We start from the raw sequence: 144,179 nt of genomic DNA, 5'->3' as shown, positions 1-144,179 counted from the left end.
CACCACCACCTCAGCTCTTTAACCCTGGGGTGGTGATGGGGCAGTGGATAAGATGCATTCCTTTTGTGTAGAGACCTGGGTTCAGATCCACTGTGAAACACCATTGTGTCCCTGAGCAAGACACTTAACCCCTAGTTGCTCCAGAGGCGTGCGACCTCTGACATATAGAGCAATTGCAAGCTGCTTTGGATAAAAGCATCAGCAATTAATAAATGTTAATATCTTCATGCAGAGCCTATCCTACACTTTGTGGTGACATTTTTACATTTAGTAAAATTAACTTGCCTACTTGCAGCACATCAACATATTATAAATAAATAGCAGGTGGTAAAGGAAAAGTTTATGATAATTTTTCAATTATAGTAGTCCATCTCTGGGATGGATCTCTAATTCATTTAATTTACTATTTTAAAGATTAAACATGACAATTAACTTTAATCTTATTTTCATCGGTCGGCCCAAAAATCCTTAATCGATCCTTAATGCGTTTGCATTGTACTGCCACTAGAGGTCGCTTACATCAATAAACGTAATTTTTTTTTCTGTAGAGGACAGTTGTATTTATACACTGACCTTTTTGTGCTGTGCTGCTGCTCCATTTCTTGTGTTCTTTAAATGTGAAAATCCTGGAAGAAGCAAAAGTAAGATAACAATAGCTGAGTAAAAAAGCAGAAGGACAAAATGGATTAATTTCACACAATTTTTATCAAATTGAGACACTACCTCTTTAAGCCTTTAACTTTAAGCCTTAAAGCGACATTATTATTCCCATAACGCACTGAAACATGGCTGGTAGCAACTTAAAACATATTCCTGAGGACCGCTATCCATTTATCTCAGATTCATGGTCCTCGGGTCCATGCGACTGGTTTTATTTCTGGTTTGCAACCCTACACCTTTTTATTACGGCCATGTGTAACGTCAATTGACAATTAGATGGAAACGCGACTATTGTATGTACACTTGTTATGCAGAAAATTGTGTCCTCTTACATTTCATTTTTTATGTATGATCTTTCTTTGTATAAAAACAATGTGTCCATTAACTTCAAGACATGAAAAAGAAGTCATGTTTAGTCACTACAAACGATATAGAGTGTCTTCTTTGGCCTTGTTAGTCCTCACCTCCACACAGGGTGGAGCTGTTGTTAATGTGGTTTTCTGTTTACAAAATGTGAGTGTTTCTTCTGCAAACTGGTAATAACTCTTACGTTTGCAGATTAGGATCAAAATCAGCACAAACAGCAGCAGCAGCACAGCTACACAGACGATCACAGTGATGACGACGTCAGGGCCACCTGCAAAATAAACCACAATTATTTTTTTTAACATGGGTCATTATCATCCACAGCTGTCTGTGTTGAGAAAATGTAAGTGGACGTTTATAGTTTATTTCATTTTAACCCCCCCCGCTCTTCTCTAGCAGAAGATTTAAGAAGTCAAACGTGCTCTCTTACCAGGACTCTCTGCAGATGCAGTAGTTGACTGGGTTGAAAAAAACAGAGATGTGGATACTGCTGGTGATACTGCTGGTGATACTGCTGGTGATACTGCTGGTGATACTGCTGGTGATACTGAAAAGGAAAACAATTAAATTTGTGAAGAGAACAGACTGAATAACCCTTAGAGGTCACAATGTTAATTATCCTTAGAAAGTATAAAACATGCATAGCGAATTACTCAACACTAAATATGTTTATGAATTGATCACTTGGGTTTTGGTTATTGCTGATGAAGTTCTGCTGTCACATCACTGCAGAACGCTGCTCTGAAGAAGTGCAGGAACGTCAGGATTTCACAGCCATTTGAAAAAAAAGTCAAATGTTTTTTTAACAAAGCAAATTATAAGGCTTAATGAGTTTCAGCTTAATTGCTTCTTCACATACACTATAAAGGTTCTGATTTCTTCTGCAATTTTCAATTATGATTTTGGTTTCCACAAGTTATGAAAACAAAATAATCTAGGTAAAATAATTTTTGTGAGACATTCTTTTTCGTAATGATGCTCTCGCTTTGACTTGTGTTTATAATCCAGTGTGTATGTGACCTATATGTTCAGCTCGGGCCAAGATGAAGGGTGGAGCGCTTTTGATCAAGAGCAAGTAAGGAAAACCAATTCAGCTGTTTGACGGTTGTTACACACTGTGACAGTCCCAAAGACTGGTGCAAATAAGTTAGAAAAGAGCCTTAAGCATATGACAGTGAACAACTGTGTGGTAGAAAAGCACCCAAAAAACAAAGCACGTTTTATACTGAATGAGTTAGAGAAAATTCAAAGTTCAAGAAGATCCTTTCTTTTCAAAAAGGTCAGTATTTCCAAAATCAGTGACTCCATCCATCCATCCATCCATCGTCAACCGCTTATCCTGCAAACAGGGGAGCTGGAGCCAATCCCTGCTTACATCGGGTCACCAGTCCATCTCAGGGCCACACATAGACGAACAACCAATCACATCCACACCTAAGGACAATTTCGGAGACACCAATTAACCCAGCCTGCATGTCTTTGGATGGTGGGAGGAAGCCGGAGCACCCGGACAGAACCCACGCGAGAGCATGCAAACTCCCCAAATCATTGACTAATCGTGTTAATTAATCGCAATCTCAATATTATTAGTCAATAAGTGAGTATGATTTTTTGCCATAATTGAGTAAGATGCTCTTGCCAGGATTGCTAAGTAAAATAGAAAATAGATTAGAAAGAAAAATATTAACTCAGTTGTGTCTTTTTAACTGAAAACAAAAGTTTTTTTACTGTTTCAGTTGACAGTGACTGAAATTGTATATCACATGCAATGACAATAAAGGCAATAAATTCAAAAATGGTCTTTTGGCAGAAACAGCACAGGTGTTAATAATAACATTAACAATGGCTCTGTTAAGTCATGACAGTGAGTCAGCATGAACAATATCAGGACCCTGAAACTGCAGCAGCTAAATGGAATTCAGCCCTCATTCATTTTATTATTCTTCTGTGAAAAAGGTCTGATGCTGCCAAATGTTTTGCTCTTTACCAAAGGGAAACTAACAAACTAACTAACTGTGGTTCATTATAAAACTTAAACTGTAACTTAGGGACTCTTTATTCACGCCAACTCAGATTCTGTCACTGCTTCTTTTGCCATGGTGAATCATAGTATCGCTGATCCAATGATGATGGCTTTATTTATTCACTATGCATGCAATTGCTGACTACAGGTTGACATATAGATGGATCTTCTCCCTTACAGATGAACTTCTTAATCGGAGCAACATTTCAATATCGACACCCGAATGTGAGATTCTGTCCAATATTTAGAAACTTGGTGAAGTTAGTAATTTTAGCTGTTGAGAGACAGACAGACACTTAATTTTCTGTATGAGTAAATCAAAGCTCAAAGTGTCAGATGTGTGCTGCTCACCTTTAACCTCCAGCTGTATCTTTCTGAGAGCAGCTCTGTAACTTCCTTCATGTGTTTCCACTCCACACCGGTAGACACCAGCATCATGTGAGGACACGTTACTGATGGACATGCTGAAGCTACTGTTGGTTTCTGTGAGAGTGAATGTCCCGTTTGACTTCAGAGAGGATTTTGTTGATAAAATATCCTCACAGATTGAACCGTTCTGTTTGCAGAAGAACTTGTATTTGTTTCCTGTGTAATCATGTGATGGTGGTTTTAGCTGTTCTGTACGCAGTTTGATTAAATTGTCTCTGGCAGCCGTCTGTCTCTGCAAATAAACAAGAATATCAAATGTGAAACTGAGATACTGTTCTAACACATGATGGAAATGCACATCACTACACTCATACAGTATGTATGTCAAAATACTTTGCATTAAGTTCTTATCATTTTAATATGTATATATATTAAGCGCTGGATCCAAAGAATGTATTGGAATGAAAAGTGTCTCTTACCAACGTCCAGTTTCACTTCCTCTGTGTCCTGGGATGAGTCCGATCGTTGGTGAAATTTACACTGATAGTCCCCAAAGTCCTCACGTTCAAGTTTTAATGGCCACTCTGAGATTTGTATTTTTTGGATCATGGTACAGGGAAACTCTGCCTTTGTTTTCCCACACATCCTTCTCAGAGCTACGTATGGTTTCTTTGGGAGAACTACATCAATACTTTGATATTTTACATTTGGTTTTGGATATTTGCAGGTGAATTCAATCCATCCTAATGCACATCCCTTCACTTCAGACAAGGCCTCACAACCTGTAGATCAAAGACAAAGTTCACAACATGTTAGACACTGAAACGATGTGACAGATCATTCATCTGAATTAGCTTTCTGTTAATGAAACAAACACTGTTTCTTGTATACATTTGCAGGATCTGTCAGCAGACAGCTCTTTGAATCAGTGGATCACAGACATTCAATGCCCAGTTGCACGTTTCTTTTAATTAAATGATTTTGACCTTTACTTTTACACACATAATGTTATATATTACAAGTTATTAAAGTTACCCACCTGTTAGATAATTGTGAAGCACATTTTAATATAATATCATTATAGCATTACATGTCACTTTAATTTGAGCTCCTTCTACCAATTTTAAGCAGTATACAAATATTGAATACATGGTTTAGAACACACTTAATGTAGTCGTAAGCTGCTATGAGGACATTTTAATAGTATCTGTCAGCAATTATATTTTTTCTTATTTAAAAAATATTTTATATAATTGCAACTGTGTTAATATTCTGTCATTCATCATCTGTTTACAATCCACTTTTGAGCGCCCACAGGAGGGGCTATACAAACACGTAAGTGCATTGCTGAAAGTGGAGTCTAAACCTAAATCTAAAGCAACACGTGAACAGCCTAAAATATGTAAATATGTAAAAATATATGTCTGAAAAGCTGATTTGAGCAAAAGAATAATTTCCTCTGTTCTCCCATCCAAGCCCACCTCCCCTTCTGTTTCTTTGGCAAGTATGTCTCTTAGAAATTATGTTAATTTGTTAACTTACGTTCGGGAGCAGCGCCACACCAAAACCACACCCCTAATCATCTGACAAGTCTACCTGTGCTACTCAGCTCTCAGCCAAGTTTGTCTCTGATTGCTCGACCCACCCTCCTTTCCCTTCCTTTCACCCCCTCATCCCCTCATCCGCTCAAATCTCTAATGTCTCATCTAGATACCGTCTGGTGAAACCCCTACTCTGACTCATACATCCTCCCAGACCAGCCCATTAGACGGCTTCTTCTACCATCATCCTTCCCCTCTACATCCATTTATCCATCCGCACATTCAGATTCATTAAACCTTTAAATGACATATTGTTGTGGCATGGTCCTTGCAAATGAAATTGTTTATATACTGATCTTGAGTTTTTCCAAATATGTTTTAGATGCTACGAGATAACATTACAAGGGAGCTGGCTATTTAAAAAAACCCACATGAAATGTTGTCAGTGAACACCTTGTTATTGTTTATTCTCTTACCATTACTGTACTGTTGTTTACAATCCTGCTGTAACATTTGTTCACAAAACGATAAATAATTCTCTTATAGCTCGACCAGAACTGGATTTTGAGGCTGAGACAGATTTCAGAGTACTGTATTGAGGGCTGTATTATATTAAACTAATACAAAATGAGAATAACCCAAACCAGACCAACCTGTTAATTATTTCAGAAGCAGAGCTGTAACAAGTGTAATCTCTAAGATCAGTAGTCCAACAGCAGCAAAAGTTTTACCTGTCATCAGTGAGAGGAAGAGAAGAAGAAACCTCTTCATCTTGTTGGACGCTGAGATCCTCCAGAAGACAAGTTTTCCCTTCTTGGTTGGTCTCCACTCTCTGCACAGCTCTATTTCCTGAAGTTATATCTTTTAATACCCAAAACTGCTCCTCAATATTTTATCTTCCCATTTTATCTTTCTTCTTTAAGTCGCCTCCCACTTTATACATTACTTCATTAAACAGCAAATAGGAAATGACTGTAAAGAGAGAAAATACATCTTTCCTGTTTGTCAGTGCAGTCAACAGTTATAACTCATACAAACAGCACAATTTAATGGGTCCAACCTCATCATTATTCATGATCTGGTTTTAATTAAATCAATCAATCATAAATTGTGTTTCTGCAGTTTCAAAGTAAAACCTGTGGATGTTTAACCTTTGGGCAGCAGTAGCTGTGGGGCCTGGCTTGGGAACCTGAGAGTGGTTCCGGTCTTAAGGATGCAGCCGGGGGAAGCTGCCAATTCAACTCATAATTCTCTGTATGTTCATCACTACGAACAACACCTTTCATGTTGTCTTCGTATAAAATATAGTTTTTAGCCTCTTTAATGTATGATTTCCAAGATCATACATGATACATTCCAGGGAACCTTTATTTTTAACTTCAGATAGTGTTCAGCCTGTTAATGGCAGAAGATACAGCTGTTTTAACCAGAAGCTGAAAGCTTCACATACAAATGTGGGAACAATAGTTGTGATAACTGTGGAAGATGTCTGTTGTCACGTCTCTAACTACTTTTTTTAAGCTACATCTATCTCTGGCTATGAGACATTCTCACCATTACACAGAAGAGCTATTTAAAACCAACAGGCTGCAAACCACAGACCCATTTATGTCCCTACTTACAACCAAGCCTCGAGTTTGGCTGTTTGGAGTCATCGTTCGATTGCAGGTTTAAGTTACTTCCAGGTGGCCTCACAGAGCTGATAACTCATAAACAGGTTCTCATGATCAACTTTGATTGTTACAGTATTTCAAATGAATGAATTTGTTGATTTCATTGATCTTATGGCTTTTGATATATTGCAGTAATAGTACATTACATTTACATTTACTTATTTAGCTGACACTTTTATCTAAACCAACTTTTTCAAGTAGATCTGCAAGTCAGAATCTTTGGACATTTATTGTTCACATAAAATCTGTTTATTCTCTATGGATCTATGCTGTTTTCTATGAAGTTCATTGACACTTTTCAGACTATGTGGTATGAATAAATCATCACTATTGAATCATGCTGAACATCCTCAACCAGATGATCTCCAGTGGTTGGCTCTAGTGTCTGCAGATTGGTGTTTCATTCTATTTTAGGTCATTAAAAAAAAGCACCACCCCTAATATGATTTTTTCACTGTTAACAGAGCCTACATCATAAGGGACATCACTAAATGACAGGAAACTGAGCGAATGGGGCGATTTAAATAGAATCTAAAATATTCAGCATGCTAACTGTATAAATAAAAGGTGGAGGAAGTTGACAACAGAAATTTGAAGTCTTTGCCTCTTTTGTGGAGCACCATCCAGGCACGCGGGAAGACATTTTCGCTTGGGGGTGCTGCAGAGTAGAAATGCGCGCATTCAAAAGTTACGCAGTTACAGTAATTTATTGGTTTTTGCTGTAATGCAGTTATGTAACTCATTACTAAAAATAAACTGGTTATATTTTACCTTTTACAATTTCAGTAACGCACGTTACAACTCATTTTAACCCGAAGTTAAGTGATTTTTTAAATAATTCAACAACACCTAGAAACATTTTGGCACCAGAAAAATAAATCCACGAGTAAAAGAGTAACGTTATTTCCTGTTGCGGAAATCTGATGGTCGAGATTGAAGGCAGAGTGCAAAATATGGGGGAGCTCGGCTCCTCTTAACAATATGTTAGCTTCCCTGATTGATCATTCATAAATAGATTTCTAGAGGCTATGTGTTTGTGCTTTAACTAATTACTTTCATGATCAGAGCTGCTGTATCCTGCTCTACCTCGTACGTAAATGCGCACAGCGTCTTTCTTAATAGGGAGACGATTCATCCTATTTCACCCTGCCACCTTCCCTTCAACACAGAGTGGTTATGGTCGTGTGAGGTCACTATGGTCCGTCTTTATAGGTGTGTACATATAAATAAAATCATTCGAATAAAAACCATTGATAACACGATCAACTTTAATGAAAGGCATGCAGGTGCAGCTGATTATATCATCGCCACCATCATTTCAGCTTGAAAAACTGTTCCACCCTCAGTGTCCACACTTGGGGAAACACCTGGAAAGTTAAAAGGGCCGGTATAGGAGGGATAAATCTGAGAAAATAATTAGTTGGGTTGGGGGCCTTAGGATGATTTGTGCATAAATGATTATTAAGATATTGTCAGAGCCGATCCACGCATCATACCTGTGTAGCTATATACCTATATACAGAAGCAATGAGCGAAACGCGTTACTCACAAATAAAGTAGTAAGTCAGATCAGTGTCTCTTCAGCAAGTGTTCCTCTTCTGCCACAATGACGACCCAGGGTTAGGGTTACAATTTTGGATTTATTCATGCACTTTAAAAACAATAATTAAAATGTTACAAATATCATTTAATTTTTTGTAATTCACTGTGTGAAGGTTTAGACTTTTATTTTTATTTTTTACCGTAACGCCATCTGGTGGTAATCTGGCGTCAAGATTGACACTGTGAGAGATGGAACTGCATGCTGCCCACTTTTTTCAACAATACTCTTTTCTACAGAAAAAAACATGCCATCAAAATACAATGAAAGATGCAACAATCACATAAAAATGTAGTAACTTTAGCATGCTGAATATCTTTGATATTAATTTTCTATTTAAATATATTGCTGTTATACCAGTGATAATTAACATTTAAAAAAAAATTTGATACTGTAAAATTGGCACTACGGAGTATGAATCACAATACAACTCATTTTAGGCTGATGGGACTGTCATTAGTTGTACATATATATATTTGGTCAAATTATATATTAGACATCCTGAGGGGGACATACGGTAAATGCCTGAATCACATTTCATGGCAATCCATCCAAGAATTGTGGAGATTTCAAATTTCAACCTCAACGTGGCTCAGATCAAACATAATTATTTTAACATTTCTTGTTACTCATTGTCTAAAACAAACACCACCAATGTACAGTCAAGGATCAACTTTTACAGAGGAGCAATAGAAAACATTGTTACTAGAAACACCAACTGGCATTGGGATGTGCACAGCCCAGGACCGGAGGGCTCTGCTGCAGACGATTATCACCAGAAATGACCAAAGATGAAAGCTACAAAAAAACAATAACTTCAAGGCAGGAAAAAGAAGTCATGTATACTCACTACAAGTCATATGTAGTGTCTGCTTTGGCTTTTTTACACATCACTTCCTCCAAAGATGGAAATGTTGTGAATGTGGTTTTCTTTGTCCAGAATGTGTTTTTCTGCCAACCGGTTATTACTCATGTGTTTGTAGAAAAGGATCAAAATTAGGACAAGCAGCAGCAGCAGTGCAGCTACACAGACCAACACATTAACGACCACCTGAGAGCCACCTGCAAGATAAATCACAAACTAAATATCCAGACTTCTTTAAAACACTGTCAACATGGCTCAGTATCATCCAGAGCTGTCTGTGTTGAAGTCAATTACAGAAAATGATTTTTTTTTTCTTGTGTTCTTTAAATGTGAAAATCCTGGCAGGAAGAAAAGGAAGAGAACCAAAATTAAATAAACAAGCAGAAGGACATAACGTGGATTCATTTCACCACTTTTCATCAAATTGAGACAAAGTTTCTCTACCAAATCTACCTGCACTGTCCAGGTAAGTTACACTCTGGACTTTGTATTTTCCAGTGTGGTTTCATGGAGTAGGACCTAACCACTGTGTATCATCAAAAATGAGCAAAGATGAAAGCTAGAAAAAGCATCACATTCCAGGCATGAAAAATACATCATGTCTATCCACTGCTAACATCATATAGTCTGTCTGCTTTGGCCTTTCTAGTCATAACCTCCACAGAGTGGAGCTGTTGTGAATGTGGTTTACTGTTTATATTATGTGTGTGTTTCTTCTGCAGAAAACTCTTACATTTGTAGATGAGGATCAAAATTAGCACAAGCAGCAGCAGCACCACACCTACAATGACCAGCACGGTAATGATGAACTGAGAGTCACCTGCAAAATAAACCACAAAATAAATATCCAGACTTGTTTAAAACACATTAAACACGGGTCATTATCATCCACATCTATCTGTGTTGAGGAATTTAAGAGACATTTACAGTTTTTAAAATATTCTGCTCTTGCTCTTCTGCAGCAGAAGGTTTAAGACAGGAGTGTTTCCAGGCTCTTGAAACATTGGGGGCTTTGCACTGCTCAGAAATCTTTCATGTTTTCGGGGGGGACGGTTGAAAGCAATCCCAGTTGACATTGGGGCGAAAGGCGGGGTACACCCTGGACAGGTCACCAGTCATATAAATGCATTTATTAAGGTTTTAATAATTGCTACAGACAATAATTAACTCTGAGAATGTTAATTAGGGAGGGCCTGGGGGTCCTCCCCATGGAAAATTTGTGCTTTAAACACATTTTCTGCACCAACTTAATGAAGAAAGGTCTTTATTTATATAGGCTGAAACAAAACACAAAATTCAGGCGACAATTCAAAATAAAAAAATATAGTATAATTGAATGCAGTAAAGCTCTGAGGGATTCTGTATTAACAGTTCTCATTTAATTTAATCCCTGCTGAGTTTAAATACATGCAAGCATGCCAGAAGTAGTAAAGTGTTTTTAAATGTGCATGTGGCACATTTTCACCTTGATGATAAATTAGCTTAATTAATTTGAATTCAGTTAGAAATAAAATCTACCTGCCCCTCTGCTGTACATAAACCTGCGCTATTAGTCTGCTGATATGGTCGTAGGTTACCCCCTTTAGACCATGTGACCGAATCTGAAAACACTGTGATCAGACAGAAATCTCACTACACATCTACACAGAGGTTAACTTCAGCACCTCTGATAAAGTGCAGTTCACAGCTGCTTAAGTTAGAAGCATCCTGGAGCAGAAAGACAATCAAACAGAGCAAAGTGAGCAAGGGGGACAGAGACAGGAAAGAGAGGGACAGGTGTCCGTGTTGAGGTCAGTTGTGTCATGTTAGTCTTTGCTACTTTGCAGCGACCAATTGTGTAGCAAATACATTGATTAGACACAGACTGACATCTATATTTAAAGGGACCTTTCAGTTGTCGCGGAAAAGCCCTCAGGCTGTGAGAAATGCTCTCTCTCTCTCTCTCTCTCTCTCTCTCTCTCTCTCTCGTACACATTGCGAGTAGCCTCCGTTCTTTGAAGACCTGACCTGAGACAGGCTGTGTCATGAGGATTACTGCCTATTAATATGGAAAATATTTTTATTGCTGTTGTTGAGTTACATTCGGGGCTACAGTCAAAACATCCGGGGCTAAAGCCCTGGAAAAATGACCTGGCAACACAGATGGTTTAAGATATCAAACATGTTGTCTTACCTGGTCTCTCTGCAGACACAGTAGTTGACTGGGATGAAGAAGCAGGAGTTGTGGTTGATGTTAGTGATGCTGAAAAAAATAAATAAAAACATTGTAATTTGGTAAGAAATTAGACAGAAGCTCCCTCAGAGCAAACTTAGAGTTTTGTTTATTTATTTACTTTATTTTAACGTGAACTACTCGCAATGAAACATTTACCAGTCAGTTAAATTAGAAGAAGTTAGAGTCTACACAAGAATATTTTTTGGGATGGGATTGTTTATGTATTTTATTAGAGTTTTCCTGCGGGAGGAGCTCAGAGTTTACTTATTTTATTAAATTATTAGGGCTGGGCAAGTTAATGCGTTGTTATTGCGTAGATTAATCGCGATTAAAATTTTTAGCACTCTAAATGACCTTTTAACTAGCTCTGGGACACTACTACTTTATTTTTATATAAAAACTGGACAAAACTGGACATTGCTTGGAGAAATGAAAGCAAGGAAGTTGAACCACCTGGTGAGTTCAGAAAGTATTTGTCTGTTACATTAATCCAGCTGAAGTACTGTGCTGTTAACAATTTAGCATAGCATAGACCTGATTGAACTGAACTCCATTCAGAAAAAAAAAATATTAAAGTTGTTGTCCTGCTGACTTTGCTGACAGACCTCACAAAGCATGAATTCTTATGTCTAACAAATCTGCATCATATTGTAATTATTTCGGCATCAGTTTGATCTGTTTATTGCAATAAATCACACCAAAATGTTTACCTTGGGTTACAGCTGGAGTAATCGCAGGTTGTATTTATTCGCATTATCGCGTGTGTGTGTGTGTGTGTGTGTGTAGTCCAGCAATAAAACCACTGGGAGGAAAGCGTCCCAAGGATTAAATTTGCGTTTGGTCTGAATGTACAGTAAGTGTCTGGGTCCTAAACCCAAGAGTAGTAAATTCCTGGAGTTGTTGTTGGTTCAACCAAGGAAGAGGGCCAAAGCCCATCCCGACAACACTGGTCAACTGCACGCCCTCATTCTGAAAGAGCCGGCAGGCGGAAACAGCGGTAACCCAACACCTGCCAAAGAGGGCCCCGTCAAATAGAGGAGACAATGGATCCCAGGCTGAGCGCTTGCCTGCTCACCAGGGGAGCCACGCCCCCCACCCCAGGCCAGGCAAGGCGGACATCCACAGATCATGGCTTAATTCATTAATCATTTATTCAGTCATTACTATGACTCACTTCTGCCATCCATCAGTAACCCTCCTACACTCTGAACCAGAGTCAGATTACAGCTACACAATAAAATAACATCACTCACCTACAGTCATCACCAGTTTGTGGAAGAATTTGTTGCTGCCTGTTTTGTCAGTGCTTTTTACTCCACACCAGTACGTCCCAGTGTCGTCTGTTGTTACTTCTCTCACTGTTATGGTGACATTTCTCTTGTTTTTGTCCTCCTTCATGGAAAACTTCCCAGTGTTCTTGTTGCGCTGTGCGGTGCTTACTAGAGTTTCACATATAGATGGATCTTCTCCCTTACAGATGATTTTGTTTATTGGAGCACCATTTGGGTATCGACACCAGTATGTCAGATTCTGGCCAACAGTTAGAAACTTTGTGACTTTAGTAATAGTAGCTGTAGACAGACAGACAACATTGTCTATCAATGACTGTACAACATATTTCAGAGACACCTTAATTATCTGTGTGAGTAAATCAAAGCTCAAGTGTCAGATGTGCTCACCTTCAACCTCCAGCTGTATCTTTGTGAGAGCAGCTCTGTAACTTCCTTCATGTGTTTCCACTCCACACCGGTAGACACCAGCATCATGTGAGGACACGTTACTGATGGACACGCTGAAGCTACTGTTGGTTTCTGTGAGAGTGAATGTCCCCTTTGACTTCAGACAGGATTTTGTTGATAAAATATCCTCACAGATGAAACCGTTGTCTTTGCAGAAGAACTTGTATTTGTTTCCTGTGTAATCACATGTGATGGTGGTTTTAGCTGTTCTGTACGCAGTTTGAATAAATTGTTTCTGGCAGCCGTCTGTCTCTGCAAAAAAGAAAGGTACAACGCGTCACGTTTTAGATGGTCTAACACTGTGATAATGTTCTAACACATGATGTAAATGCACATCACCACACATACAGTAAAGTGTGAATCATGTTACATCTGCTTTTAATGGAATTTGTTCTTTTTGGCAATTTTATTTCCATTTTGGTTTTAATGAGTAGATGATGACTTAAATATAAAGTGACTGTACTGATTGTGTAAGTCCAGTCAAAATACTTTCATATTATAATTGGAATAATGGCACCAAACTTGACATGTATGAAAGCTGAAGTCAAGCTGTTATCAACAATGTATTAATTGATATGTGACTCTACACATAAAAACAAACAGAATATGTTTCTGAAATGGCATTAAATTCATTAGATTTGTAAGTGTCTCTTACCAACGCCCAATTTCATTTCCTCTGTGTCCTGGGATGAGTACGATCGTTGGTGAAATTTACACTGATAGTCCCCAAAGTCCTCATGTTGAAGTTGTTTGATGGCCACTCTGAGCTTTTTGTTTCTTGTATCATGGTACAGGGAAACTCTGCCTTTGTTTTCCCACACATTCTTCCCAAAGCTTCGTATGGTTTTTTTGGGAGTAACTACATCAATACTTTGATATTTTACATTTGGTTTTGGATATTTGCAGGTGAATTCAACCCATCCTGATGCACATCCCTTCACTTTAGACAAGGCCTCAGAACCTGTAGATCAAAAACAAAGGTTCACATCATGTTAGACACTGAAACGATGTGACAGATCATCTGATTTAGTTCCCTATTAATGCAACATACACTATCTGTTGTAAACATATTTTTAGCATCTGTCAGCAGACAGCACTTTGAATCAGTGGATCAGAGACTTTCAGTGCTCAGCGGTCTCCAATATCTGCCCAGCTCTATATCCTGAAGTTATATCTTATGAAAGCTAAAAACTGTGCCCCAATATTTTGTCTTTCCCTTTTTTCTTCCTTCTTTAAGTGTTAATCACATCTCTTCCCATTTTATACATTACTTCATTTCCTGTTAAGTCCCTAACACACTATGAAATATTAAATGTCAGAAAGAAAGGTCAATGTAACAGTTTTAACATACTGTATAAAAGCTACAAACTGTGAATGAGTGCAACCTCATCATTATTCATGATCTGGTTTTAATCAAAGTAAATTGTGATTGGGAGGGAAACAAACCAAAAACACAAAATGTATTAAAAGAACTTTATAAAATGAAATATATGACCAGCAGTAATCAATAATTATACAGCTTACTTTTAATGCTTGTCATCCACCAGTAACCCTCCTACACTCTGGACCAGGGTCAGGTTACATCTACACAATAAACTAATGTAAACACTCACCTACAGTCATCACCAGTTTGTGGAAGAATGGGTTGCTGCGTGTTTTGTTAGTGCTTTCTGCTCCACACCAGTACGTCCCAGTGTCGTCTGTTGTTACTTCTCTCACTGTTATGGTGACATTTCTCTTCTCTTTGTTCTCCTTCATGGAAAACTTCCCAGTGTTCTTGTTGCGCTGTGCGGTGCTTACTAGAGGTTGACATATAGATGGATCTTCTCCCTTACAGATGAATTTGTTTATCGGAGCACCATTTGGATATCGACACCAGTATGTCAGATTCTGTCCAACAGTTGGAGAACGTGTTAAGCTAGGTATATCTGCAGACAGAGACAGACACACAGCATCTTTTATCAGGGACTGTATTTAACAATATTTTTCAGAGACACCTTAATTATCTGTGTGAGTAAATCAAAGCTCAAAGTGTCAGATGTGTGCTGCTCACCTTTAACCTCCAGCTGTATCTTTCTGAGAGCAGTTCTGTAACTTCCTTCATGTGTTTCCACTTCACACCGGTAGACACCTGCATCACGTGAGGACACGTTACTGATGGACACGCTGAAGCCACTGTTGGTTTCTGTGAGAGTGAATGTCCCGTTTGACTTCAGACAGGATTTTGTTGATAAAATATCCTCACAGATTGAACCGTTCTCTTTGCAGAAGAACTTGTATTTGTTTCCTGTGTGATCACATGTGATGGTGGTTTTAGCTGTTCTGTACGCAGTTTGAATAAATTGTCCCTGGCAGCCGCCTGTCTCTGCAAATAAACAAGAAAGGTAAAACATGAAATCTAACACTGTGATAATGTGCTAACACATGATGTAAATGCAAATCACCACACTCATACAGTAAAGTGTGAATCATGTTACATCTGCTTTAAGTGGGATTTGATCTTTACAGTAAAACTGATTTCCATTTTTGTTTAATGAGTACATGATGCCTTAAAACAGAAAGTGACTACTGAATGTGGAGTCAAAACACTTTTATATTATATTTGAAATAATGGCACCAAACCTAAGATGTATCCAAGCTGAATTAAATCTGATATCAACAATGTCTTGATTCATATGTGCCTATACACATAAAAACAAACAGAAGATGTTTCTGAAATGTCATTAAATTCATTATTTGCATTGAGTTGTTATTATTTTATATGTAGGGCAAACCAGGTATGGTTGAAACACTTTTTGCTTCAGCAAGTACAACTGAATTTTGGAGCTAGAGTTCTTGTTCACTACAAATGGCACCAACTAAATCCTCTACAAGAATATCACAGACCTCGTGAGGTGATTTCAAATGCATTGTGTTCCCTTTTTACAATCTACTCCAAAACCAGGGTAGGTTGTAACACATGCTAGGGTAACAATAAGACAAAGGAAGCAAAAATAGATGCCACACTATATGATATGCTTCACAAATAGGTAGTGATATAAAAGAACAATGTTTCTCTCACTGTCACAGACTGTCTGATGTCTCGCACGCATGTACAGTATGTGTATGTAAATTTGTCTATAGAATAAACTTACTTAACAGAATACTTAATAAACAATACTAAAATGTACTTAATTGAAAAACATTTGTACATTCTTGTACAGAGACTGCAAGGGAATTCTGTAAAATATTAAAATCAAGAAAGTCCCTAGTTGAATGTAAAGCACTTTTTAAAGAAGTGTTACAACACATTTTACAGTGAAGTCAGTGCTCTCTGGTGGACAAACTGTAATGTACACCATGCGAGTGTTAGTCAGTTCAGAGCAAAGTGCCCACAGACTGTTGTACATTTTCCATTCTAGTGAAACAGTAGGCCTACTTTGTACTCTACTTTGCTACTAGTGAGTTACAGTAGTGGACTGTATTGCGGGCTGTGTTATACTAAACTAATACAAAATGAGAATACCTCAAACCAGATCAACCAGTTAATTATTTTAGAAGCAGGGCTGTAACAAGTGTAATCTCTAAGATCAGTAGTCCAATAGTAGCAAACGTTTTACCTGTCATCAGTGAGAGTAGGAGAAGAAGAAAGATCTTCATTTTGTTGGTTGCTGAGATCCTCCGCGAGACAGGTTTTCTCTTGTTGGTTGGTCTCCTGTATCTGCACAGCTCTATTTCCTGAAGGTATATCTTATGATACCTAAAAACTGCTCCTCAATATTTCATCTTCCCCTTTTATCTTTCTTCTTTAAGTGTTAGTCACATCTCCTCCCACTTTATACATTACTTCATTACACAGTAAATAGAAAATTACTTTAAAGATAGAAAGTACATGTTTCCTGTTAGAAAGTCCCTGATACACCATGGAATATTAGATCTCAGAAATAAAGGTCAGGTCAACAGGTATCACTTTTATGAGCTACAAACTGTGAAAGGGTACAACCTCATCATTAATCATGACCTGCTTCAGATTAAACAAGTAAATTATCTGCTTCATAGATCATAATTGTACACAGTTTCAATAAAAAACATGTTACTTTTTCATTCCATCTTTTTTAAAACAAAGCTATTTAATTTAACCTGTGGATGTTAAACCTTTTGGGCAGTAGTAGTTCATTCTGAGGGGGCTTGGCTTGGGAGGGTGCATGGTTCCGGTTCAAGTCCAGCACGGACTATCTCCTGATGGAAATATTTGACTCTTTTGCTGCTAAATTCTCGACTGTATTTCCCAGTTAGCCTCTAACTGTGTCTGTCTGCTGTTTGCTGCTCAGCAGATAGAGCACAGAGGCCTTTTAGAGCTTTTTCACTAAACAAAACAATGATCTGAAACTCACTATAAAGCTCTGTAAAGCCGAGGGCAGCTGCAGATTCAGCTGATAATTCTCTGTAGGTTCATCAATACGAGTAACATCTTTCATGTTGTCTTCATATCATATAAAAATGTTGTTTATAGCCTCTTTAATTTATAATTTCCAACAACAACTAGAGGGAACCTTCCCACACGGTCTTTGTGTATCAGGAAATAAAATTAAGTAGTTTTTAAGTGTCAGATGGTGTTTAGCATGTTAATGGCAGGAGATACAGCTCTGTTAGAACCAGAAGCTGTTATAATCTAACTAAGCTTCACATACAAATATGGGGAAAACAGCAGACTGATGACTGTTGAGGATGTCTTTGTTGTCGTGTCTCTCGCTATTACATCTAAGTGTTGCAATGAGACCTCTACTCTTACAAAGAAGAGCTATTTAAGACCAACAGGATGCAAACCACAGGCCCATTTCAGTCTCCACCCACAACCACATGAAACTACTGCTGATGGGATGTTGAAATTATATTATTATATTCATAAACAGGTTCTCATGTTTAATCAGCTTTGATTGTTACATTATTTCAAATGCATGAATCTGCAGAATTTTACTGCTTTCAGTTTTCTGTTGTTAAATGATCTTATGGCTTTTGGACTTATTGCAGTAGTGTAATGTGTTACTGTTTTATTTTTAGTAATTACAGTAACTGACCTGCTGAAATTAGCAGCATTACTGCTATTCACATAATTAAACTGAACTGAATTAACACGTGTCAGTATCTGCCTTGCCTTGGTTTGTTAAGTTTTTTGTTGGCAGAAAGTTAGTATAACCACCTGTAGAGTACTCTGGCAACAAGGTAGACTTGGCTCAACCTGCCAGACTTTAACAGGAAGATCCTCTCCTTTGTAACAGGAACTCTGTTTCTGCTGTTTACCTGGCACAACCAAAGATACAATATTGAAGCTGTGATCATTTTCAAGTCCTCTAAGATCTTCAGTTAGATACTGTAAGCCATCAAAGTTTTGGACATCTAGTCAAACTGCGCTGGATACTCTCTGGCACCTTGAACAATAAGCCCCCACTTACACACAGGCCCTGCATTGTTTTAACAAAGGCTGCAAGTCTTACTTTGTCGTATAGTGTCTCCTTGTTCAATAACAAGAACTCATTCAACAAAACTTATTTAGGAAAGCTTCACACTCTCTGTGCCAGAGAATTTGGATTAATAAACTGTAGTTTGTAATTTATCCTGCTGTGCGTACTGTGTTAGTAAGAAGAGAACAGATGTGTATTCAAATGATTTATGCTGTTGTCTTTGAAGTGCAATGGGACTTGAGTGGCTATGCATCCATCCATTCATCCATCGTCAACGTCTTATCCTGCGTACAGTTGTAGCCAATCCCAGCCGACATCGGGCGAAAGGCGGGGTACACCCTGGACAGGTCGCCAGTCCATCACAGGGCCACAAACAACCAGTCACACTCACACCTAAGACAATTTCAGAGTCATCAATTAACCTAGCCCGCATGTCTTTGGATGGTGGGAGAGAACCCACGCAGACACGGGGAGGACATGCAAACTCCACACAGGAAGGGCTGGGACGACCAAGGTTCAAACCCACGACCCTCTTGCTGTGAGGTGACAGAGCTAACAACTGCACCACTGCGCCGCCTGTGGCTAAGCAGTAGGGTTATTTATTTGAAGAGGCAGGGCTCTGAGTCATTAGGTTCGAATCATACTGAACATCCTCGGTCAGATTATAATCTCCAGTGGTTTGCTCTACTGTCTGCACGTTGTGTTTCATTCTATTTTAGGTCATTTAAGAAAAGCATCTTTCAATGTATTTTGATGGCATGTTTTTCTGTATATAGGTGTTGTTGAAAAAGGTGGCAGCATGCAGTGCCGACTCCCACAGTGTCAGTCTGGAAATTTACCACCAGATGGAACTAAAGTAACAAAAAGTCAAACCCTGAACACAGTAAATTTATAGGTTTAATTAAGAGACTATTATACTGGTGTGGTGATTAATGAGTATCATGGTACTGTCTTTTTGTACTGTATCATATGAAGCATAATACATCTCATTTCATTAATGCTTTTTCTTTAACTATACTAGGCTGATGAGAAAGTCATCAGTTGTGCAGGTATTTTGGTCATAAAGTATTGGAAAAATAAATATTACCAAAATAATTCATCCTGAGGGAGACATACAGTAAATGTCAAGATGTCTGAACCAAACCTTATGGCAATCCATCCAAGAGTTGTTGATGTATTTAACTCAAAACCACAAATGTCAGTCTCAACGTGGCTCGCATCAAACATAAATCTTTAAACATTTCTTGTCACTCATTGTCCGAAACAAACAATTATACCAATATACAGTCAACATATAAACTTTAACAGCGGAGCAGTAGAAAACATCTTGACTGGAAACATCACCAACTGGCACTGGATGTGCACGGCCCAGGCTCTGCAGAAGATAAATGGTATCCATCTACTGTGCATCAGTGATATCTGTAAGGTGCCTTCAGAGTCTAAAGGATACTAAAAGAGAGCACCCACCCAGCCACAGTTGCTGTCTGGAAAGACAAACAGAAGTGTCCAGACTACTTAAATTAATCCTCAGCTCTGCATCCCTGTTGTATGATGAACAAATTTACCTTGTACAGTATCTGTGATAAATTAAATCAGCTAATAAGATAATAAACAGCTGTAATATGAACCACATCAGAAATGAATGACCTGAAATATTGACCATACATGTAGTAAATGTCATAAATTCCTGTCAAGGCTGATCTTTGCTCAGTGCTGCTGTGGCTTGTTGACTGTTGTGTAGAGAGGATCCTTTGAAGAGCTGGACGGCTGGTTGACTGTACAGTAGGATGGATTTTGCTTCATAGTAGAATATTCTCAGGCAGAAGAGCTGGGTTTGAGGATCACTGCCTCACCACAATCTTTGTCAGAGCTGCTTTGAAAGTTGACAATAGAGTAATACGGCGAGGCAGAGGTGTTTGTGGGAAAGTTGGCATTGGCATAAATCGTGTTCATCTTATTTCCTGAGTCTGGAGTCTGGACGGGCTGCTGTATCTCCTCGTAGGCATAATCCTTAAGAGTATAAAACATGCATAGTGAAACACTCACACATCTATGTGATAAAGTGATCACTTGATAAGGGCTCTGATTGATGCTGCTACAGTTCTGCTGTCACATCACTGCAGGATGCTGCTCTGAAGATGTGCAGGAAATGAAAATGAGCACAAATAGCAACAACATCAGTTGATCTTACTGCATATTGAGTCTGTCAGTGACAGGATATCACAACTGACTGCCATTTGAAAAATAAAAGAAATGCTTTTTCAAAGTGGCGAATTTTATAAAACAAATTACAGAACTGAATGAATAATAAAGTGCTATATGTGTTTATTCCGCACTTTTCAATTGATTTTTGCTTCCGATAAAAGCACAGATGGGTTTAATTCCAGCATTGGGAAAAGGTGGTGTAACTGCTTTTTGTCTTTGTTCTTTTACACAGTGTGAAGAAAAGATTTGAATCCAAACATGCTTCTAAACCAGCGGAACTTCCTGAGTGAAATGAGCTCTCACAGAGAAAATCAGTACAACCTGGACTTCAGAGAAGAACTCTCTAATAAGACAACAAATTCCCCTAGATGACTTTTCAAAAAGAATTTGAACATTGATGTCTTACTAAAAAACTATCAGCTGTTGAGTGGGCCATATAGCCTAGTGGTTGGCTGTTGTCTGTGCACAAGACCTGGGTTCAATGCTCGGTGGGTCCAGAGATTTTGTTATTGTTGATCGAGCCTCTCTTTTTGCAAGTGCTATCCGCAGTCCAGCTGGTCATATTTGGTGGCGTGAAAAAAAAAGTTAGTTGGGATTATGGTGAAAAATTCTTACAGACTAAGAGATCAATAAAGGATCGGAACCCACAACCTCACTGAATTCTCCCAGGCAGTGACGAGGTCAGGGTCAACTGGCACCAGGAAGCCACACAGATACAGATCAGTGTCGCGTTGACCAACAGTCCTTCCAATAGTTCTACTCTCGCTGTTAACAAAGAGAGGACTCAGTTTCACCTTCATCTACCTGCAGGGAATGAACTTTACAAAAGTCCAAATTGCTGTCCTGGATCATTTGTTCCGTTGAAGTAGATCCAGCTGAAAGCACAGAGTTGTAAACAATGATTACATTTAGAAAGACAGACAATTTACAGTATTCTGACCATAAACGAGAATTGTGGCTTAAATAATGTTAAATACAATTTTTCACATGTGGGCCTAAATTTACTTTAATGATGCTGTTAAGTTGCTTTGGATAAAACCATCTGCCAAACTGGTAAAAGTACGGAAGCCCTAAGTGGCCATCCATTCAACTATTTATTTTACTTCGTATTCCCGTGATGACGGGATAATCTTCTCGTGATCTTGAGATAACAAACCATAGCTGAATACACTGTCTGTGTTTCATTAGGGTAATTTCAGGATACTTTATAGTGTGATTGGTTATCTCAGTTGGTAGAGCAGGACTTGTTATACAAGGATTGCAGGGGCCTTTACCACAAAGCGAGATATGTTTTCGTTATCTGGCTTAACTAACCCTAACATACAAATCGGGATAAGCGGTACCACGAAGCTGGTTATCAACTCGGTAAGTCAACCCAGGGTTTCCCAATTCAGCCGTGAGCGCGTTCACATAAAAGAGGCGGTGTTAGCAGCAGATGACCTATCATAGACCTGAACAAGTCCACTGTCAGCAGAGCATCATATTTTATGAACGAGGATTAAACTGTAACACTATGACAATAGCACGCCTGCATCTGACACATGCAGGGAGACAGAAAATCGCAAACAGTGTAAATGCCTAAATAAACAGGCGTAGGTGTAGTATATAATATTGCGTTGATCTAAAGTTTTATTGTGAGGTGTTGAAAATATCAGCCTTATTCTTTCAGCTCGGCTGTGTGTCGGCACTTCCACATTAAAACTAAATAGATAGCCTACGTTCATATTAAAAATTAGTATTTGAATACGCTATCCCTACCAAACTGCTCATAATATTCAGCCTCACATAAGAAAAATAAAACCTATTTATTTCAACTGCTGCGTCAGGCTGTGTGAAATGAACTGGGAGAAAAAAAAAATTTAAACATTTCAAAGCAGTAAGTAGGCTTATCCTGCTGTACTGTAAAAACCTGGAGGCAACAGTAACCTAAGGCTTTTAATCAGTCTCTGTAGGATAATGTCGCTATAGTCAAGAGTTTCTCGCTGCTGCAAACATAAAGCAGCCTATTGGCTAAAACAGTCTGTGGGATTTCCTACAGATGGTGATGTCATTTTCCAAGAGAACTGATTGGTTAGTAGGCGGCGTTTTCACAGAGTTAATCTCTTATGTGGAACATAACCTGCTCCGGACAATAAATCACAACAAGAGATCTACACCGGTATGAAGTGAACCACCTTTGCGGTACTGAAAACCCAGGATTAACCCTGAAGTTACCTGGATAAGCTCAAATCCTGCTTCGTGGTACAGGCCTCAGGTGTGTCTCCTCTTCTCACTATTTGTTTTCAGTTGCTTTGGTAAATTTCTCGAATCATCCTTAACATTTGCAAAACAGTTAAGTGCATTTCTCGAAACAGGTAGTACAAACAGCACAACACAGTGGTTTACCTGCAAAAGCCCTTAACTTGCTCAAAATCCTTCTATCTCTCAAAAGTAAATATTTAGGTCAGTGAACTTGTCAGAGCCACCAGGATGACAAGTCCTTGTGTCATTGTTTACGAACTAGATAGTCAAAATGTTTAGCCATGTTGTCAATATAACAGTGCAGTCTGTCAGTATTTTCTGATTTACAATGTGGAAAAGGTTTTGATGACAATGATTGAAAATGCACACGGTTGCACATTTTCTGTATGACACATATCACTTTCACCAGTACAAAGTTATACATTGCAGGAAACAGGACAGCAATCCCAGTTACGCTTTAACTGTTCATACTGTAATTTGTTGACAAAGCATGTCATTGTGATACAGAAAAGAAAAGGACTGGACTGTTTTACAGCATTGCATAGCACAATGGTAAAAATTACAAAATTAGCCCTAAGAGGCCATCCATTCAAATATTTATTTTACAGGATAATTTTTTGTTTGACATACCAAACCATACTTGAATACAGTGGTCGGCAGGTGTGTTTCTTTAGGATAATTAATTAGTAAAATATGTACTTGTAATCCAGAGATTGTATGTTCAACTTCTGCTCTCAGAGCTTCTTTGTTGTTCTTTATGTGTGTTTCTTCAATCATCCTCTTTAACAAAGTTGTTATGAAGTGATTCAGAGGAATCCAATCAAACATTTACCGACAGCTATTACAACGATTCTGAAATAGCCGTCGGGTTTAGGGTTTCCATAGGATACACCTCTTTGGCTGACGGTCATGTTTGTCGTGTCACAGATTCTCTTCCACATCACAACAGATATTTTCAGCAATTCAGGACACATTTACCAAAAGAAGTCTACATGGATACAATCTCTCTCTCTTTCTCTCTGTCTCTCACATTTCGTTCAACAATATGAATAAAGTTTGACTTTATTTAACATTAACTGATTTTTGACAACGTGGTCAACCGCTTTGCATTTATCGACTTTTGCAATGAACTTATGCCAAGATGTTTTGGGGTATAAGACTCTTCAACAGAGACTGGTATAATAGATTGTGATCAGCATGACATTAGCAATTGATAATGTAGGTAACAGCAGACAATTGTACATAATCATTTGCATCGATGTGTCAAAGCATTGGCAATTTGTTCAAAAGAATGAGAAATTGCTTTTTATGATGTGCACAGGTGACGAGATGATGTGGAGGTTGAACAAGTAGTTTTGAGAATTTCTATTCTGATCTGAGAAATGTGCCAAGGTGATGCACCCATAGTTACACAGGATACTGCACTAGTGGAGCAAAAGAATATGGTCTTATTTAGATATTCAGCATGCTAAAGGTTGTTACTATTTGTACACTTTTAGGTGATAGTTGCATCTTTCAATTTATTTTGATGACATGTTTTCTGTGGAAACAGGTTGTCTTGGTGAAAAGGTGGCAGCATGCATTGTCATCTCCCATAGTGTCAGTCATAATATTGGCAGCAGATGGCACTAAAATAAAATAAATCAAACCCTGCATATACAGTTAATTCAGTGTAAGAGATAAAATGAAGAGACTGTTACTGGTGTTGTAAATAATCAGCAACATTTTACTGACTGTTGTTTGTACTGTATAAAACACAGTATGACACAAAACACATCTCATTTCATTAAAGCTTTTCCTTCTACTATACAAAGCTGATGGGTTATTAGTTGTGCAGATATTTCGTCATTAAGGATGGACAAATAAATGTGATTTGATGATGACACCAGATGAAAACCAAAGTTATTACTTTTCATCCTGGGGGGGACATAAAGTAAATGTCTGAACCAAATTTCATGGCAATGAGATATTTCACTCAAAACCACAAATGTCAGTCTCACATCAAACGTAACTCTTCAAACATTTGTTGTTATTCATCGTCCAATACAAACAACAGTACCAATATACAGTCAACTTGTCAACAGAAAGCATCCTGACTGTAAACATCACTAACTGGCATGGGATGTGCACATCCTAGAACAGGACAGGAGGGCTCTGCAGTTTATTGGTACCCTTCTACGGAGCATCGGTGATATCTGTACGGTGAGGTGCTTGCGCAGAGCTGAAAGGATTCTAAAGGTACCCACCCAGCCACAGCCTGTTCACCCTGCTGCACCCTGATCCAGAAGTGTTGCACCACCAGACTACAGAGCAGCTTCTTCCTCCGAGGCTGGTAGACTCTTTAATTCATCCTCAGCACTGGAGCGCTGTTGTATGATAAAAACATTTACCTTGTACAGTATCTGTGATAAATTAAGTCAGCTGATAAGATAATAATCAGCTGTAATATGGTTGTAAACAACCACATCAGAAATGAATGACCTGAAATCATACATAGTAGTAAATGTCATGCATTCCTGACAAGGCTGATTTTTGCTCAGTGCTGCTGTGGCATGTTGACTGTTGCGTAGAGAGGATCCTCTGAAGAGCTGGACGGCTGGTTGACTGTAGAGTATGTTTCACTTTGCTTCACAGTAGAATATTTGCAGGCAGCAGAGCTGGGTTTGAGGATCACTGCCTCACCACCAACTCTGTCAGAGCTGCTTTGGAAGCTGATGGTAGAGTAATGCAGCGAGGCAGAGGAGTTTGTGGGAAAGTTGGCATTGGCATAAATCGTGCAGGACGTGTTCTCATTTCCTGAATCTGAAGTCTGGACGGGCTGCTGTATCTCCTCGTAGACATAATCCTACCAGAAGAATGGAAAATACAATCTGAACAAATCATGTTGAATCCATATAATAAGAACTGAACATACAAAATGAGCTCAACATTGACGGTTAAAATTCAAACAGGTCAATAGTTGGAAATCCATAAATTTACTGTGGTGTCATTTGATTTTACAGACTCGTGCAAAAATCAGCACGAGTTTGTACAATGCCAGGAGTAACTGATTTAAAAGGTGCTTTTAATAAAATAAAATGTATAAGAACAGTAGCTGTGTTGGTTGTCCCCGTGCCACACTAGCTTCTGACATGTTGTAATGTGTTTTCACAACTTCAACTTTACTTGAGATCTGTACATTTCAGATTTCAAACACGATTTATTTGTTTCTTGTTGAAACTACTCTGTAGTGGGTTTTGGATCATTATCTCTTGTGGAAACAGTATATTACTTTATAGGAGTGTTGTTTACAAGTTACCCTCCTGGGTGTCTGTTCAAAAGATTTCTAGAAAACTGGGAAGAAATGTTTTTGCCATTAGAGGTCGTTGTGCACCTGAACCTAAATCCAACCACTGTAACATAAAAGGATCCCCAAATGCAGCAGAAAACATGGATTCTTTTCCCAAACATAATTTTTAGTGCTGTTGTTTCTTTGGGAATAACTACATAAATACTTCTGAATGTCTGAATGAACTATTTCTGCATCAATAGAGTGTGAGGATGAGCTCTGCTGTAAAGTTATTGGTTTCATCATCCATCTGATCTACTGTATTTTAAACTTCTTTAATCTTGTTGATCACAATACTGCTCTGGAAAACTACCCTACTGTTGTTATTTTTAAGTGTGACTATCAGGACCAATCAGCTGTTTACTACAGAGATAATAAGAGAGTAAATATTGGGGCTCACATTGTTCAGGTGGCCAGACACTCGGCTCAAAATGAATGCTGGTGTTTCTGTGGTTCTGCTGGATGTGTTTGGATCAACAGTTTGCTAACAAGATCACCATTCACCATGTCAACTTTAAAGAAGTTAATATTGTGTTTATAGCTTGTGTTCATTGTTTCCAAATGGTCAGTACAGAGTTACTGCAGATGATAAGGCTCATTTGATTAAATGTCATTGTTTAAATATTTACTGGATTGAACTGGAACCTATCCAAGTTAAATGCTGGATTGAAAATACAGCTTAACTAGCAAGGTAGCAGTCTAAGCTGCAGACTTTTCAGTGTATGTGTGGTCCATGACATCTGTAAACATCTCATGTTAAGCATTTATTAATCAATTACAAGGAGGTGGTGATGCATGCCATGTTTCTTGGATATGTTGACAAGGAGTGATCAAAGCCCATACAAACAGGGGTCTATTGGCCCAGCAGTAAGTTTCTATACAGCCCAGCAAACACCTGCTGTTTTTCTTTTATTTTCCTGCATTTAACTATTTAACTAGAGCTAATGATTTTTTTCATTGTTGATTAATTTCATTGTTAATGTAATAATTTCAAATAAATGTGAAACAAATACTGATCAGTTTACTCCAAAACTTTCTCAAATGTTTGGTTTTGTCAATAACCCAAAGATTTTCAGTTTACCTTCGTAGAGGAATAAAGAAACCAGAAAATATATGCACACTGAAGGCTTTAAGAAGCCGGAATGAGAGAATTTTGACTTTTTGTTTTTTAAATACTCAAGCAAATTGATAAATTATCAAAATGATTGCAGCTCTAATTAACTGTATTGTCACTCATAATTCTGCCAAAACATTTATATACCTTAAAGTGAATTTTCTTCCCATTTCTGAATATAGCTGCCACAGTTAGGGCAGCTAGAAATGCTATCATGAGTTTGGTTCTTGCTCCTATTTGGCCCTTTTAAACCGGTAGTGGTGGCCCAAAGGTTAGAGAAGCGAGCTTGTGCACAAAAAATCTGGGTGTGGAAAGTAAATCAAGCAGTGCTTGCCCTCCCTGAATAAATAAAGGTTAAAAAAACAGACAGGACTACATGAGTTGTACTTCTGCTTGTGTTTTACACACTTTTAAGAGTAGACACCAAAATAAATAAGTCTGAATTCTTGTTGTATCTTTGTTCAATATTAGCAAACCATGTGTTTCTGAGTTGTCAAAAAGAATTCCACATAAATAAATTAAAGAGCATTACCTCCTTTTTCAAACATCAGCTCTGATGGCTGCATATTCACATGAAATCACAACAACTATCTGTGTAGTTACCTTTTATTAACAGACTATAGGTTGGATCAGTGTTGTGTAGGATGAATTAGTAAATCAGAAAATATGTTTAAATGAGCATTAAATGCAGAAGACAGTTTGACCCTGATGGTTTTACTCTGTGAATCAGAACAACGTCTCGGGTTACGTATGTAACCCTGGTTCTCCGAGAAGGGGACCGAGACACTGCGTCGGTTACGACACTATGGGAACGCCTCTAGGCGAAGCAGGTCTGAACGTGAATGAAATCACTCCAATCCTATTGGCTTGTTGCTAGAACGGTAAGGTGTGACGGAATAACCAGAGGAGTATAAAGCACACCTGTACACACTCATCATTAGCTTAAACTATGAAGCAGGCGCTTCAGGCGGGGAGAGAGGTGCGGCGGGCCGACGCAGTGTCTCGTTCCCCTTCTCGGGGAACCAGGGTTACATACGTTCCCCTTCGAGGGAACTCGAACTGCGTCGGTTACGACACTATGGGAACGAGATACCCACTAAACCGTGCCGAAAACCCCGCCTGCCCCAGTGTGCAGTAAAGTGGCACGACTAAGAGGAGAGCGCGCGAGTGCCAGGTGCCGATGGAAGGTCAAGACTGTAAAACCGAATGAATGTGTGCGGAGTGGCCCAGCCAGCCGCTAAACAAACATCCTGCAAAGAGGCCCCGGAAAGGAGGGCTCGAGAGGCCGCCATGCCTCTGGTAGAATGAGCCCTCACAGCCACAGGTAAAGGCAAACCGCGCACCTGATAGGCCAGGGAAATAGTCTGAACAATCCAGTTGCTAATAGTATGTTTGGATGCAGGGAGCCCGGCCCTGGGAGACCCAAAACACACTAGCAGCTGGTCAGCCTTCCTCCAGCGGGAGGACCTCAGAGTGTAAATACTCAGTGCTCTGACAGGGCAGAGCAGATGAAGTCTCCCGTCCTCCGCCGTCACATGAGGTGGAGGATGAAATGCCTGCAGCACTGTGGACCCTGCCGCACAAGAAGGCACTTTAGGGATGCATCCTGGACGAGGGTGCAGGATAGCCCTAATATTCCCCGGGGCAAACTCCAGGCTTTGCGGGGAAACCGAAAGCACTTGGAGATCGGCCACCCTCCTCAGAGAGGTGATAGCAAGGAGAAAGGCCATCTTGAGGGTCAAGTGCTTAGCCTCAGCTGACTCCAGGGGTTCGAAGGGGGCCTCAGCCAATGCCCCAAGAACCACTGCCAGATCCCAAGTGGGAACCTTGGACCGAGTCGCAGGTCTCATCCTCCGGGCACCACGGAGGAAACGTACAACCAAGGGAAGTTTCCCCAAGGACCCCTCCCTCAGAGGGGTGTGGAAAGACGAAATAGCTGCCATGTACACCTTGAGGGTGGAAGGGGAAAGACCAGCAGAGAACCGGTCCTGGAGGAACTCAAGTACCTGAACCACCGGGCAGGTAACAGGGTCCACCGACCGCTCCCTACACCAAGTGGAGAAAACGCTCCACTTCAGGCCGTACATCCTCCGTGTGGACGGGGAGCCCTGGAGCCCAGGAGGGTCTCGACTGCTCCGGCTATTAGACCCGCCTCTAGGTACTGTGCCCCCTCAGGGGCCAGACCCACAGTCGCCATATGGCGGGGCAAGGGTGAAGAACCCGGCCCTGCGCCTGGGACAGCAGGTCTCTCCTCAGAGGGACCCGCCACGGCGGGCCGTCCAGGAGCGACATGATGTCCGAGAACCACACCCGGGTTGGCCAGAATGGGGCTACAAGCAGTAGCGGACCCGCTCCAGAACCCCCGGGAGCAGAGCGACTGGGGGAAAAGCGTACAGACGTAGTTTCCTTCCAAACTGATAGGGAACGAAGACACGAGCGTCGGAGCCAGCAGGTCGGGAAAAAAGCCTCAGCCGTCCCGAAATCCTCCGACAGATCACGCTGTGAACCCATGAGTGAAGCCGCTGGGCTTCACTCATACACATTCATACACTGGCGGAACAGCCGCCAAGGGCAATTCGGGGTTCAGTATCTTGCCCAAGGACACTTCGACACGCAACCAGGGGGAGCCAGGGATTGAACCGCCGACCTTCCGATTAACGGCCAACCCGCTCTACCTCCTGAGCCACAGCCGCCCCAAAGCCATGCGGGACCTCAGTACCCACACGGAAAGGGCTTCGCAACGGGCGCAGGCAGCCCCCCTCGAGAGCTGCCCGGGCGTGCTCCATCCCCAAACATGAGATACACATCTCATGAGAATCTCCATCCGTGATGTACCGAGGGCAAGAAAAAAAACACACCTTCTGTACATCTGATTGCCGGACATGCTGGTAGACTTCTTCTTCAGGTAAGACATACTGCTTGTAGGACTGGAGCTTTCTTCAAACAACATACAGAGCGCCTGCTGAATAGAAAAAAGCTAATGATGAGTGTGTACAGGTGTGCTTTATACTCCTCCGGTTATTCCGTCACACCTTACCGTTCTAGCAACAAGCCAATAGGATTGGAGTGATTTCATTCACGTTCAGATCTGCTTCGCCTAGAGGCGTTCCCATAGTGTCGTAACCGACACTTCGTAGTTCGAGTTCCCTCGAAGGGGAACTACTGTGAGCTGTGATAAAGTACAGAAGTACAAAATATGCAGCTGAATCCACAAACAGGATGTATTAAAACTGGCTAATTTCTTCAGAGGCTGCAAAAGTTTTCTATCAAATCTCTAAAATCAGGAATCAGGCAGCAGAAATCTTTTTACCTGTCATTAGTGAGAGGAGGAGAAGAAAGCTCCTCATTTTGTTGATCTTGGATGTTGAAACCGTCAGCCAAACTATTTAACTCCAGTTGGTTTTGTCAGTTTCTCTTTTCATTAGTTGGTTGAGCTGCTGATTCTGCGCAGACCTGCTTCCTGAGATGTTACACACCCAACTTCTTATCTTCTTCCTCTTCCTGTCACAACCTATCAGTTTTGTATATAACAAGCATTATTCCTGTCAGGCTTTTTCGTTAACTGATTGGTCCATCTTGCTGTAAATCAACATATTAGCAGCCCTGGTCCTCAACATTTAACATTGCATGTTTTTATTGAGATCCAAGCAACATTTGAGCCTCACTTTTGGCTATGTCCCCTTCTTGAGCTGCCACATACCACATGGAAAGCTCTTGAACACTTCCTCTGATAACCTCTAACATGCACTTCCTCTGCTCTTCTTCCTCTATCAACTTTAACACTTGTCTTTCTTGACTCTTACTGTTTCTCCTAGGTATCTACCCCTTTGATGCAATATACGTATTAACTCTTCTTCAATTTCTGCTTCCTCTCCACAATGTTTCACAGGAAAATATTGTACTTTTTACTCCACTACATTTATCTGACAGCTTTAGTTATTACTTTACAAACTAACTTTAAATGTGAAAATTTTTTTGTTATAAATTAAACTGCCCAACTGTTTTTACATGTACATCGGAAACAAGTCGATTAATCAATTGTGAATATTATATAGGGTATATAAAGTAATTTAAGTCATTTTTTATGTAAAACATTTCATAGTTCACAAATGTGAGGATTTTTTGCTTTTACTTAATTATTTTAATATGTGTTATATTTGTAAAAAGGTTTTTCTGCTTTTACATTAAAGCATGAGCAATAATAATCTAATGATATAAAATATAATAGCCGATTACAGTGTGAACAGGCCAAGACACATGGAATCTGATCTTTTCCAGTTCGGTTTTGGGTGACTTTCATATATGGTCCAAATCCTATACATATCGGATGTTTTTGACTATGTTCAGACTGCAGGCCTTAATGCTCGATTCTGAATTTCTTTTCCATATCTATTTTTTTTTTCTTAGACAGATATGGGCCACGTTTAATCAATAATGTGAACTCTCAAACAAAAAAATCTGATTTGGGAAAAAAATCTGAATTGAGCATTAAGGCCTGCAGTCTGAACTAAGCCAGCAAAAGGTGATTACTCGATCAAAAGAATTAACTCATGTTTAGGATGAATAAATCATTGTAATCAAAACAAAAGGTTAATTTATTACTGCTTTGACCAAGACAGTCAAAATACAAAGTCATCATCACACACCCTGTTCAGACCTGCGTATGGTTTCTTTGGGAGTTACTAAATTAACACTTTGATATTTTACATTGGGTTTTGGATATTTGCAGGTGAATTCAGCCCATCCTGATGCACATCCTATTACTGTAGATGAGGCCTCACAACCTGTAGATAACAGACAAAAGTTCACGTCATGTTAAAAACTGAAATGATTAGACAGACTGTCGTCTGAATGAGCTCTCTGTAAATGCAACACACTGTTTTGTCTGTCAGTAGACCGCAATTTGAATCAGTGGATCACAGACTTTCAGTGCCCAGTTGTACCTTTCTTTTAATCAATAATCTTAACCGTTTTCATGATGGCATATCTTTATTCAACACACATCATGTTACTAAACCGGTTCAGTCATGCTTTTTCAGAAATAAAGCAACATTTAGATTTCATGACACTGGGAATGTGATCCAGGCCTATGAAATGTTGGGAATCAGGTTTGATTATTGGCAAATATATAAAATATGTTTAGAAATATTAATTAATTATTTATATTACTAAAATATGAATACACATAAATAAATATTGGACATCACCCTGGAATCAGGGATCAATGACCAAAGATCAAAACAATATTGAAAAGGCCGTTTTATCCACCGGGACAGTGAAGACTGAATCCAAGCACTGACTATCATAACTAGCTGTTATTATAATATAATAATATAATAATAATAATCTTTATTTGTAGAGCACTTTTCAAAAACAAGTTACAAAGTGCTTTAACAGGTGTAAAGACAATAATACCCAAGAGACAATAATACAAAAACAATACAAGATAAAAGCATGAAAACACTGAAAAGACTAAAATACAGATAAATATAAAATTAGTAAAATACAATAAAATAAAAGGGATAAAATAAAGTCAAATAAGATCGGGAAAGGCTCTCCTATAAAAGTATGTTTTAAGAAGGGACTTAAAAGAGTTCACTGACTCAACCGACCTGATTTCCTCGGGCAGGCTGTTCCAGAGCCTCGGGGCCCTGACAGCAAACGCTCTGTCCCCTTTAGTTTTCAGTCGAGACTCTGGAACAGACAACAGACCTCTGCCCGAGGATCTCAAGGTACGTGCTGGTGCGTATGGGACTAAAAGGTCAGAAATATAACAAGGCGAGAGGCCATGAAGAGCTTTAAAAGTGATCAATAGAATCTTAAAGTCAATTCTAAAACATACTGGGAGCCAGTGTAATGAAGCTAAAATAGGAGTAATGTGGTCATATTTCTTTGTTCTGGTTAAAAGCCTGGCAGCTGAGTTCTGGACAGTCTGGAATCGATCAATAGATTTTTGTGTTAAACAGGTGAAAAGGCTGTTGCAATAATCCAGGCGTGATGAGATGAAGGCGTGTAAAATGGTCTCGGAGTCCTTAAAAGTTAACATAGATCGAATTTTTGCTATATTTCTAAGTTGATAAAAACATGATATCAGTGATAATCTATTCTAAACAAAATTAAGTAAAACATACAACAATCAGTAAGCACATATATGTGTAGGTGTGTGCGTGTGCTTGTAAAAACAATGGAGGGGGAAGAGCGAGAATGGACTTTTTCAACGTGTGTGGTTACGTCACACTCGGATCCAAAATGGCAGGCAGACCTGGTCCCATCCCCAAAATGGCCCAGAGCACTGTTGTCTATGTCCATTGTCTATGTGTTAATACTTGCTTGTACGTGCTAATACGTGTTAAGAGCATGCAAGTGCATTTCCCATGATGCACTGAGCTCCTCTCCTCTACTTTCTCCCTCTGTACGCAACCTCATCCCATTATTGCATGTTACTAACACAACTTCTCCCCTTCCCGGTAGTCTTGTGCTTTCTCGTCCCTCTCCTCTCTCCTCCTAAAATTCACACAACTGCAAACTAATGGACAGAGAGATTTGGCACTTTTAGTTACTAAAAGTTGAAACGCTTTTTGTGTTCCTGGCTTTTTTTCTTTTTTGTTTTTTTTATAAAGGACTCTTTAATTAGTTTTTTTAAAGAATTGTGACCAAGATGTTCTGCTTGAACAATCTATAATCGACATGCTACAAGGGTTAGTCAGATCAGTGCAGCGTTGCCACAGACTGTCATACATTTCTTTTCAAGTACAGCTAATTCTGAATGTCCTTGATTCGTTTTAGACATGCAAGTTTATGAGGCTTTTGAAGATTTAACGTAACAAAAACAAAATCTATTGCTGCCTCTCCAGTCGAGGATTCTTGCTTTATTACTGAGTACAACAATACCAGGCAGCAAAATATAAGTATATTCAAATGAAGATGTTGTTGATTGTCTTTTGACCTTGTTGGTTGAGTTTGTGAACCAGTCCTGTACTTTGTTGGCTAGTACTGAATTACAGTAGAGTCATTATTGCAGGCTGTGTTTACTAAACTAATTCAAAATTAGAAAAACCCAACCCAGACCAACCATTTCATTATTTTAGAAGCAGGGCTGTAACAAGTGTAATCTCTAAAATCAGTAGTCCAGTAGCGTAAAACGTTTTACCTGTGATCAGGGAGAGGAAGAGAAGAAGAAAACTCTTCATTTTACTGAACGCTGAGATCCTCTGTGAGATACTTTAACCACATTTGGTTGGGACGTCTCCACTATGTCGACAGCTGCATTTCCTGTAGTTATATCTCATGATACCTAAAAACTACCGCCCAGTTTTCTATCCTTCTTTAAGTGTATTCATTCTTTAAGTGTTCACCACACCTCCTCCCCCTTTATACATTACTTTATTACACAGTAAATAGGAAATGACTGTGAAGAGAGAGAGAGAGAGAGAGAGAGAGAGAGGGGACTTAATATATTAAACTGTAAATTTCCTCAATGTAAAACAGGTAACTAAGGGAAAAAAAATATAGAGATTTTATTATTCCGTGTAAGTGAAATCTTACCTGTGGATATTAGTTAACCCTGCAGTAACAGATTTTTTTGGTCACTTAGGGGCAGCAAAAACAAGCTGTAAAAACAAGATTGACATCATCACTTTTAGGTTGACATGTTAAACGATTACTTATTTACATATCCAGCCATTATGGTCATAATGATATTACAATATTCTTTCTCTTTCTGCTCTGTTTTTGGTCTCTACCAGCTCCTGTGGGAAATATCTGGCTTTTTAGCTGCAAAATGCTCCACTACGATCACCAGCTAGTCTCTAAGATGATATTATAAGTTGCAATCCCTCTAAACAAATCCGGCCCGCAGATCATTTGTGCCTACCAGTATTGCAGTGCAAAACTTACTGTGTAACAAAAAACTGAAAAATGATTGAATCCCTGGGTGTGAGGAAGCTGTACCTTATGTGTGTTGATTTGTTGTTTGTTTGACAATTGCTGTATGGCACACTATGAATTTCCAAAAGGACTAATATATAAATATCTACATACAGCATATATCGACTGTGACTGTCTGCTGCTGAGCAGGTAGTGTAGATTTTTACAGCTTTTTCAGTAAAAACAGCTGCAGACATAACAAAAGAAAGGTGTAGGTGATGACTGTGACTTCATGTAAGAGCCTATGTTGTCACATTTCTTAGTATTTTCACATCCCCCTCTGGCTATGAGACACTCTTACCCTTAACCAGAAGAGCTATTTACAACCAACAGGCTGCAAACCACAGGCTCATTTACGTGTCCACCCAAAGCACAAACCCCCATGAAACTACTGCTGATGGGTAATGAAAGTATATTATTATAATCATAAACAGGTTCTCATGTTTAATCAGCTTTAATTGGCTGAATTTGACTGAATTAAAACATGTGTCAGTATCTGCCTTGCCTTGGTAGAAAAAACCTGGCACAACTTTTACCAGACTGCAGAAGGAGGTCATCCGGCAAGGGGCCGTGTTGTTAAATTGAACATAAGCAAGTAGACGTTTGTAGTATCCAATACTTATGTACTTGACTCATAACAGTTCAAAATAGCACTGTAGCAGCAGGACAGAGGGTCAGTGACCTTCTACGGGGAGAGCAGTGACTGGTGGTTATGTAGGAACTGAACCCTTCTATAGAATTTGAACTCTAACCCCTTGTTTTGTTACCTCAAGATAGTACTGTACCCTTCTATGGGTTTGACCTTTTACTCAAACCCCTCTATGGTACCTAACAGATACTAAACATATCCTATATAAGCTTTGTTTGATGTACAGAGAGACAGAGTGGCCATCGGGCTGGGTCACTGTCCAAGCAGCCGCAAAGCTTGTAATTGATGCTGAACTCCTTGATTTAAAAAACTTTTATGATCAAGAACAGTGTCAAGCGGGTTTCCTCTCAACACATCATTGCAGCATTATTGTTCGGACACCACACGTTCCTTTGTATTTCTGCTGTTTATCTCACAGTCAGTGCAACCAAAGATTAAACTATTGATGCTGTGATCATTTTCCAGATCTTTTGTCAGATCCTGTGATCCTTTAACTTTGATGGACTGTCAAACTGGGCTGGATCGTTGATGTCTCACTGTCATTTCAAACAGCACACCCCCACCATCACAGCCCCCCTGCATTGTTTTAACACTGTTATAGTCACTCCTTGTTCAATAATAATTAGTCATTCAACAAAACTGAATTAGATAAGCATCACGGTCAGACTGAACATCCTCAGTCAGGTTATGATCTCAGGCTTTAGTGTCATTCTATTTTAGATCACTTACAAAAAGCTCCACCCCTCATATTTTTCTACCACTGTTATTGCATACATCATTGTAGACATCACTAAACCACAGGAAACTGTGCTAAATGGGCATTTTAAAAAGAAAATGAATGTATCTAGATAATCAGCATGCTAAAGTTAAGTTACTATTTGTAAATCTTTGTGTGAAAGATTGCATCTTCCAAGTTATTTTGATGGCATCTGTTGCAAAAAGAAAGTCTTGTTAAATATTGGGTAGCATGCAGTGCCATCTCACACAGTGTGTCATTGTGGTTATGCAGGGCAATGGGGTTTGTACCCAAATAACGGAACAGGCAGACTGACACAGTTACACAAAAACCAAACCAAGAGACACGTGAAGTGTTGCAGTAAAATAGTCATTTTTTTTAGGTTTCCTAACTGAGAGACATGACTCAGAAGTATCTGATTGGCAGCCATAATAAGAGCTGGATGAAATCCAGGGTGCACTGGACCATTATTTACATCGGTGGTTCTCAAATGGGGGTCCGGAGAGTCAGAGAAAGGGACAGAGAGCAATACAGAAGGCCAAGGGTGAGAGGGCGTGGCGGATCAGAGGCTGAGGAGCAAACTGTGACAGAATGTCAGTTCTGAAGCTACCATTAGATGGCACTAAAGTAAAAACATAAATCAAATCCTGCATACAGTGAAATTAATTGGATTAAATAAGGAGTCTGTTTAACTGGTGTTGTAAATAATGAGCAACATTTTAATGATTGTTTTCTTGTACATAATATTATGTTACTAAAACTACTAGTTATAAAAGCAGACTATTCTAATTAAAATGATCATATTTACATTTAGCTGACACTTTTATCCAAAGCTAATTACAATTGCTATTTATGTCAGAGGTCACAGCCCTCTGGAGCAACTAGGGGTTAGGTATCTTGCTCAGGGACACAATAGTGGATGTATCACAGTGGGGAATTGAACCCAGGTCTCTCACACCAAAGGAATGCATCCTATCCGCTTTTCCATCACCACTCCAGCCATCAAGGTCATTATTCTTCTCGTAAACTATTGATATCTGGTCTCAGTGCAATTGTCTAGTTTGTGTAATTAACTTCACTAAACAGTAAACAGATGACCATAACAAAAAGGTGGAATAGCCACTTCATCTGGAAATTAAATGTGAATTCAAATGGTCAATGTAGTCGTCAAAAATATGTTCTCAATGTGCAAAATTTCATATGTAAATATCATAGTATTGTAGGGAAAGCATTTATTTTATTTCTAGGACTCTCATTCAGACCAGGTCAACAATATACAGTATCTGTGATAAGTTAAATCAGGTAATGAGATAATAATCAGCTGTAATATAAAGCTGAGCTTCAGAAGCAAGACAAGAAAGACTCCTCTAGTAATTACAGATCAGTGCAAAAGTCCTGTTCACACCTTGGTGACTCAAACAATGTGGATGATGAAGTGAATCGTGTGTCTCTGGATTGATGGGATTTAAGTTGACAGCGTCCAACATCTGAATATCTTGGTGAAGTTCCTGAAGTCTGAGCTGGATTCATTGTAAACAACCACATCAGCAATGAATGACCTGAAATTTTGACCATGTAGTAAATATCATAAATTGACAGGGCTGATTTTTGCGTGATCAGTGCTGCTGTGGCTAGTTCATTGTTGCGTAGAGAGGATCCTCTGAAGAGCGGACGGCAGGTTGACAGTACAGTAGGCTGGATTTTACTTCACAATAGAATATTTGCAGGCAACAGAGCTGGGTTTGAGGATCACTGCCTCACCACCAACTCTGTCACAGCTGCTTTGGAAGTTGATGGTAGAGTAATGCTGCAAAGCAGACGGGTTTGTGGGAAAGTTGGCAGTGGCATAAATCGTGTCTATCTTATTTCCTGAGTCTGGTGTCTGGATGTGCTGCTGTATCTCCTCATAGACATGATCCTACCAGGGAAAAATATAAAATACAGTCTGACAAAATCATATAAAATCCATATAATAAGAACTTTCCATTCAAAATGTGCTTTACATTGTTGGTTAAAATGCAAACAGGTCAACTTTTAAAACATTCCCATGCACATTATATCATACAGTAACATATTTCCCGTTGTAGCTACCCTGCAGTGGGTTTCCGATCGTAAGAGTATAAATACTTTATAGGGAGCATTTTGTTTACAAGTTATCCTCCTGGGTTTCTGTTCAGATGCTTTCTGGAAAACAGGGAAGTAATGGGTTCATATTCATATTCATAACAAACACAACAGGATTGCCACAGGTAGCAAAAAAAGAGAGATTTTGTCACTGAAACAGTGAAAAAGCTGCGTCCTTGTTGGCCAGTACTAATTTTATATTGTTTTTTCTATGAAACGAGAGTCTCACGAAGATGGTTAGCTAACTAGCTAACCCTAACTCTACAAAGCTAAGGTAGCCAGTGCTAATGAACTTTACTGAAAAAAACCAAAAACAATCTGGAACCCAGGTGAAAGGTGGCTAAGTTGCTTTCCTTCCAACAAACCCACCGTACAACTTTATGTCTCATTTATACACTGACCTCTTGCAGCTGTGCTGCTGCTCCATTTCTTGTGCTCTTTGAACGTGAAAATCCTGGAAGAAGCAAAGTAAGAGAACAACATCTAATTAAACAAGCAGAAGGACATAAGTGGATTCATTTCACCACTTTTCATCAAATTGAGACAGTCTCTTTAAGTCTTAAACTTTAAGCCTTAAAGCAACATTATGTAGTATTTTTATTTTAAAATAACAGGTTCAAAATCCATTTCATGGTACACCGACTTATAATAGGGAGAATGGTATCTTGGTCATTACCGCTCTGGCCCGGATCGCATGTTATTAGCTGTGCTTCCATCAGTGCTTTTTATACGCATTTTGAAGTATTGCATTAGGTGATTGGAAATTCAAAAAAACTTCCTTAATTTCACAATAAATGTTTATGCTTGCTTGAGGTGCATTTTGTGTTTGTGCAAAAAGATTATTGCGGCAAATGGGAAACGGAAACACTTTTGCTGAAAAGGTTCTGACATAGCAAACTGGTAACTCACGACCGATCAGCTGTTTCCGCTGTCGGTGTCTTGCCAATATTTCCATAACACACTGAGACATGGGTGGTAGCAACTTAAAACACATTCCTCAGCAATCCATACTTCTTGTTTATTATGTGTAACGTCCCTTGACAGTTAAATGGAAACATGGCTATTGTATGTATGTAACACTGGCACCAGATCTCGCAAAAACTACTTACTTAAAATCGATTTAATGTTACTTTTGTGTTCACACCTGGTATTTTTATTGTGTTCTTGTTATCATCATTGAGATTGGATGTCTGTCCTCCAAAACTGCATGTGAGTAATTTCATGTGGAGGATAATTTGCACCAGACTCCCTAAAAAGAATCACATAAGCTGGTGAGTTGTTGACTTAGGGGAAACTTGACATACTTTGTAAAATGCTGTTTTACAACAAATTATTTCTTCCCTCTTGTAAGTTTGGCAAATAAGTGAAGTTTTTCTTTTCTTTGTATAAAAACATTGTGTCCATCAACTTCAAGGCATGAACAAGAAGTCATAGTCACTACAAACGATATACGGTGTCTTCTTTGGCCTCTTTAGTCCTCATCTCCACACAGGATGGAGTTGTTGTAAATGTAGTTTTCCTTGTACAACATGTGCGTGTTTCTTCTACAAACTGGTAATAATTCTTACGTTTGTAGATTGGGATCAAAATCAGGACAAACAGCAGCAGCAGCACAGCTACACAGACGACCACAGTAATGATGACCTGAATGTCACCTGGAAGATAAAACACTTTTTTTTAACATGATCATCCACAGCTGTCTGTGTTGAGTGAATGGAAATTTAATTTGAACTATTCCCCTTCCCCTCCTCTTGCTCTTCTCCAGCAGAAGGTTTAACATATCAAATGGGCTCTCTTACCAACCAATTAACTTTGTTAAAAAAATAATCTTTTTTTACACTGGAACCCAAGTGAAAGCTGGCTAAGTTGCTTTTCTTCCACAAAACACAACATAATATATAAATATCTAACGTGCTTTCTTACCTCGACTCTCTGAAGACACAGTAGTTGACTGGATTGAAGAAACCAGATATGTGGATATTGTCATTGATACTGCTGGTGATACTGTGTGTGATACTTTTGGTGATACTGCTGGTGATACTGCTGGTGATACTGCTGGTGATACTGTGGATGATACTGCTGGTGATACTGCTGGTGATACTGCTGGTGATACTGTGGATGGTACTGCTGGTGATACTGCTGGTGATACTGCTGGTGATACTGCTGGTGATACTGTGGATGATACTGTGGATGATACTGTGGATGATACTGCTGGTGGTACTGTGGATGATACTGTGGATGATACTGTGGATGATACTGCTGGTGATACTGTAAAAAAAATAAAATAAAATGAATTTGTCAAGAGAATAGACAGATTAACCCTTTGAAGTCAGATTCAACACAACAATCTTTTTTCTATTTTCCCTTGGCTGTGTTAATAGATTCACCTAGAGCAGAAATGTTGTTCTGAAACACAATGAAAATGAGAAACTAAATAATGAATACATAAAGAAATGAATTATAATGAATAAGACTAAGTGATAAAAGATGGTTGGATACAGGGAACATAAACATTTGCTGAACAATGAGCCTGGAGGTTCGATTGTGGGAAGCATTTGACTCATACGGCATAGAAGAGCTAATGAAAGTAAACTAATGCTATAATTTAGGAGTTAAAATGGACATCTGATCACAAAACGTGTTTTAAGTGTTACTGCTTGTCGACAGCCTGCTTTTGGCCTGTTGCACGGGTCCCACACTAGCTGCCGATCCTGGCTTTTTGCTAGGGATTCTCCAGGGTTCTCCGTGTCTGATTGAAAACGCCTCCTCCGTCTGGCAATTCGGCTGTTTTCAGGTTTCCTTCGTCGTAGCTGGCGAGAACACGTGGCTTGGTCTGACCTCGGTGAAGTTGGCTCAACGAAAAGGCTTAAAATGGAACTTGGTCGTTCCTGAATTAGTCCAGTGTAACTTAACGGACTCATAACTTTAACAAACAAAAGAAATTAAGAAAATAAAACAAACTGAAGGCAGATCGATGTCGCGGCACTTCAGGTGTGTAGCTTCAGGCGAACACAAGGGCCTGTTTGTTTCGCTGGCCGAGTCTGTGCGCTGACCGGCGCGGCACGCTGTGCGTGCCGAAGCGTCCAGCGAGCAGAACAGGGTGGCAGAGCCAACAGCGAAGAGAAGAGAGAGCGAGTAGGTCGCGTGTCGCTCTTTTGTTGTCTGGGGCGTGATTCCCCAGGGGGCGTCTCAGGTTTCCCCAGGAACTGCCTTTCTAAACTTAATGTCTAAAGAAAAGAAATCTATTTGCACGTATTATAATCAAATATTTTCCACAATCGAACCTCAATGGTTGAACGGTTGTAAACGGCATTTCCGACGAGGGCATGTAATACTTATTTCGCCCACTTGGGGGAGCTCAGGTTACATGAGGAAAGCTTGGATTAAATCAAAGATCGTCTCTACTTAGGAACCGGGGAATTTGTTGATTCATCCTTAAATTCAAGCTGGCGATTAAGAGTATAGTAAAACATTTCTTTGTCATCATTTCTAAAGGGATTTTGTAAGAAAGTATTATGAACAAGCATTGATTACATCAGATGAAGGAGTGTCTTGCTGAAAATAAAAACATTGCACAAGTAACTTCTTTTCAGCACTAATATCAACAACAGATAGCAACAACAGTTAACATAACTACTCAAATAGAGGCAAACATATTCAGGTAACTAAAGATTTAATTAAATTTAATTAGATGCTTTGAGTCTTTTGGAGACTGCAGTCCTTTTACATTGAAAGTTCAGTGTCTGGAACATGTCACACTTAGGTGAGACAAGGAGTATCCTTTTGATGTGGTAATAAAAAAAAGAATAAGGTCAGTTGCCACGGAAACGTGTGTGGGGGGCCAGTTTTGATAGGCTGTTCAGGGAGATGCCAATGGCTGGCTTGTGTCCCTTTGTCAGTTTAACAGTCAGGCCCCGTGTTATCAGCTTCGGAATCAAAAAGGTGCCAGTTTTATGGTCGGGATAGCACTTAGAGAAAGCAACTTTGACCCCTCCCCATCTTCTCTGGGGAGGAGAAAGGAATTTAGGGTAGCTCCAAATCTATTCAATGTAAAATGCACAAATCCACACCGTTGTTCACTACACAGTTCAATATATCTGCTGTGAAAAAAAGGTCTATTGTGTAACAGGTTTTTAAAGGAATCGTTTGACATTGTCAGAAATGCTCTTATTTGCTTTCTGACATGTGGTTCTCTTCACAGCCAGTATGGATCATAAGCAACGTGAGTATTGTTTTAAGACTTGAAAAATATAAAACTTGTTTTGTGGCTTTTTGTACAAAGCAAATTGCAGAGCTTAATGAGCTTAAGCTTAATTGCTTCTTCACATGCAGTTTAACAGGTCTGATTTCTTCTGCTCAGTACATTTACCATTTATAGGCAGGATACAAACATTTAATACACGGTTTATAACAAACTATAATGGCCTAGTTGTAATGAGGCCACTTTAAGTGTTGACACTTTGTCGTTGTTTTTTCTGTACTGTTGCTTATATCTTCTATATCTAGCTGTAACATTTGTAGATAAAAACAATAAATATCCTTTCAGATTTAGAATATTTCTGTTACAGTCTGAACATAATTCATCACATAAAAAGAACAAACCTTCATGTTTTTACTGAGTTCCTGTTAAATTAGTTTTTTGTGACCATAATGTGTTGAGTGGGACATTTAACAGTTAAGTCAGTGCTCTCTGGTGAATAAACTTTGGTCTACATCTTGCAATCTTGCAAGGGTTAGTCAGTTCAGTTCAGTGTCCACACACTGTCGTAAATTTTCCTTTCTAGTAACACAATCTACTTTGTTGGCTACTTGTGACTTAATGTAGAGTGCTGTGTTGGGGGCTGTGTTATACAAAGCTAATATAAAATGAGAATATCCATCCAGACCAACTGGTTCATTATTTTAGAAGCAGGGCTGTAACAAGTGTAATCTCTAAGATCAGTAGCAATAGCAGCAAATGTTTTACCTGTCATCAGTGAGAGGAAGAAAAGAAGAAAGATCTTCATTTTGTTGGTTGCTGAGATCCTCCGTGAGACAAGTTTTCTCTTGTTGGTTGGTCTCCACTATCTGCACAGCTCTATTTCCTGAAGTTATATCTTATGATAGAAAACTACTCCTCATATACTCCTGTTCTATCCTGCCCCTTTCATCTTTCTTCTGTTAGTCACATCTCCTCCCACTTCATACATTACTTTATTACACAGTAAATAGGAAATGACTCTAAAGACAGAAAACACATCTTTCCTGTTAGAAAGTCCCTGATACACCATGGAATATTAGGTCTAAGAAAGAAAGGTCTGGTCAACAGTTATAACTATAAAAGATACAAACTGTGAATGGGTCCAACTTCATCATTAATCATGACCTGCTTTAGATAAAGTAAATTATCTACTTCATCGATCATAAATAGTGTATCTGCACAGTTTCAATAAAAACATGCTACTTTTTCATTACATCTTTTGTTTAAATCTATATTTAACCTGTGGATGTTAAACCTTTGGGCAGCAGTAGCTCAGTCTGTGGGGTCTTATCTTGGGAACCGGAGGGTGGTTCCGGTTCACGTCCAGCACGGACCAGTCATTAGGAGTGCAGACTGGTAGCTGGAGAGGTGCCAGTTCACCTCCTGGTCACTGCTGAAGGTTCACCTGAGCAAAGCCTGAACCCCTAACTGCTCAGGGAGCCTGACTGCGTGGCAGCTCCCTCCTCTGACATCCCTCCATATGTTGGTGCTGTTTGTACATGTATGTGTATTTTGGACCTGTGTGTGCCCCTGTTGATGTGTTTACAACAACCTATGAAAATCATTAACATATTATCACCTTTAAGTTGATATGATGAACTTGTTAGCAGTTTCTTATTTCTTATTTCTTATAGCAGTCACAGAGCAACGTGGTCATTCATCTGTCCAGTTTTCTCTCTGTTAGCTCTGTTTTTGGTCTCCACCATGTCCTAATGGAAATATTTAACTCTTTAACTGATAAATGCTTGACTTTGTTCACCAGTTAGTCTCTAATTGTGTCTGTCTGCTGTTTGCTGCTCAGCAGATAGAGTACAGAGGCCTTTTAGAGCTTTTTCACTAAACAAAACAATGTTCTGAAACTCACTCTACAGCTCTGTAAAGCCGAGGGCAGCTGCAGATTCAGCTGATAATTCTCGAAGAATTAAGCAGTTTTTAAGTGTCAGATGGTGTTCAGCATGTTAATGGCCCGAGATACAGCTCTTTTTAAACCAGACTACAGAGGGTGTCTATGCATTCACATCTCTCGCTTTTTGCCCCCATCTATCTCTGGCTATGAGATATTCTCACCCTTAACCAGAAGAGCTATTTAAAACCAACAGGCTGTAAACCACAGCACCATTTAAGTCTCCACTCATAGCACAAAACCACACAAAACTACTGCTCATGGGGTGATGGAATTATATAATCATATTCATAAACATGTTGTCATGTATAATCAGCTTAGACTGTTACAGTATTTCAAAGAAATCTGCAGAATTTTACAGCTCTCAGTTTCCTATTGATTTAGTGGTCTTCTGGCTCTTTGTTTATTGCAGTAGTGTAATGTGCCACTGTTAGATTTGTAGTAATTACAGTAACTGACCTGCTGAAATCAGCATTACTGCTATTCACATAATTAAACTGAACTGAATGAACACGTGTAAGTATCTGCCTTACCTTGGTTTGTTAAGTTTTTTGTTGGCAGAAAGTTAGTATAACCACCTGATACAAGATAAACCTGGCTCCATATTTGCCAGACTGTAACAGGAAGGCAAGGCCAATCAAACATAAGCAATCAAACATTCCTTTGTAACAGGCACGCCGTATTTCTGCTGTTTACCTCCCAATCGATGCAACCAAAGACAACACTACTTATGCTGTGATAATTTTCCAGACCTGTAAGATCTTTTGTCAGATACTGCGATTGTTTGAACTCATGGACTGCACATGGAATAAAACTGGACTGGAGTCTTACCCCCCACCCCCCCCCCACCCCCCACCTACCCCTACAGACCGTGCATTGGGCTGCAGCATAGGGCTGCAAGTCTGTCTTTGTCACAGTGTCTACTGGCTCAATAACAAGTACTGATTCAACAAAAATCACGTTCTCTGTGACAGAGCATTTGGATTAATAAACTGTAGTTTGTAATTTATACTGTTGCATAAGCAAGAAGAGGATAAGATCTGTAGCCTATTCAAATGAGAAACAGAATGTGATTCGTTTTTTTTACTCTGTTGATTTGAGTTGATGAACCAGATTCTCAAACTTTATTGATAAAAATCAGAGAGCTACAGTACTGTATTACTGAGAGACTGCTACACATTCAACTAACACAAAATGAGTGTAACTGAAATCAGACCACAGTATGTGTTGAAACAGGATCTGTGCACATTTATTGTTCACATAAAATCTGTTTAATATGGATCTATGCTGTTTTCTATGAAGTTCATTGAGACTTTTCGGACTATGTGGTATGAATAAATGTACATGTATTTGAAGAGGCAGGGCAATGACAGTCATCAGTTCTGAATCATGCTGAACATCTTCAGTCAGATGATGATCTCCAGTGGTTGGCTCTAGTGTCTGCAGATTGTTGTTTTATTCTATTTTAGATCAGTTATAAAAAGCACCACCCCTCAGATGTTTCTTTCACTGTTATTGGAGTATACAACAGACATCACTAAATGACAGGAAACTGTGCTAATGGGGCAATTTAAATAGAAAATAAATGTATCTAAGATATTCAGAATGCTAAAGCTAAGTTAATTTTGCATCTTTCAATGTGTTTTGGGGGGGTGGATTAGACACATACCTTTAGTGTGAGAGACCTGGGGTCCCTGAGCAAGACTCCAGAGGCGTGCAACCTCTGACATATATAACAATTTTAAGTCGCTTTGGATAAAAGCATCAGCTAAAAAGAAAATGAATGAATTTTAATGCCATGTTTTTCTATGGAAAAGAGGCTTGTTGAAAAAGGGGGCTGCATGCAGTACGAGAAGCCCCTGACTGCAGTGTGCAGATAAGGGCGGTGCTCAACGTGGACGGCGTTAAACGTTTGACCGTTGAGCTAGGCTCTTCTTCTGAGAAGTCTGAAAAGGTCCGTGGAGGCCATACACTGTATAAATGAAAGGCGGGGGCAGTTGACAACAGGAATTTAAAGTCTTTGCCTCTTTTGTGAAGCACAAGTGAAGTCGTGTGTGATGAATTGTCAACCCTTGTTTTTGACTATGTTAAGTGTTTCAGTTGTGTTATGTTGGATTAGATGATGTAGAAGTAGAAGTCACCCGCTTGATCTCTCGATCTCTTTATCAGCTATAACTTAATGTACACAGCACATTCAACCTGTCAGTATGTCTACATGGTAGAGTCTTTCTTCATTCTCATGAGAAAAGAAAAACAGCATTATGAGTCTGAATGGGTAGTAACTGTATATATGCTTAATGAAATAAGTGTTTTATTAACTAATAAATAAACAAATTTATAAAAATGAATGACCCACCCATTTCACAAAATATTTAATGAACTGAATGCATTGGAAGCAAAAATACACACTTATTTCAAAAGGCTGCAGATGAAACTTGCAAGGTGAGAATAGGAATTACATTAAACAAGAGCTTGTTAATTCAATATATTGAAACAACACTTTGACATAACACAGGTGCAACAGCGTCACTTCATTTCGGCGTCACGCCATTTCATATAAATATAATAGAATATAAGTCAGTGCAGCTCTCAGGCATTCTGTGTTGCTTTCAGAACTGTTTCTCCTGTAGATCAACTTTTCTCATGTAATATCATCCCTGCTGAGGCAACACATATGTAGGCATGATTTAGTCTTCCCTCCTCTTTTGTCATGTTCACAGGGAGAGAATGGAAGACATGGCCAAAAAGAAACTGTGTCAAGAAGTTGTTAAAGTCACTGATGCACATTTTTGGGTCATTTTGTGGGTGTGGCGCAATGGATAAGACACATGCCTTTGGTGCGAGAGACCTGGGTTCAATCCCCTCCTGTGACCCATCCACCAATGTGTCCCTGAGCAAAACACTTAACCCCTCGTTGCTTCAGAGGCATGCGACCTCTGACATACAGTACAGTATATAGCAATTGTAAGTTGCTTTGGATAAAAGCGTCAGCTAAATGAATACATTTTTTTATAAAATCATTTTTATAATCAGCAGCTTGTTTTTTTAGCTTAAGTTACTTTTTTTTGAAAAATGCACATTTGTTTATTCTATATTTTAATTGCATTGCATGTTTTCTTAATGTGCAAATAATTTTCAAAAGGCATTTTCATTTTGTATTTAACTGCAAGTTATATTTCAAAACTTTTTTAAAAACAAATTATTATTTTTGATGGGGACAAAATCAGCCATTTAAAAAAGAGGTGGGGACATGTCCCCAGCATCCCCAGCTTAAATGACACCTATGCACAGGTGGAACACAGGATAGATAATGTGGAAAGCAATACAATTTAGCAACATGCTCCGCGTTAGCAGTAAGATAAGGTTATCTAACTTGAGCCAACTAAAACACAAAATCAAAATATATTTCAAATGAAGCAACTCTGTGTCGGTTTGTATATCGAAAACAAAGTGGAGGTGTCTCTGTGACTCAAGCTGATGTGTTTTCACAATCAGTCATATTAGTTGTGCAGATATTTGGTCAAAGTACAAATTAAAAATATCTAGCACCAGATGTAAACCCAAGTTATTACAATTCATCATGAGGCAGACATTAATAATAACATACAATAAATGTCTGAACCAAACTTCATGGCAATCCATCCAAGAGTTGAGATATTTTACTCAAAACCACAAATTTCAGCCTCAATGTGGATCAAACATAATTCTTTAAACATGTCTTGTTACTCATTGTCCGAAACAAACAACACCACAAATATACAGTCAAGTATCAACATTTACAGAGGAGCAATAGAAAACATCCTGACTGGGAACATCACCAACATGGGATGGGATGTGCACAGCCCAGGACGGGACAGCTCTGCTGCAGACGATTATCACCAGAAATGAGCAAAGATAACAGCTTAAAATCATGAAAAAGAAACCATGTATAGTCACTAAAAATTATATGCAGCGTCTTCTTTGGCTTTTTTAAACATCACATCCACCAAAGGTGGAAATGTTGTGAATGTGGTTTTCTTTATCCAAAATGTGTTTCTTCCACAAACTGGCAATAACTCTTATGTTTGTAGATAAGGATCAAAATTAGGACAAGCAGCAGCAGCAGTGCAGCTACACAGACCAACACATTAACGACCACCTGAGAGCCACCTGCAAGATAATCCACAGAGAAAATATCCAGACGTGTTCAACATGATCAACATGGGGCATTATCATCCAGAGCTGTCTGTGTTGAACAGAAATTGATTTTTTTTTTTCTTGTGCTCTTTTGCTCTCTTGAATGTGAAAATCCTGGCAGGAAGAAAAAGAAGAGAACAAAAATTAAATAAACAAGCAGAAGTACATAACGTGGATTCATTTCCCCACTTTTCATTAAATTGAGACAGTCTCTTTAAGCCTACATTATGTAGTATTTTTATTTTAAAATAACAGGTTCAAAATCCATTCCAAGTTCTATCTAATCTGCCTGCACTGTCCAGGTAAGTTACACTCTGGACTTTGTATTTTCCAGTGTGGTTTCATGGAGTAGGACCTAACCACTGTGTATCATCAAAAATGAGCAAAGATGAAAGCTAGAAAAAGCATCACCTTCCAGGCATGAAAAATACATCATGTCTATCCACTGCTAACATCATACAGTCTGTCTGCTTTGGCCTTTCTAGTCATAACCTCCACAGAGTGGAGCTGTTGTGAATGTGGTTTACTGTTTATATTATGTGTGTTTCTTCTGCAGAAAACTCTTACATTTGTAGATGAGGATCAAATTAGCACAAGCAGCAGCAACACCAAAGCTACAATGACCAGCACGGTAATGATGAACTGAGAGTCACCTGCAAAATAAACCACAAAATAAATATCCAGACTTGTTTAAAACACATTAAACATGGGTCATTATCATCCACATCTATCTGTGTATTTAAGATTTTAAAAGACATTTACAGTTTTGAAAATATCCCTCCTCCTGCTCTTGTGCAGCTTAAATTTTAAGATATCAAACATGCTGTTTTACCTAGACTCTCTGCAGACGCAGTAGTTGACTGGGTTGAAGAAACAGGAGATGTGGATGATGTCGGTGATCCGGATGTTGAATCTGCTGGTGATGCTGGTGGTGTTACTGTTGGTGATACTGCTGGTGATATTCCTGATGATACCTCAGGTGATACTGCTGGTGATACTGCTGGTGATGCTGCTGGTGATGCTGCTGGTGATACTGTTGGTGATACTGCTGTTGATACTGCTGGTGATGCTGCTGGTGATACTGCTGGTGATGTTGGTGGTGATACTGTTGGTGATACTGCTGGTGATATTCCTGATGATACCTCAGGTGATACTGATGGTGATATTCCTGATGATACCTCAGGTGATACTGCTGGTGATACTGCTGGTGATGCTGCTGGTGATACTGCTGGTGATGCTGCTGGTGATACTGTTGGTGATATTCCTGATGATACCTCAGGTGATACTGCTGGTGATACTGCTGGTGATACTGTTGGTGATATTCCTGATGATACCTCAGGTGATACTGCTGGTGATACTGCTGGTGATGCTGCTGGTGATACTGCTGGTGATATTCCTGATGATACCTCAGGTGATACTGCTGGTGATACTGCTGGTGATACTGCTGGTGATGCTGCTGGTGATACTGCTGGTGATACTGCTGGTGATGCTGCTGGTGATACTGCTGGTGATACTGTTGTTGATGCTGCTGGTGATACTGCTGGTGATACTGTTGGTGATACTGCTGTTGATACTGCTGGTGATGCTGCTGGTGATACTGCTGGTGATGTTGGTGGTGATACTGTTGGTGATACTGCTGGTGATACTGTTGTTGATGCTGCTGGTGATACTACTGGTGATATTTCTGATGATACCTCAGGTGATACTGTAGGTGATACTGCTGGTGATACTGCTGGTGATACTGCTGTTGATACTGCTGGTGATGCTGCTGGTGATACTGCTGGTGATGTTGGTGGTGATACTGTTGGTGATACTGATGGTGATATTCCTGATGATACCTCAGGTGATACTGCTGGTGATACTGCTGGTGATGCTGCTGGTGATACTGCTGGTGATGCTGCTGGTGATACTGTTGGTGATATTCCTGATGATACCTCAGGTGATACTGCTGGTGATACTGCTGGTGATGCTGCTGGTGATACTGTTGGTGATATTCCTGATGATACCTCAGGTGATACTGCTGGTGATACTGCTGGTGATACTGCTGGTGATGCTGCTGGTGATACTGTTGGTGATACTGCTGGTGATACTGTTGTTGATGCTGCTGGTGATACTACTGGTGATATTTCTGATGATACCTCAGGTGATACTGTAGGTGATACTGCTGGTGATGCTGCTGGTGATGCTGCTGGTGGTGATGCTGCTGGTGATACTGCTGGTGATACTGCTGGTGATGCTGCTGGTGATATTCCTGATGATACCTCAGGTGATACTGTAGGTGATACTGCTGGTGATACTGCTGGTGATATTCCTGATGATACCTCAGGTGATACTGTAGGTGATACTGCTGGTGATACTGCTGGTGATACTGCTAGTGATACTGCTGGTGATACTGCTGGTGATACTGCTGGTACTGCTGTCGTTACTTCTGGTACTCTTGGTGGTACTGCTGGTACTGCTGGTAATACTGCTGTTATGACTGCTGGTGATACTGGAAAAAAAAATAAAACATTGTAATTTAGCAAAAAATTTGACAGAAAAACCCTTACTGTGCTATGCAAGTTGAGGGTTTAGGGTGGCATGATTACATACAAAGTCAATGCAAATACGCAGAGAGACATAATTTCCTGTCCTGCGGAGGGGGCTCTGCCGGCGACGCAACGGGATTTGCGCAAGTTGGAAATTTTCAACTTGAGCAAGAAAGTTGCATGAGTCTATGTTGTGGTAGCCTATCGGTGTTGACATTGTCTAGACATCACCGTCAGCAGCAGAGCGTTGTTTGGAAAGAACCAGGCAGAGCAGGGCAGTAATTCTCCGCTGGCCAGCCGAGAGCTGCTTAGCTAGGGGGAAGTGTAGAAGAAACGGCAGTGCTGCAGCTTTTGGACAACTTAACACCCGCAGTCAGACTGGATTATGCTCTGAGAACTTGCTTTTGTTAAATTAACTTTTTATTTAAATTTTTGGGGATTAAAAAGTTCATTTATCTTTACTCGCACTTCTCGGTAGCAAGCTACCGTATGTTTCCAGTTCCACTGTTGTTGTCGTCAGTGGGCTTCCAGAGCTCTCTGATGTTGCGGTGGCTGTGGCTCAGGAGGTAGAGCGGGTTGCCCGTTAATTGGAAGGACGGCAGGTCAATCCCCGGCTCCTCCGGGCTGCATGTCGAAGTGTCCTTGGGCAAGATACTGAACCCTGAATTCCCCTGCCAGTGTATGCATGTTTGAGCCCTTAGTGTATAAATGTGAGTGAATGCAGATGTAGTGTAAAAGTGCTTTGAGTGGTTGAAAAGACTAGAAGGGTGCTATATGGAGCGTTTACATTTTTTGATCCGAACTACATTCAGAAAACAACATTTTCAAAGTTGTTGTCTTGCTGACAGACCTGACAAAGCATGAATTCATATGTCTAACAAAACGGCATCATATTGTAGTTATTTCGGCAACAAACTGAATCACAGAAACCACATAAAAATGTTTAATTTGGGTTCATACATCTGTAGTAATCCCGGGTTGTGTGTATTCACATTATTGCGTTGTGTGTGAACACTTGGCAGTAGTCCAGCCATAAAACCAGTTACCCTCCGTCAATGTGAACCAGGGTCAGCTTACATCTACACAATAAAACAACATCACTCACCTACAGTCATCACCAGTTTGTGGAAGAATTTGTTGCTGCGTGTTTCGTCAGTGCTTTTGGCTCCACACCAGTATGTCCCAGTGTCGTCTGTTGTTACGTTTCTCAGTGTTATGGTGACATTTCTCTTGTCTTTGTCCTCCTTCATGGAAAACCTCCCAGTGTTCTTCTTTGGCTGTGCGGTGCTTACTAGAGTTTCACATATAGATGGATCTTCTCCCTTACAGATGAATTTGTTTATCGGAGCACCATTTGGATATCGACACCAGTATGTCAGATTATGGCCAACAGTTGGAGAACATGTGAAGCTAGGTGTATCTGCAGACAGAGACAGACACACAGCATCTTTTATCAGTGACTGTATTTAACAATATATTTCAGAGATACCTTGACTGGTGTGAGTAAATCAAAGCTAAAAGTGTCAGATGTGTGCTGCTCACCTTCAACCTCCAGCTCTATCTTTCTGAGAGCAGCTCTGTAACTTCCTTCATGTGTTTCCACTCCACACCAGTAGACACCAGCATCACGTGAGGACACGTTACTGATGGACATGCTGAAGCTACTGTTGGTTTCTGTGAGAGTGAATGTCCCGTTTGACTTCAGAGAGGATTTTGTTGATGAAATATCCTCACAGATTGAACCGTTCTGTTTGCAGAAGAACTTGTATTTGTTTCCTGTGTGATCACATGTGATGGTGGTTTTAGCTGTTCTGTACGCAGTTTGAATAAATTGTCCCTGGCAGCCGTCTGTCTCTGCAAATAAACAAGAAAGGTAAAACATGAAATCTAACACTGTGATAATGTGCTAACACATGATGTAAATGCAAATCACCACACTCATACAGTAAAGTGTGAATCATGTTAAATCTGCTTTTATTGGCATTTGATCTTTACTGCGAAACTGATTTCCATTTTGCTTATCTGAGTAGATGATGACTTAAAACAGAAAGTGACTCTACTGAATGTGGAATTGGAGTCAAAACACTTCCATATTATATTTGGAATAATGGCACCAAACTTGACATGTATGAAAGCTGAATTAATCTGATTTCAACAATGTATTAATTGATATGTGACTCTACACATAAAAACAAACAGAATATGTTTCTGAAATGGCATTAAATTCATTATTTGCATTGGGTTCTTATCATTTTAATATGTATATATTTAAGCACTGGATCCAAAGAATGGATTTGAATGAAAATGAGTGTCTCTTACCAACATCCAATTTCACTTCCTCTGTGTCCTCGGATGAGTCCGATCGTTGGTGAAATTTACACTGATAGTCCCCGAAGTCCAAACGTTCAAGTTGTTTGATGGCCACTCTGAGCTTTTTGTTTCTTGTATCATGGTACAGGGAAACTCTGCCTTTGTTTTCCCACACATTCTTCTCAGAGCTACGTATGGTTTCTTTGGGAGTAACTACATCAATACTTTGATATGTTACATTTGGTTTTGGATATTTGCAGGTGAATTCAATCCATCGTAATGCACATCCCTTCACTTCAGACAAGGCCTCACAACCTGTAGATCAAAGACAAAAGTTCACATCATGTTAGACAGGGTTAAAAAAAAGGGATTATTATCATGATATATTTTCATCCACCCATCCATCATCAACCGCTTAATTTGCGTACAGGGTCGCGGGGGGCTGGAGCCTATCCCAGCTGACATTGGGCGAAAGGCAGGGTACACCCTGGACAGGTCGCCAGTCCATCGCAGATGATATATTTTACCATCTATAAATTTAGCATCTTCCTAAATTGCATTTAATTTGTGTTAGAATTTAATTTCATGTTCATTGGTCCCTCCCTGCCTTGCTGCTCCAGACTGCGTTCTCCCGATTGGTGTCCGTAGGCTGTTGTAACATGAGCGTTACTCAACGCACTGTTAGTGTTGTCCATCCAAAGCCGGTGTACCAAATTAAAATAAAATACATGTGAGAAATAAATAAGTAAAAAACAAAATAACACAAGAGGTCTAATCACTTCCAAGGCTTGTTTTCATATATTTCAAGGCTTTCTTGTAAAGAATTAAATCCTTCATAAAAACCAAAAACAGAGGTCTTACCTTCATAAATCGTCTCGGGTTACGTATGTAACCCTTGTTCCCCGAGAAGGGGAACGAGACACTGCGTCGGTGACAACACTATGGGAATGCCTTTGGGCGTGGCAGGGCTGAAACATGAATGAAACTCCTCCAATGCTGTTGGTGTTGCTAGAACGGTAGCGTGTGACGGCGTAACTGGAGGCGTATATAAGCAGCATAAGGATGAAAGTGTGAGGAGTGGCCTAGCCAGCTGCCTCACACAAATCCTGGAGCGAAGCCCCTATGAGGAGGGCCCTAGAGTCCGCCATGCCTCGAGTAGAGTGCGCCCTTATGGCCATAGGTGAAGGTAACCCGCGCACCTGATAGGCCAGGGAAATAGTCTGAACAATCCAGTTGCTGATTGCGTGTTTAGAAGCGGGGATCCCAGCCTTGGGGGACCCGAAAAACACCAGCAACTGGTCTGCTTTCCTGCTGAATAGAAAAAGGCTAATGTGTCCGGTGTGCTGGCGTGCTTATATACACCTCCAGTTACGCCGTCACACGCTACCGTTCTAGCAACACCAATGGGATTGGAGGAGTTTCATTCATGTTTCAGTCCTGCCACGCCCAAAGGCGTTCCCATAGCGTCGTCACCGACGCAGTTCGAGTTCCCTCGAAGGGGAACTACACTTATGTATAAACTGCTTAGCTAAAATAATTAAACACATTATACATCAAGTCTCTTTTTTTTATCCTTCAATATAACTCCAAATCTAATATCACAAAACACTGGTGCTTGAGAGTCCTTTTCAGATATCCAATTATATAAAACCCAAAAGGATTTTATATAATTACAAGCAATAAACAAATGCTCTAAAGTTTCTATATCCACATCACAGAAAGTACAATTATTCTTATCAATATTAAATCGCTTTCAGTGGTTCAGTCGGTTACAATGATAAAAAGCATTTAATATTTTAAAATGAGTTTTTGGTGAGAAAAAAGCAGAGTGAAGTATCTAGTTTTTAATCTTCTTATAATTTCTTTAGAATGATCTTTTAATATATTTTTCCTTTTTAATGGTAAAGGGAAAAGTTCAGAGGTAAGGACGCCCCTTATAATTTTGTTCTCACTTATTCTTAAATCCAGTCCATCTATATAAAGTGACTGCATCCGTGGCTCAACTACCTCATAAGACAGCATGCCTCTAACCAAGTTCACCATTGCCTGTGGAATTACCTTAATAACCATTGAAAATTGTTTATTTACAAAATAGACCCTCTCTCTACCCACTCACAGTGACATAAAGATTTTCCTTTCACCATAATACACCTATTAATCCATGTGGGACTACAATGTGCTTCTAGCGATTTTACAACATCTCCTTTTCTTAAATAGTGATGTCTGTTTTCCCAAATAAAGTTAAAATTAGTTTGATTCGTTGATGTAATTAAATTATCAGTGACGGCTTGAGAAAACACGGAGTACATAACTCTAGATAATGATTAAATTTTAGTAATTAACACCCTTCCAAAAATAGATAAATCCATCTGTAACCAAGAATTAAGTATAGATTTACTTTTCTATATACCAATCTCAATATTTTGTTCTTGTCTGGTTTTCCTGTCTGTTGTTATAACCACCCCTAAATATTTAACTTGGCTAACGGTAGCTAACTTAAGCTGAAACGATTAGGCAGACTGGTCTGAATGAGCTCTCTATCAATGCAACTTACATGGTTTCTGTCAGCAGACAGCATTTTGAATCAGTGGATCACAGACTTTCAGTGCCCAGTTGTCAGAAGTTTCTTTTAATTTAATGATATTGATCATTTCCATAATGGTGTATCTTTATTTTAACACACATCATGTTTTTTCATCACATAAAACAAACAGTTCCTGTTAAGTAAATTTTTTGTGACCAAGATTTGCAGGGTGGGACATTTAACAGTGAAGTCAGTGCTCTCTGGTGGACAGACTATAATCTACATCATGTGAGGGTTAGTTAGTGCAAAGTGCCCACAGACTGTTGTACATTTTCCTTTCTAGAAAAACAGTACTTTGTACTCTACTTTGTTGGCTACTAGTTAGTTACAATAGAGGACTGGATTGCGGCTGTGTTATACTAAACTAATACAAAATGAAAATAACCAAATCCAGATCAACCGGTTAATTATTTTATAAGCAAGGCTGTAACAAGTGTAATCTCTAAGATCAGTAGTCCAATAGCAGCAAACGTTTTACCTGTCATCAGTGAGAGGAAGAGAAGAAGAAAGATCTTCATTTTGTTGGATGCTGAGATCCTCTGAGAGACAAGTTTTCTCTTGTTGGTTGGTCTCCTCTATCTGCACAGCTCTATTTCTTGAAGGTATATCTTATGATACCTAAAAGCTACTCCCAAATTTTCTATCCTTCCCCTTTTATCTTTCTTCTTTAAGTGTTAGTCACATCTCCTCCCACTTTATACATTACTTCATTTACACAGTAAATAGGAAATGACTGTAAAGAGAGAAAATACATCTTTCCTATTAGAAAGTCCCTGATATGAAATATTATATGTCAGAGAGAAATGTCTGGTCAACAGTTATAACAACAGACTGTAATGGGTTCAACCTCATCATTATTCATGATCTGCTATTAAATTATTTACTTCATAGATCATTCATTCAGAAAACAAACATTTTCAAAGTTGTTGTCTTGCTGACAGACCTGACAAAGCATGAATTCATATGTCTAACAAAACGGCATCATATTGTAGTTATTTCGGCAACAAACTGAATCACAGAAACCACATAAAAATGTTTAATTTGGGTTCATACATCTGTAGTAATCCCGGGTTGTGTGTATTCACATTATTGCGTTGTGTGTGAACACTTGGCAGTAGTCCAGCCATAAAACCAGTTACCCTCCGTCAATGTGAACCAGGGTCAGCTTACATCTACACAATAAAACAACATCACTCACCTACAGTCATCACCAGTTTGTCGAAGAATTTGTTGCTGCGTGTTTTGTCAGTGGTTTCTGCTCCACACCAGTACGTCCCAGAGTCGTCTGTTGTTACGTTTCTCAGTGTTATGGTGACATTTCTCTTGTCTTTGTGCTCCTTCATGGAAAACCTCCCAGTGTTCTTCTTTGGCTGTGCGGTGCTTACTAGAGGTTGACATATAGATGGATCTTCTCCCTTACAGATGAATTTGTTTATCGGAGCACCATTTGGATATCGACACCAGTATGTCAGATTATGGCCAACAGTTGGAGAACATGTGAAGCTAGGTGTATCTGCAGACAGAGACAGACACACAGCATCTTTTATCAGTGACTGTATTTAACAATATATTTCAGAGATACCTTGACTGGTGTGAGTAAATCAAAGCTAAAAGTGTCAGATGTGTGCTGCTCACCTTCAACCTCCAGCTGTATCTTTCTGAGAGCAGCTCTGTAACTTCCTTCATGTGTTTCCACTCCACACCAGTAGACACCAGCATCATGTGAGGACACGTTACTGATGGACATGCTGAAGCTACTGTTGGTTTCTGTGAGAGTGAATGTCCCGTTTGACTTCAGAGAGGATTTTGTTGATGAAATATCCTCACAGATTGAACCGTTCTGTTTGCAGAAGAACTTGTATTTGTTTCCTGTGTAATCACATGTGATGGTGGTTTTAGCTGTTCTGTACGCAGTTTGAATAAATTGTCCCTGGCAGCCGTCTGTCTCTGCAAATAAACAAGAAAGGTAAAACATAAAATCTAACACTGTGATAATGTGCTAACACATGATGTAAATGCAAATCACCACACTCATACAGTAAAGTGTGAATCATGTTACATCTGCTTTTATTGGCATTTGATCTTTACTGCGAAACTGATTTCCATTTTGCTTATCTGAGTAGATGATGACTTAAAACAGAAAGTGACTCTACTGAATGTGGAATTGGAGTCAAAACACTTCCATATTATATTTGGAATAATGGCACCAAACTTGACATGTATGAAAGCTGAATTAATCTGATTTCAACAATGTATTAATTGATATGTGACTCTACACATAAAAACAAACAGAATATGTTTCTGAAATGGCATTAAATTCATTATTTGCATTGGGTTCTTATCATTTTAATATGTATATATTTAAGCACTGGATCCAAAGAATGGATTTGAATGAAAATGAGTGTCTCTTACCAACATCCAATTTCACTTCCTCTGTGTCCTGGGATGAGTCCGATCGTTGGTGAAATTTACACTTATAGTCCCCGAAGTCCTCACGTTCAAGTTGTTTGATGGCCACTCTGAGCTTTTTGTTTCTTGTATCATGGTACAGGGAAACTCTGCCTTTGTTTTCCCACACATTCTTCTCAGAGCTACGTATGGTTTCTTTGGGAGTAACTACATCAATACTTTGATATGTTACATTTGGTTTTGGATATTTGCAGGTGAATTCAATCCATCCTAATGCACATTCCTTCACTTTAGACAAGGCCTCACAACCTGTAGATCAAAAACCAAAGTTCACATCATGTTAGACAGGGTTAAAAAAAAGGGATTATTATCATGATATATTTTCATCCACCCATCCATCATCAACCGCTTAATTTGCGTACAGGGTCGTGGGGGGCTGGAGCCTATCCCAGCTGACATTGGGCGAAAGGCAGGGTACACCCTGGACAGGTCGCCAGTCCATCGCAGATGATATATTTTACCATCTATAAATTTAGCATCTTCCTAAATTGCATTTAATTTGTGTTAGAATTTAATTTCATGTTCATTGGTCCCTCCCTGCCTTGCTGCTCCAGACTGCGTTCTCCCGATTGGTGTCCGTAGGCTGTTGTAGCATGAGCGTTACTCAACGCACTGTTAGTGTTGTCCATCGAAAGCCGGTGTACCAAATTAAAATAAAATACATGTGAGAAATAAATAAGTAAAAAACAAAATAACACAAGAGGTCTAATCACTTCCAAGGCTTGTTTTCATATATTTCAAGGCTTTCTTGTAAAGAATTACCCACTCCCCACTACCCACTCACAGTGACATAAAGATTTTCCTTTCACCATAATACACCTATTAATCCATGTGGGACTACAATGTGGGGTGAAGTTGTGTTTATAAATCATTTTCCAATAAAGGAGAACCTGCTCATGAAATTTGGACAGCAGGAAGTTTAGCAACACCAAAATCACATCTTAATAAAAAATCAATCCCCCCACATTTATCAAATATTTCAGAAGGAATATTAAACCAGAAGCTATCACTATTTTGTGTGAATTTCTGTAACCGTTTAAGTTTTATCACTCCATTCATGGCCTCATAGTCAATGACATTTAAACCCCCTTCTTCTAGCGATTTTACAACATCTCCTTTTCTTAAATAGTGATGTCTGTTTTCCCAAATAAAGTTAAAATTAGTTTGATTCGTTGATGTAATTAAATTATCAGTGACGGCTTGAGAAAACACGGAGTACATAACTCTAGATAATGATTAAATTTTAGTAATTAACACCCTTCCAAAAATAGATAAATCCATCTGTAACCAAGAATTAAGTATAGATTTACTTTTCTATATACCAATCTCAATATTTTGTTCTTGTCTGGTTTTCCTGTCTGTTGTTATAACCACCCCTAAATATTTAACTTAGCTAACGGTAGCTAACTTAAGCTGAAACGATTAGGCAGACTGGTCTGAATGAGCTCTCTATCAATGCAACTTACATGGTTTCTGTCAGCAGACAGCATTTTGAATCAGTGGATCACAGACTTTCAGTGCCCAGTTGTCAGAAGTTTCTTTTAATTTAATGATATTGATCATTTCCATAATGGTGTATCTTTATTTTAACACACATCATGTTTTTTCATCACATAAAACAAACAGTTCCTGTTAAGTAAATTTTTTGTGACCAAGATTTGCAGGGTGGGACATTTAACAGTGAAGTCAGTGCTCTCTGGTGGACAGACTATAATCTACATCATGTGAGGGTTAGTTAGTGCAAAGTGCCCACAGACTGTTGTACATTTTCCTTTCTAGAAAAACAGTACTTTGTACTCTACTTTGTTGGCTACTAGTTAGTTACAATAGAGGACTGGATTGCGGCTGTGTTATACTAAACTAATACAAAATGAAAATAACCAAATCCAGATCAACCGGTTAATTATTTTATAAGCAAGGCTGTAACAAGTGTAATCTCTAAGATCAGTAGTCCAATAGCAGCAAACGTTTTACCTGTCATCAGTGAGAGGAAGAGAAGAAGAAAGATCTTCATTTTGTTGGATGCTGAGATCCTCTGAGAGACAGTTTTCTCTTGTTGGTTGGTCTCCTCTATCTGCACAGCTCTATTTCTTGAAGGTATATCTTATGATACCTAAAAGCTACTCCCAAATTTCTATCCTTCCCCTTTTATCTTTCTTCTTTAAGTGTTAGTCACATCTCCTCCCACTTTATACATTACTTCATTTACACAGTAAATAGGAAATGACTGTAAAGAGAGAAAATACATCTTTCCGATTAGAAAGTCCCTAATATGTAATATTATATGTCAGAGAGAAATGTCTGGTCAACAGTTATAACAACAGACTGTAATGGGTTCAACCTCATCATTATTCATAATCTGCTATTAAATTATTTACTTCATAGATCACAAATTGTGTATCTGCACATTTACAAAAAAAAAACAGGTGACATTTTTATTCAACAATTTTTTTTTACCTAAAACCTGTGGATGTTAAGCCTTTGGGCAGCAGTAGCTCAGTCCGTGGGGACTTGGCTTGGTAACTGGAGGGTGGTTTTGGTTAAAGTCCAGCACAGACCAGTCAAAAGGAGTTCAGACTGGCAGCTGGAGAGGTGCCACTTCACCTCCTGGTCACTGCTGAAGGTTCACCTGAGCAAAGCCTGAACCCCTAACTGCTCAGGGAGCCTGACTGCGTGGCAGCCCCCTCACTCTGACATGTAGAGGTCCTGTTTGTGCACGTGTATGCATTTCGGACATGTGTGTGCCCCTGTTGGTGGCTTAACATATTATCACCTTTAAGTTGAGATGATAAACTTGTTAGCAAACAGTTTCTTATTTCCACATCAGGCAGTCACAGAGCAACACATGGTCATTCATCTGTCCAATACTCTCTCTGTTAGCTCTGTTTTTGCTCTCCACCCTCTCCTGATTGAAATATTTAACTCTTTAGCTGCTCTATGCTCGACTTTGTTCACCAGTTAGTCTCTAATTGTGTCTGTCTGCTGTTTGCTGCTCAGCAGATAGAGTACAGAGGCCTTTTACTGAACACAAAACACTGAAAACACTGAATACTGAAAACAATGATCTGAAACTCACTCTACAGCTCTGTAAAGCCAAGGGTAGCTGCAGATTTAGCTGATTTTATCTGTAGTCATCACTATTAGTAAGACCTTTCATAATGTCTTCAAACAATAATAATATTGTCTTTGGCTTTTTTTATGTGTGATTTCCAACAACAATTAGAGGGAACCTCCCACTAATGGATGATTATGTAAATCCTTGGTGTATCAGGAAATAAAATTAAGTAGTTTTTAAGTGTCAGATGTTGTTCAGCATGTTAATGGCAGGAGAAACAGCTCTGTTAGAACCAGAAGCTGTTAATCTAACTAAGCTTGGGAAAACAGTAGTGATGACTACTGAGGATGTCTATGTTGTCATGTCTCTCACTATTTGTTTTCCATCTATCTCTGGCTATGAGACATTTTCACCCTTAACTGAAGAGCTATTTAAAACAAACAGGATGCAAACACAGGCTCATTTATTCTCCACCCACAGCACAAAAGGTGATGAAATATATATATATATATATATATATTATTATATTCATAAACAGGTTATATTATATTCTGCAAGTCTGTCTTTGTGTTACAGTGTCTCCTTGCTCAACAACAATTACTCCTTCAACAAAACTTATTTAGGAAACATCACACTCTCTGTGCCAGAGAATTTGGATTAATAAACTGTAGTTTGAAATTTATCCTGTTGTGTTAGTAATAAGAGGAACAGATGTGTATTCAAATGATTTATACTCTTTTCTATGAAGTGCAATGGGGCTTGAGCGGTTATGCAGTAGGTTATGAATAAATGTACTTGTATTTGAAGAGGCAGGGCTCTAACAGTCATTAGTATCGAATCATGCTGAACATGCTCACGTCAGATTATGATCTCCAGTGGTTGGCTCTACTGTCTGCAGATTGGTGTTTTGTTCTATTTTAGGTCAATTACAAAAAGCACTAGCCCTCATATGTTTCTTTCACTGTTAATGGAGTATACAACAGACATCACTAAACAAGAGGAAACTGTGCTAATGGGGCGATTTAAATAGAAAATAAATGTATCTAAGATATTCAGCACACTAAAGTTAAGTTACTATTAGGTAAATTTTTATGTGATTGTTGCATCTTTCAATATCTTTTGACGTTTTTCTGTAGAATGAATCATCGAATCAAGCATGCAGTGCCATCTCCCACAGTGTCAGTCTTGAAATTACCACCAGATAGCGCTAAAGAACCAAAATGTCAAACCCTCCACACATTAAATTTAAAGATTAAATGAAGAGACTGTCATACCAGTGTGGTAATTAATGAGTAATATTTTAATTATTTTCTTTTTGCACTGTATTGTATGAAGCATAATACATCTCACATTCATTAATACTTTTTCTTTTACTATACTAGCCTTATGGGAATGTCATTAGTTATGCAGATAATTGGTCATAAAGTATTGGACAAATAAACATTTTATCTGATGACGACACTAAATGAATGAATTATAAACAATCATGTCAGGAATGAGCTGAAATCTTGACCATGCATTTAATAAATGTCATAAATTCCTGTCAAGGCTGATCTTTGCTCAGTGTTGCTGCAGTTGCCTGTTAAGTGTTGCATAGTGAGCTGAAGAGCTGGACGGCTGGTTGACTGTCCAGTAGGATGGATTTTGCTTCACAGTAGAATATTCGCAGGCAGCAGAGCTGGGTTTGAGGATCACTGCCTCACCACCAACTCTGTCAGAGCAACTTTGGAAGTTGATGCTGGAGTAATGCTGCGAGGCAGACGGGTTTGTGGGAAAGTTGACATTGGCATAAATCATGTTCATGTCATTTCCTGAGACTGTAGTCTGGATGTGCTGCTGTATCTCCTCGTAGACATAATCCTACCAGTGAATAATAAAAAATACAGTCTGAACAAAACATGTTGAATCTTAACAATAAACTCTCCATACAGAACGTGCTCAACATTGTCAGTTAAATTACAAACAGGTTAATAATTCCAGGACCTCTAGTTTTACTGTGGTGTCATTTGGTGTTACAAAGTAATGCAAACATCAGCACGGGTTTGTACAAAGCCAGGAGTAACTGATTCAGAAGGTGCTTTTAATAAAATAAAATTTTAAAGATTAATTAGTTGTCCCAGTGCCACACTATCTTCTGATATGTTTTAATGTGTTTTTTTTTAACATTTCATATTTAACACACAAATTATTTCCCTCATTCAAGTGAAATAGTAAATATGAAATGAAATACAGTGTTTCTTGTTGTAGCTACTCTGCAGCGGGTTTCTGATCATTATCTCATGTGGTAACAGTATTACTTTATAGGAAGTGTGTTGTTTACAAGTATATCCTCCTGTTTCTGTTCAGAAGCTTTCTAGAAAACATGGAAGAAATATCTTTGCCAGTTGGTTATCAGAGGTCGTAGTGCACCTCAATCTAAATCCGACCACTGTAACACAAACATGCAGCAAAAATCAAGGTTCTGTCACAGCATGAGTGAAAATTCATCACTGTGTCACTGTTGGCCAATATTTATTTACACTATTCTGTCTTTAGCAAAGACTCCGAGTAGCTCTTTCTTATATTTATAACACAAATACTTAATACCAGGCACCATCCAGAGATGAGTAATCCAGCTATTGCACATTTTTTTCCAGCTGTACAATTCGACTTACAACCACACACAGAGACATTCATTTATACACTGACCTCTCTGATGTTCTGTGCTTCTGCTCCTTTTCTTGTGTTCTTTAAATGTGAAAATCCTGGCAGAAAGAAATAGAAGAGAACAAAAAAGAAATAAACAAGCAGACTTAAGGACACAAAGTGAATTCATTTCACCACTTTTCATCAAATTGAGACACAGTCTCTCTACCTACAAAATCTACCTGTACTGTACATATTTTTCAGTTTGGTTTAATGTAACAGAACTTAACTAACACTGTTTATCAGCAGAAATGATGAAGGATCAAAGCTCAAAAAAACGTCAACATTCAGGCGAAAAAGACATCATGTCTAGTTTCTACTAACGTGATACATTCTGTCTGATTTGGCTTTATTAGTCATCACCTCCACATAGGATGGAGCTGTTGAGAATGTGGTTTACTGTGTACAAAATGTGCGTGTTTCTTCTACAAATAACTCTTACGTTTGTAGATAAGGATCAAAATTAACACAAACAGCAGCAGCAGCAGCACAACTACACAGACAATCAACGTAACGACGACCAGAGAACCACCTGCAAGATAAACCAGACAGCAACATAAAAATCCAGACTTGTTTAAAACACAGTTAACACAGGACATTGTCATCCAAAGCTCCCTGTGTTGAGGAATTAAAAAGGAATTTTACAGAAATTGAATTTTAAAACGGTTTATAAAATATTCCTCCTGTTGCTCTTCTGCAGGTTTAAGATTTCAAACATGCTCTCTTACCACGACTCTCAGCAGACATAGTAGTTGACTGGGTTGAAGAAACAGGAGATGGTGATACTGAAAAAAAATAGCAAGAAAATAGCACAGGCTGGATTTGTTAACAGATCCACCTCGAGCATAAATGTAAACATTTTAATAATTTTACCCCCATTGGTTCTGAAACACAATAAAAACTCACTGTCATGACTTACTGGGACACTTGACATAGAAGCACCTGTATTCATCCTACTGTGTTCAAAACATCTGCTATTTAAAAAAAGGTCTACTGTGTAAGGAATAGTTTGACAGTGTGGGAAATGCTCTCATTTGCTTTCTGACAGAGAGTTTTCCTTACAGCCAGTATGGATCATATTTACATTGAACAGTAACACTTTCAATCTACTGACAGCCACATGTATTGTTTTAAAACTTGATAAAATGTCAACTGATCCTTAAAGAGTATAACACATGCACAGGGAAACACTCAACACTAAATCTGTGTTGATAAAGTTGATCACTTGATAAGGGTTCTGGTTGTTGCTGATACAGTTGTGTTGTCACATCACTGCAGGATGCTGCTCTGAAAATGTGCAGGAAATGAAAAGAAGAGCACAAATAGCAACAACCTCAAGTGATCTTACTGCAGATTGATGCAGTCAGTGACAGGATATGAAAGAAAAAAAAGGGAAATGCTCTTTCTAAGAGGCTTATTTAACTAAACAAATTACAGAGCTTAATGAGTAATTAAGTGCTGTAAGTGTTTGAAAATGGAATGAAAAAACACGGTGAACATATTACTACATTCACTTTTTTGTTTTTCAGTTGGTATTGTATTTAAACGTCAAGGAAATCCACTTTCCTAGGTCAATATTTCTAAAGTCAGTGACTAATCGTGTTAATTAATTTTGATCTCAATATTGACCACAATAATCGTGATAGTGATTTTGGCAATAATCAAGCAGGTCTAATAGGATGTTCTTGCCAGGACTGAAAATATTAACTCAGTTGCAGAGGTGGCAAGAGCAGTAAAACATTCTACTAGTACCATTATGTACTATTACTTTGATTAACTTTTACTTTTACAAGTACAAGTAAAGTTACCGGTGGATAAGACACCTGCCTTTGGTTTGAGAGTCACTGTGACACGTCTACCAATGTGTCCCTGAGCAACCCCTAGTTGCTCCAGAGGCTAACTCTGATTCTTTCACTGCTTCTTTTGGTTCACCCGCCGCCATGGTGAATCATTGTACAGGAAAGATGAGGGGTTTTTTTATTCGCCATGCATGCATTTGGGGGTTTAAATACTTAAAGTTGATTAAACTGATAGTCAACTCAGAGTTCAAGGTTAATTAACCCTGCTTTCATCAATAATTACTATTGCATGCTTTTCATGCTTGTCATTCATCAGTTACCCTCCTACAATCTGAACCAGGGTCAGATTACATAAACCAATGTAAACACTCACCAGTCATCACCAGTCTGTGGAAGAATTTGTTGCTGATTGTTTCGTTAGTGCTTTCTGCTCCACACCAGTATGTCCCAGTGTCGTTTGCTGTTACGTTTCTCACTGTTATGGTGATATTTCTTTTGTTGCCATCCTTCATGGAAAACTTCCCAGTGTGGTTGAGCTGTGCAGTTACTAGAGGTTGACATATAGATGGATCTTCTCCCTTACAGACGAATATCTTTGAATATGTTTGTCCTTTTAGATATTGACACCAGTATGTAAAATTCTGTCCAACAGTTGGAGACCTTGTGAAGTTAGTAATAACAGCTGTAGACAGACAGACAGACAGACAGACAGCATTGTCTATCAGTGACTGTACTAAACAACATATTTCAGAAACACCTTAATTGTCTGTGTGAGTAAACCAAATATTAAAAGTGTCAGATGTGTGCTGCTCACCTTTAACCTCCAGCTGTATCTTTCTGAGAGCAGTTCTGTAACTTCCTTCATGTGTTTCCGCTCCACACCAGTAGACACCAGCATCACGTGAGGACACGTTACTGATGGACACGCTGAAGCTACTGTTGGTTTCTGTGAGAGTGAATGTCCCGTTTGACTTCAGAGAGGATTTTGTTGATGAAATATCCTCACAGATTGAACCGTTCTGTTTGCAGAAGAACTTGTATTTGTTTCCTGTGTAATCACATGTGATGGTGGTTTTAGCTGTTCTGTACGCAGTTTGAATAAATTGTCCCTGGCAGCCGTCTGTCTCTGCAAATAAACAAGGCAAAAATGTGAAATGTAAGTAAATAGGAAAACGTTTCTATAGCGCCTTTCAAAACCAAAAGTACGTCACAGGTGCACAGAAAATCCACAAATTGGAAATACAGCAAGAATTCAAGGGAGTGGTTAAACACATAACAAAATATCAGAAAACACAAAACCATTGGAGGATAAATTATAAAAAGATGGTTAAAAGGCTGATTGATAATATTAGTGTTTGTAAAGGTTTGTGACTCTGACTCAGCTGATCAAAAATATCACTAATAGTGTGCTATGGATGGAAATGCACCTTTTCTCATATATAGTAAAGTGTAATAATTCTGCTTTTGTTTTAATTTGTAAGCTGAAGACAGAATTAAATGTTTACGGTTAGGAATGAATTACAGTGCGTTCAGATGTTAAATATCAAACTTTAAATAACTGACTTAGGATTTATCAACAATATTTGGCTTCATGTGTGAATCAAAAACAAGTTTCTGAAAATTTTATCCATTACATGAGCTGTTGTGTTGTTCCATGCTATGTTGTAATATTTATGTTTTTTTGTTTTACTTATATTTTATTATTGAAAAGGTTTGACCACGTTTTATTTGAGTTTATTGAAAAACATATGAAAAGTGAGTGTCTCTTACCAACTTCCAATTCCAGTTTCTTGATTTCATTTCTTGGAATTTACAGGTGTAGTTCCCAAAGTCCTCATGTGCAAGTTGTTTAATGACCACCCTGAGATTATTATTTTTTGTGTCATTGTACAGGGAAACTCTGCCTTTGTTTTCCCATACATTCCTCTCAGTGGTTTTTATGCTTTCTTTTGGAGTAACTACATCAATGTATTTTCTATTTGTCGCTGTGTATTTGCAGGTGAATTCAAGCCATTCTGTTGGACATCCCTTCACTACAGACTCTTCAGAGCCTTCAGACCAGGCCTCACAGCCTGTAGATCAGACAAAGAGAAAAGTCCACATCATGTCAGACACTGAAACAATCCCAGAGCTACTGCAGCATTCAAAATCAACTCTTTCTGAATCAGTAGTTCACAAAGATGAATCAGTTAATGCCTGCCTCTCTGTCAGTTGAAGGAAATATAGAGTGAGGATGAGCTCTGCTGTAAAGTAATTAGTTTTATGTCTATTCTTATCCTCTTGATCACAATACTGCTGTGGAAAACCACCTTTCTCTCTTTTTTTATTTATTTATTTTTTATAACTGTGGCTATCTGAAATAATCCGGTGGTTATTGTAACCAACAAAATGCGATGATGTGCAAAATCAAATGCCCATAATAGCACGAAGACAACTTATCAGATGTTGAAAGGGGGAAATTTTACTCTGTCTCATTTCAAATTTGATGCCAGTAACACGTTTCAAATAAATTGGTAAAGGCTCCAGTTGTATCACTCTGTTGCATCATCTCTTCTTTTAACAACACTCTGGATTTCAGGATTTCAGCTACTTAACAGTTCGGGGTCTCCTTTGTCGTATTTTACGTTTCATAATGCGCAAAACATTTTTAATGGGTGATAAGTCAGGACTGCAGGCAGGTCAGTTTTTCAGCAACCAGACTATTTTACTACAGAGCCACTATGCTGTAAAAACGTGCAGAAAGTGGTTTCAGAATCAGAATACTTTATTGATCACCGAGTGGAAATTCTTTAATACAGATACTCACATGGCTTTAAGGTATAGAAATAATAGTAGCATTTGTTAAGTAGAGATTGTAAGGAAGTAAAAAAAAATTGAAATGTAGGAAATAATAATAATAAATGTGGATATTTGCAGTATTAACAGATGTTGGCTCTGCTGTTCCTCTACTCTTTAGACCTGAGGACGCAGCAACCATAATTTCCAAACAGACTTTATATTTGACTCATGAGACCACAGGACAGTTTTCCACTTTGCCTCAATTTCATCTTAAGTGATTTCGCAGCAGCGTTTCTGGATCCAGTTTCCTTTTTGCATGGTGGAGTTTTAACATGCATTTGCGGATGCAGCAACAAGCTGTGTTCAAGCAAATGTGCCTTAGCCCATGCAGTGAGGTATACTACAGAATTGTCTGTTTTTATTGATGTGCCGTCTGAGGGCCCAAAGATCATGGCCATCAAATATTTTTGACCCTTGACCCTTGCGTAAAGGGGTTTCTTCTGAAGCTTTTAGTGATGTGATCTATAGGCAATAATGAATTCCCCAGATTATTTGTACTTTTATGATGAGAAACATTCTTAAATTGTTGAACATTTTGCCAGCACAGTGTTTCACAGAGTGGTGAAACCCTCCCCACAAAGACTCTTTTTAAACCTAAACATGTTAACCAAATTTATTGTGAGATGTTGCACCAGGTGTTCAGGTGGTCAGAAACTCCACTCAGAATTAATGATAGTGTTTCTGCTGGAGGTAAGATAAGTTTGATCTGTCAACTTTATAGAACTAAATGTTGTGTTGATAGCTTGTGTCAACTGATTCCAGATGGCCAATACATAGTTTTACATTGGAGCAATTTTTTCATCCAGTAGATGGTGGGTGAGAACATAAAACGTAATATTTAAACTGCATGTTATGGTGTTTGGTTACGTCAGTTGGTAAAGCACAAGACTCAGCTATGAGGTGTGTGTTCAATCCTTCATCCGGGTATTTTTGTTTCCCCTCTTCAACAAATTATTAGATTATGAAGCGACTGTTTCAGATGCATACAATAAAGCAAGTGCTGCAGTGTTTGTGTTTCGGTGTTTAATCCGCATCCATCAACCGACGTCTTTTCATTTCCCCAGTAGCGCCAGGCAGACGACATTTAGGGGAATCACGTTTTCAAACGACTATCTTAGAGGTGTGGCAAGCAAGCTCTTTTTTAATGTCGTTCAGAATTTTTCAAAGCAAGATTTCTCCATTCAACTTGAAATAAAGCATTGCTGCAAAAGGCTTTTATTTTGCCGGCTCAAGCACTAAAGAGGAAGTGATTATGTGAGTAACTGGTGCTGTCGTGCAGGGGCGGACTGGGACAAAAGTTCTGCCCTGGCACTGCAGCCACACCAGCCCACATTACAACGCTTATCAACTCACGAACAGGCGCATTCACTACATATATTTGTAGACAATAGAGCACACATTTGTAACAAATAAACTGCAAAAACAATGTCTCTCCGTCTGAGTCTGAGCTTTTACAAATCATTTTCTACTGCAGTTAATTACAAACCCAAAGTACATTTACTTTTACTCATTTGCCGCTTTTATCGAAAGGATCAACAAAGATTCAAACTGACAATACATACAAGTAAGAACACTAATAAATACTAGTAAGAGCTAATAGCACAGATGGCATCAATGGGGTAAATACCTAGGAAAAGAAGTAAGAGTTAACAAAAAAGTGCAATCAGTACAGGAGAATTGTAAGAGATAGAAGAAGAGCACAGGTGCATGTTAGAGGTCAGGAGTTAGAGGTGTTATGAGAGAAAGTGTTCTCTGAAGAGATGAGTTTTCAATAGTTTCTTTAAGCTAGAGAGGGACGCCCTGCTAGGCTACATTTGTGTGTCATTATTTTCTTCCAACCACTAATTTTTACTTTATGTCCCAACTTGAGTAACCTCTGAATGGGTTGTTTAGCCCATCTTGGGACCAGGCTGGCAATTGCCTGTAAAAAACAGTTTATTTACATATATTCAGGGTTTCACACAGAATCGTATTTCTATTTCTACTAGCTTTGGTTATTTCTTATTGAACCATTTTATTCTAATTCATTCTCCACCTTTATATTAGTGTTTACTCACTAGCGTACTTGAATGTGCTTTCTTTCACTTCAGTTCTCATTTCCCCACACATGCACAGACATACACATCTGCTGCAAACGAGGTGGTTTGTTATTGAGGCAGCCTATTGAAACCTGTGCTCACTGTTGTTTACCTGGTTGTCAGATATTTGCCATGTCAGCGTCCTATAACGCAATAGATAGCATCTCTCTATGGTTTTCTCTACAAAATGATAGGGTTCGGTAGACTAGACAGCTGGCTGCAATTACAAACCTTAACCTTTAACTAGTTACCTCAATAATAAGCAAGGAAGCAGTTTTAAGCTGCAAACCTTTCAGTGGGTATGTGTGGGCATGGTATCTGTAAATGTCTTCTAAATATCATACAGGCCATGTTTTTTGGACAATGAGTGATATCGAGGGCCATATAGGCTACAAACAGGGATCTAAAATTCATATTCACAGAGACGGTGTCTCCACAGCCCAGCAAACACCTGTTGTTTTTTTATTCACCTGTCTTAACTGTTGTGCTGCAACTTATGATTATTTTCATTGTTGATTTATCTGTCGATTATTTTCTTTATTGAATTGATTTGTTTTTTTGTATATGAAATGTCAGAAAATTGTGAAAAAAATTCCATCAGTGTTTTTCCAAAATTATGTCCTCAAATGTCTTGTTTTGTCCGTAACCCAAAGATTTACTTTGTTTACTGTCATTAAGGAGTAAAGAAATCAGAAAATATTTACATTTAAGAAGCTAGATTCAGAAAAGTTGAGTAAATACTCAAACCGATAAATCCATTATCAAAATAGTGGGCGATTTAATTTACAACAACTAATCGATGAATCATTAGAGTTCTAATTAACTCTATTGTCACTGAATTCTGCCATTAAAGTTATATACAGAACAGTTCATTTTCCCGTCCATTTCTGAATGTTGCTGCAGTTATGGCTGTTCAATTTTGTTATCATGAGTTAGGTTCTTGCACCTGTTTCAACATACAGGCCATTTTTCAGAAATTAAAACGGCCAAAAGGAGCGGCACCTGAATTTCACTTCAAAAAACAATCAGTAATCGAAAAAGCATCGCTTCCTGTGTACAAACTGTGTCTCTTGTTTCATGTGTCACAGTAATGATTAATCTACAGGTTATTTAGTGCTTTAACACACCCTGAAGTTTGCCCTGTCAGAGTTTTTTAGTATAAAAATAAATCGTGTTTAAATGTCAGGAGTTCTATAGTGACCACAAGTGTTTATCTTGTCCTGCTGCTAATGTGGTGACTTTCTGTGTGTTGCAGCATTTATTAAAACATGTTTATGTCATATTATAGCAACAGAATATGCCAATAGCGTGGGTCAGAAAGACAGAGGTCTGATACAGCCAGATGTTTATGAGAAGGCATTTCTGGACATCTCTATTAGAAACATTAGTCTCTGAGCTGATAAAGTCTCATGCCATATGCCATGCGCTTTGTTCAGATAATGCAGGAGGAGGGCCGAGATAATTGGGGAGAAGACTAGACCACAGGTACAGATCACATTATTAAGTCTTCTCCTTGGACTAGGAGAGGAAGCTGCATGCTTATATTAAGAGAGCGGCTGATATTTATTTTGGCCTGTCTCCCAAGGAGTTCAGAAAAGCACTCAAAATGCAGATCACTCATGCTGTTCTTACTAAAACAACTTTAAATTCATTTCAAAATGTGAAATTTGTATAGGCCTATTCTGTAAATAGCTTTTTCATTTTTATCTTAATTTTATTGTTTATTTTGATTTTTGTCATTTGTCTTGAAATTTGTCATTTGTTCACTGTTTCTGAAACTGCTACAACATGCAAATATCCCCAGTGCAGATCAGTAAAGTCTTATTTTATTTTAATCATGTCAGGTTCATAAACAATCTCCATCTAACTATTTCCTCCCTGTTTTAGGTGCTTACATTTGCATATTTACATTATATATTTATTATATATTAATATATCCTTAATATAATATGAACTATTCTAAACAATTCAAGTTTGGGCTGTCAGGTTACTTTTGAAACTGAATATTTAAAATAAAAATTTAACAATTTTTTTTTTTTAAAGATAAAGGACAAAAGGTGTTTGCAGTTACACATTAACAAGGTCACAGTCATGTCTATTTATTAAATACAAGGATGGTAACACAAAAAATCTAGCTTGTATTGTTGTGTTACTTTTGACTCAGCTGACCGGGTCGAAAGTAACAATGAGGCACTTATGTTTAAAGTGAAATTATAAGGAAGTCGTTCTACATTTGTACAAAATATCACCTGATATTGATAGACCACACCTGTAAGTTAGTGACCACAGCAAAAACATATCTCTCTCTACAACATAATCTTTTAAAATCGCTGCTCTCCCCTACTGTGACCTGTGTTAAAGTACAAAAATTGTAGTTGAATCTACACCACAAAATGTGTTGAAACTAGTTAATTTTAAGAGGTGTAAGTTTTCTATCAACTCTCTAATTTCAGGAATCAGGCAGCAGAAATCGTTTTACCTTTCATCAGTGAGACGAGGAGGAAGAGAAGAAAGCTCCTCATTTTGTTGATCTTGGATGTTAAAATCATCAGTCAAACTATTTAACCCCAGTTGGTTTTGTCAGTTGTCTGTTTCCATTAGTTGGTTGATCTGCTGTTTCTTGACAGACCTGTTTCCTGAGATGTTACCCACCAACTTCCTATCTTCTTCCTCTTTCTGTCACTGTCACTTTGGTTATGTATATTCTGAGCATTAGCCCTGCCAGTCCCAGCAGATCAACAGCGCTCCACGTAGTGTTAAAGTGAGGCTTGTTTATGAACTGATATCACACTTGGTTGTAACATTGCATGTTGCTAAAGAGATCCAAGACCATTCTTCTTAATGGGAAATGAGGCTTTACCAAGTTCATTAATAGTTGCTTGTATTATTCATTGGTTATTATGGTTTAGTGAACTATTCACATTCTAGGTATTGACCTATGAAGTAAAACATATAGTGACAAGGTCTCATTTGAGTAATCTCAGAGTTATTTTTAGATTTTGTCAAACACAGGTACAGGAATAATGGATTTGGACTCAAATGCAGACCCTAAGGCTGAGCAGGTTAAATTTACTGTGTTCATTTTATCCAAGTGAATGTGACAAAACAGGAGGCAGGCCGTCTAGGGAATAACAATTCCAAAGAACAAGAAAAAAAAAAAAACATAAAAAAAAAAGCAATAATCCAAAATAATCAGAATAATCCATGGAAATGGAAAAAGACTCATACACAAAAGAATCAACAACATCTAGTACAGTAACAGAGACTAATCACTTTAGCATCAGCTAAATAAATTAATGTAAATCTAACTCATTCACAAATTTTTCAAGTAAACATAACTCTCAAATATTCGCCTATAATCTGGTTTACGACAGCGGTATGAACCCAAAACAAACATTTTTCTGTGGTTAAATTGCAATAACGGATCACAATGATGCCAAACTAACTAATTGATGATTTGTTAAACATATGAGTTTATGCTTTGTCAGGTCTGTCAGCAAGATGACAAGAAAACATCTTTAAAATGCTGTTTTTCTAAATGTTGTTCGTGTCGATATGCTAACTTGTTATGCACAACGATAGCTGGAGTCAAGTAAAAGACACGTATTTTCTGAACTTACCAGGTAGTTCAACTTCCTCGCTTACTTTTCTCCAAGCAGTCTCCTGTTTTGTATATGAAGTTGCATCACAGAGCAATTCAGTGGCTCACTGCAGCAGACAGGTTAATAAGCGCAAGTAAAGATGAATAAACTTTTTAATCCCAAAAAATTTTAATTTAAAAGTTAATATAATAAAAGAAAGTAACTCTGAACTCCTCCTGCTGGTAAAGGGCTCAGTACCGGAGCGACTGGGGGTGTTTATTTGTCCAAAAGCTCCGGCACCGCCCCTGGCTCTCTCCTCCGTGGGCAGCTCTGTTCCTCCACTCTGCCTGCTCCTCTACAGCCCCGTAATCACTCTTAATTTCAATGTTTTTAAATATTTTACTACCACCTTGTGAAATGCTGTCATTGCAGACATTACAAGTGAATGGACTGCTTTTGTTTTCCACCATAAAATATTTCCACGGTGGAGACATTTTAGCTGCATCCTGCCACAGACTGCTCTCTGATTATGATAGAGGAAGTGACTGGTTGGCACTTTCCAGGACTATTCAGGACCCGTACGCCTCCAGGACTCTGAAGTGTGCAGGAAAGATTGTGGCCGATTCCTCCCACCCAGGACACAAACTGTTTCTGACACTCCCCTCGGTCCATCAGGAACAAAACCTCGCGCCACAAGAACAATTTCTTTCTGATTGCAGTGGGCCTACTCAACAAAGCCCAGGTCCCCACTGTCACTAACTCTCATGCCCCCCCCCCTTTCTGATTCTGATTCTATGTCGAAGAAGTACAACGGTGGTTTGTAAAATGTGGTAGCAAATGCGCCCTTAAGCAAACACTAGCTGACTTCCTCTTCCACCACCAGTGTTTAAGTGTGTGAATGTGTGATGCACGGAAAAATATGATAACAATGGCTGCAGAGGAAACCATTAAAGGAGCATCCTGCAATGTGTCAGTACCAGAAAGTCTTCGCGCTGACCTCCACAATCACACTGTTGATTGATTGTGACCATGCAAATGTTTTTAAATAACGTCAGAATTTTTAAAATGTGGCCCTAAACTTACTTTATTGATGCTTATAAGTTAAAGGCATCTGCCAAATGAGTAAATGTAAACTGATCATGTTCAAACACCATACAGGTGTGTGCGAGTTTTAAGCTGTGACAAGTTTACTCTTGCCCAAAGCTGGGGATTGAACTCATGACCTGTCGCACATTAAAATGGCACATCAAAGTTTACCATGCTATCACCTTAGCCGTAGCACCAGAGTGCTAATGATGGTCACAATTTCACGAATTTTTAATGAATTTGTATGTGCATTTGCTTTTACGATGGAGCTTTTCAGCTGTCATTCTGGTATTTTTAGTAGCTGAGCATGAGAATATGTGTCATGAGCTACTTTTATGTGGCATGAGTTGGCTTTTATCAAGCCAGCTAGCTCGACCCCACCTGGACTTACCTGCTGTAGGTTCCCTTGAAGGTCAGCTCTGTTGCAGATGAACAATGGCGGAAATTCATGACAAGAAATGAACGCAAAGCGATTTGGGACGGTTTAGTTGTATTGCTTGTTTGGAGTTTTGCTTGAAGGTTGAACTCGTACCTCAAGCTGAGCCGAGGTTTGATCCCACGTCTCCAGGTCTCCGGTCGGCGTCCTTCCCCACTGGACCTTCTTCAGCACTGATGAGGATGAACAACCAGAGAGAGGAAGAAGATCAGACTGAGGAAGGAACCTGCAGAAACTTCCCCTTCATCAGTATGGAGAGGAAACTTTGGATGGATGAACTTTCTGAAATTTAGTTTATAATAATCATGTTGTTGAGCTGTCTGAGCTGCTGGTCTCATAATGTTCAGGTGAAACCAGATCCTGCTGTTGTCTTTTCCCAGGTAGTGTAGATTTTACCCTGGTGAACTGGGTTTAATTCCAGCGTTGGGAAAAGGTGGTGCAACTGCTCTTTATCTTTGTTCTTTTACACAGTGTGAAGAAAAGATTTGAATCCAAACATGCTTCTAAACCAGCAAGTGCTCATTTGCTAAGACACACTAAATGAAACTGGGATCTGCTTGATCTTCATCATCACATTATTGAATTGCTGAACAAAAAGAAAACATCTAATCACAGTTGATCTCTATGCACCTGTGTGAAACTCATTTGCACAACTCTTCAATCAGCAGTCAGTCCTCATACATCTATAAAAGAGGCCACCTCTGTGTTGCTATTTGCAAGCATGGATCATTTTTCTTAGGGAATAATGGAGCTTGAAGCTGAAGGGGCACATCACAAATTCATTTTTGTGGATGAAGCCAGCTTCAACCTCTGTGAAGTGAGGAGACGCAGGAGGAACATCGTTGGGCAGAGGGCCACTGTCACAGTACCAGGTCAGAGGGCTGCCAAGATCACCATGTGTGCTGCCTTCTCCAATGATGGGGTCCTTTGCTACATACCAACTATTGGCCCATACAATACAGAAAGCCAACAATCACATTTCTTGATGCATTGAAAGAAATACTGATTCCACCCGAAGAGAGAGGGCGGTTGAGGCCTGGCGAGGCTCCATATGTCATAATTTGGGACAATGTGGCTTTCCACCACTCTCGCCTTGTGAATGAATGGTTTGCAGCACAGCCTCGTATTATGATGCAATTCCTCCCTGCATACTCGCCTTTTCTGAACCCACTCGAGGAGTTCTTCTCTGCTTGGAGGTGGAAGGTGCATGATCACCGGCCATGTGAGCAGATGCCCCTCCTGGAGGCAATGAATGCTGGTTGCCTGGCAATAGGTGCAGAGGACTGCCAGAGATGGATACGCCATGCAAGAAGGTATTTCCCTCGGTGCATTGCAAGGGAAAACATTCAATGCGATATCGATGAGAAACTGTGGCATAATCGTCAAGAACGAATGGACTGAATGTGAAAGATAAAAAATATATATATATATATATATATTTTTTTTTTAAAGGTATTTCCACCCATAAGTTTCTTTTGGTAGCTTTTTTATTTCCAGTATGCATTTGAGTTTGTAAAGTAGAATATTTCATATTGATGGTTGTATTTTCTTGTCCATTGTGGTCCTAATGATTGAGTGAAAGAAAAAATAAATTTGACCACAAGTTGTGGCGTTTGATGGAAATATTTGCTTATGTTGCATGTTTTTAATGTTTTGTGAGTGTTAGAGCATTTTGCTAACAAAATGAATCACGTTGGCCATTGAGCTTCAGTTTTATCCTGTGTGTTAACTGTTTTGAAAATGTGATGTCAGAGTGGGCAGATGTGTTTAAGCAATCGAGAAAAACTGTAATGAAATGTATGAGGTTGATTGCTCTTATGTAGTATGTTGTTATATGATACTTTGGCAATATTGTTGTTACACATTCATGCCAATAAAGCTAATTTGATTTGAATTATACTTGTATGCGAACAATATGAATAAAGTTTGACTTTATTTAACTTTGATTTTTGACAACGTGGTCAACCGCTTTGCATTTATCAACTTATGCAATGAACTTATGCCAAGATGTTTTGGTGTATAAGACTCTTCAACAGAGACTGGTATAATAGATTGTGATCAGCATGACATTAGCAATTGATAATGTAGGTAACAGCAGACAATTGTACATAATCACTTGCATCGATGTGTCAAAGCATTGGCAATTTGTTCAAAAGAATGAGAAATTGCTTTTTATGATGTGCACAGGTGACGAGATGATGTGGAGGTTGAACAAGTAGTTTTGAGAATTTCTATTCTGATCTGAGAAATGTGCCAAGGTGATGCACCCATAGTTACACAGGATACTGCACTAGTGGAGCAAAAGAATATGATCTTATTTAGATATTCAGCATGCTAAGGTTAAGTTACTATTTATACATTTTTAGGTGATAGTTGCATCTTTCAATTTATTTTGATGACATGTTTTCTGTGGAAACAGGTTGTCTTGGTGAAAAGGTGGCAGCATGCATTGTCATCTCCCACAGTGTCAGTCATAATATTGGCAGCAGATGGCACTAAAATTAAATAAATCAAACCCTGCAGATACAGTTAATTCAGTGTAAGAGATAAAATGAAGAGACTGTTACTGGTATTGTAAATAATCAGCAACATTTCACTGACTGTTGTTTGTACTGTATAAAACACAGTATGACACAAAACATGTCTCATTTCATTAAAGCTTTTCCTTTTACTATACAAAGCCCATGAGTCATTAGTTGTGCAGATATTTCATCATAAAGGATTGAACAAATAAACATTTGATCTGATGATGACACCAGATGAAAATCAAAGTTATTACATTTCATCCTGAGAGGTACATACGGTAAATGTCTGAACCAAACTTCACTGCAATCCTTCCAAGAGTTGAAATATTTACTTAAAAACATAAATGTCAAAATACGTTTTTGAGAATAAATGTCAAAATATTGAAATACGTGGCTCATAAACATAATTCTTCAAACATTTGTTGTTACCCATCGTCCGAAACTAAAAACAATACCAATAATAAGATAATAATCAGCTGTAATATGGTTGTAAACAACCACATCAGAAATAAATGACTTAATATCTTGACCATACATGTAAATGTCATAAATTCCTAACAGGGCTGAGCTTTGCTCAGTGCTGCTGTGGCTTGTTGACTGTTGTGTAGAGAGGATCCTCTGAAGAGCTGGACGGCTGGTTGACTGTACAGTAGGCTGGATTTTGCTTCACAGTAGAATATTCGCACGCAGCAGAGCTGGGTTTGAGGATCACTGTCTCACCACCAACTCTGTCAGAGCTGCTTTGGAAGTTGATGGTAGAGTAATGCAGCGAGGCAGAGGGGTTTGTGGGAAAGTTGGCAGTGGCATAAATCGTGTTCATCTCATTTCCTGAGTCTGGAGCCTGGACGGGCTGCTGTATCTCCTCGTAGACATAATCCTACCGAGTAAGAATGAAAAATGTAGTCTGAACAAATCATGTTGAATCCATATAATAAGTACTGACCATATAAAATATCCTCAACATCATCATTTAAATTACAAATAGATTAATAGTTGGAAAGATTAATTCCAGGACCTCTAGTTTTACTGTGGTGTCATTTGGTTTTACAGACTAGTGCAAACATCAGCACAGGTTTGTACAAAGCCAGGAGTAACCAATTTAAAAGGTGCTTTCAATAAAATAAAATTTAAAAGAACAATAGCTGTGTCGGTTGTCCCCGTGCCACACCAGCATCTTCAACACATTCTCACTCCCGACGTGTCACATTTTGACGCTTGGTTAAGGTGTCGCCTTTTACCGCCCTGGGTACCCCTTTTGCGTAATTTTTTGACGTTTAGGGCTCCACGGTCAAGTTCCCAACGCTTAGCTACAACAAATATACAACTTTGTTTCACATGGGACATGAACACCGCTCTCCTGGTTCAAAGTCGTGGTTCTGGCCCTCCATCCACCCCAACCACCTCCTTACTCAGTGTTTTCATATACGTGCCTTTACCATCTTAAACTGGCGCTACAGGGCTTCCCCCACTACGTTGAACTATGAGGCTAAAGGGTTCCCCTGTGTGTTACAAAGTGACAACGATGATTCTTGACCATGCGTCCGTATGTGACGAGTTGGGAGTGAGGCTGGCTTCTGATATGTGCCGGAAGGCCCTGATCACATTCACACTGTTACACATTCACACCTGGAAGTTGCCCAGTACAACTGCAGCCTGGTCTGCTGGGGTTATGGGCCTTGCCCAAGGGCACCTCGGTGGTGGTAAATGAGGGAGGGCAAGAACTGTTTGGTTTACTTTCCACACCCTGATTTTATTCTGCCTCCCGGTCACAAGCTCACTTACCTCTGGTATCTGTACATTTCAGATTTCAAAGACAAATTATTTTTCTCATTCAAGTGAAATAATAAATATGAAATGAAATACAGTATATCTTGTTGTAGCTACTCTGCAGTGGGTTTCTGATCATTATCTCATGTGGTAACAGTATAATACTTTATAGGGAATATTTCATTTACAAGTTATCCTCCTGTGTTTCTGTTCAGAAAGTCTGAAGGAAAACTGGAAAGAAATGTGCTTGCCAGTTGGTAATCTGAGATCATAGTGCACCTGAATCTAAATCTGACGACGGTAAGTAAAATATGCATAACAAACACACAACAGGATCTCCACACATAGCAAAAAGGGAGATTTTGTCACTGAAAGAGTGAAAATGCTGCATCCTTGTTGGCCAATATTTATTTACATTATTTTTGTCTTTGTCCAAGAAGTTTTTTCTTATACTTCCAACCCAAATAATTAAATATCAGGCATCATTCAGAAATGAGTAATCCAGCTTTTGCACAATTTGTTCAGTGAGATCTGTTCCACCTACCACAGAGACATTCATTTATACACTGACCTCTCTGATGTTCTGTGCTGCTGCTCCTTTTCTTGTGTTCATTAAATGTGAAAATCCTGGAAGAACAAAAAAGAAGAGAACAAAAAAGAAATAAACAAATAGATTTAAGGACATAAAATGGATTGATTTCACCACTTTTCATCAAATTTAGACACAGTCTCTCTAGCTACCTAATCCACCTGTACTGTCCAGGTAAGTTACATTGGAGCTGGTGTAAATGTGGTTTTCTGTGTTTCTTCTGCAAACTGGTAATAACTCTTACGTTTGTAGATTAGGATCAAAATCAACACAAACAGCAGCAGCAGCACAGCTACACAGACGATCACAGTAACGACGACCTGAGAGCCACCTGCAAGATAAACCACAAAAAAATGTCCAGACGTGTTTAAAAAACATTAAATATGCGTTATTAACATTCAGATTTGTTTGTGTTGAGTAAATTTAAGTGGACATTTACAGAATTTGAATTTTAAATTTAGGGGTGGTGATGGAGCAGTGGATAATCCACACGCCTTTGATGTGTGAGATTGTGATACATCCATCAGTGTGTCCATGAACAAGACACTTAACCCCTAGTTGTTCCAGAGGCGTGCAACCTCTGATATATATAGCAATTGTAAGTCGCTTTGGATAAAAGTGTCAGCTAAATGAATACATGTAAATGTTCCTCTTCCCCCTCCTCTTGTTCTTCTGCTGCAGAAGGTTTATAATTTCAAACATGCTCTCTTACAACGACTCTCAGCAGACACAGTAGTTGACAAAGCAGCGTCTACCAGCAGATTTTAGAACACTTCATGCTTCCATCTATTAACAAGCTTGATAGAGATGCTGATTTCCTTTTCCAGCAGGATTTGGCATCATTTTTCAGAACCTTTCAAAATTAACATTGTTTTACATTTTCTATATAAATATAAATATAAAAACAAAGAAAGGCCTGAAATATTTCCCATTTTATGATGCTGACTCACTGTTATGACTGACTGGGACACTTAAATAGAAAAAGATCATCATTATTGTTAATAAAACCTTTTTCTACTGTGACAAGTCAAAACATTTGCTTTGAATACAGTCTACTGTGTAACAGTCTTTATAGACCTGTTTAAAACACAGTCATCATCATCTGGAGCTGTGTTGAGTTAGTAATGAAGAACAGTTTGCTTCTTCACATACAGTATAATTTTTTATTATTTTGTCTTTCAATGAAAATATGATAATTGAGGTAAAACAAAATGTGACACATTCTGTTTCACAATGATGTTCTCATTTTTACTTGTGTTAATAATCCAGTGTGTTATGTGGCCTATTTGTTCAGCTGGAGCAAAGATGATGGGCAGAGAGCTTTTTGTCATCAAGAAAGTTAAAACCAATTCAGCTGTTAGACGATCCTTTCACACTGTGGCAGACCCTAAACTCATTCAAATAAGTCAGGAGAGAGTCATAAGCATATGACAGCATGCACACAGACAGTGTGTCGCTGGTCATCAAGCACGTTCAAAACTCTGATGTATCACGCAGAGAAAACAGAATAACAGGACACGGTGAAGCCCGTGATGCCACTGAACATGTTACTACATTTACTTTTTTGATTTTCAGTAGAGTTGTATTTAAACTTTAAGGAAATCCACTGTTTAATTTTGAAAAATATTTCTAAAGTCAACGACTAATCGTGTTAATTAATTGTGATCTGAATATTGACCAAAATATAGTGATTTTTGCCATAATAGAACAGGTCCAATGGGATGCTCTTGCCATGACTGAGAGGTAAAATGTAAGTGTTACGTTAAAGACGACTCTGTTAAATACGGGTTATTACCATTCAGATTTGTTTGTGTTGAGTAGATTTAAGTGGACATTTACAGAACTTAAATATTAAATTTAGGGGTGGTGATGGAGCAGTGGATAATCCACATGCCTTTGATGTGTGAGATTGTGATACATCCATCAGTGTGTCCATGAACAAGACACTTAACCCCTAGTTGTTCCTGAGGCGTGCAACCTCTGATATATATAGCAATTGTAAGTCACTTTGGTCCAGGAAATGAGCTACAAGTGTCTCATTCATTTTTTTTAACACACACACACACACATACACACACACACACGCTTACTGTTTTATTTATTTATTTTATTTTAACTTTTTAATATATTTTTGTTTACACACAGAGATGCTTAATGTTTTATTTATTTATTTTATTAAATTTTTTAAAATATATTTAAATTTTTCTTACACAAACACACATATGCTTTAATTATTTTACACTTTAATTACTTGTTTAATGAAATGTATGGGGTTGATTGTTCTTATGTAGTTTGTAAGATGCTTTGGCAATATTGTTGTTACACATTCATGCCAATAAAGCTAATTTGAATTGAATTGAATTGAATGAGACTGAGTTTATTTAGCCGCTTCAGTTCCAGGGTCCTGGTGTTGTTCATGCTGACTCACTGTTATGACTTTCTGGGACAATTAAATAGAAAAGGATACATAATTATTGTTAATAAAACCTTTTTCTACTGTGACAAGTCAAAACATTTGCTTTGAATACAGTCTACTGTGTAACAGTCTTTATAGACCTGTTTAAAACACAGTCATCATCATCTGGAGCTGTGTTGAGGAATTTAGGAGTACATTTTAAAAGTTTTTAAAACATTCCTCCTCCCACGCCTCTTGCTCTTCTGCAGCAGAAGGTTTAAGATATCAAACATGCTCTCTTACCACGACTCTCAGCAGACACAGTAGTTGACTGGGTTGAAATAACAGGAGATGTGGATGAAGTTGGTGATACTGAAAAAAATAGCAAAATTGATAGAAAACTCTTGGAGCAAATTTAGACGTCTTTTTTTTCTTTACATTTATTAAATTGGCCTTGAGTTTAAATTTCATATTAATTTAGCTGCTTCAGTTTCAGCGTCCTGGTGTTGTTCATGCTGACTTGTGACTTACTGGGACACTTGACATAGAAACCATCACTATTATTATATTACTAACCTGTGCTCTTCCTGCTGTGACAATTCAAAACATCTGCTATTAAAAAAACATCTATTGTGTTACAGACCTTTTGTAGTAACAGTAAAATTAATAGTTGACATTGTGGAAAATTCTCTGATTTCTTTTCTCACAGAAAGTTCTCTTTACAGCCAGTTTGGAACAGGAACACTTTCTAAACATGCATAGTGAAACACTCAACAGTAGATCTGTGTTGATAAAACTCAACAGCTTTTTGGTTGTTGCTCATACAGTCCTGCTGCTCATGTCACTGCAGAACGCTGCTCTGAACATGTGCAGGAAATGAAAACAAGAGCATAAATAGCATCAAGTGATCTTGATGCAGACTGAGTCTGCCAGTGACAGGGTATCACAGCTGACTGCCATTTGAAAAAAAGTCAAATACTTTAAGGATAATTAAGTGGCTTATTAGTACAGTATAATTTTTAATTATTTTGTCTTTCAATGAAAATATGATAATTGAGGTAAAACAAATGTGACACATTCTGTTTCACATGATGTTCTCATTTTTACGTGTTAATAATCCAGTGTGTTATGTGGCATATTTGTTCAGCTGGAGCAAAGATGATGGGCAGAGAGCTTTTTGTCATCAAGAAAGTTAAAACCAATTCAGCTGTTAGACGATCCTTTCACACTGTGGCAGACCCTAAACTCATTCAAATAAGTCAGGAGAGAGTCATAAGCATATGACAGCATGCACACAGACAGTGTGTCGCTGGTCATCAAGCACGTTCAAAACTCTGATGTATCACGCAGAGAAAACAGAATAACAGGACACGGTGAAGCCCGTGATGCCACTGAACATGTTACTACATTTACTTTTTTGATTTTCAGTAGAATTGTATTTAAACTTTAAGGAAATCCACTGTTTAATTTTGAAAAATATTTCTAAAGTCAACGACTAATCGTGTTAATTAATTGTGATCTGAATATTGACCAAAATATAGTGATTTTTGCCATAATAGAACAGGTCCAATGGGATGCTCTTGCCATGACTGAGAGGTAAAATGTAAGTGTTACGTTAAAGACGACTCTGTTAAATACGGGTTATTACCATTCAGATTTGTTTGTGTTGAGTAGATTTAAGTGGACATTTACAGAACTTAAATATTAAATTTAGGGGTGGTGATGGAGCAGTGGATAATCCACATGCCTTTGATGTGTGAGATTGTGATACATCCATCAGTGTGTCCATGAACAAGACACTTAACCCCTAGTTGTTCCTGAGGCGTGCAACCTCTGATATATATAGCAATTGTAAGTCACTTTGGTCCAGGAAATGAGCTACAAGTGTCTCATTCATTTTTTTTAACACACACACACACGCATACACACACACACACACGCTTACTGTTTTATTTATTTATTTTATTTTAACTTTTTAATATATTTTTGTTTACACACAGAGATGCTTAATGTTTTATTTATTTATTTTATTAAATTTTTTAAAATATATTTAAATTTTTCTTACACAAACACACATATGCTTTAATTATTTTACACTTTAATTACTTGTTTAATGAAATGTATGGGGTTGATTGTTCTTATGTAGTTTGTAAGATGCTTTGGCAATATTGTTGTTACACATTCATGCCAATAAAGCTAATTTGAATTGAATTGAATTGAATGAGACTGAGTTTATTTAGCCGCTTCAGTTCCAGGGTCCTGGTGTTGTTCATGCTGACTCACTGTTATGACTTTCTGGGACAATTAAATAGAAAAGGATACATAATTATTGTTAATAAAACCTTTTTCTACTGTGACAAGTCAAAACATTTGCTTTGAATACAGTCTACTGTGTAACAGTCTTTATAGACCTGTTTAAAACACAGTCATCATCATCTGGAGCTGTGTTGAGGAATTTAGGAGTACATTTTAAAAGTTTTTAAAACATTCCTCCTCCCACGCCTCTTGCTCTTCTGCAGCAGAAGGTTTAAGATATCAAACATGCTCTCTTACCACGACTCTCAGCAGACACAGTAGTTGACTGGGTTGAAATAACAGGAGATGTGGATGAAGTTGGTGATACTGAAAAAAATAGCAAAATTGATAGAAAACTCTTGGAGCAAATTTAGACGTCTTTTTTTTCTTTACATTTATTAAATTGGCCTTGAGTTTAAATTTCAGATTAATTTAGCTGCTTCAGTTTCAGCGTCCTGGTGTTGTTCATGCTGACTTGTGACTTACTGGGACACTTGACATAGAAACCATCACTATTATTATATTACTAACCTGTGCTCTTCCTGCTGTGACAATTCAAAACATCTGCTATTAAAAAAACATCTATTGTGTTACAGACCTTTTGTAGTAACAGTAAAATTAATAGTTGACATTGTGGAAAATTCTCTGATTTCTTTTCTCACAGAAAGTTCTCTTTACAGCCAGTTTGGAACAGGAACACTTTCTAAACATGCATAGTGAAACACTCAACAGTAGATCTGTGTTGATAAAACTCAACAGCTTTTTGGTTGTTGCTCATACAGTCCTGCTGCTCATGTCACTGCAGAACGCTGCTCTGAACATGTGCAGGAAATGAAAACAAGAGCATAAATAGCATCAAGTGATCTTGATGCAGACTGAGTCTGCCAGTGACAGGGTATCACAGCTGACTGCCATTTGAAAAAAAGTCAAATACTTTAAGGATAATTAAGTGGCTTATTAGTACAGTATAATTTTTAATTATTTTGTCTTTCAATGAAAATATATAATTGAGGTAAAACAAATGTGACACATTCTGTTTCACAATGATGTTCTCATTTTTACGTGTTAATAATCCAGTGTGTTATGTGGCATATTTGTTCAGCTGGAGCAAAGATGATGGGAAGAGAGCTTTTTGTCATCAAGAAAGTTAAAACCAATTCAGCTGTTAGACGATCCTTTCACACTGTGGCAGACCCTAAACTCATTCAAATAAGTCAGGAGAGAGTCATAAGCATATGACAGCATGCACACAGACAGTGTGTCGCTGGTCATCAAGCACGTTCAAAACTCTGATGTATCACGCAGAGAAAACAGAATAACAGGACACGGTGAAGCCCGTGATGCCACTGAACATGTTACTACATTTACTTTTTGATTTTCAGTAGAATTGTATTTAAACTTTAAGGAAATCCACTGTTTAATTTTGAAAAATATTTCTAAAGTCAACGACTAATCGTGTTAATTAATTGTGATCTGAATATTGACCAAAATATAGTGATTTTTGCCATAATAGAACAGGTCCAATGGGATGCTCTTGCCATGACTGAGAGGTAAAATGTAAGTGTTACGTTAAAGACGACTCTGTTTTCTTTAAGTGTCCCAGTCAGTCATGACAGTGAGCCAGCATGAACAGGACCCTGAAACTGAAGCAGCTAAATGGAATTCAGTCATCATTAATTTTATTATTTACATCTGTGTTTTTTTCTGTGATGTAAAAATGTATTCACTGTTTATTGCTGCCAAGTACGTTCTGCACTTTACCACAGAGAAAACCAACCCAGATTATATTACTGCTTCTTTTACTTTACCTGTCACCATGGTGAATCATTGTACAGGAGATCCATTGATGAATGCTTTATTTATTTATCATGCTGCATGTATGATAAATAAATAAACATCCTCAGAGTTGATTGAACTGATAGTCAACTCAGAGTTCGGGGTTTGTTAAACCTGCTTTCTGAAACAGGACCCTGAAACTCTTGTTACGGCCGCCGCTGGCTGCCTTAGAGTAGTTGTGTTTTGGAGTTCTCTGAGCTGTATGCAAATCCCCACGGCAAGCACCTGTCGAGGATTGGTTCCCCTGGACCTGGAACCACCCACTTCCTGGTTGCTGTTTGCTGGCGTCTGATTGGTGTGGCCGAGGAGCCTACCGAACCTGCCAACCAGAACTCACCAATCAACACCAGCTGGCCTACAAGTAGTTTGTGTTCCTGCAGTTCGAGGCGACTGTGAGCCAGTGATCAGTTCGCCTTGTTGTTGGTTGTGTACCCCTGTGAATGTCTTGAGTGTTTAAATCTGATCTGTTTGTCGGTTGCCGGCTTAAGTGACTCTTGTCAGTAAAAACCTTTGTGAACTAGAGTGTGAGTGGCACCCTTTAAGGGGGAAAATTGTTTGTTTGGTTACACTACATTCCTGTACAGCATGTAGGTACTGACCTCCTTTTGTTAAGTGTTTTTTTGTCAGTACCTACATAGCCTCCTTTTGTTGTGTTTTTTTTGGAGACAACTCATTTAATTAAACTTTGACTCAACTTGAATTCAGTTGTCCTTACCACCTTAATTTAACCCAAATACCTTGTTACTGCCCTACCCTAACGAGCTGGGTTGTAACACTCTATTGAATGAAAACATAATATTTATTCAAATAACTTTTTAAGATGAAATAAAAGTCCAGCAGTAATCAATCACTACTAAAGCTTTCTTTTCATGCTCGTCCTCCCTCAGTTGCCCTCCTACAATCTGAACCAGGGTCAGATTACATCCACACAATAAAACAACATCACTCACCTACAATCATCACCATTTTGTGGAAGAATTTGTTGCTGAGTGTTTCGTTAGTGCTTTCTGCTCCACACCAGTATGTCCCAGTGTCGTCTGTTGTTACTTCTCTCACTGTTATGGTATATTTCTTGTCTTTGTCCTCCTTCATGGAAAACCTCCCAGTGTTCTTGTTGCGCTGTGCGGTGCTTACTAGAGGTTGACATATAGATGGATCTTCTCCCTTACAGATGAACATGTTTGTCAGAGAATCACTTCGATTTTTACAATAGTATGTGAGATTTTGTCCAACAGTTGGAGACTTTGTAAAGTTAGTAATAAAAGCTGTAGAGAGACAGACAGACAGACAGCATTTGAGTGACAACATATTTCAGAGACACCAAAATTATCTGTGTGAGTAAATCAAAGCTAAAAGTGTCAGATGTTTGCTGCTCACCTTTAACTTCCAGCTTTATCTTTCTGAGAGAAGCTCTGTAACTTCCTTCATGTGTTTCCACTCCACACCAGTAGACACCAGCATCATGTGAGGACACGTTACTGATGGACATGCTGAAGCCACTCTTGGTTTCTGTGAGAGTGAATGTCCCCTTTGACTTCAGAGAGGATTTTGTTGATAAAATATCTTCACAGATGAAACCGTTGTCTTTGCAGAAGAACTTGTATTTGTTTCCTGTGTAATTACATCTGATGGTGGTTTTAGCTGTTCTGTACGCAGTTTGAATAAATTGTCTCTGGCAGTCGCCTGTCTCTGCAAATAAACAAGGCAAAAAAGTGAAATGTAAGTAAGTAGGAAAATGTTGTTTCTAGAGCACCTTTTAAAACCAGAAGTATCATGTTCTTCACAGGTGCACAGAAAATCCCAAAATATAAAACACAGCAAGAATTCAAAGGAGTGGTTAAACATAAGAAAATATAAAAAGAACAACACAAAACCGCAGTTTGATACATGTGGAGTAGTTGTTACATGTTATGTTAGAATATTTATGTTTATTTGTTGAATTATATTTGTATTTCTCTTACCAACTTCCAATTCCAGTTTCTTGATTTCATTGTTAAATTTACACGTGTACGTCCCAGAGTCCTCTTGCTGTATTTGTTTAATGGCCACCCTGAGAGTTTTACTTTTTGTATCATGGTACAGTGATACAGTGTTGTTTTCCCAAACATCCTTTTTAGTGCTTTTTATGGTTGTGTTTTTGGGAATAACTACATTAATATGTTTATATGTTTCAGTTGTTTTTGGATATTTGCAGGTGAATTCAACCCATCCTTTTCTGCATCCCTTCACTTTAGACTCGTCAGACGAGGCCTCACAACCTGTAGATCAGACAAAGACAAAAGTTCACATCATGTCAGACACGGAAACAATCCCAGAGCAACTGCAGCAGTCTGAATGAACTCTTTCTGCATCAGTAGATCACAAAGATGAATCAGTTAATGGCTGTAGGAGGAAATATAGAGTGTGAGGATGAGCTCTGCTGTTATTAGTTTCTACTGTCTTTTAAACTTCTTTAGTCTTGTTGATCACAATACTGCTCTGGAAAACTACCCTCCTGTTGTTGGTTTTTTTTTTTTAAAGCTGTGACTATCTGGACCAATCAGCTGGTAAAACAGAGTAAATATTGGGGCTCACATTGTTCAGGTGGCCAGACACTCGGCTCAAAATGAATGCTGGTATTGCTGTGTTTCTGCTGGATGTGTTTGGATCAACAGTTTGCTAACAAGTTCACCGTGTAAACTTTTAGCTCGTGTTCATTGTTTCTAAATGGCCAATACTTAGTAAATGCAGATGATAAAATAGGGCTGATTTGTTTAAATGGCTTTGTTTAAAAATGTACTGGATTAAACTGGAATCTATCCAAATGTAAATACTGTATTCAAAGCTTAGCTACCTCAAGGCAGCAGTTCTAAGCTGCAAACCTTTCAGTGTGGTCCATGACATCTGTAAACATCTCAGAATTATAAGGTGGTGGTGATACAGGCCAAGTTTCTTGGAAATGTTGACAATGAATGATACCCAGGGCCATACAAACAGGGGTCGTAAGGCTTCATATTCACATAAATTAGTTACATTAGTGTCTAACAGAGTCTCTGAGCAAGAGTCCAATTCAAGTCTCAAGTCTCTCGTGGTTATTACAAATGTTGCATCACCTGCTGCATTCAATCCAGGTTGCTTATAAAACTGCATGGCTATAAGGAATTCTGTAACTGTAACCTGTTTTTCATTTACAGAGCACAACCATGCAATGTGCAATGCAATTATTGACGGCTTATTAAATACTGGATGTCAACACATTCCCAGACTCTTAAACCCCATATAACGTTAACTAAATAAAACTGTGAAGTTGCATAATCAACAATAAACCTGTAACCTGTTTTTAACTTACAGAGCACAACCATGTAGCCTAATGTACAATGCATCTACAATTAATGACAGCTTATAAACTACTGTAAGTCAACAAACCCTGTTGACTCTCAAACCCAGTGTAAAGTTAACTAAATAAAACTGTCACCTGTTTTTAACTTACAGTGCAGAACCATGTAAGCAGCAGATACTACGTGTTACGTGGGCAGGTTATAGGTAACGGAGGGAGGGAATTAACATCAGACGCTTCCTAAAAACAAACATTTTGCACGAGTCCTGCACCTCGAATCCGAGTCGAGTCTGAAGTCGTTCGAGTCCGAGTCCCTAACTCGAGTCCGAGCGTCCGGTGTCTAAACAGCCCAGCAAACACCTGGTGTTTTTCTAGTATTTACCTGCATTAACTGTAGAGCTGCAGCCATTGATTGATTAATCTGTTGATTATTTTCATTATTAATGTATTAATTTCAAAAAATGGTGAAATAAAAAAAAGCTCATCAGTGTTCCCTAAAACCCATGATGACTTCCTTAAATGTCTTATTTTGTCAGTGACCCAATAATATTCAGTTTACTGTCATAGAGGAGTAAAGAAACCAGAAGATATTCACGTTTAAGGGTTTAAGAAGCTGGAATGAGAGTTTTTTAAATACTCAAACTGACTGATCAATTATCAAAAGACTTGGCGATTTAATCAAATCGAATCTTTGCTGCTCTAATTAATTGTATTGTCATTCATAATTCTGCCATTACAATTATATACCGAACAGTGAATTTCCGGTCCTTTTTTGAATATTGCTGCCACAGTTAGGGCAGCTAGAAATGTTATCATGAGTTTGGTTTTTGCACCTGTTTGGATCTTCTGAACATACAGGACTACACGACTTTCACTTCTGGTTGTATTTTCTTCACGTTTAAGAGTAGACACCACAACAAATAAGTCTGAATTCTTGTTGCGTCCTTGTTCAATATTAGAAAACCATGTTTAAGTCTTTCTGAGTTGTCAAAAACAATTCCACATGAATTCATTAAAAAGCATTACCTCCTGTGTACAAAGAGATGTTTTCATTAACAGACTGGATGTTGTATCATATTCAGACATCAGCTCTGATGGCTGCACATTCAGATATTCAAATCACAAAAACTACCTGTGTAGTTACCTTTTATTGACAGACTGTAGGTTGGATCAGTGTTGTGTAGGATGAATTAGTAAATCAGAAAATATGTTTATATGAGCATTACTTATAGAAGGAAGGGTAGAACCCTGTTGGTTTTACTTTGTGAACCAGAACAATGCTGCATAATATGTAGCTGAATCCACAAACAGGATGTATTAAAACTTCTTAAATACTAAGAGGCTGTAACAGTTTTCTATCAAATCTGTAAAATCAGGAGTCAGGCAGCAGAAATCTTTTTACCTGTCAGTAGTGAGAGAAGGACGAGAAGAAAGTTCCTCATTTTGTTGATCTTGGATGTTGAAATCTTCAGTCAAACTAACTCCATTTGGTTTTGTCAGTTCCTCTTTAAATTGGTTGGTTGCTGTTTCTGCGCAGACCTATTTCCTGAGATGTTACACACCCAACTTCTTATCTTCTTCCTCTTCCTGTCACTGACCCTTCAGTTTTGTATATGACAAGCATTAGTCCTGCACTGTAAAAATTTCAAGGCTCTGAAAACTCAAAATTTCACAGCAAGATAACTTATCTTTCATTTGTATAAAAACTTAACAATTTTGAGCTCTACGTACTATATATTCCCATCAAAAATGTCAAACCAATTAAATATCTTTTGTTCAGATAAATTATCTTTCATATGTATAAAAACTCAAAATTTCAAGGGAACTTACTGCACTAGATTTTTTAGTTTTGAGGATAATCAAAAACCATAAACAAAGCCACTTCAATTTCCATGTTTATTTTCAACAAACATTAAAGAAACACATGACTGTATCATTCAAGATGGATCCATGCAAGTCCAGTGTAAACTTTTAAGACAGGCATTTAAAAGAGTGTACATATACATCTGACAACCAATTTCAACATTCATCCACCATTGTGTCCCTGAGCAAGACACTTAACCCCTAGTTGCTCCAGAGGCGTGTGACCTCTGACATGTATAGCAATTGTAAGTCGCTTTGGATAAAAGCGTCAGGAAAATGTAATTTACACTGAGAAGTGTTCGAAATATTTAGTCCATCCTATGCATATATAAATAAAGTACAGTTGACAAAATGTTAAGATCACCTCTCAGTATAACCCCATGGTTAACTAGCACCATAAACAGCCTTCAAATTGACCATTAAAATAATTTAATACCTCTGTCAAACAGATTCAATAAACCTACCACTACAATACCTATCAAAGAAAGGTTTTAATGCAGAGCCATTGTATTGCATTAGTTTTGTGTTATGTGTACCTAAGAGTGTGCAACATAACAAGCAAATGCCTTGACAAAATGACATGGTGGGTGGGGCACACTTAAATACATTTATGGGAAACACCTGTAGGGTAACGTTATATAAATTATGCTAGTTAGCAGTATTTATTTTGATGTAATACATAAACGAATAGTGGTTCAAAGTTCTCTGAGCTCTGACAATCAGCTGATTGCCCTATGCACTTCTGAACCATGCATAGCGACTCTGCGGTCCATATAGACATGGAATTTATCAAACCATTGTTTACCATGCTAACATTAGCTGACTACTTAGTTAGCAGGCAAGCTACAGCGTAGCATCAAGCACATGATTAAACAAAAGAATTAAACATGTGACTACTGCAAAGCCGGACTTTCAGTACTATATTTACATTCAAACAAAATACTCACCTTTTTGACTTCAGGTTGTCTTGAAGAACTGGAGAGCTGTCCCGGTATGTCTAACACTGACATGTGAATGAAAACCCCTGCAGGACCGGTTAGGAAACCCCTAAGGATGGCGACACTTGACACTGACATGCCGACGCTGTGTCGACATCCCGAAGCACAGACGTTTCGCAAACACTGCTCCAAAGCGTGGTTCAAAACGTCAATGTCACGTGACCATAGTGAAGCGAGGCTTCGGTGAGTTTCACCCCTGTTTCGACACCTGCCGCTTCTTGATTCACAGTGTTTGGAACAAACCGCACACCAGCCTCTAACATTTGACAGATTTGTTCCAAGGACACACAATCATTTGATTTCATGTAGCAACGTGCTGTAGTATATCCTCACCTGTAGGCCTATGATGGCAACAAAAAAAATACTTATCTTTGCCAGCAACAAATGTTCCATCTGACCAAATTTTTCCAATGCTGGGGATGTCAATTCTGAAAAAAAAAACAGACTCAGCCTCAAAACAGCTGAATATTTCTGAATACAATTCTTGTAACTATTTTAACAAAGTTTACAATGCCATTTATTATTTTTTGTTTAGTTTAATCAAAAATCTAATCAAGCAATTTCAAGTTTTCATTTTTGCAGTGTGTCAGGCTTTTAAAAAAACTGATGGATGGATGATTTGTCAAGGGCAGATACGGGAATCATGGATCTGGACCCAAATGCAGACACTGAGGCCAGATTCACCAAATTCACTTTTAGGGCTGTCCCCAACTAAGGATTTACGTAGTCGAATCAGAATAGTCAAGTCCTGCCTATAGTCGACTGGTAGTCACGGCGATTGCGGGGGTGGGGGGGGGGTTACACACGGTAGCAATTTAACACAACTCGGCACAACACTGTGAAGCTGGGGCTCGGTCTCTTCAGTAAGTTTCCTCCACTGCCACTACACACATGCGCACTGACGACCCAGGGTTAGGGTTACAATTTTGGATTTATTCACGCACTTCAAAAACATTTATTGAAAGTTTTATTCTTTTTACATGTTTATTTACAGCATTAAACATTAAAATGTATATTGTAATGGGCTGTATATTAACTTATTGGGAGAAAACTGGTAGTTCTATGTAAAATCAGACGTTGTGCACCCCCATATAGCCAAAATGGCATGATCCCTATTTCCGCTGCGATGGTTCGACTGTGAGATTGACAGTCGAATCAGGCTCCATCCAGCATCGAATCCTCGACTATTCGGGGTCAGCCCTGTTCACTTTACAGTGTTTATTTTATCCAAGTGAAGGTAACTTACAGACAACAGCTGGCAGGCAGTCCAGGTGAGAACAAATCCAAAGAACAAAAACAGATTTCAAAAGAACATTAATCCAAAATAATCAGAATAATCCAGGGAAATGGCAAAGAGACTCGACAACATACACAAATGAACAACAGCTGTTACAGAGAAGGTGACAAACAAGGCACAGGTGGGACATATTAAAGTTCAGACACATTAAAGACACACCGGCAAAGAATGATTTTCAAATAAAACAGGCACTAATACAACCCCAACTCAAAAAGCCCAAACCAAAACAGTTAGAAATATGTATTAGTTATGAGAGGATGAGCTCATAATTTGTGTCAGTTTAACCAAAAACTTCACAGATGCAAATGCTCTCTATTTGCATTGCGCCTTCATAGTCTTTGCTATCACTCAGAGCGCTTTTACACCAGTGGAACAGCCACCAGGGGCAATTCAGGATTCAGTATCTTGACCAGTCACTTCGACATGCAGCGGGGGATTGAACCATCGATCTTCCGATTAACGGGCAATCATACCTCCTCAGTCAGAGCCGCACCGTGTCACTGGTTAGTTGTGTTACTGGTGTGTAATGAGCTCTCATATTTGACATCATCAGTTTAATAAAATGCAGTTTTTAGCATTTTTTTTCTAGGTGAACCTAAATTCTACGTGCATACAATCCATTATAAACCTTGACTGCAGCTATACTTCAAATAAATCCTAATTCTTAAACAGAATTTTCTGAAAATGAAATGAGCAATACATCTATATTTGAAGCTGATGAGATATTTTGAGAGGCAAATAACTGGAAGAAGGGGAAGCACAATGTGAAACGACAATGGTGGAACGAGCTGCCACATGCCACATGCCAAGCTCTTGAACACTCATCTCTTCTGAGGTCACTTCCTCTGATAACCTCTGACATGCACTTCGTGTGCTCTTCTTCCTCTATTAACTTTAACACTTTCCTGTCTTGACTGCACTCTTTGTTAACTCTTACTGCTTCCACTGGGTATCTACCCCCTTTGATGCACTATGTGTAGAGTGAGTATTTTCTCACAAATATTGTACTTTTTACTCCACTACATTTATCTAACAGATTTAGTTACTACTTTACAAACTAAGATTTTTACATGTGTAAAATGTTTTGTTAAAAATTAAATGTTTAAAAAAAAAAGTAGGGTAAAAGTAAACCTGCTCTTTTATGAAAAGCGCTGTGAGATAACTGTTGGCGCTATATAAATAAAATTGAATTGAATTGAATTGAATTGAATGAAACCTTGCGGGACCAAGGTGGCTGCATTTGCTTTTCTTCGGCTGCACCAAATGGGAACCGCCTTTTGCCTGATCGTGCACTCTGCGGGAATTTCTTCTCATGATGATCCATCCAAGAGTTGTTGAGATATTTCACCCAAAACCAGAAATTTCAACCTCATCGTGGCTTTGGAGGAAAAGTCAGGGGATCCTTAAAGTCATTAGCATTCATCATCTGGTATCAATTAATGTCCACATTTTTATGACCAACCTGCAGACCAACTTTGCCATCTGAACAGTTGTCCTTACAACCATGAAATGGCAAAAGTTAAAACATCAAGCATATTTCTTCAAACATTTCTTGTTAAATCAGTGGATAATAATCAGCTGTAATATGGATTTAAACAGTTTACAAGCTTCAGGAGCAAAGACAAACAAAAAGACTCATCTAATCATTACAGATCAGTGCTAAACTCCTAAACCTGGATGAAGAGTGAATCCTGTACATCACAGTAGAATATTCACAGGCAGCAGAGCCGGGTTTGACAATCAGTGCCTCACAAGCAGAACTGCTTTGAAAGTAGACGGTAGAGTAATACAGCAAGGCAGAGGGGTTTGTGGGAGAGTTTACACTGGCAAAAATCCAGTTCATCTCATTTCCTGAGTCTGGCTTCTGGATGTGCTGCTGAAACTCCTTGTAGACATAATGAGTGGAGAGATGAACAAAACAGCTTCAACAACAAATCATATCAAACTCATAAGAAGCACTCTCAGTACAAAACATCCTCATTACAGCTTACAGTTTCTCTCAATCGATTTGTCACATTTACTGGAATAAACTTACAAATGTCAAATCTCCAGAAGTCAAATCCTCAAACCACATGGTACATTCAGCACACAACTCTATGGCTACGTTCAGACTACAGGCCATATGTGACTCAAGGCTTATCTTTATGTAACAGTGTGAACTGTCCAAATCCGATACAGATCGGATCTTTTTGGCTACGTTCAGACTGCAGGCCTTAATGCTCGATTCCGATTTTTCCCCAGGTCCAACATTTAATTGTTCCCCATCTAGCCTAAAGGAGCTTTCACACAGCCTTATTTTCCAGGATGCCAATATGCCGGTTCGTTGTGCTGTATGAAAGGTACCGAGCCGGAAATGAGGGTCCAATTTGATCCGTCTCTGAGTCGAGATTGTTGGTAGTAATAGAGGTGGAACGATGTGTGTGTGAAAAGCCACAGCCGGCATACTGGAACAGGTGTGGCGTTGACTCTGGACTTGTTCTGCTGTCTACAGGCTGCATATCCACAGGGAGCATTTCAGAATCAGAGCATTTTGCCTGCTGGATATTGCTGACATTAGTAATCAGTGCTTGCTTTTTTTGCTTCTACAATGATTAAGTAGCCTACGTAGTTAAATGTTTTATTTTTTTGCCTGTTTTAACATTGTTTATTGTTGTTTTAAGATCAACAGTCTGCCCAGGGTGTTTTATTTGGAAAATTGACCAGATTAGCTCTGGCAGCCATGACTTTGCAGGTGACCTGCCAACCCGGATCGCTATGTAAAAGCATTGAACATGTGTATAATTGCATTTGAAAGAAATATGATTCAGTAACAAACAAATTAGTATTAGATCCGCAAGGCTTGCTCAGTGCATTTTGTACCAAATCATTAATAAATGACTATAGTCACATGAACAACTGACCTAATGTTCATAGTCATAAAGTTTGACAAAGCAATTGAGAAAAACTGTAAAATACAAACAGGTATAGAATTGATTAATTCCAGATGGAGCGAGATTCTGTCACTGCAAGAGTGAAAACGCTAAGTCATTGTTGGCCAATATTTATTAGGGGTCCAAGCCCGAGTGGACTGGGAACCCAAGAATGCAAGGCATCGCGGTTCCCAGTACCGGGGGGCGGGGCGGCTTGCACCAGGAGGCTTGGACCCCGTTTAGCAACAGTTCTAGTTGGTTTTATTTTTGTCTATTACTGTAAACAAGAGTTTTAAAAATCTTATTCTTGAAATCCAAATACTTAAATATCTGACATCACTCAGAAATGAGTAATATAACTATTGCACAACATTTCCAGCAACATCAATTCTACAAACAAAGTAGATGCAGAAATATTCATTCATGCACTGACCTCTTTGAGGTTCTGTGCTGCTGCTTGTTTTCTTGTGTTCTTTAAATGTGAAAATCCTGGAAGAAAGAAAAAGAAAGCAAGCCGACATAAGGACATAAAGTGTAATAATTTCATCACATTTCATCAAATTCATACATCTCTTTATCTACCTAATCCACCTGTACTGTCCAGGTAGGTTGCAATCTGGACTTTGTATTTTCCAGTGTGGTTTCATGGAGCAGGACTTAACTAACACTGTTTATCATCAGAAATGAGCAAAGATGAAAGCTAGAAAAAAATCTTCAAAATCAGTCATGAAAAATACATCATGTCTAGTCACTACTAATATCATACAGTGTGTCTGCTTTGGTATTTTTAGTCATCACCTCCTCACAGGGTGGAGCTGGTGTAAATGTGGTTTTCTGTGGGCAACATGTGCGTGTTTCTTCTGCAAACTGGTAATAACTCTTACGTTTGTAGATTAGGATCAACATCAGCACAAACAGCAGCAGCAGCACAGCTACACAGACGATCACAGTAACGACGACCTGAGAGCCACCTGCAAGATAAACCACAAAAAAATGTCCAGACGTGTTTAAATAACATTAAATACGGGTTATTACCATTCAGATTTGTTTGTGTTGAGTAGATTTAAGTGGACATTTACAGAACTTAAATATTAAATTTAGGGGTGGTGATGGAGCAGTGGATAATCCACACGCCTTTGATGTGTGAGATTGTGATACATCCATCAGTGTGTCCATGAACAAGACACTTAACCCCTAGTTGTTCCTGAGGCGTGCAACCTCTGATATATATAGCAATTGTAAGTCACTTTGGTCCAGGAAATGAGCTACAAGTGTCTCATTCATTTTTTTTAACACACACACACACACACACACACACACACACACACGCTTACTGTTTATTTATTTATTTTATTTTAACTTTTTAATATATTTTTGTTTACACACACAGATGCTTAATGTTTTATTTATTTATTTTATTAAATTTTTTTAAATATATTTAAATTTTTCTTACACAAACACACATATGCTTTAATTATTTTACACTTTAATTACTTGTTTAATGAAATGTATGGGGTTGATTGTTCTTATGTAGTTTGTAAGATGCTTTGGCAATATTGTTGTTACACATTCATGCCAATAAAGCTAATTTGAATTGAATTGAATTGAATGAGACTGAGTTTATTTAGCTGCTTCAGTTCCAGGGTCCTGGTGTTGTTCATGCTGACTCACTGTTATGACTTACTGGGACAATTAAATAGAAAAGGATACATAATTATTGTTAATAAAACCTTTTTCTACTGTGACAAGTCAAAACATTTGCTTTGAATACAGTCTACTGTGTAACAGTCTTTATAGACCTGTTTAAAACACAGTCAGCATGGGTCATCATCATCTGGAGCTGTGTTGAGGAATTTAGGAGTACATTTTAAAAGTTTTTAAAACATTCCTCCTCCCACGCCTCTTGCTCTTCTGCAGCAGAAGGTTTAAGATATCAAACATGCTCTCTTACCACGACTCTCAGCAGACACAGTAGTTGACTGGGTTGAAATAACAGGAGATGTGGATGAAGTTGGTGATACTCTTTACATTTATTAAATTGGCCTTGAGTTTAAATTTCAGATTAATTTAGCCGCTTCAGTTTCAGCGTCCTGGTGTTGTTCATGCTGACTTGTGACTTACTGGGACACTTGACATAGAAACCATCACTATTATTATATTAATAACCTGTGCTCTTCCTGCTGTGACAATTCAAAACATCTGCTATTAAAAAAACGTCTATTGTGTTACAGACCTTTTGTAGTAACAGTAAAATTAATAGTTGACATTGTGGAAAATTCTCTTATTTCTTTTCTGACAGAAAGTTCTCTTTACAGCCAGTTTGGAACAGGAACATTTCAAAACATGCATAGTGAAACACTCAACAGTAGATCTGTGTTGATAAAACTCAGCAGCTTTTTGGTTGTTGCTCATACAGTCCTGCTGCTCACGTCACTGCAGCACGCTGCTCTGAACATGTGCAGGAAATGAAAACAAGAGCATAAATAGCATCAAGTGATCTTGATGCAGACTGAGTCTGCCAGTGACAGGGTATCACAGCTGACTGCCATTTGAAAAAAAGTCAAATACTTTGAGGATAATTAAGTGGCTTATTAGTAATGAAGAACAGTTTGCTTCTTCACATACAGTATCATTTTTAATTATTTTGTCTTTCAATGAAAATATGATAATTGAGGTAAAACAAAATGTGACACATTCTGTTTCACAGTGATGTTCTCATTTTTACTTGTGTTAATAATCCAGTGTGTTATGTGGCATATTTGTTCAGCTGGAGCAAAGATGATGAGCAGAGAGCTTTGTGTCATCAAGAAAGTTAAAACCAATTCAGCTGTTAGACGATCCTTTCACACTGTGGCAGACCCTAAACTCATTCAGATAAGTCAGGAGAGAGTCATAAGCATATGACAGCTTACTACATTTACTTTTTTGATTTTCAGTAGAGTTGTATTTAAACTTTAAGGAAATCCACTGTTTAATTTTGAAAAATATTTCTAAAGTCAACGACTAATCGTGTTAATTAATTGTGATCTGAATATTGACCAAAATATAGTGATTTTTGCCATAATAGAACAGGTCCAATGGGATGCTCTTGCCATGAATGAGAACCAGGGTCAGATTACATCTACACAATAAAACAACATCACTCACCTACAGTCATCACCATTTTGTGGAAGAATTTGTTGCTGCGTGTTTCGTTAGTGGTTTCTGCTCCACACCAGTATGTCCCAGTGTCGTCTGTTGTTACTTCTCTCACTGTTATGGTATATTTCTTGTCTTTGTCCTCCTTCATGGAAAACTTCCCGGTGTTCTTGTTGGGCTGTGAGGTGCTTACTAGAGGTTGACATATAGATGGATCTTCTCCCTTACAGATGAACATGTTTGTCAGAGAATCACTTCGATTTTTACAATAGTATGTGAGATTTTGTCCAACAGTTGGAGACTTTGTAAAGTTAGTAATAAAAGCTGTAGAGAGACAGACAGACAGACAGCATTTGAGTGACAACATATTTCAGAGACACCAAAATTATCTGTGTGAGTAAATCAAAGCTCAAAGTGTCAGATGTGTGCTGCTCACCTTTAACCTCCAGCTTTATCTTTCTGAGAGCAGCTCTGTAACTTCCTTCACGTGTTTCCACTCCACACCAGTAGACACCAGCATCATGTGAGGACACGTTACTGATGGACACGCTGAAGCTACTGTTGGTTTCTGTGAGAGTGAATGTCCCCTTTGACTTCAGAGAGGATTTTGTTGATAAAATATCCTCACAGATGAAACCGTTGTCTTTGCAGAAGAACTTGTATTTTTTTCCTGTGTAATCACATGTGATGGTGGTTTTAGCTGTTCTGTACGCAGTTTGAATAAATTGTCTCTGGCAGCCGTCTGTCTCTGCAAATAAACAAGGCAAAAAAGTGAAATGTAAGTAAATAGGAAAATGTTGTTTCTATATCCAACGAAGGTTAAAATGAAGGGCAACTGGACTTGGTTGAAGCTACTGGAAGACGTTTCGTCCCTTATCCAAAGGACTTCTTCAGAACTGAAGAAGTATCCAAAGGATACGAAACGTCTTCCAGTAGCTTCAACCAAGTCCAGTTGCCCTTCATTTTAACCTTCGTTGGATAACTATGACCTGAATGACTGAGAATCTTCATAGACATGTTGTTTATATAGCACCTTTTAAAACCAGAAGTAGCATGTTCTTCACAGGTGCACAGAAAATCCCAAAATATAAAACACAGCAAGAATTCAAAGGAGTGGTTAAACATAAGAAAATAAAAAGAACAACACAAAACCATTCAGATAAATTATAAAAAGGTTGTGAAAAGGCTGTTTGATACATGTGGAGTTTTAAAATTTTGTGACTCAGCTGATCAAAAAATATCACTAATAATGTGCTATGGATGGAAATGCATCTTATCTCATATATAGCAAAGTGTAATAATTCTGCTTTTTTGCAAACAGAAGACAAAATGATGTGATGTGATAGCAAGTTTACAAAATACAGAATAAAGTGTTTAAGCTTGGGAATGAATTACAGTGTACACAAACGTTCATAAGTTTGAGCTGATGGCTCCAAACTTTAAATATCTGACTTATGATTCAATCTGTTATCAACAATCTTTGGCTTGATGTGTCCCTCAAAATCAAGTTTCTGAAAATGTTATTAATTACATGTGCATTGAGTTGTTACATGTTAGGTTAGAATATTTATGTTTATTTGTTGTATTATATTTTGTGTTTCTCTTACCAACTTCCAATTCCAGTTTCTTGATTTCATTGTCATTAAATTTACACGTGTACGTCCCAGAGTCCTCTTGCTGTATTTGTTTAATGGCCACCCTGAGAGTTTTACTTTTTGTATCATGGTACAGTGAAATTCTTCTGTTTTTTTCCCAAACATCCTTTTTAGTGCTTTTTATGGTTGTTTTTTTGGGAATAACTACATTAATATGTTTATATGTTTCAGTTGTTGGATATTTGCAGGTGAATTCAACCCATCCTTTTCTGCATCCCTTCACTTTAGACGCTTCAGACGAGGCCTCACAACCTGTAGATCAGACAAAGACAAAAGTTCACATCATGTCAGACACTGAAACAATCCCAGAGCAACTGCAGCAGTCTGAATGAACTCTTTCTGCATCAGTAGACACAAAGATGAATCAGTTAATGGCTGTAGGAGGAAATATAGAGTGTGAGGATGAGCTCTGCTGTTATTAGTTTCTACTGTCTTTTAAACTTCTTTAGTCTTGTTGATCACAATACTGCTCTGGAAAACTACCCTCCTGTTGTTGTTGTTTGTTTTTTTTTTGAAGCTGTGACTATCTGGACCAATCAGCTGGTAAAACAGAGTAAATTTTGGGGCTCACATTGTTCAGGTGGCCAGACACTCGGCTCAAAATGAATGCTGGTATTGCTGTGTTTCTGCTGGATGTGTTTGGATCAACAGTTTGCTAACAAGTTCACCGTGTAAACTTTTAGCTCGTGTTCATTGTTTCTAAATGGCCAATACTTAGTAAATGCAGATGATAAATGGGGCTGATTTGTTTAAATGGCTTTGTTTAAAAATGTACTGGATTAAACTGGAATCTATCCAAATGTAAATACTGTATTCAAAGCTTAGCTACCTCAAGGCAGCAGTTCTAAGCTGCAAACCTTTCAGTGTGGTCCATGACATCTGTAAACATCTCACAATTATAAGGTGGTGGTGATACAGGCCATGTTTCTTGGAGATGTTGACAATGAATGATACCCAGGGCCATACAAACAGGGGTCTTAAGGCTTCATATTCACATAAATTAGTTACATTAGTGTCTAACAGAGTCTCTGAGCAAGAGTCCAATTCAAGTCTCAAGTCTCTTGTGGTTAATACGAATGTTGCATCACCTGCTGCGTTCAATCCGGGTTGCTAATAAAACTGCATGGCTATAAGGAATTCTGTAACTGTAACCTGTTTTTCATTTACAGAGCACAACCATGTAATGTGCAATGCAATTAATGGCAGCTTATTAACTACTGTAAATCAACACACTCCCCAGACTCTTAAACCCAGTGTAAAGTTAACTAAATGAAACTGTAAAGTTACATGGTCATCAATAAAGCTGTAACCTGTTTTTAACTTACAGAGCACAACCAATGTGCAATGCAGTCAACGACAGCTTAAACACACCCTGCAGACTCTCAAACCAGTGTAACATTATAACTAAATAAAACTGTAAGGTTACATCAACAATAAACCTGTAACCTCTTTCCAGCCAACGGTAATAATTAACGTGATGGCAGCCAGCGGGACATAAATGATTACGTTAATTGACTACCACAAGTTTGGCAAGTAAACAAACCCTCATTCATCTTTTCATAACGAACGACAGTCGGAGTTAACCTCCAGTAGGTCGTAGCTAAATGCTAGAAGCAAGCTAACGTTAGATGGCCAATGCTGAGCTCAACATGTTTACTAACCTCAGGTTACTAACCTATTTACGTTCAGCGCGTCTTTGTTTGGGTCTTGTTGTATTAAGTTTTAAAGTCAAAGTTTATGATAAATAGCTCAGCAGCTTCCGGTGTGGTCCTCTCTCACGTGTGGCTGCACATAGCAGATACAACGTGTTACGTAGGCATGTTATAGGTAACGGAGGGAGGGAATAACACCAGACGCTTCCTAAAAATAAACGCGTCCCGCACCTCAAGTCCGAGTCGAGTCTGAAGTCTTTTGAGGACGAGTTTCAAGTCCAGTCTGAAGTCACTGTGTGTGTGACTTAAGTCGCACTCTAACGAAAGTTAAAGTCAAGGGTAACTGGACTTGGTTGAAGATACTGGAAGACGTTTCGTCCCTCATCCAAAGGACTTCTTCAGTTCTGACTGACTGGCAGGGAAACTCAGCTATTTAACCTCAGTGGGGTCGTTTGCCAGGGTCATCGATACCGCTGGTTCGTTAGTGTTCCCATCCATCTTCTCTGTCTAAAATGTGCACCTGGTGGTCCTCAAACGAGTGTCCTCTGTCCTTCAGATGTAAGTAGACTGCAGAGTCTTGACCTGAGGAGTTGGCCCTTCTGTGTTTGCGTTTGTGTAGTGGTTGTTTATGCTAATCAGTGTTCCCTAAAACCCATGATGACTTCCTCAAATGTCTTATTTTGTCAGTGACCCAAAAATATTCAGTTTACTGTCGTAGAGGAGTAGAAAACAGAAGTTTTTAAATACTCAAACTGACTGATCAATTATCAAAAGACTTGGAGATTTAATCAAATCGAATCTTTGCTGCTCTAATTAATTGTATTGTCACTCATAATTCTGCCATTACAATTATATACCGAACAGTGAATCTCCGGTCCTTTTTTGAATATTGCTGCCACAGTTAGGGCAGCTAGAAATGTTATCATGAGTTTGGTTCTTGCACCTGTTTGGATCTTCTGAACATACAGGACTACACGACTTTCACTTCTGGTTGTATTTTCTTTACGTTTAAGAGTAGACACCACAACAAATAACTATCAATATTAGCAAACCATGTTTAAGTCTTTATGAGTTGTCAAAAACAATTCTACATGAATTCATTAAAAAGCATTACCTCCTGTGTACAAAGAGATGTTTTCATTAACAGACTGGATGTTGTATCATATTCAGACATCAGCTCTGATGGCTGCACATTCAGATATTCAAATCACAAAAACTACCTGTGTAGTTACCTTTTATTGACAGACTGTAGGTTGGGTCAGTGTTGTGCAGGATGAATTAGTAAATCAGAAAATATCTTTTTACCTGTCATTAGTGAGAGGAAGAGAAGAAAGCTCCTCATTTCGTTGATCTTGGATGTTGAAATCGTCAGTCAAACTATTTAACTCCAGTTGGTTTTGTCAGTTTCTCTTTTCATTAGTTGGTTGAGCTGCTGTTTCTGCCCAGACCTGCTTCCTGAGATGTTACACACGCAACTTCTCATCTTCTTCCTCTTCCTGTCACTGAGCTTTCAGTTTTGTATATAACAAGCATTATTCCTGTCAGGCTTTTTCTTTAACTGATTGGTCCATCTTGCTGTAAATCAACATATTAGCAGCCCTGGTCCTCAACAAAATGAAATACCACACTTGGTTGTTTTTATAGATATCCAAGCAACATTTGAGCATCACTTTTGACTATGTCCCCTTCTTCCTATCGGGAAATGAGGTTTTACAGGGTTCATAAAAGAGCTGCTTGTGTTATTCATTAGTTATTATGATGGAATAACCTAATTACATTCTAGGTATTTATCCTATGAAGTCAAGGGCGTAACCCGCCTCTCGCCCGATGCCAGCTGGGATTGGCTTCTGCCCCTCCACTACCATGTACGTAGGATAAGCTGTTGACGATGGACGGATGGATGGATGTTAGGTTTTGTCAAATGCAGATACGGAATCATAGATTTGGACACTGAGGCCAGATTCACCAGATTCACTTTACTGTGTTTATTTTATCCAAGTGAAGGTAACTTACAGAAAACAGCTGGCAGGCAGTCCAGTTAAGAACAAATCCAAAGAACAAGAACAAAAACAGATTTCCAAGGACCATGAATCATAACATAATCAGAATAATTCAGGGAAATGGCAAAGAGACTCGACAACATACACAAATGAACAACAACTGTTACAGAGACAGATACTTAGGAAGGTGACAAACAAGGCACAGGTGGGACACATTAACACTGAAAGCTCTTTTACACCAGTGGAACAGCCACCAGGGGCAATTCAGTCTTTTTAGTCTTTGTAACCACTCGAAGGCATTTAAACCACATTGCATTCACCATTCACACACATTCTTACCCCAGTGGAACAGCACTAGGGGCAATTCAGGGTTCAGTATCTTCCCCAAGGACACTTAAACATGCAGCCCGGAGGAGCCAAGGATTGGACCATCGATTTTCCAATTAATGGGCATCCTGCTCTACCTCCTCAGCCAGAGCCGCACTCTGTTACTGGTTAGTTACGTTACTGTTGTGTAATGAGCTCTCATATTTGACATCATCACAGTTTAATAAAAATGTATTTTTTTGCATTTTTTCAAGGCGAACCTAAATTCTACATGCGTATAATTCATTATAAATCTTGACTGCAGCTATACACTTCAATAAATTCTCATTTTAAAACAGTCCTGGTTATTCTGAAAAGAAATGAGCAATACATCTATATTTGAGGCTGATAAGATATTTTCAGAGGGAAATAACTAGAAGTAGGGGAAGCACAATGTGAAACCACAATGGTGGAACGAGCTGCCACATACCACATGGAAAGCTCTTGAACACTCATCTCTTCTGAGGACACTTCCTCTGATAACCTCTATTAACTGTTTTTGCATGTACATCTGAAACAAGTCGATTAGTCAATTAGTCAACAGACAGAATATTATATAGGGTATATAAAGTAATTAAGTAATTTTTTGTGTAAAACATTTCATAGTTCCAGCTTAAAAAATGTGAGGATTTTCTGCTTTTACTTAATTATTTTAATGTTTTATATATTTGTAAAAAGGTTTTCTGCTTTTACATTAAAGCATGAGGAATAATAATCTAATGATATAAAATAGCTGATGTGCTGACTTAATGTGATGCTAGACTTAACATAAGTTATGCTGGTTATAAATTTTGTCTGATGTCTGCTTGTGCTGCAAGACGTCACCATGTCATATGTCATTAAAGTGGATAATAATCAACTGTAATATGGACTTAAACAGTTTACAAGCTGAGCTTCAGGAACAAAGACAAACAAAAGACTCAACTAGACATTACAGATCAGTGCCACAGTCCTAAAACTTTGTGAAGAAGAGTGAATCCTGTACGTCACAGTAGAATATTCACATGCAGCAGAGCCGGGTTTGAGGATCAGTGCCTCACAACCAGAGCTGCTTTGAAAATAGACAGTAGAGTAATACAGTGAGGCAGAGGGGTTTGTGGGAAAGGTGGCACTGGCAAACATCCAGTTCACCTCATTTCCTGAATCTGGCTTCTGAACGTGCTGCTGGAACTCCTTGTAGACATAATGAATGGAGAAATAAAAAAAAACAGCTTCAACAACAAATCATATCAAACTCATATAATAAGCACTCTCAGTAAAAAACATCGTCATTACAGGTTACAGTTTCTCTCAATTGATGTACTATCCTCACACCACATGGTACATTCAGCACACCACTCTATGGCTACGTTCAGACTGCAGGCCAAAGTGACCAAAATCCGATTTATTTGCTCACATGTGACTCAGATCTGATCTTTTTAAAACAGTGTGAACAGGCCAAGTCAAACGGAATCTGATGTTTGATGTTTGTTTTCGAAAGAGATTGGATCTTTTTGACGTCGTTCAGACTGCAGGCATTAATGCTTCGATTTCAATTTTTTTTCCCCAGATACGATTTTTTTGTTGACAGATATGGGCCACGTTTAATCAATAATGTGAACTGTCAAACAAAAAAAATCAGATTTGGGAAAAAAATCTGTATCGAGCATTAAGGTCTGCAGCCTGAACGAAGCCTATGTGACCAGCAAAAGGTGATTACTCAATCAAATTGATATCTGCCATAGCACAGGGACACTGTGGAGCGGCCCAGATTAGCTCCAGAGGCGTGCGATGGTAAGTCGCTTTGGATAAAAGCGTCAGCCAAAGCCTAGTTCACACTACACTGTGTTTGAGAACTGATTGGTTGTGAGTTTCATCTGTCAGCTAAATTGGAAAACGGTTTTGTTTGCATGCTCTAAATTGTGTGAAAAGCCACAGCCGGTGTGGCGTTTCAACACTCTTGTCAAGTCACGGTCTTTTTTTTTCACAGTCTGACTCCAAAAGTCCTCTGACTCAAGTTGCACCACACATGTGCTGCTATGCATGGTGTTAGTGTCTTTTAATTTTGTTGTTCTGTAAAGCACTTTGGTCAGTCATTGGCTGCTATAAAATGTGCTATATAAATAAAAATGAACTTGAACTTGAACTTTTATTACGTCCTCAGCCAAGCGTTAGCGTCCACTGCAGTGTCTCTGAATGGCCTTGTTGTTGTTGTTTTTTTCCTAAATTACAATTATGTGTCTAATATAAGTTTGACAGGTTATTGTGATAGTTGGTCGCTCCATTTAGCATGTATGTAATGACCTTATGTTCATAGTCGTATAGTTTGACAAAGTTTAATAGTCATTTGACGATTATGCCAAAGCAATTGAGAAAAACTGTAAAATGCAAACAGGTTAATAGTTGATTAATTCCAGATGTAGCAGAAAGCGAGATTTTGTCACTGCAAGTGTGAAAACGTTGTGGTTGGCCAATATTATTTTGTATTGTTTTTGTCTATTACTGCAAACAAGAGTTTTAGAAGTTCTTTCTTTATTACTTGAAATCTAAATACTTAGATATCTGACATTCAGAAATGAGTAATCCAGCTACAGCACAATTTTCCCAGCAATAACAATTCCACCAATAAAGTACCACCAAATGCAGAGATATTCATTCATACACTGACTTCTTTGATGTTCTTTGCTGCTGCTCCTTTTTTGTTCTGTAAATGTGAAAATCCTGGCGGAAAGAAAAAGAAAGCAAGCCGACAGAAGGACATAAAGTGGATTCCTCTTATCTCTTTTCATCAAATTCATACACACTTTCTCTACTAACTTGATCTACCTGCACTCTCCAGGTAAGTTGCACTCTTGATTTTGTATTTTCAGTGTAGTTTCATGGAATAGGACTTAACTATTGCTGTGTATCCCCAAAATTGAGCAAAGATGAAAACTACAAAACTAACGTCACACAGAAGGTCTGCTTTGATCTTTCTAGTCATCACCTCCTTACAGGGTGGAGCTGGTGTGAATGTGGTTTTCTGTGTACAATACGTCTTCTACAAACTGGTAATAACCCTTACGTTTGTAAATTAGCACGAACAGCAGCAGCACAGCCACACAGACGATCACAGTAATGATGACCTGAGAGCCACCAGGAAGAAAAAAAAAAATCCAGACTTGTTTAAAACAGAGTCAACACGGGTCATTATCATCCAGAGTTGTCTTTGTTGAGAAAGTGACGAGCACATTTGCAGGAATAAAATTTTTAAACAGCTTTTAAAACATTCCTCTTCCTCATCTTGCTCCTTTGCAGCAGAAGGTTTAAGATATCAAACATGCTCTCTTATCACAACTCTCAGCAGACACAGTAGTTGGCTGGGTTGAAAAAACAGGAGATGTGGAGGATGTTAGTGACACTGAAAAAATAGTAAGAAAATAGACAGAAAAGCACTTAGAGCAGACTTAGAGGTCAGATTTCACATAACAATCTTTTTTTCCCTTTTCCCTTGCACAGGATGGGTTGATTCATACATCGACCTTGAGAATAAATGTTACAACTTTTATATTGGCCCGCCACTGGATCTGAAACACAATAAAAGAGGAAACTAAATAATGAATACATAAAACATAAAGTATAACAAATGAGACTGCGTCCATTCTGCTGCTTCAGTTTCAGGGTCCTGGAGTTGTTCATACTGACTCACTGTCATGACTTAATGTGACACTTGAATAGAAGCCATCATTGATGTTATTAACACCTGTGCTGTGAGAATAAAACACTCAACACTAAATCTGTGTTGATAAAACTGATCAGATTTGGTTGTTGGTGATAGTTCTGCTGTCACATCACTGCAGGACGCTGCTCTGAGCATGTGCAGGAAATAAAAACGAGCAAAAATAGCGACAACCTCATCAACAGTTTGCTTCTTCACATACAGTATAAAGGGTCTGATTTATTCCGCAATTTTAAATTATGATTTTGGCTTTCAATAATTATGAAAACAAGATCAGCTAGATAAATAACTTTTGTGACGCATTTGGTTTTGCTATGATGCTCTCGTTTTGACTTGTATTAATAATCCAGAGCGTTATGTAGCGTATTAGTTTAACTGGAGTCAAGATGATGGGCAGAGAGCTTTGATCAACAAGAAAGGTAAAACCAATTCTGCTGTTAGATGATCGTTACATCATACACCTGGAATACAACTGTAACTGTTTGATGAGAAGGAACCAGATATACAACAGTTATAACACAATCTTTCAAAAATATTCCAGGCGAATTTCCATGTTTTGGCCATATTTACTGTTTAAATGTTCACTTTTATTGGGAGTTTTCTTCAAAACATTATTTCTCTCCTTACAACCACGTTCCAAATAAGATTAAGCTTCCAAAACATTGAAATATTGATAAAAACAGTCAATCTTCCTGTGACCAAAAGCACTCCCATGCTTTACAGGCCACAGCTTGAGAACAGAACATCCTATGGGCTCTTTTTGTTCGTACATATCCTAGATGTCTGTGTTGCTCCTACGGGTCGCCAGCAGAGGCAGACAAAGACCGCCTCCGCCAAATCAAACTCTTCTTCTCTACTTCAATCTGATGACAGAAAGGAAACTTAGAGCTAAGGCGACCTCTCCAAGATTGCGGACCGCCAGACGGTCTCTTTTGACACAAAGGGATGCGGCCTACAGTACTTCAATCAAAACATACTTAAGTAAAAGCAAAATTACAGATTATAAAAACAACTTTAAAAAGTACACAAAAAACGACTTAATTACCGTAACTTGAGTAATACTCGTTACTCGTTTCTTTCCCCATCTGCTCAGTTGAGTCTTTTAAACTGAAACCATGAAGATATGATGTTTCAGCTTACAGTGAATAAAATTTGTCTGTTTAATTATAGCGCAGGTGTAACAATAACGACGGCTCCCTTCTCTTTAAATACAGTTAAGTCTTTAAAACTAGTTCAAAATGCTGCCGCTCGTCTCCTTACTAGAACTCGTAAGCGAGATCACATCCCCCCTGTTCTTGCCTCTCTTCACGGGCTCCGTGTTAATCTTAGGATTGATTTAAAGATTTTATTTGTTTTTAAGCCCTTCATGGACTAGCTCCAGCCTATATCGCTTAGCTATTGAAGCCGCATGCTCCTTCAAGGTCATTAAGGTCCGCGAACCAGTCACTTCTTGTTGAGGGTGCAAGATTGAGCTTTCTTGGTCGCAGCCCCGAGACTGGAATGAATTGACTCTTCATGTCAGACTGGCCCCCAGCCTTCTGGTTTTGAAATCACGATTTAAAACAAATTTTTACTCCTTGGCTTTTAATCCAGGATGAGAGCTGTATGTTGCTGTTTTGTTTGGTGTTGTATTTTGTCATTTACTGATTAATGTCAATGTACAGCTCTTTGGTCAACTTGAAGTGAAGTTGGATTGGATTTAAGTGTCCCAATAAGTTGTGACAGTGACAGCTCAATTTGATTATTTACACCTGTATTTTTCCTACTGTGATGTAAAAATGTCTTATCTGAAAAAGGAGATCCATTGATGAATGGTTTATTTATTCAGCATGCATGCATGTGGGGGTTAATCAGAGCTGAGTGAACTAACTGAACTGACAGGGTTTGTTAAACCTGCTTTCTGGATCAGGACCCTGAAACTCTACAGACCAAAAACACATTTATTAAAATAACTTTATGAAATGAGTTCCAGTAGTAATCAATAATTATTATAGCTTTCTTGTTTTCCAGCAGTTCCCCTCTTACAATCTGAACCAAGGTCAGATTACATCTACACAATAAAATAAATTGACTCACCTAAAGTCATCACCAGCTTTTGGAAGAATTTGTTGCTTCGTGTTTCATCAGTGCTTTCTGCTCCACACCAGTAGACACCAGCATCATGTGAGGACACCTTACTGATGGACACGCTGAAGCTACTGTTGGTTTCTGTGAGAGTGAATGTCCCGTTTGACTTCAGAGAGGTTTTTGTTGATAAAATATCCTCACAGATTGAACCGTTCTGTTTGCAGAAGAACTTGTATTTGTTTCCTGTGTGATCACATGTGATGGTGGTTTTAGCTGTTCTGTACGCAGTTTGAATAAATTGTCCCTGGCAGCCGTCTGTCTCTGCAAATAAACAAGGCAAAAAATGTGAAATGTAAGTAAGTAGGAAAATGTTGTTTCTATAGCACCTCTTAAAACCAGAAGTACAGTGTTCTTCATGGGTGCACAGAAAATCCCAAAATAGAAACTACATCAAGAACTCAAAGGATTGGTTTAACACATAACAAAATATAAAAAGAACAACACAGAACCATTGGAGGATAAATTATAAAAAGGTTGTGAAAAGGCTGTTTGATACGGTTTTAAAGGTTTGTGACTCAAAAAATATCACTAATTCTGTGCTATGGATGGAAATGCATCTTATCTTATATATAGTAAAGTGTAATAATGCTAATTTTCTTGTAATCTGTAAGCTGAAGACAAAATTACTGAAATGTGATAGTAAGTCTATAAAATGCAGAATGGAATCTTTAAGCTTAGGAATGAATTACAGTGTATTACACACGTTCATAAGTTTGTGCTGATGGCTCCAAACTTTAAATATCTGTCTTAGGATTCAATGTTATCAATTATATATTATAACTTTTATGTTTATTTGTTGTATAATATTTTATTATTGAAAAGGTTTGAACAAGTTTTATTTGAGTTTAAAATCATATTAAATGTGAGTGACTCTTACCAACTTCCAATTCCAGTTTCTTGATTTCATTGTCTTTAAATTTACACTTGTATGTCCCAGAATCCTCTTGCTTTAAATGTTTAATGGCCACCGTGAGAGTTTTATTTTTTGTATCATGGTACAGTGAAACTCTCTTTTTTTTTTTTATCCAAACATCATTTTTAGTGCTGTTTATGGTTATTTCTTTGGGAATAACTAATCTGTTTATATTTTTCCATTGGGTTTGGATATTTGCAGGTGAATTCAACCCATCCTTCTCTGCATCCCTTCACTTTAGACGCTTCAGACGAGGCCTCACAACCTGTAGATCAGACAAAGACAAAAGTTCACATCATGTCAAGACGCTGAAACAATCCCAGAGCTTCTGCAGCAGTCTGAATGAACATTTTCTGCATCAGTAGATCACAAAGATGAATCAGTTAATGGCTGTAGGAGGAAATATAGAGTGTGAAGATGAGCTCTGCTGTAACGTTATTAGTTTAATCATCTATCTGATCTACTGTACTTTAAACTTCTTTTATCTTGTTAATCACATCACTGCTCTTAAAAACTGAATGCTGGAGTTCCTGTGTTTGGATCAACAGTTTGCTGACGTGCTGAAGTTCACCTTGTCAAAATGTTTGCAACAGCTTGTGTTGTTTTCAAATGGCCAATGTGTCCTGGATATGTTGATGTTATGTCTAATGGCTTCATTTTCACATAGCAAGTGTCTATACAGCCCAGCAAACACCTGCTGTTTTCTTTTATTTACCTGCATAAACTGTAGAGCTGCAGCTAATGATTTTTTTCATTGTTGATTCATTTCATTATTAATGTAATAATTTAATAAAATTGTGAAAAAAAAATGCTGGTTTTCAGTTTACTGTCGTAGAGGAGTAAAGACACCAGAAGATATTCACATTTTAGGGTTTAAGAAGCTGGAAAGAGAGAATTTTGACTTTTTGAAAAATACTCATTCTGATTGACCAATTACCAAAAGATTTAGCGATATAATCAAATCTTTGGAGCTCTAATAAATTGTGTTGTCACTCATAATTCTGCCATAACATTTAGATACATTACAGTGAAGTTTCTGTCCATTTCTGAATATTGCTGCCACAGTTAGGGCAGCTATGTTACCATGAGTTTGGTTCTTGCACCTGTTTGGTCCTTTTAAACCGACAGGACTACACGACTTTCACTTCTGGTAGTGTTTTCTTTACTTTTAAGAGTAGACACCACAATAAATAAGTCTATTAAGTTCATTATTAGCAAACCATGTTTAAGTGTTTCTGAGTTGTCAACTCCACATGAATAAATTAAAGACTATTACCTCCTGTGTGCAAAGGTTTTTTGTCAGATGTTTTTATTAACAGACTGGATGTTTTATCAAATTCAAACATCAGCTCTGAAGGCTGCATATTCACGTGAAATCACAACAGATGTGTAGTTACCTTTCATTAACAGACTGTAGGTTGGAGGATGAGTTTTAAATATAGAAGACAGCTATTTGACACTGTTGGTTTTACTTTGTGAACCAGAACAAATACTGTGACTGTGTTAGAGTAATACAAAATATGTAGCTTAATCCACAAACAGAATGTATTAAACCTAGTTAGTTTCTTAAGAGGCTGTAAAAGTTTTCAATCAAATCTCTAAAATCAGGAGTCAGGCAGCAGAAATCTTTTTACCTGTCATTAGTGAGAGGAGGAGAAGAAAGCTCCTTGTTTTGTTGACCTTGGATGTCGAAATCGTCAGTTGAACCATTTATCTCCAGTTGGTTTTGTCAGTTTCTCTTTTCATTGGTTGATCTGCTGTTTCTGCGCAGACCTGCTTCCCCAGATGTTACACACCCAACTCATTATCTTGTTCCTCTTTGTGTCACTGTCACTTCAGTTTTTTATATTGTAGTGGACCTAAATTTATTAGTTATGCATTTTAATAAATTTATGAGAATTGATACCCAATTATGAATTATTATTCATAAAATCAGAATTTCCTCGTAAAGGGCACCACCGGAGTTGTTATAATCCTAGAGTCTCCGGACCTCTAGGTAGTTTTGAATAATTATACAATTATTACTAGTGATCAGTTAGTTAATAATCGCTCAATTATCTTAAATCAGTCAGTCAGTCTCATATCTAAAGGGTCAATTCTCTTGGCAGGAACTATAAATAGGCAACACACACAGCTCTTGATTATATTACAGTGAATTTATTCTCTAACTAAGGTGATAAAAAGATGGCTGGATACAGGGAACATAGACATTTGCTGAACAATGAGCCTGGAGGTTCGATTGTGGGAAGCATTTGACTCATACGGCATAGAAGCGCTAATGAAAGTAAACTAATGCTATGATTTTAGGAGTTAAAATGGACATCTGATCACAGAACGTGTGTTAAGTCTTACTGCTTGTCGACAGCCTGCTTTTGGCCTGTTGCACGGGTCCCACGCTAGCTGGCGATCCTGGCTTTTTGCTAGGGATTGTCCGGGGTTCTCCGTGTCTGATTGAAAACGCCTCCTCCGTCTGGCAATTCGGCTGTTTGCAGGTTTCCTTGGTTGTAGCTGGCGAGACCACGTGGCTTGGTCTGACCTCGGTGAAGTTGGCTCGACGAAAAAGGCTTAAAATGGAACTTGGTCGTTCCTGAATTAGTCCAGTGTAACTTAACGGAACTCATAACTTTAACAAACAAAAGAAATAAAGAAAATAAAACAAACTGAAGGCAGATCGATGTCTCGGCACTTCAGGTGTGTAGCTTCAGGCGAACAAAGGCCTGTTTGTTTCGCTGGCTGAGTCTGGGCGTGTTGCCTGGCGAGGCACGCCACGCGCGTGCCGAAGCATCCAGAGGGCAGAGTGGAAGAGCGAGAGGAGGGAAGAGTCAAGAGAGAAGAGAGCGAGCAGGTCGCGTGTCGCTCTTTTGTTGTCTGGGGCGTGGTTCCCCAGGGGGCGTCTCAGGTTTCCCATGGGACTGCCTTTCAAAACTTAATGTCTAAAGAAAAGAAATCTATTTGCACGTATTATAATCAAACATTTTCCACAATCGAACCTCAATGGTTGAACGGTTGTACTGTTCTAAGTATTTGGTAACAGGAAACAATTGTCACATTATTGGTCAGTATTACTATACATTTAACCGCATTTCTGACGAGGGCATGTAATACTTATTTCGTCCACTTGGGGGAGCTCAGGTTACATGAGGAAAGCTTGGATTAAATCAAAGATCGTCTCTCCTTAGGAACCGGGGAATTTGTTGATTCATCCTTAAATTCAAGCAGGCGATTAAGAGTATAGTAAAACATTTCTTTGTCATCATTTCTAAAGGGATTTTGTAAGAAAGTATTATGAACAAGCATTGATTACATTAGATGAAGGAGTGTCTTGCTGAAAATATAAACATTGCACAAGTAACTTCTTTTCAGCACTAATATCAACAACAGATAGCAACAACAGTTAACATAACTACTCAAATAGAGGCAAACATATTCAGGTAACTAAAGATTTAATTAAATTTAATTAGATGCTTTGAGTCTTTTGGAGAATGCAGTCCTTTGTCATCCAAAGTTCAGTGTCTGGAACATGTCACACTTAGGTGAGACAGGGAGTATCCTTTTGATGTGGTAATAAAACAAAGAATAAGGTCAGTTGCCACGGAAACATGTGTGGTGGGGTGAGTTTTGATAGGCTGTTCAGGGAGATGCCAATGGCTGGCTCGTGTCCCTTTGTCAGTTTAACAGTCAGGCCCCGCGTTATCAGCTTCGGAATCAAAAGGGTGCCAGTTTTATGGTCGGGACAGCACTTAGAGAAAGCAACTTTGACCCCTCCCCATCTTCTCTGGGGAGGAGAAAGGAATTTAGGGTAGCTCCACATTCATTCAATATAAAATGCACAAATCCACATCGTTGTTCACTACAATATAACAAACTTTAGTCCTTTCAGTCCCTGCTCACAGAGCCCTCAGACAGAAGACCACTGCAGCCAACACAGCAGAGTAAAGACCCACAGCTGTAAGAAAGTTTTAACGTTCGTACCACTGTTATTCTGTCATTACATTCTGAGTAATTTTGTAAGGTTAACTTAAATCAAGAGACATCTGGATGATGTACAGAAAAATCTGGTCTTGTGAAACTTTGGAAAAAATAAACAAATAGAATGATATTATTATTATTAATATTATGATTACTCATTCATTATTATATTAGACATTACATTGTTAGAGTACAGTAGAGTTGTGGTCACAGTATATGCCTTTTCTTTGCTTTTATGGTATGTAATATTTTATGTTTGTGCAAATATATCTTGTTAAGTTAAAACCTACAATTAACCTGATTCTGAGCTTTTTGTTTTGGGGGATAAAAGCTGGCTGTTATAATAATTAGAGCGATTTAGAGCAATGCAGGCAACCTCTGCGCAAGACCAGCAAGAACGCATTGTCTCAAACCGACAATGACTGACGACCCAGGGTTAGGGTTGTAATTTAGGATTTATTTACGCACTTTTAAAAACATTTATTGAAAGTTTTATTCTTTTTACATGTTCATTTACGGCATTTAACATGGAAATGTATATTGTAATAGGCTGTATATTAACTTATTGGGAGAAACTGGTAGTTATATCAAACGCTCATCATCAAATCACTAAACTTCAACTGTGAGATTGACGATCGAATCAGGCTCCGCCCCTTAAAAAGCATCAAATCTTTGACTATTTGGGGGTCAGCCCAAATATATCTACTGGCGATTTGCATTATTCACTGCTCACTGAATATTGTGTTGTAAACAAAATTTTGTTCAGCTATATACCTGCGAAGAATGACAATGAAGTTTGACTTTACTTAACTTTGATTTTGACAACATGTTCAACCATTTTGCATATAGTGAATTATGCAACAAACTTATGCTTAGATGTTTTCTTGGGATAAGACTATTGAACAGAGACTGGTATAATACATTGTGATCAGCATGACATAATGGTGATATAATCCAACACAATTGGAAATGTAGGAAACAGCATACAATTGTACATAATCATTTGTGTCAAAGCATTTGTAATTTGTTCTAAAGAATGAGAAATTGCTTTTATGATGTGCACAGGTGACGAGATGATATGGAGGTTGAACAAGTAGTTTTGAGAATTTCAATTCTGATCTGAGACATGTGCCAAAGTGCCTAAGAAAAACTTAGGATACACCCATAGCTACACAGGAGACAGTGCTAATGGAGTGAAAATGAATACGGTCTTATTTAGATATTCAGCATGCATAAAGTAAGTTACTATTTGTACATTTTTAGGTGATAGTTGCATCTTTCAATTTATTTTGATAACGTGTTTTTTTCTGTAGAACGAGGTTGTCTTGGTGAAAAGATGGCAGCATGCATTGTCATCTTCCTCAATGTCAGCCTTGATATTACCAGCAGATGGCAGTAAAATTAAATAAATCAAACCCTGCATATACAGTTAATTCAGTGTAAGAGAATGTTACCAGTGTGGAAAATAATCAGCAACATTTTAATGACTGTTGTTTTGCACAGTATGACACAAAACACATCTCATTTAATTAAAACTTTTCCTTTTACTATACTAAGCTGATGGGTCATTAGTTGTGCAGATATTTCGTCATAAAGGATCTGAGAAATAAACATTTGATCTGTTCATGACACCAAAGGAAAACCAAAAGTATTACAATTCATCCTGAGGGGGACATACAGTAAATGTCTGAACAAAATTTCATGGCAATCCATCCAAGAGTTGAGATATTTAACTCAAAACCACAAAGGTCAGCCTCATCATGGCTGACATCAAACAATTTTTCAAACATTTGTTGTTACTCATCGTCCGAAAGAAAAAACAATACCAATAATAAGATAATAATCAGCTGTAATATGGTTGTAAACAACCCCATCAGAAATGAATGACCTGAAATCATACAAGTAGTAAATATCATACAGGCTGGGCCCCCCTTGGAGGCTGGGCCCCCCTTGGACCCCTCCTGGGGCTGGGCGGGGTTGCCGCTGGCTCTGGGGTGCTGCTGGTGCTCAAAGGGCTCTTGCTACAAACCCTGGGGTGGAGGGACCTGGCGTCCTTTTGCTTGGGGGGATGGGGGACGGGGCTGAATGATGGGGCCAGTCAGGAATCTGGACCAGTGGGGAGGACCATTCTGGCCTCCCTATTACCTCCTTCACCTTCCCCCCTTTGTTCATGTCTCACTACATACACCCTTGGGAATCTGGGGGGGCGGGCAGGTTGCTAGGTGTTTGGTGGGTGGGGCTGCTTTATTGCGGACTCGTCCTTCTTCCTCCCCCACTGGCTGCCCCTCAATTTTAATTACTCCTTAGACACCGGAGGGGAAGGGGCACATTGGGAGGCTCCACTACCTGACAGTTATGAGGTGCCTGTGTCACAGCTACCCTCCAATTTTAACTGCACCTTAGTTACCACGCACCTTATCCTTACGCCACCATACAACACTTCACAATCCATGACATGCATCCAACACAATACAACACATTTACAGAGGCAGGCAGTGGGGTTGAAGGAGCGTTGGGGGTCTCATTGGCTTTGTGTCCTGTCCTTGGAGCCTCGGGGCGCCGGGGGTGCCGTGGGGTTGGTGTCTGCCTCGCCTGACTTGGGGTGGGTCATGGCGTGGTCATCTCTGAGGCGGGTGGTGTGTCCCTGGGCCTGGGGGCCCTTGGCCCTTTCTCCTCGCTGGGCCCTCTTCAGCAGGGCTGGGGCTCCCGCTGCTTCCCCCTGCCACCTCTCTCTCAGTGGGGGCATTCGGTAATCCCTGGGGCACATGGCCGGTGTTGTCTGGGTGGGTTTTGGACCTCTTCCTTGGGGGGGTTGACTGGGGGGGCTGCTGGCTCTGCCTGCACTCTGGGGGGGGGGATGCCCCTGGCTGGGCTGGTGGACTGTCGGCCCTGGTTCTCCCGCGTTATCACTCCCTGGCAGCGGGGAGCTCCCCGGCACAGCTCTCTGCTGTTCCCCCTCGGGGCTGTCTGTGGTCCTTTGCGCTTTGGGAAGTCGCGGGGAGCCCTGGCTACTGGGGGTGTGGGTCCTTGGGCGTAGCGCGGCACGGGTCGGTCTAATTGCGGTTTGGAGGGGCGATTGTCGATGCATATTGATGCATTGTTTTTTTTCTGTGCAGGGTCTCTGGTGGGCTGCTGGGCGTTAGTTTGTGCATTGGAGTCCGGGGGGAGGCATTTCCTGGTTAGCTTGGGGGACTAGTTTGCGTCCCTGGCTTGCCTCATTGACCTCAGATCCGTGCTCCCCTGTTTCTCTGTCGGCCGGTTGTCAGACTCCTCTGGAGAGGGGGCCACAGCCACCCTAAGAAATGGGTGGCCACCCCAGTGGCCCCTCCTCGCAAGGAGCAAATGCAAAAATGCTATTTACTGTTTATATTATGTAACCCCTGTGATGTTTATTTTAGGAGAGGAATCTGATTCGTCAATGTAGATGGCAATCACGTTTCTAAAATTGTGACTGGTTAAGGGACAGGACTAACAGGCAGAGCAGAGCGGAGTACACTGGTGTTGTGCCGAATGTGTTTGTTTTCTGTGGAGGTAGCGACAAGCTGCAGAAGAAAGAAAAGTCAAAATTTAATTAATGTACAGAGACAGTTAGTAGCCTGGCTAGTTTATAATACTTTTGTCACACTGTTACACAGTTTGGTGTATTGTACTGTGTGTGAGAGCTAATAGTCTGCAGATAGCAACAGGTTAGCACCACCGCTAACAGAAAGTTAACGTCGTAGGAACACTGGAGCCCCTGACAGCGCCGCGTGTGACCGGCTGTTAACGTTATGCTTCAAGGGAGACTGTCCTGTGCCTGTTTTCATCTTCATCTTTCTGAGAGGATTGCAAAACATGAGAACAGCTGGGAATGGGATATATATTGGCCGACATTCTTTCCGTTTTGATTGCAGGATCTCTGTGGAAAGTGGCTATAGAAAGCCTCTGGATCCCTAAAATGTTGTCTGTGCGCGTCGTTGACTTCATTGGTGGTGAGCTCACTACTCTTTGCTTTTGGCCCTGTAGGCTCATTTGTTCTGAGCTTGGTTGTGTCAGCTTAAAGATTGCATTCTCAATCTAGGTTTGTGACGGTGGTACTGTAACTTGTGTCACTGCACTCCTCTCTCTCTCTCTCGCTGTCTGTGTTTTGTGGAGCCATGCTGTTTGTTGATGTTAAAAAACACAGAAGCAAGAGAGAGTTTTGTAATTTTACAGGTATTTATGTTTTAAAATGGTTGGTGCCCCCCCCCCACCATTTTTATATAAATATGACATTGGTTAAATCTGTTGTTAAAAAGTGGAATATATAAGAATAACTATCTTAGTTGTTTTTAACAAGAATAACACCAAACTTAGTAGATTAACAAATAATTACACAACTCTATAGAGACACATTGTATATTTCAATTTGAATTTAAAGAAAAATATATATGCTTCCTCCTGTTCCTGAGACTGCTGATCTTTGCTCAGTGCTGCTGTAGCTTGTTGACTGTTGCGTAGAGAGGATCCTCTGAAGAGCTGGACGGCTGGTTGACAGTAGAGTAGGTTGCACTTTGCTTCACAGTAGAATATTCGCCGGCAGCAGAGCTGGGTTTGAGGATCACTGCCTCACCACCAGCTCTGTCACAGCTGCTTTGGAAGTTGACGGTAGAGTAATGCAGCGAGGCAGAGGGGTTTGTGGGAAAGTTGGCAGTGGCATAAATCGTGTTCATCTTATTTCCTGAGTCTGGAGTCTGGACGGGCTGCTGTATCTCTTCGTAGACATAATCCTACCAGGGAAAAGTGAAAAATACAGTCTGAACACATTATTTTGAATCCTAACAATAAACTCTCCCCATTCAAAATGAGCTCAACATTGTTGGTTAAATTACAAACAGGTTAATAGTAGGAAGGATTAAATCCAGGACCTCTAATTTTACTGTGGTGTCATTTGGTTTTACAAACTAGTTCAAACATCAGCACAGGTTCGTACAAAGCCAACTGATTTAATTAAAAAAAACAAAAAAAAAACAAAGACAAATTAGCTGTGTTAGTTGTCCCAGTACCACACCAGCTTCTGATAAATTGTAATGTGTTTTCACGGTTTAACAACTGAATCGTTGTGCACCTGAAAACAAGGTTCTGTCACTGCATGAGTGAAAATGCTGCGTCACTATTGGCCAATATTTATTTACATTATTTTTTTCTTTAGCCAAGACTCCAAGACTTGAGATGGGTAATCCAGCTATTGCGCAATTTCTCTCAGCTATTTAAATTCCACCTATAAAGTACCACCACACACTGAGACATTCATTTATACACTGACCTCTCTGATGTTCTGTGCTGCTGCTCCTTTTCTTGTGTTCATTAAATGTGAAAATCCTGGCAGAAAGAAAAGGAAGAGAACAAAAAAGAAATCAACAAATGGAAGGACAGAAAAGTGGATTCATTTCACCACTTTTCATCAAACTCTACACAGTCTCTTAATCTACCTAATCTACCTGTATTGTCCAGGTAGGTTACACTCTGGACATTGTGTGGTTTCACCGAATAGGACTGTTTATCATCAGAAATGAGTAAAGATGAAAGAAAAAAACATCAACTTCCAATCACAAAAAAAAAAATGCCATGTCAAGTCACTCCTAACGTCTTCTTTGGACTTTTTATTCATCACCCTGTAGTGAACAGCTAGTGTGGATTTGATCATTTTATATCAAATAAATTTGGAGATGCCAAATTCCTTTTTGTCTCTCCCTGAGAGAAAGAGGAGGGGGGCTGAGATATCAACCCTGAACAGACAGCCTGACCTTAAGTGTTCAATTCCTTTGTGTAGACAAATAAATACTGTCTCCTTATAACTTGCCTATTACCTGCTGAGTTAAATAATCTTTGCTAAGTTAGTAGTGGCGCTTGCCTCTTATATTCTAGTAGTAATTACTATGTCGTTATTCTCTAAGTACTATGTCTGAAAGCTAAAAGAACCACAAGGAAGTAAATTTTCAGTGCTCTTAATCCATTCCTCTGATGCTCCTTTCATTCCTGACTGTCTGTTTGATGTTTATACTAATGCTTTATTCCCAACACTTTCTGAACCTTTCTTTAGAAATGATATGATACAGAAATGTTATCCTGTGCTACTTGATTAATTTTCCAGCTCGAATTTAATGTTAAATAACTAATTTCCCCAGCTCCTGAGCAAATGATTGTTTTAAAGAAATAATCTTCAGTCTCCTCATGGAACCAGAGTTCCCCCAAGAGGACAAACTAAGTATTACATGCTATCGTTCTGAAATGCAGCTTCTGCTGTGTAACTCTGTACTTATTTGTTCGTAATCTGATGCCATGTTTGTGTAACTTGCTTGTATTCTCTAAGTAAGAATGTGAAACAAACAATATTATCCAGGAAATATTGAGTGAAGTCTCTTTCATTCTGAAATCCTGAAAATGTGTTTAACTGGTAACCATTCTAATATTAATAAGATAACTATGACCTGGATGACTGAGACGTAAGAAGTAACTTTCCTTTCCTTTTTATCGAATGCTTAAAACTAAGAGCGGTGTAACTGTTTGACGTTTAAGGTTTGATTGTGGGAAGATATTTGATTAAAATACGCACAAATAGACATAAAGTTAAGGGACAGCCTCTCTCAGGGGAACAAAGCCCTCCTCCTGAGACACGCCCTAGACAAAAAAACACGCTGACACGCATGCTTTATGTTTTCTTTGTTTGTTCAAATTTATCAGACTTCACCTTGAACCCATCACTCTCATTGTTTGCATCATGTTTGTTTAGCCATTGATTATTTCTTTGATGTATATTTAACCACATTTACATCCACCTTTTAGTTAGTTAATAAATTTCACCGTAATCTCAGGAACTGTGTGTGTGTATTGTTTAGCTCCAGGTCACTGTAACGGAGGATTTACGTCCTTTGATATGAGATTGACTGCAATTACAACTAACTGATCACTAGGAATAATTGTAATTGTAATTATTAAACCCCTAACATTACCTAGGGAGTCTGGAGACCCTGGGCGAACTGAATTTCCGGTGGTGCCCTAACCAGGATTTATGAATTAATATTTCTGAAATATTAATATTCATCATTTGTATTAAAAATTATAGGTAGATATGCTACAACCCCTACACAGGATGTACCTGTTGAGAATGTGTTTTCTGTGTACAATATGTGCGTGTATCTTCTACAAACTGATAATAGCTCTTACGTTTGTAGATAAGGATCAACATTAGCACAAACAACAGCAGCAGCACAGCTACACAGACGATCATAGTAATGACGACCTGAGAGTCACCTGCAAGATAAAGCATAATGTATTTGCTTTTTAAACACAGTCAACATGGAAAGTTATCATCCAGATCTATCTGTGTTGAGGAATTTAAGAAGACATTTACAGAAAATTAATTTTAAAAAAGTTTCTCTTCTGCTGCAGAAGGTTTAAAATATCAAGTGCTCTCTTACCACGACTCTCAGCAGACACAGTAGTTGGCTGGGTTGAAGAAACAGGAGATGTGGATGATGTTGTTGATTCTGTTAATGATACTGACAAAAACAAAAGAAAATAGACAAATAGACAAAAAAAATCTTAGACCAGACTTGGAGGTCAGATTCCACACAACAATCTTAATTTTCTTTTATCTTTGGTTTGTTATTGATCCACCTCTAGCACAAAAATTTGGCCTCCAGTTTCATTTTCTGACTCTTGGAAAATAAATAACGAATACATCAAAAAAATAAGTTTAGTGAATGTGTGCCAATACCACTTTACTGAACATAAACATTTTAACACGTAACAATAGGAAAAGCACAGGTGAAATAATTAAATGAATGAGTTCATTTAGCTGCTTTGGTTTCAGGGTCCTGGTGTTGTTCACTGTCATGACTTTCGCTTGCCGTCGTTAATTTCATTTACACTTGTGCTTTTCTTCTGTGACAAGTTAAAGCCTTTGCTGTGAATGCGGTCTATTGTATAACAGCCCTTTACTTGTTTAAAAATTACTCAACATTGGTCATCATCACCCAAAGCTGTGTTGAGGAATTTAAGTGGACATTTTAGAAGATTTTTAAACATTTCTCCTCTCATCTCTTGCTCTTCTGCAGCAGAAGGTTTAAGATATCAAGTGTGCTCTCCTACCACGACTCTCAGCAGACACAGTAGTTGACTGGGTTGAAGAAACAGGAAATGTGGATGATGTCTGTGATACTGCTGGTGATACTGAAAAATCAATTATCAAGAAGACGTTTTTAGTGGGCTCTGTGTTATAGGCTTGCCAGACGAACTCAACCAAGGTTAGATGACCATGGTCATCATTACTGTGCTTGATTGGCCAGGCAAATCGCCTGACCTGAATCACATAGAGAATCTATGGGCTACCGTCAAGAGGAAAATGAGAGACTCCAGACCAACAATACAGACAGGCTGAAGGCTGCTATCAAAGAAACCTGGGCCTCCATCACACCTCAGCAGGGCCACACGCTGATTACCTCCATGCTACGCTGCATTGATGTAGTAATTCATGCAGAAGGTGCCCTGACCAAGCATTGAGCGGATAAATGGACATTTTCTGAACTGTTCAACTTTTCAGAAGGTCTAGATTTGTGTATTTTATATTCTTTATACTGATATTCTAATATTTTGAGTTATGGATTTTTTATTTCCATGAACTATAAGCTGTATTCATCAAAATAAAAACAAAGAAAGGCCTGAAACTTATCACTTTATATAAAATTAATCTAGAATACATGAAAGTTTAACTTTTGACTTAAAATACAGGAAAAAAACTTTTTCATGCTGACTCACTTTTATGACTTACTGGGACACTTGAAAAGAATGGAATCATTAATGTTATTAACACCAGTGCTCTTCCTGCTGTGACAGTTCAAAACATCTGCTATTAATGTGTAACAGCCTTTGAAATAAACAGTTTGACATTCTGGGAAATGCTCTTTTTGGCTTTCTGACAGAATTCACTTCACGGCAAAAATGGATCACAATTACAGTGAACAGTAACACTGTCAACGTACATCCAGCAACATAGGTACTGTTTTAAGACTTAAAAATGACAAACCTACCCTTAAAGGCTGAATTATAAAACATGCATAGTGAAACACTCAACAACTAATTGTGGTGATAAAAGTGATCAGTTGTTGAGGGTTTTCGTTGTTGCTGATACAGTTCTGATGTCACATAACTGCAGCTGCTGCTCTGAACATGTGCAGGAAGTGAAAACAGGAGCATAAATAGCAACATCAGGTGATGTCGTTACAGACTGAATCAGTCAGTAACCGGATATCACAGCTGACTATCTAGTGGCTTATTTTACAAAACAAATTACAGAATTTAATGAGAACAGTTTGCTTCTTCAGATAAAGTATGAAGGGTCTGATTTCTTCTGCTAATTTCAACTGTGATTTTGGCTTCCAATAAAAACAAGATAATCAAGATAAAATTATTGCATTCTGTTTTGCAATGATGCTCTTGTTTTGACTTGTATAATTAATCCAGTGTGGCCTATATGTTCAGCGCGGGCCAAGATGATGGGCAGAGAGCTTTTGGTCAATAAGAAAGGTAAAATTAAGCTGTTACACGATCATTACACACTGTAGCAGTCCCAAAAACTTGTGCAAATAATAATGTATATCATGCTCAGATCAGACAGTGTGTCGCTGGTCACCAAGCAGTTCAATACTGAGAAAACAGAAGACAGGACACGGTGAAGCCCTTGAAGTCACTGAACGTATTACTTTTTTGTTTTTCAGATGAGTTGTATTTAAACTTCAAGGAAATCCACTGTTTAATTTTGTTTTAAAAAGGTCAATATTTCTAAAGTCAATGACTAATTGTGTTGATTGTGATCTCAATATTGACCAAAATAATCATCATAGTGATATTTAGTATTTAATAGAACAGGTCTAATAGGATGCTCTTGCCTGGATTGTTAAAATTTTAACTCAGTTTTTAACTGAAACCATGAAGACATGTTTCATGTTACAGTGAGTGAAATGTCTGTCTGATCTCAGGAAAAGCACAGGTGTTACATTAACGACTGCCTCATTCTCTTAGTGCCCCAGTAAGTCATGACAGTGAGCCAGCATGAACAATATCAGGACCCTGAAACTGAAGCAGCTAAATGGAACTTTATAAGATGAAATAAAAGTCCAGCATTAATCAATAATTACTATAGCTTTCTTTTCATGCTTGTCATCCATCAGTAATCCTCCTACAATCTGAACCAGGGTCAGATTACATCCACACAATAAAATAGCATCACTCACCTACAGTCATCACCATTTTGTGGAAGAATTTGTTGCTGCGTGTTTTGTCAGTGCTTTCTGCTCCACACCAGTATGTCCCAGTGTCATTCATTGTTACTTCTCTCACTGTTATGGTGATATTTCTCTTGTTTTTGTCCTCCATGGAAAACTTCCCAGTGTTCTTGTTGGGCTGTGCTGTGCTTACTAGAGGTCGACATATAGATGGATCTTCTCCCTTACAGATGAATATGTTTGTCGGAGCATGATTTTGATTTAGACAATAGTATGTGAGATTCTGTCCTACAGTTGGAGACTTTGTGAATCTGGTAATAGTAGCTGTAGAAAGAAAGACAAGCAGCACTTCAGTGATTGTATTTAACAACAATTTTCAGAGACACCTTAGTCATCTGGAGTAAATCAAAACTAAACAGTGTCAGATGTGTGCTGCTCACCTTTAACCTCCAGCTGTATCTTTCTGAGAGCAGTTCTGTAACTTCCTTCATGTGTTTCCACTCCACACCAGTAGACACCAGCATCATGTGAGGACACGTTACTGATGGACACGCTGAAGCTACTGTTGGTTTCTGTGAGAGTGAATGTCCCGTTTGACTTCAGAGGGGATTTTGTTGATAAAATATCCTCACAGATTGAACCGTTCTGTTTGCAGAAGAACTTGTATTTGTTTCTTGTGTAATCACATGTGATGGTGGTTTTAGCTGTTCTGTACACAGTTTGATTAAATTGATTCTGGCAGCCGTATGTCTCTGCAAATAAAAAAGAAAGTTAAAATGTGAAATCTAACACTGACACTGTGCTAACACGTGATGGAAGTGCATGTCCTGCAACATCACCACAATCACTCGCAATTTGATCTCCATTCTTGGTTATCTAAGTAGATGATGACTTAAAATAGAAAGTGACTTTACTGAATGTGGAATTGGAGTCAAATACTATGGAAATTTGGAATAATGACACCAAACTTATGAAAGCTGAATTGAATCTGTTAAGAATGTATTGATTGATATGCGCATCTATACACAACAAAAACAAGCAGATAATATGTTTCTAAAATCTCATTAGATTTATATGGGATCCTTATAATTTATATATATTTTAATTATGTTATGTAAAAACACTGGGTCCAATGAATGGACTTAAATAAAAAGTGAGTGTCTCTTACCAAAGGCTAATTCCACTTCCTCTGCGTAATGGAATAAGTCAGGTTGTACTTCACACTTGTACTTCCCAAGGTCCTTCTTTTCAAGTTGATTCATAACCACCCTGAGATATTTTTGTTTTGTTTCATGGCCCAGGAAAACTGTTTTCTTTCCCCACACACCCTTTTTAGTGCATCGTATAGTTCCTTTGGGAGTAACTACATCAATACTTTGATGTTTTCCATTTGGTTTTGGATATTTCCAGGTGAATTCAACCCATCCTTGTGGGCATCCCCTCACTACAGTTCGGGCCTCACAACCTGTAGATCAAAGGCAAAGGTCCTCATTATGTCAGACACTGAAACGATTAATTAGCTCTCTATCAATGCAACATATTAGACTTTCAGTGCCTATCGTCACTGTCATGGTAAAGTTTGAATCATGTTACATCTGATTTTACTGAAATTTTTATCTTTCCAGCAGATTAATTTCCATTTTGGTTATTTGAATAATGACACCAAACTTAACATGTATGAAAGCTGAATTAAATCTTTTACCAACAATGTTTTGATTGATATGTGCCTCTACACATAAAAAACTCAAAGAATAAGTTTTGGAATCCCATTTGATTCATTAGATTTGCATTGCGTTCTTATAATTTATATATACTAGCGCAGTACCAGTTCATAGGGGCCGATGTGTCGCCTCCCTGCACTTTTTTGGTTTCACAAAAAGTGGTCAGCAATAGGCAGCCTGCAGGCCAAATTTAATAAATAAATAAATTTCACTTTCATAGCGGCTGATGCTGAAACAGTTACTCATACAATCACTTCCTCTTAAATGGGCAATTACTTATTAATAAATAAAGTAATTTTCATTGCCTTATTGTCAGTGGGCTCAAAATTCACTTAAAAAAGATGCACATGCCTGTTGTCTCTGTTGCTTGCATCAGCCACTATTCTGCTTTTAATGTGAGGACACCGGGTCGGCTTTCCACATTAGTTCACTACTACACAACTAACGCGGCCGATATTACTGTCCTTTGAACCACTTCGACATTATGTCAAAGTGTTGATTTAGCCTGCAAGAAATGATGCAACAGAGAAAAGCAAATCTGGAGCGATTTGTAGCCTATAGTGAGACAGACGGGGCAGCCAGCCACACTACGTTACATTAGCTCGGACATATGGGAAGACTATCCTGCCATTTATCAAAACTGAAAATAAAATTCTGAAAGGTTTTCCTCTGTGAAAACTCAAAAACAACATAATGTTTGCAGAGATTTTATTTTTTAAAAACATTTAGCAAGCCTGCAAATCTTACTTTTCATTCTTGCAAAACTTTTTTTTGGTAAGATTTTGAGTTTTCAAACACAGCCTTTCAGAACTTTATTTTCAGTTTTGATTCTTTCCATGCGGACCTGCCGCTGTTTGCTTCATAAGGTTCAATAGTAAGTACACAGATAGTAAATATAGTTACTGAAAAGCAGCAGGCAAGCTAATAATGTAGCATGCTGGTTAAACGCAGTAAATGTAACATTATCATGCAACGAGCATGGATTAGTTGAACTGATAAAAATATTACTGGAACAGGGTGTTGGGAGTTCCCAGCATGTTGTGATGTCTCCCTGTCTCTCTATAGCCATTCTCACATTGCGCCACTGTATGAAAGGTAACTTACTGAGCTGGTGTTGAGCTGCCACTGAGCTGGGAACTTTGAAGTAACAGAGCCTGTCTGGAGAAAAGCCACAGCCTGCATGCTAGTGTTTCTGCATTCATTGCAGGATTTCTGTATAAAAGCGGTTGTGTTTTGGATTTGGACGCGTACGAGCACACACCTGGTTACAATCTTATAACCACACCACTAGTGGCTGCTGAAAACTTCATAATGCCCCTTTAAGTGACTGTGCCTGTAAAATAAAAGTGCAAGAAAGTTTTTTGCAGCAATGCTTTATTTCAAGATAAATTGACGGCTTTTACTTTGAAACGTTCTGAAAGACATTAAAAACAGTTTATGGCGTGCTTAACACACCTCTGAAATAGTCATCAGGAAACGTGTGATTGAATCCCCCTGATTAAGAAGTGCAGGCACTTTCTCTGCCTGGAGATGATGGGGAAATGAAAATAAGCTTCCAAGCTGGGACGCACACACTGCAGCACATGCTTCACTGTGAGTATGTTTGATGCAGCAGTTTCTTCATAGTTATATATGTTTGCGCAAGGAGGGACCGAACACACAACACTCGGACTGAAAATCCCAGACCGTTCTCATCTCAGGGCGTCCAACACCAACGATTTCAGAAAAAGTGACAAAACGTAGTAAGTTGACGCCAAAGGTACCTTTCAGCGTCTCTATGAGAGACGTATGAGGAAGTTAGCTACGTTCTTGTTAAAGGTGTTGACATCCCCCCGAAGCCCCCTACACTTAACATAACCATCAGAAATGTTAGTACCTAAACCTAAGTCAGTGACTGTATACATGACGACCGGCCGCAGCAGGGGCCACACCCCTCGGGGGCCCAGCAACCACAGGACGTTATAACAGGCTATCAGCTATTGAAATCAGCAGAGCTGCCAACTCAATGCAATTGACACTTTTCACACGCCACACATCAATTTTCTCAGGCATTGGAAAAACTAACGTAGCCTATAACTGATAGCGTCGACTCTGCGCGATTACAATGACCCAGCTGATGCGACACCGACGGACGCTGTGACAGGAATCAAGCGAACACGGTCTCGCACACTGAGTGGCTGACAGTTTGTGATCGGGTAACGTAACTGGTCAAGTTTTGCAATATAAAAATGTATAATCTATAGCCTTGCTCTGTTGGGAATGTGAGCTGCACAGAGCTGCGTGAGATAACGTGAGATCTGTGTTTTCAGTTAGTTTGGTTTTGCACAGGTCTCATCTATACAGTCCCAAACTGGTTCTGTGTTTGTCTGAGATTCATGAACAGCAGATTATAGGGCGGAGAGATTTAAAAAAAATAATTGTGAATTGTTATTAAATGATGACGTTATTCTCATAGAAATCTTTCTGATTACACAGATATGTGGGATAGATGCATAAAGTTTTGAACGTTCAGTCCAGAAGTTTCAAACTGAATTAATTTATCCTTGAGGTGAAAAGGAGCCACATTTAAAGGGGAACTTCCCCAAACAAAGACACAACTAAGAGGGAAGACTAAATCATGAAAGAAAAATAAATATAGAATGCTTGAAAGCCAGGCAAAGGCTGAATTATATTCTGGTATATTTATATTTTAAATAGTTACCTGTTGCCTGAGTTTTGTGATTCCTTTGCCATAGCCTAGATAAAAACATTTCCTCCGTAAACTGATGCAGAAAAGGCAAGAATTGGTGTAGAAACTTTCACCAGAATGCAGAAAATTAAGTGTTTAATGCTAAAAACAGCTCTGATGCAGCTACGCAACAGGTCATATGTAATTAACGTCACTTTAAAATGATGGCTCTGAGGAAAGGACATCTCATTTCATTAAATGCCTGTTTCCTGGACTCCTCTCTCCTCGCGTCTCCTCCTCAACTCCTCGAGCTCACATCTTGGGTGGGAGGGACTAAGATGCGCCGCAAGTAGTTGAGGATCGAGGAGGTAAGGAGGCAGAAATTCTGGAAATGAGAAAGGCCCTGCAGGACTAAAGGCGCATTTATACTTGTGCGTAGGTCTGTCCGTCATTCTGCAATTACACCCCCAAACACTAGTCGGCAGCAGCGCTACAGCATCCACTGTGTTGACATTAGCCAGCCGAGCAGGCTAATTTCCGGTTTAGCGCTCCGCTAACGTAAATGGGGGAAAAATTGTAAACGTGCGGCTCGTGTAGCCTTTTCAAATGTTACCGACCGAATGGATCACATTCTGATAGTGAAATGAGTCATGTCGCTCGGGTTGCAACTGTCAAATATATTGATTCACTGTGTTACAGCTGCCGTTTTGGCCGCTAGTAAATGTTACTTAAAAGCGTGGGGTACTTCCGGTCGGCTCGAAGGCATCGCGAGGCTACCCAGCTGACCAATCACAGAGCTTACGGTCCGTGTCGACTCGACGAGTAGTTACATTTTTGAGGAGGTGCACGTCAGGCGACGGCGATTTGACGCAGAAGTATAAATTGCACTTAAGACGCAAGGAAAAGATGCAGGTGAGAGAAACGTGGATGCAATTAAGAGACTTAACAAGCACCCTGTGCCCGTCAGACGCTGGGTGACACTGTGGGGAAAGGACCTGTTTCAGATACAACAGTAAAATCAGTCTGTACTTAAGTTTTAAGACTGTAGATGTCTGCATCTGTGAGGCCCTTTTCACTGAAACCTGCCGAATGACAGAGAAATCCCGGAATTGTTGAGTCGTTGAGGTATTTAAAAAATGTTGATTGTACCATTTGCATTATATTACTTTATTATTAACTTTTCTATTTTGGACTTTCGATTTGGACAATTACCTTCCTCATCCTTTTTGAAAGTGCATCCCTGGTGTCTGCGGAACAAGAGTATTCATACATTAAATGGTGTATTATGATGTCCTGGTTATTGTGATTTTGGCTATTGCTCATAAAGAGAAAAGGGAACGATTATGAGGTTGATGTGAAGTGATAATATTAAAACAGGTATTGTTTAATATAGTCATTCAATGTGGTTTATAAAATATCAGAAAATGGTAAAAAGAAATTTTGATTAACTTTTTTTACCAAAGCACAATATCTTATTTTGTCCACAACCCACAGATATTCAGTTTTCAGTTGTATTCACATTTAAGAAGCTGGTGTCAGAACATTTTGACTTGTTTTCTTAAAAAAAGAATTAAACTGACTAATCAATTATTGATGATTTATTTTAGGTGACAACAATGAATCATTCAATCACTCATAATTTTGCCATAACATTATATACAGAAAATAAACAGGGTGACAGCTGTGATCACTACATTACTTTCACTTCTGCTTGTGTTCTCTCCGCGTTTTAGAAACCAAACATGTACGTCTTATTCAACAGGAATGAATTAGAAGAGCATTATTTCCTGTACGCAAAGTTTTTTTGCCAGATTTTTTCAATAAAAGACTGGATGTTGTATCAAATTCAAAACATCAGCTCTGAAAGCTGCATATTCACAAGAAAACAACAACTACCTGTGCAGTTACCTTTTATTAACACACTATATGTTGCATCTTGGTGTTGGATGAATTAGAGAAGCAATCAATATGTTTAAATTAGTATTAAATTTAGAAGACAGTTATTTGACCCTGTTAGTTTTACTTTGTGAACCAGAACAACTTTTGTGACCTTTGTTAAAGTAAACAAGTACAACAATTGTAGCTGAATCCACACCACAGGATGTATTGAAAGTGGTTCATTTCTTAAGAGGCTGTAACAGTTTTCTATAAAATCTCTAATATCAGGAATCAGGCAGCAGAAATCTTTTTACCTGTCATTAGTGAGAAGAGGAGAAGAAGAAAGCTCCTCATTTTGTTGATCTTGGATGTTGAAATCTACTGAAAGAAAGGCTGAAAAACTATTTAACTCCAGTTGATTTTGTCGGTTCCTGTTTTCATTGGTTGGTTGATCTGCTGTTTTTGTACAGACCTGTTTCCTGACATGTTATCCACACAGCGTCTTCCTCTTTCTGTCACTCCAGTTTTTTTATATTAATATTAGCTTTGCCAGTAGATCTCCGGCTCAGTGTTTAAGTGAGTCTTGTTCATGAACAAATTTGGTCTATCTTGTACTTTTGGCTATGTCCCATTCTTCCTAATGGAAAATGAGGCATACATAGTTCACTAAATAGCTGCTTGTGTTATTCATTGGTTATTGTGGGGTTAGTGATCTACTGTATTTACCTTCTAGGTATTGACATTATGAATTCAAAATATTGGTGACATGGTCTGATTTGAGTAAAACAAGTAAGAGTTACTGCGAGTAAATCAGAGTTTATTATGTTAGTGTTAGTCCATGGAATAATAAATCAGATATCCAAGGAGCATTAATCCAGACGAGACACCAGGGAAGAATGATCCATCCAAGAGTCGTTGAGATATTTCACTCTAAACCAGAAATTTCAACCTCATCGGGGCTTTGGAGGAAAAGTCAGGGGATCCTTAAAGTCATTAGCATTCATCATCTGGTATCAATTAATGTCCAAATTTTTATGACAGTTCATCCACTGATGAACTGACCAACCGACAGACCAACGTTGCCATCCGAGCAGTTGCTGGTGGACAATCTACGAAATGGTAAAAGTTAAAACATCAAGCATATTTCTTCAAACATTTCTTGTTAAATCAGTGGATAATAATCAGCTGTAATATGGATTTAAACAGTTTACAAGCTTCAGGAGCAAAGACAAACAAAAAGACTCATCTAGTCATTACAGATCCGTCCCAAAGTCTTAAACCTTGGTGACTCAAACAATGTGGATGAAGAGTGAATCCTGTACGTCACAGTTGAATATTCACAGGCATCAGAGCCGGGTTTGACGATCAGTGCCTCACAACCAATGCTGTTTTGAAAGTAGACGGTAGAGTAATACAGCGAGGCAGAGGGGTTTGTGGGAAAGCTGGCACTCGCCTCATTTCCTGAGTCTGGCCTCTGGACATGCTGCTGTATCTCCTTATCCAATGGGCATTCTGGGGCCCAAGCAGGGCCCAAGGAGGGGAAGAAGAATGTTTTTTCCTTTCCTTTTTTATTGTTTACATTTCAGATATTGAAAACATGTATAACCAATAAGAGCATGCTGATATTTTTTAATTTAAACTGAATTATATCATTGGTCAGTCCCCATTGTGCAAAGAACGTAACAACCCACCCTTACGTTAGTCATCAAATAACCGAAAGCTGATCAAGTGGACTGTGGGGATATTTGTCGTAGGCCTAGTTCAAACTGAGTGAGAGACGTCGTTGTAGTAAATGCAAACGAAACGGAGAAGAGGTGGCGGGAGGCTCTTTATTGATGTGCCATCTATAAAGGAGCCAGGAGGAGAATCAGAAGTTGTGGAAGTTGATGAGCAATTTAACCGCAGGAGACTGGTGTTAGCAGCGGAGCACAACCTGAGGCTATCTGTAGCAACCTCAGGCTGTAGCAGCAGTGCAGCTGAAGCAGCACACAGTGGATTTATCAGCTGTCTGACCCGGTGTTGTGGGGGGCAATCAACAAAGATGCTCGCGCCGACCATGGACCGGCTGCCTTTCATAACGGACATAACAGTAAGGTGTGCGAAGTTACCTCACTGATGATCTGCTGTGTTGTCAACTCCTAAATGTGTAAAAAGTTTACAGAGAGTGGATCCCCTATTCACCATGAACAGGTAATATTTTTGTGTTTTTTCTGTTATTATGTTAGCATTTGGTGCTCATCTGTCACTGGAGCAGGACTGTGAACCTAAAGGTGCAGCAGCTGAAGGGAGAGAAGCTGTGCTGGTGGGAAGAGCGGAAGGGTTGTGTCTTTCATAAAGTTTTTAAGTGAAAAAGGGCTGCCTTTACGTGACGACAATGAAGTAGCTTATACACTCACCTAAAGGATTATTAGGAACACCATACTAATACTGTGTTTGACCCCCTTTCGCCTTCAGAACTGCCTTAATTCTACGTGGCATTGATTCAACAAGGTGCTGAAAGCATTCTTTAGAAATGTTGGCCCATATTGATGGATAGCATCTTGCAGTTGATGGAGATTTGTGGGATGCACATCCAGGGCACGAAGCTCCCGTTCCACCACATCCCAAAGATGCTCTATTGGGTTGAGATCTGGTGACTGTGGGGGCCATTTTAGTACAGTGAACTCATTGTCATGTTCAAGAAACCAGTTTGAAATGATTGGAGCTTTGTGACATGGTGCATTATCCTGCTGGAAGTAGCCATCAGAGGATGGGTACATGGTGGCCATAAAGGGATGGACATGGTCAGAAACAATGCTCAGGTAGGCCGTGGCATTTAAACGATGCCCAATTGGCACTAAGGGGCCTAAAGTGTGCCAAGAAAACATCCCCCACACCATTACACCACCACCAGCAGCCTGCACAGTGGTAACAAGGCATGATGGATCCATGTTCTCATTCTGTTTACGCCAAATTCTGACTCTACCATCTGAATGTCTCAACAGAAATCGAGACTCATCAGACCAGGCAACATTTTTCCAGTCTTCAACTGTCCAATTTTGGTGAGCTCTTGCAAATTGTAGTCTCTTTTTCCTATTTGTAGTGGAAATGAGTGGTACCCGGTGGGGTCTTCTGCTGTTGTAGCCCATCCGCCTCAAGGTTGTGCGTGTTGTGGCTTCACAAATGCTTTGCTGCATACCTCGGTTGTAACGAGTGGTTATTTCAGTCAAAGTTGCTCTTGAATCTCAGCTTGAATCAGTCGGCCCATTCTCCTCTGACCTCTAGCATCAACAAGGCATTTTCGCCCACAGGACTGCCGCATACTGGATGTTTTTCCCTTTTCACACCATTCTTTGTAAACCCTAGAAATGGTTGAGCGTGAAAATCCCAGTAACTGAGCAGATTGTGAAATACTCCGTCTGGCACCAACAATCATGCCACGCTCAAAATTGCTTAAATCACCTTTCTTTCCCATTCTGACATTCAGTTTGGAGTTCAGTTTGTTTTGTGGTGGATTGGTGGCACCCTCTGGTGAAACTATTCAACACTCATATCATGACTGAAAGATCTGTCTCTCTGTTTCTTGTTCACTAGTCATTAATCGGCTGTTATGAATGCAGATTCCAATTTAAATGCAGTTAGCTTATATCTGCTGATAATATTGCCCTGCTGATAAATCGGTCCTGTATAAACTAGAGGTGTTTCCAACAAATAATACCCTACAATTCAAAATCTTGATTATATGCATGTATGCATGCAAGAGTGAAAATGCAGCGTCATGGTTGGCCAATATTTATTGATATTCTTTTTGTCAATTACTGTAAACTAGGGCTGACCCCGAAGAGTCAAAGATTTGATGCTTTGATGGACGGAGACTGATTTGACTGTCTATCTCACAGTCTAAGCTTCGCAGTGAAATAATTTTGTTGATATGGGGGTGCTCAACATCTGATTTTACATAGAACTACCAGTTTTCTGCCAAGTTAATATACAGCCTATTACAATACATTTCAATGTTTAATGCAGTAAATAAACATGTAAAAAGAAAAAAACGTTCAATAAATGTTTTTAAAGCGCATGAATAAATCACAGATTGTAATCCTAAACCTGGGCAACCTGCGCATGTGTAGGCGTAGCGTGTATGTAGTAGCAGAAGAGGAGCACATGCTGAAGAGAGTCTTCCCTGGTGTTGTGCCGAGTTGTCCGCAGTTGACTTTCGGTCAAAATATGCGGAGCTGGCCCCGCTCACAATCGCCTCGCACAAAAACACACATGATTCGACTATCAGTCAACTATATGCAGGTTTCGACTATGTAAATCCTTACAGCCCTACTGTATCATCTCACAACACTTTTAGAAGTTCTTTCTTATGTAACCTAAATACTTAAATATCTGACATCATTCAGAGATGAGTAATCAAGCTACTGCACAGTTTTTCCAGCAAAATCTATTCCACCAACAAAGTACCACAAAATGCAGATATATTCATTTGTACACTGACCTCTTTGATGTTATGTGCTGCTGCTCCATTTCTTGTGTTCTTTGAAGTTGAAAATCCTACCAGGAAGAAAATGAAAAGCAAGCTACCATAAAGTTAATTAATTTCATCTCCTTTTATCAAATTCATACACCGTATCTACATAATCTACCTGTACTGTCCAGGTAAGTTGCTGTCTTGATTTAGTATTTTCCAGTGTGGTTTCTTATATCAGGACTTAACTGCCACTGTTTATTACCAGAAATGAGCAAAGATGAAAGCTAGAAAAGACATAAACTTCCAGACCAAAGAGGTTTAAATTCAAGTCACCACATTATGTCTGCTTTGGTTTTTTTAGTCATCACCTCCTCACAGGGTGGAGCTGTTTTAAATGTGGTTTTCTGTGTACAAAATGTGCGTGTTTCTTCTGCAAGCTGGTAATAACTCTTACGTTTATAGATTAGGATTAACATCAGCACAAACAGCAGCAGCAGCAGCAGGGCTACACAGACGATCACAGTAATGACGACCTAAGAGCCACCTGCAAGATCAACCAGACAACAAAATAAAAATCTACACTTGTTTAAAACACATTCAGTACACGTTATTACCATCCACAGTTGTCTATGTTGAGGAAGTGAAGAGGACATTTACAGAAATTGAATTTTAAAAATGTTTTTAAAACACTCCTACTAATCTGGCTGTTCTGCAGCAGAAAGTTTAAGACATTTAACGTGCTCTCTTACCTAAACTCTCAGCAGACACAGTAGTTGACTGAGGTGTAACAACAGGAGATGTGGATGATGTCGATGATAGTGTTGGTGATATACTGAAAAAATAGACAGAAAATAAACTCTCAGAACAGACTTAAAGGTCAGATTCCACACAACAATATTTTTTTCTTTTCCTTTATGCAGGATTGGTTTGTTAATAGATCACAAATGTTAACATTTTTAAAATTTCCCTCTACTGGTTCTGAGAGACAATCAGTGTTTCCCCTATATGCATTCAGGAGCGGCGGTGCGCCGTTCAAAATATCTGCTGCGGTAAAAAAAAATGTCTAATGTGTAACAGCCTTTTAAATGAATAGTTTCACAGTGTGTGAAATAATCTTATTTTCTCCCTGACATAGAGTTCACTTATGTTAAAAAAATTGACTGAAAAACCTTTGAACAGACTTACTTATACTGCGCCCAAGCACAACGGTCCCCCCTCCCCACTTCCCCGCTGGCCTGCGCTCACATTGCGCCTAACTATCCAGACTATTCTCATCTCAGGGTGTCCAATACCGACGCTTTCAGAAAGTGACAAAGCGTAGTTATTTGACGCTAAAGGTACCCCAGTAATGCTGATAAGCCGTATATTTGATTTTTTAAACTTAAATTTAAAATGGTATTTGATTGCAGAGCTTTCTGACAGAGAGTTCTATCCACAGCCAGTAAAACTTTAAGTTCACATACAGGATCCTGTTCCTGTACATAGCAACATCAGGTGATCTTGATGCATACTGAATCAGTCAGTAACAGGATATCACAGCTGATTACCATTTAAAAAAAAACGTTAAATGCTTTGTTAAAGTGGCTTATTTTACAAAACAAATTACAGAACTTAATGAGTAATAAAGAACAGTTTGCTTCTTCACACATTCAATTCAATACAATTCAAAGAACTTTATTTATACGTTAGGAACTTCATTCGTGCTGAGTATCAATGTGTGTACAGTTATAATAATATAATAATAATAATCCTTATTTGTAGAGCACTTTTCAAAAACAAGTTGCAAAGAGCTTGTGTAGTGTAAAGACAATAATACCCAAGAGACAATAATAACTAAATAAAAACTAAAATACAGATAAATATAAAATAAGTAAAATAGAATAAAATAAAAGGGATAAAATAAAGTCAAATAAGATCGGGAAAAGCTCTCCTATAAAAGTATGTTTTAAGAAGGGACTTAAAAGAGTTCACTGACTCAGCCGACCTGATTTCCTCGGGCAGGCTGTTCCAGAGCATCGGGGCCCTGACAGCAAACGCTCTGTCCCCTTTAGTTTTCAGTCGAGACTCTGGAACAGACAACAGACCTCTGCCCGAGGATCTCAAGGTACGTGCTGGTGCGTATGGGACTAAAAGGTCAGAAATATAACAAGGCGAGAGGCCATGAAGAGCTTTAAAAGTGATCAATAGAATTTTAAAGTCAATTCTAAAACATACTGGGAGCCAGTGTAATGAAGCTAAAATAGGAGTAATGTGGTCATATTTCTTTGTTCTGGTTAAAAGCCTGGCAGCTGAGTTCTGGACAGTCTGGAGTCGATCAATAGATTTTTGGGTTAAACAGGTGAAAAGGCTGTTGCAATAATCCAGGCGTGATGAGATAAAGGCGTGTAAAATGGTCTCGGTGTCCTTAAAAGTTAACATAGATCGAATTTTTGCTATATTTCTAAGTTGATAAAAACATGATTGAACAAGCTTTGTGGTGTGCTGCTCGAAATTTAAATTATTATCAAACAACACCAAGGTTCTTTGCCACAGGCTTAATGTGATTTACTAGCAAACCAGCAGATGGCAGTGTTTGATTTGCCATCTGCTGGGACCTGATGACCAGGATTTCTGTTTTGTCTGAGTTCAGCTGGAGGAAATTATTTGACATCCATTTTTTAACTTCACAAAGGCAGTTGTTAAGTGAACTCAGCAGTTACACAAACACAGCACAATATACCACACACACACACACACACACACAACATATAAGTAAAAAACAGTTCTATATAAATAAGTAAAGTTTGCAAAGTACAATAAATACATGATAAATAGGCAGTAAACATTAAAAACTAATGTAGCCTATAACTGATAGTGTCGACTCGATTACAGTCACCCAGCTGAGTTTGTGATCGGGTAACGTAACTGGTCAAGTTTTGCAATATAAAAATGTATAATCTGAAGTACAGCCTTGCTCTGTTGGGAATGTGAGCTGCACAGAGCTGCTGAAGATAACGTGAGATCTGTGTTTTCAGTTAGTTTCGTTTTGCACAGGTCTCATCTATACAGTATGCAGCTGTGCAACAGGTCATATGTAATTAACGTCACTTTAAAATGACGGCTCCGAGGAAAGGACATCTCATTTCATTAAATGCTTGTTTCCTGGACTCCTCAACTCCTCCTCGACTCCTCGAGCTCACATCTCGGGTAGGAGGGACTAAGATGCACCGCAAGGAGTCAAGGATCGAGGAGGTAAGGAGGCAGAAATTCTGGAAATGAGAAAGGCCCTGGCAGGACTAAAGGCCCATTTATACTCCTGCGTAGGGTCTACGTGCGTACCTACGCCGTAGGCTACGCACGTAGCCATGCATTTATATCTATGAAGATTCTCAGTCATCCAGATCATAGTTATGACCTGGTCATAGTTCTGACCTTTGTGAAAACAGCCACAAGAAATGCAACAACATTGTGATTCCATACGTGTCTGGAGTATCAGAGAAACTCAGGAGGATTTTCAACAAACACAAAATCCCTGTGTTTTTTAAACCCAAGAACACACTAAGACAGATGCTGGTCCACCCCAAAGACCGCACACCCAAACACAAGAAAAGCAATCTAGTGTATGCGGTCCAATGCAGTTAGGAATGCACAGACCTGTATATTGGGGAGACTAAACAACCACTACACAAACGCATGGCTCAACACAGAAGGGCCAACTCCTCAGGTCAAGACTCTGCTGTCTACTTACATCTGAAGGACAGAGGACACTCGTTTGAGGACCACCAGGTGCACATTTTAGACAGAGACAATGTGGGGAAAGGACCTGTTTCAGATACTTTGTCATGAGTCAGATTTACCAAAAATGACTCCACATCAAAACGCTCCGAAGCCATTGCATCTACACAATCAGCTGTACCAGCTTATCAATTAAGTGTGCTCCCTTACCCTATTCCAATAAATATCCTTTCCCCCGGAATCAATTATTAGATGATCCCGGACGAGCCCCCACTTATGTGACGTCCCGAGGTGTCTAGGGATATAGGGACATAAACATAAACCAGATATTGTTGGTTTGGAAGGATATTTATTTGAAATAATGCAAGTGGAGCACAAACAGAGGATGGGCCAATGGGTGCTGTGGAAATCAACAAACAATTATAACAAAAGGAGATCCTCAAAAGGAGGATTACTGCTTACAGAGATACTAATAAAACAAAAATAAACCAAAAGCTCACTAGCCTACTGCATTTGAAAAACCCAAAACACACACAGCACCCCTGAACCTGGTGAAAACTAACATAAAACAACTATGGTGTGTGCAAGAAAGGTGTCAGTGATAGCTAAGCTTAGCCCTGGCCCACTCTCTTACCTTCACACAGTGAAACACACAAAGTCAAGACACAAAGTCTAGCACAGGTTACAAAACACTACTATAATCTCTAAGACAGGCGTTCCCGAGGCAAGCAACTCAGGTCAGATTGCTGCCTCAAATGGCAGACCCGGCAGGCTTTTAAGCAGGTGGTGGTCGTCACGGTCTCCATCTGATTGGCCCGTAGAGCATGCCGCACCAATCGAGGGCATGGTAACTGGAAACCCAGGAAGTAGGCGGGACCTTCTCTCCTTGTGCAGCCAATCCTCCGCGTGGGCTTGCACAGCCTGCTCAGCATAACAGATAGTCCACTTGAAAGCACAGGCAAATACAGGTGGGGGCGATGGCAGCCGTAACAACAGTAAAATCACAATAATAAGTTGTCAAATAATAGTGATGACAGTTTGTACTTTGTTTTAAGACTGTAGATGTCTGCATCTGTGAGGCCTTGTTCACTGAAACCTGACAAATGACAGAGAAATCCTGGAATTGTTGAGTCGCCGTAAAAATAAATAATTAAATGCAGCGTCAGGAGGTGTTAGGCTAAGCTAGCAAGTTCAAGTGCATGGGCCTAGAGCTAACAAAATTAGCATTGAGTGATGAACAGTGCGATTAGCCTACTGTTGTGGATTTCAACTAAAATTTATCTGTTTGACAACAACAAGTGTTTGACTGCTTAATCTTTTTCTGGTTTGTAAAGCTACTGTTTAATACTGAAACTACATAAGTTATGTTTTGTCAGACATTTTATTCCATGGTTAATCTGTTGCATTTGCACTATGTGTTTTTAATTTCTGCAACACTGTTCTTTATATTTAAAAATGGATAAGCAGTCTAATTTGCTCTGTAATTCATTTGATATAAAAGGTATTTAAAAAATGTTGATTGTACCATTACTTTATTGTTATATATTATTAGTATTATGTATATATTTGGTTAAAGTTAAAGGAATTAACATTTGAGAAACACATTTGAAA

At 38.7% G+C, this 144,179-nt stretch overlaps 4 protein-coding genes and 1 long non-coding RNA gene across 8 annotated transcripts; all 5 read right to left on the bottom strand.

The window, feature by feature from the left end:
• Window positions 1-8,356: 8,356 nt before the first annotated feature.
• Window positions 8,357-21,497, bottom strand: LOC119885807 (polymeric immunoglobulin receptor-like). The gene is made up of 10 exons (XM_038696036.1): window positions 21,354-21,497; window positions 20,346-20,502; window positions 15,105-15,416; window positions 14,665-14,979; window positions 13,707-14,012; window positions 12,992-13,303; window positions 12,566-12,883; window positions 11,271-11,339; window positions 9,831-9,917; window positions 8,357-9,294 (listed from the first exon to the last, which is right to left on the bottom strand). Exons 1-10 carry the CDS (start codon window positions 21,495-21,497, stop codon window positions 9,116-9,118), a joined length of 2,199 nt encoding a protein of 732 aa, XP_038551964.1. The 3' UTR covers window positions 8,357-9,115.
• Window positions 21,498-37,903: 16,406 nt separating this feature from the next.
• On the bottom strand, window positions 37,904-40,777 carry LOC119885748. Its single transcript, XR_005441384.1, has 4 exons — window positions 40,739-40,777; window positions 40,384-40,470; window positions 39,217-39,269; window positions 37,904-38,609 (listed from the first exon to the last, which is right to left on the bottom strand). It is a non-coding gene; the product is annotated as an uncharacterized LOC119885748 (long non-coding RNA).
• Window positions 40,778-63,367: 22,590 nt separating this feature from the next.
• On the bottom strand, window positions 63,368-92,910 carry LOC119885741 (CMRF35-like molecule 1). 4 transcript variants are annotated; one of them, XM_038695953.1, is made up of 9 exons: window positions 92,709-92,910; window positions 89,952-90,248; window positions 89,368-89,679; window positions 88,941-89,255; window positions 86,413-86,481; window positions 84,163-84,231; window positions 81,709-81,795; window positions 81,447-81,502; window positions 78,500-79,985 (listed from the first exon to the last, which is right to left on the bottom strand). In XM_038695953.1, exons 1-9 carry the CDS (start codon window positions 92,746-92,748, stop codon window positions 79,683-79,685), a joined length of 1,548 nt encoding a protein of 515 aa, XP_038551881.1. In that variant the 5' UTR covers window positions 92,749-92,910; the 3' UTR covers window positions 78,500-79,682. The 4 variants fall into 4 exon arrangements, with proteins under 4 accessions (XP_038551884.1, XP_038551881.1, XP_038551883.1 ...); XM_038695956.1 differs by lacking the exons at window positions 78,500-79,985; window positions 81,447-81,502; window positions 81,709-81,795; ... (2 more) ...; window positions 88,941-89,255; window positions 89,368-89,679 and adding exons at window positions 63,368-63,940; window positions 64,769-64,824; window positions 65,208-65,297; ... (1 more) ...; window positions 66,938-67,246; window positions 67,379-67,690; XM_038695955.1 differs by lacking the exon at window positions 84,163-84,231.
• A 3,474-nt stretch (window positions 92,911-96,384) lies between these two features.
• Window positions 96,385-106,263, bottom strand: LOC119885746 (polymeric immunoglobulin receptor-like). The gene is made up of 7 exons (XM_038695963.1): window positions 106,124-106,263; window positions 103,119-103,418; window positions 101,948-102,259; window positions 101,521-101,835; window positions 99,258-99,344; window positions 98,807-98,862; window positions 96,385-97,349 (listed from the first exon to the last, which is right to left on the bottom strand). Exons 1-7 carry the CDS (start codon window positions 106,158-106,160, stop codon window positions 97,104-97,106), a joined length of 1,353 nt encoding a protein of 450 aa, XP_038551891.1. The 5' UTR covers window positions 106,161-106,263; the 3' UTR covers window positions 96,385-97,103.
• Window positions 106,264-122,161: 15,898 nt separating this feature from the next.
• Window positions 122,162-134,829, bottom strand: LOC119885744 (polymeric immunoglobulin receptor-like). Its single transcript, XM_038695961.1, has 8 exons — window positions 134,716-134,829; window positions 129,303-129,599; window positions 128,575-128,886; window positions 128,144-128,458; window positions 125,330-125,410; window positions 125,076-125,162; window positions 123,175-123,230; window positions 122,162-122,638 (listed from the first exon to the last, which is right to left on the bottom strand). The coding sequence occupies exons 1-8, from the start codon at window positions 134,753-134,755 to the stop codon at window positions 122,336-122,338; spliced, it is 1,491 nt and encodes a 496-aa protein (XP_038551889.1). The 5' UTR covers window positions 134,756-134,829; the 3' UTR covers window positions 122,162-122,335.
• Window positions 134,830-144,179: the final 9,350 nt, after the last annotated feature.

This window comes from Micropterus salmoides, unplaced genomic scaffold, assembly GCF_014851395.1.
Source record: "Micropterus salmoides isolate LMB-PRFRI ecotype aquatic unplaced genomic scaffold, ASM1485139v1 Ms_hic_scaffold_4, whole genome shotgun sequence".
NCBI lineage: Eukaryota > Metazoa > Chordata > Actinopteri > Centrarchiformes > Centrarchidae > Micropterus > Micropterus salmoides.
This window is presented reverse-complemented; position numbering and strand designations above follow the sequence as displayed.

Bases quoted from the DNA above. Each gene is read 5' to 3' on its own strand.
- LOC119885744 (XM_038695961.1), bottom strand. From the start codon at position 134,755: ATGAGGAGCTTTCTTCTTCTCCTCTTCTCACTAATGACAG. The intron at 128,887-129,302 runs GTAAGAGACACT...TTTTATTTGCAG, and splicing joins GGAAGTGGAATTAGCCTTTG to AGACATACGGCTGCCAGAAT. The intron at 125,411-128,143 runs GTGAGTGATGCT...TGTTTTTGTCAG, and splicing joins CAAAATGGTGATGACTGTAG to TATCATTAACAGAATCAACA.
- LOC119885807 (XM_038696036.1), bottom strand. From the start codon at position 21,497: ATGAAGGTGAAACTGAGTCCTCTCTTTGTTAACAGCGAGAGTAGAACT. The intron at 12,884-12,991 runs GTGAGCACATCT...GTCTGTCTACAG, and splicing joins GATACAGCTGGAGGTTGAAG to CTACTATTACTAAAGTCACA. The intron at 9,295-9,830 runs GTAAGAGTTTTC...TTTATCTTGCAG, and splicing joins TTTGATCCTCATCTACAAAT to GTGGCTCTCAGGTGGTCGTT.
- LOC119885746 (XM_038695963.1), bottom strand. From the start codon at position 106,160: ATGAGGAGCTTTCTTCTCTTCCTCTCACTAATGACAG. The intron at 102,260-103,118 runs GTAAGAGAAACA...GTTTATTTGCAG, and splicing joins GAAACTGGAATTGGAAGTTG to AGACAGACGGCTGCCAGAGA. The intron at 101,836-101,947 runs GTGAGCAGCACA...GTCTCTCTACAG, and splicing joins GATAAAGCTGGAGGTTAAAG to CTTTTATTACTAACTTTACA.
- LOC119885741 (XM_038695953.1), bottom strand. From the start codon at position 92,748: ATGAGGAACTTTCTTCTCGTCCTTCTCTCACTACTGACAG. The intron at 90,249-92,708 runs GTAAAAAGATTT...TCTGATCTACAG, and splicing joins CCTTCTCTCACTACTGACAG to GTTGTGAGGCCTCGTCTGAC. The intron at 84,232-86,412 runs GTAAGAGAGCAT...TATTTTTTTCAG, and splicing joins TGTGTCTGCTGAGAGTCGTG to TATCACCAACTTCATCCACA.